The sequence below is a fragment of the Pimephales promelas genome, chromosome 1 (assembly GCF_988280905.1).
Source record: "Pimephales promelas chromosome 1, fPimPro1.hap1.1, whole genome shotgun sequence".
Lineage (NCBI taxonomy): Eukaryota > Metazoa > Chordata > Actinopteri > Cypriniformes > Leuciscidae > Pimephales > Pimephales promelas.
The window spans coordinates 5291648-5422025 of record NC_142769.1 but is presented as its reverse complement, the minus strand read 5'-3'; the positions used below and the strand labels follow the sequence as shown (position 1 = coordinate 5422025).

Here is a 130378-nt window from a genome sequence, read left to right as displayed (position 1 = left end):
AAATGTTGTCATTGAATTCAAGCCATTGATACATTGACAATATACAGGAAAGGCATCTACATGAAACAAGGGAATCCAATTATAGCTTTTCATTGTCATTATTTAAACATGCTGAAAGACACAAAAGCTCCCTTTTTTGTGGAATGGCTTAATGTCATGTTGTTATCGGGATCTGAGTATAATGTCTGTGTGTGGTGTATCAGCCTGGCCACATGAGCAAGATGTTGAAGAGTTATTGAAATGCTTTTATGCTGTTAGCTGATGCATTCTTTTTTTCATTTTGATAGCATAATGGCATCACAGCATAATGGCGAAAGTGGTGAAAATAACATTATGTTAGACAATTCTTACATAATATTACTATTTTAAGATACCATACAATCTGACTATTCTTTTGTGTGGGATTTTCAAAAAGCACTAAGGTCCAAGAAGCAAATCAGAAGAGTGCCATTAGACAAGATGTTGAGATGAATTAGAAATGATAATCCCATTTAATTGGAGAGAGTTTCCTGTCAATTGTTTATTAAGCAGCACGGATGCATGTTGATGTCAGCGAAGCACAAACCAAGACAGGATATAACATAACTTGGAAATCAATTAAGTTGCAGTCTAATAATAGAGCAACTGACATCTTATAGCAGTCTGAAGGCTTACACAGAGGTCAAACCTAAATCCATGCAACAAATGCCACTGTTGTGTTACCGGAACCTTTTTTTTGGTCCATTTTCTCTTCATTATTGTTATTGTTTTAGATAGGACAGTAGTTTCACTCATAAAAAATAAAGGTTCTTTATTGGCATCTGTGGCTCCATGAAGAAACTTAATTAAACATCCGGAACATTTACATCGCACAAAAGGTTTCTTTATTTATTAGGGCCCAAGCCCTGAAAGGGCGCAGAGCCCTATTGTTTTCCTTCCGATTATTTTTATTTTTATTTTATTTTTCTAACGACTATTCAGGCACTTTTGGGGCCCTTAACGTGCTCGAAAACTCTTGAAACTTTGCACACGGGTCAGAACCCGCGGCCATCAGGGCCGGGCTGAAGATGGTACCCGGGCGTGGCAGGGGGCGCCCCCTGGAACGGGGTCCGAAAACTTGGTCCATAAATCAAACACGCTTGCATTTAATAATATGAAACTCGGTACACATGTAGATCTCATCGTTTCATATATACTTCACACTCTTACTTTTTACCCCAGCCCAACAGGAAGTCGGCTATTGAGGGTTGTTTGTAAAACGCATGCAATGGAATGTGAAATACTCCTCCTAGAGCTCTGATCCAAATTCGACGAAACTCGGTCAGCGTGAAAAGTGGAAATAAAGTGTTTATCGGGAACACTGTAAAAAATGATTGTGATTTTAACGGTAAAAATGCTACAGTGAAAAACTGTTAATTGGTTAACAGAAAGTTTCCTTATTCGGTAAATAACTGTGATATATATAATGTAAAACACCATTAAAGTTACAGTTTTGAAAGTAAAAAAGAACAAATGTTTTTTTTCGAGTCATTGCGTTCATTTTGTTCGTTGAATGAACCAAATGACTCGAAAAAAGATTCGTTCATTTTGATGAACAAGTTCGAACAGGATACGAGTCACTTGAACAGACCAAGGTGAGCATTTGTGCTCATAAAACTTAAACGTTTTTATTTAATTTTGAAACGAGCGATCGTTTCACTAGATAAGACCCTTATTCATCGTCTGGTGTTGTTTAAAGCCCTTTGAAGCTGCACTGAAACTCTCATTTGGACCCCATTGAAGTCCATTATGTGGAGCTTCCTTAAACCTTAATCTCTTTTCGACTGAAGAAAGTCATGGACATCTTGGATGACATGGGGGTGAGTAAATTATCAGCAGTTTTTTTTAAAAGTGAACTACGTGAAAACTTGAAAACGTGACAATAATGTAGCCTCTTTAAGAACCGTTCCATGAAAGGTTATTTAGGGAACTCAAAATGGTTCTTTAGTGGCCTCGCTGCAAAGAAAATAAACCTTTATTTATAAGAGTGTAGATTGGTCAGGAAGTGAAGTGGGAGAGAGAATGGAATGGGCTTCATCAAATGTAAAGTGCTGTTTGGTTTCTGAAAAATAAGGAGTTGCGGTCTTGTGGCCAATGCGCTGATCATCTCTGCTAATTCAGTTTGTGATTCTAGGAGAACATCAAGAGCCACTCCACCCAGAATCCTGATGAGAAGGACAAACAGCATGTGACCTCAATCAGAGCGGGAACATCTACTTAAATATCAGCCTCAATTTTAGAACAATTTGGACTGTTTCTGTCCTCAATGCATTAAAAAACCTAATGTTTTTTTTATTAATTATTCAACTAAAAGAGCATTTTTTTAACTGAAGCAAAGTGTCAGTAATGGAGTACATGAATGCATATGATCATCTTCTAAAAAGCCAAGATTACTTTAAATATGATGAGGAGGAATATGTTGAATCTATGCAGGTAGGCTAAATGTTTAAAATAGCAGCATTTTTCTATTAAACTTTGTTTTATTTAGAACTATCTTCCTGGAGGGGAAAGCCTTTTATGCTAAAACGGTTCTTTCACTTCAAGTTTAGCCTTTTTCTTTTATCTGTAACCATTTCATTGTTGATCTGGAGCTCAGCCATTCAACTAAACACAGTCTGTAAACACACTCTTAAAAGGTTGATATCCTTCTTAAATGTCGATACATTTTAGCTGGGTTCCTACCAATCATGTTCTTTTAAAAAACGCACTGTTGGCAAAATGTGTGTAATACTTCTCTCATCTTCTCCATTAAGCAAGTAAGTGACAGAGATATTGAATTCAATATTGTTAGAGATCTAAATTATTACTTTTATGCATAAACATTAAAGCTATGACTTCATCGCTTTTTCATCCTTTTAGCACTGTGAAAGGTTCACACTCTGTCCATTCACAATACATACACTTAATAGTTTTTACTTAGAGACATTGTGTGACTCTAAACTCATTTGTGTATTTCTAAACTGACAACCTCATAATCTGCAAACTACCACTCAATTACACCCAAATACAGACAAGATATAATAGAGGATTGTGTATTAGCCTACACTGGAACCTGCCTTCATTACATTCATTTGGTTTCTATTTTGTGTAGCTTCTTAGTGTTGAATGTCAATTATCATTAAATGTAGCGTATACTCAGTGAAATGGGGCGTTAGTCTCACGAACGCTAGTAGCCTATACAGCCATGGTCAGGATTTTTGTTAAAGTGGTGGTTTACTGCTTTTTTTCTTTGCATGATTGTGTTTATGTGGTGCAATATAACATGTATTTGTGGTTTTTCTTTTTTTAAAGTCTTATTTTTCATAAATTTCACCTTTATTGTGAGCTGCTTTCTCCTCTGTCATTTGAACGAGCGGTTGACTTCCTGAGTCTACGAAACCACTTCCTCAGAAACAGGCAGTGGGCTCAGATTGGTTAGTTTGGGCTGGTGTGTTGTGATTGGCTAAACTGTAGTGCACGTTGTCCGGATACTAACACCCATTACCTTTACGGGCGAAGTTGCATGTGTTGTTCATGTCCAATGTAAATAATGGTGTCGATACTGCAGTTTCAGTATGAGCCAGAATCAGACCCAGAAAGCGGCGATGAAGAGAGGCAAGCAGAACCTCACCAAACATGGCTTACAAAACGTTTCTGAATGGTAATTTGCCTATATATATTTTTTTTACTTTATACACGTTTGTCTTACACAAAACAGCATCGAACTAACTGGCTATTAATACTATACACAAACAGCGTTGGCACTGGTTTACGTTCTTTATCAAATCGAAAAATAACACCAGTATATATACATGAAAAATACATTTAAAACATTAGTACTTATACAAAATTCAGGTCCATAATGTTTGTACGCGTTTGTCGTAGACACAAAATAGCATAACTGGTAGCCTAGTGGCTATAAAGCCAGTGCTGGCATTTGATAAAACTAAAATGTCTGAAATTATACATGCAACTACATTTAAAATGATTAAGTCTTAGCCTACTTACAGGTTGTGTCCCAACAACTGCTGCCTCTGGTTTCAAAGTCGGACCTGCTTCATGTTTTAGTAACAGTTTCTTGTTAAATTCGGCATTGAATTTGTGGAGATTCTGGAAGCTGTTTTTCTTAAAATGCGCAGCACAGGGAGCTCATTTTCAGGAACATAATCAAACATAAATGATATCCATTGTTGACGAAGTACAGAGTCCGTGGTAAGCCCGAACACAGAAGACCTGACAGCTGAATGAACATAACACACATTCGATGAGCCGCAGAAATATGGCCATGCCCTTTTTCACATTGCATAGTTGATGCAATTGTATGGGTTAGTGACGTCTAAAACCCGTTGTAGTCCCAATCGAGTCGTTTCTGTAGGCATTAAACTTCCTGATTTTTAAAAGACGATATCTCTGCTTACACTGAACCAGGGGCGTAATTTGCGGGTGGGACGGGTGGGACATGTCCCCACCACTTTCTGCCAGGGTCGATATTGTCCCCACCACTTTTTAAAAGCTCTCCCGGCACGGATAGCGAACAGTAGAAATAAATAAAACATCTCCAACTGGCAGACCATTCATTTCATTCGTTTGTAAAATAAAAGAAGCGATCTGGCCCTGAAATACGTTGTTTTTTAAATCAAGTGATCAAAGTGCTCCTTGCCGCCTGCGATCGGTGGCGCGGTTACAGTATATCTCGTGGCTCACGCACAGTCTTCACATGCATGCGCGCTTCAATCCGTTTCGGAGACTATTTGTTCGTTTCCGGTGCAGAGCATGTGAGCAGAGTGGAGCAGCGGGAGAGAGCCGGGAGCGAGCGGGCGGATCTTGGACAGAGCGCAGAGGGGCATTTTTAAAAGGACGGAGCGTCGTCGCCCTATTTCCCGCTCCATTTTCGCTCCGCTCACCTCACACCACGAGTCTGGCAGAGGGCAGAGAGGGTTTTCTCCGCAACCACCGCATGAGTCTGTCTGAATCCTCAGACATTGTCCAAACTTGTGTTCTTGAAGGTGAAATCAAAAGAACTGTAGATAAGGAAAGCAATTCGTTTTCTTTCTTTCTTTTTTTTTAAAAGGTTTGACAACATAAGCCATTTAAATTGTAATCCATGTGCACTCTGCGCAAAAGTTCAGTTATACAAATTTTGGCCTAATAGTTCATTTAGCATACTTTTAAAACGTTGATGTAGCCTACAGTAGGCCTATAGCCTGTATATTTTTATTTATATATAATTAGGCTCATTGATTCGTTTAATTTTACAGCATTTTTTTTTTTTTTTTTGGTACAATTGATTTTATTTTATTTGTGCGCGCTGTGCAAAAGTGTAGCTATCAAAATGTTGGCCTAATAGTTAATTTACTTTTTAAATTTACTTTTAAAATGTTTATGTAGGCCTTTATTCTTTTATTTCTTTACGTTTTTGTTAATACCCTTTTTTATCTTTATTTATATTATTGGGCCCATTTATTCGTTTAATTGTATAGCAGTTTGTGTGTACAATAAGCCAATTTAAATTTTAATCGTGTGCGTTCCGCAAAAAATCAGTTATCAAAATTCTGGCCTAATAGTTAATTTAGGCTATTTTTAAAACTTTTATGTATATTTTTGTTTATATAATTTTTATTCATATTATTAGGTCAATTTATTCGTTTAATTTTACAGGACTTTCTGTATAGGCTATTTCCACTGCCACTGGACATGTTATAGGCCTAAAGTCGGATCTATGTTTTTATTCACGTGTCACGTGATTCATTCATTTACACATGTCCCACCCACTTTTTAAAACAAAGTTACGCCACTGCACTGAACTTTCAGCGCTGCAACTTTGCAGATTCGGTTCATGCACCAACAGCAACATTACACACTATTTAAAATGAAAAAAGTGAAATCGCAATCAACCACCCCTTTAATACGTTCAATTTCGGTTTGTTTTTCACCAAACCCTACTGTATACGGTATACCCCCAGAACATTTCAAATATACAGCATGTGTCGACAGGCTGAGTTTTAATTTTAGGGTGAACTATCCCTTTAAGGTTCTATGTAGCACTTTCAACGCATTGTTCTTTATGGAATCTTAATAGGCTTTATGCACAACTTACTTCCGCATTCTCTGTAAAACAGGTCGCATCGCTTCCGGTCCAGGTCTTTTGTATGTGCTTCATGAAATTTTTTGCGGTTTTACTCAAGATAACTTAAAAGGAGCGAGCAAAGATTAGCATAACCAATATCCCTCACATGTGCAGATTGATATTTAAACGTTTTATATTTTTTCTTCTTCACAGTAACGTTTATATATTTAAATGGAATAAAACGCCAATAACAAAGTGAACTAGGTAGGTTAGCTGATTACCTTAAATATCCATAGATATCGTAGTCAGTTCTTACGGCCGTTAACACTTTCTCTGACAAGCGGATGCGATGAGACCCGTTTTCCGGTTTGGTCACGTGACGCACGGCATAAACGCAGTTAACGTTCTCAGAGCTAACATTCGGGCAATGTTCTCTCAAAGCTATGAACAAAAGTTCTTCCAAAAACAAAATGTTTGTACAAAGTCATAGCCTATTTAATATTCTCAAAACAGTACCAGAAAAAAAAACTTATTTAGGTTGTCTTTTTCTGCAATGTTTTAGTTTGACGTACGTCTAACAGTTTTTTTTTTATGTTGCTGTTTCAGATTGTAGCTACAGAGAACATTCAAAGTAACATTCACATAATGCTTGAAAAAAATGGAATGTTTCCTTAAAGGCAGGGTCACAATCTTAGATTCCTCCTGAGAGTTCTGAGTTAGTTGCCTATCTGTAGGCTACTGTTTTAGAACCATTTGTCCTAATGGACTTTTTAATATTTATTGTACCATTTTCCAGTATTTAAATGGTCTAAATCGAGTCTTTCCATCACTGATTCAGAAATCAAGGGTAACTACAGGACACATTCTCCATTTCTTATGTAACCTCATACGTGATTATCTCCCCACTCATCTCTCCTGCAGGTCAAGATATTTTTGGTTTATTGATCCGTGATATGTAGGATTTCATGGAAAATTCCCAATGGTTCATTGATTGTGGACAGTCCCAGTTATAACAGTCCCTTTACTTCCCTTATAATTGATTTAGGCCACTTGAGCTTCAGTTTCAGTTCAACAGCACTACTGGGACATGAACCATTACCCAATTCTTGTCCTTTCCTCAATCAAACCATCACTAAAGCCTCAGAGAAACAAGTTGATAAAACAGAGGTTACGCAATACAAATAAAGATAGCACCAAAACACAGTCCTGGCAGGAACCGAGTAGATCAAACTCACACACCACCACATATAGATATGATGTGGGAATGCGATGTTTGCGTAATACACCCACAGCCCATTCATCCACCAAAAACCTCCACTGGACACCATGATGACATCACTCCAGGACAGAGTATGCTGGCATTTCTAAACATGATTAAAACACCAGGTAACTGATTTGTATTTCCATCATGAAGACAAATTCCACACTTAAACTGTGCTGACAGGAGTTAATCAAGGCTTCACCTCAGGTTACGAACACAATATGCAAATCCAGCAGCTATGACAAATCCTTAAAGGCATAGTTCACCCCAAAATGCAAATTCTGTCATTTTCACACCCTCAGGAACAATATATGATGTCTGTTTTTTTTCCATCCATACAATATAACCAATGGTCTCCAATGTTGCATGGTACCCAACAGTCTTGAAAACATCAGTGTTCTGCAGAAGAAATTAATACATATTTTGAATTTCCAACACGTTCTCATCCCAAGGCGTCATGTATTGACGCCTTGACATTTCGTCTATATCCAACGCATGGCACCCTTTAGCGTCAATATCAATTTTCTGGGTGGATTATAGTCTCACTAACACAGGTCTGTGAACATAATACACTGATCTGTCTAATGACCACTGGAAGAGTGCAACCTCTGGTATGTATGAGCACCGTTCATTGTTCATCATTTTAGCATATGTCAAGGGCATCCAAGATGGTGTCTTTGTTTCCGCAGTAGTTTCAATTTTTATGTTTAGGTCAAACCGTTCTTGTCTGTCAGTCATATAATGGAGGTCTATGGTCACCACCTCAAAGAGCATGCACAGAGAAGTCCAAATTAAACATGATTTAATGACTCATAAATGTAAGTACACATTGATGGCCTAAGACATGAAACGAGCGGTTTGTGTGAGAAAACTAACAGTATTTATATCGTTTTTACCTCTTGTAACCACAGCCACAAAGCACCCACGCCCTCAGATCACTTGGACGTGGCTGTGGTAAGAGGTAAAAATTATATAAATATTTTGTTTCTTGTCTTAGGCCATCAATGTGTACTTACATTTACGAGTCATCGCATCATGTTTTATTTGGACTTCTCTGTGCATGCTTTGAGGTGGTGACCATAGACCTCCATTACATGTCTATGAGATATGAACGGTTACCTTGATGTAAGCTAAAACATACCAAAAAACATTAATTTCAAAGTGAAATATCCCTTTAACAAACCGCAAAACATTTCAGAGCAAATAAACAGCCATGTTGGCCAACACTGCCATCTTCTGGAGAACAAGGAGCATTCTCACTCACCTCAGTTTATACAGCACTTGCCAAAAAAACGTTGCTCGGTCAATCATATTACTTAGCTGTACTTCAAGTCATATATTTGTGATGCAATGACACGTGGACAATTGGCTTTATGCACAGCTTCCTGAACTTAAGCCAGCTCCTTGTTTCCTTTCTGCAGTTATTGGCCGAACTTGATTAATTCAGGTGTGTCTGATTATTGTTGCCGTGACAACTGAGGTCAAGCACACCTGGATTAATCAATTTGTCCAATAATGGCAGACAGGAAACAAGGAGCTGGCTTAAGTTCAGGAAGTAGTGCAGCTGTGCATAAAGCCAATTTTACCTAAATTTGGCCTTCCCCCTTAATATGTATAATGATAATAAAAAAAATCATATTTTGATTGTTTAATCAAAACTGTACAGTCAGAACCCTAAACCCCCCTCCCCCCCCTCCCCAGACATTAGGGACTTTAAGCAACAGCTGCTGATAGAACGGCGACGGCAGCCGGAAATAAACAGTTAACTGCCGTAGCTAAAGAGCGCAAAAATCACTAAGCAACAGTAAAGAGGACGGCATAGGGAATAATTTAATCATCAGACAAAATACAAAAAGAAAGTGATTTTAAAAAGAAAGAGAAGGGTTGATTTTAGCACTAAATGATATACAGAAACGATTTCAATGCCACATAATCTAAAACATAACATTAACTGTCTTAATCTGTCACGTATTAACGACTACGGCAAATCAGCTGTTCTCCCGTAGTAGACGGTTACAGTAGAACGTCAAGAAGTAGCAGTTAATGTCGCGCATGCGCAATAGAACGCCAGAATGCCGTTCCCGTTCCACCAGAGGCTGTTGCTTAAAGTCCCTATTACTATTAGCCACTACTGTATTTGGAAGATACTTTTGTGATAGATTCAGTTTGTACATTTTATCCATAGCAATTAAACAAATGACTTGCGCAATGCTGAAGTTTATCAAATAAAAACTCATTTTGAGTTTGAGAACAGATTATGCATTTCACCAAACGTCAGACCGGCACTTAAACATCCTCCACAAACCAGCCAAGTCTACATTCATTATATAAAGGTTTCCAAGAAATGACTCCAAAAAACAAAAGATTTTTTAGACATTTATTTTGACAGTTCCTTACAAAGCAAGTTTATTTCTTCTTTTCGACGTCCTGCTCGGCGGCCTCCTTTGCCCTCTTGGCACGGATGCCGAACAGACGGGCATTGGCACGGGCCATGCGCAGGCTGACGAAGGCCTGGAAGTTCTTCTCCTCCTCTGAGATCACACGGGCCTTCTCTTTCGGGAAAAACTGCAGAAAACAAGGATATTTACTCAGTTGCAGCAAAACACTACTTCATATATGAATAACTATAACATTATACAAAAACAAAAGCAAAGAAAATACAATTTCCACACATTACTCACTGTATCCTAAGCCAGTAAACTGACATGAAACGGTCAAATAAATCTAATATTTTGAAAATGAACAAGTCAAGATATTGAGAATTTTTTTTTTGTATGATTTTAATCTTATTTTTTATATTTTTATTTGATTTTTATATTTTTTTCATGAGTATACCTGATGCTTTTATGGATCACATAGTATAAATATAGGAGAATAAGGAGCACATTCTATTGATTACAACAAAGCGATTTGGTAAAGTTGCTGATATTTATACAGCCAAGAAGAAAATATTGATGGCTTGCAAAACAATGAGATATTTATACGATTATAGCTGACTAATTTGATCAAATGTATACATCAGTAAACACTATATCTCCCAATAATATGTCTTACTACAGGGATGTCAAATCCTACTCCTCGAGGGTCACTGTCCTGCAGAGTTCAGTTCAAACCCTTATTAAACACCTGAACCCAGCTAATCAGGGTCTTCAGAGACTCATAGAAACATCCAGGTAAGTGTGTTGGAGCTAAAATCTGCAGAACGTTGGCTTTTCAGGAACAGGATTGGATCCCTGTCTTAGGAAAATGGTTTTTAAATGCTTAGTTGTAGATGTAGTTTTTATTGTGGGGGGCAAAACATAATGCAATGATAACGATTGAGAGTAGAGATGCACCGATTACAATTTTCTAGGCCGATTCTGATTTCCGATTTTCATTGAGTTTGACCTGCCGATACTTTATTTTTCAAACCAATTTTATTTTCAAAAATACAAATATTTATTTTCTATACATGTATTACACCATATACTTCTACTCAAACTCAATAATAAAAACAAGTTTAAATGGGTACATTTTCTTTTCTGACACACCCTATTCCAGTTACACACGACAGGCAAATTCTGTGCATTTTGGGCACTTTTAAATCCTTTTTTTTTTTCCTTCATCAGAAGTGCTTTCACTTTAATTGAGCGTGAGCCCCACAGCAAAAACGCTCCTGCTCGACGCTCGCGCGCTGCTCCTGCTCCCGGTGTGAATGCACACATTGATTAATTTGCACGGCGAAAAAAATATGCGCCGCTCACGCTTGGTGTAAATAAGAGGTGAAATGGCCGTATGTGCGTTCCGTACGATACTGATGTTACGAGTGAATTTGACCGGCATAAAATCGGCATTGTCATGTCAATCGTGCAATCGCAGCTTTCCTCAAAAGTCTAACGATCTAGTGCCGTCAAATACAGATTTTTAATACTGAAATATCCAAAACTGTTCCAATACCTATTTACTGCAGTATCAATACACAATACCTGCTGCTCACACACACAGCTTCTCACTCACTTTTCATATATGCTTCGGCTGAATAGTGTTGGGGTCACAGGGCCTGAATTTCAGCAAATTGTTCATTTCATTTCTATCTTTATTCTATTGTTTTTGTACTACTACTTAAAGCATGATTTCACAGATAGGGCTCAGATTAAGCCAATATTAGGTCTTAGTTCTTAAGGCATTTAAACAAATTTCATTAACTTGCCTTAGGGAAAAAAAACAATACTGGTGAGCATCTTGAGACAAAACAATGGCATTGCCACAGACATAAGGTAATTTGTTTATTTGAGCGTCCTTGTGCTGTGTAATCCCATGCAACAAATTTGAACATACTTCACGTAACCAATTACCACTAAAATTCTCGCCTAAATGTTTATGAATAAAACCCTAAATTAAATCTGTTTGCCATATGAAGTGATCGTTGCTCTTCAGAAGACTAGAATTAAACCGCTCGATTGATATTGATTACTATTATGAATCATGTACTTTTTGAAGCTTGAACGTTTTATTCCCCTAGAAACATAATGGATGAAATAGATTCATGGCAGTTTTTCCCTGTGGTATCAAATGTAAATCGAATAAAAAAAAATATTTTATCAGTTCGAAAATTCCAGTATTGTGACAACACTAAACGGATCATTTTTCAAGTCTCTTGTCGAGCATGTGTAAGTCTTGAAATTTTACAATAATGCAATATGCACCAGGACTTAAAAAAAAAACATACAGTAGACTTTAAATGGTTAAAAGATAAGATACGTACGTTTTTGATGGGCATGACAGGTCCAGTGAGCTGTGTGGCCATCTTAATCTCCTCCTCCTACACACAAAAAAAGCAGCAAACAGTCAAAAGACCAACAAAAACACAAAAAGGAAAATTATAATTGAATAGTATGCAGTCATCAGCTAAAAAAGGGTTCAAAAGTCATCAAGGATGTGCAGAGATTCCGGAGAAATTGTCATCACTTGACTGCAAACACTGAAGACAGTAAAACTAAAGTGAACTTACAGTGCTGTCTCCCTTCTTGGGTGCAGAAGCCTTCCTTGGGAAGATGATGAGTTTGGAGCGGTACACCTTCAGCCTCTGAACGTTGGACTGCAGAGACTCTGTGGATCGGTTACGCCGGCGGGGGTCAACGGCGATGCCGATGGTGCGGGCCACCTTCTTGTTGATTCCTGCCGCCTGTATGGGCAGATTACGGTGCGACAGACATGTGAGACGTGATAATGCTGGAACAGCCCTTACACTCAAACAGAGTCAAGAACAGTCATCAGCAAAAAGGGTTCGTGGATCATCAAGGAAGTACAGCGATTCCGGAGAATTGTCATCATTTGACTGTCTGAAATGACTGCAAGTGCACTTTATGAACTACATAAGAGTTGAAGAGATAGTTCACCCAAAAATATTGTACATATTTACTAGGGGTGGAGCCGAATCCGAATACGGTATTCGGAAAGGTACAAATAATGTGTTTTTTACGAATACTTATTCCGAACAAATACTTAAAAACATATTTGTATTCGGGAACAAGAAATACTTATATCAAAAAGCTGCGTTCCTCACGAGACCGCAGTGCGCGAGTTGACTGAGTGACGTTCAGGAAGAGTTTACTGACACAGGCTGCTCCACACAGCAACAGAGAGGGCTCGGCTGAGCGAAAAAAACACTTAACTGCATCGCTATTTTTGTTTAATAGATGTTTGTACCTTAACTATGTTCCGGTGGCAGTTTATAACTTTCGGGAAGCGGAGTTTGATCGGGAGTATATTATTGACGTCTGCAGACGGGTTCTCTCCTGTTAGCTCGGTAACGGTAATTATTTGTTTCATGGCTTGATTGAATTCTAATATAGAATGCGGTCTGTTATTATATCAGGCCGCTGCTTATAAGTATAACACACCGTTGCTATGAAAAACAGAGCGTTGCCATGGATTCTAAACGTAGAGACAGAACGGACTATTTTTATTTTTTTAGCGGGAGCGATACAATCGTTTTTTAAATCAATAAACTCCTTTTTATATCCATATTTTGAGTCAAATTATTGATTTATTTGGTAGGTAGTCATGTAATAAGCGGGGTAATGTAGAGCGAGGCGTAGTTATAGCGAAAACCCTTCAGGCTTCGCGTCGGGCTCATAATCAACCTCCTCGCTATAAATTATCCATATAACTTATTCTGTCTGCACAGCGTCCTCCACCGTGGTGTTGGGGTTCATAATGTTCACAATTGTATTTTATTAGTTGTTGGTTTAACCATGGTTCATGAGGCAATGGCTGGCTGTTATTTTCTTTTCAATTACTTTTCTTGTTACATGTTCATTGCTGGATTTATAGAAAAACATCAACCAATATTGCATATCCATAATTATTATAATGGATATAATTAAAGAATCCATACACTATAAAGTATTTTTAAAGATTTTTATGCCTATTTTGAATTTTACTCGAATACAAATACAAATACAAATACTTTTCCTCCCTGAACAAATACAAATAGCGGCTGCTTTGCACACCCCTAATATTTACCATATGTGATGTGCTCTATGTATGCGTGGATTAGATTTCGAAGGATTTTGCAGATTAATTTCTCATGCAGTTTTTGCATCGCTTCACAAGAATTGATTAAACCATTCGATTAATATGGTTCGAAAGAATAATTTTTATTCGAAAGAATAATTTTACAACGCATTTAGGACCTTTTAAGTTTTGGTTATCTGGAGTTTTCAATGGAGAGAGACACCTCAAAGGTTTGATTAAAATATTTCCTGATTTGTGCTTAAGCGTTTCGAATAGGGCTGTCAAATGATTAATCGCTATTAATCCCATCCAAAATAAAAGTTTCTATTTACATAATATATGTGGGTGCACTGTGTATAATTAATTAATTTGTGTATATACATACACACACACACACACACACATGTATATTTTAGGAAAAAAAAATATTTATATAAAAAATGATTTTTTATGTAATATAAATTATATATAAATCTATATACATGAATATATTTCTTAAAAATCTGCAAGCATGTATGTGTATTTATATATAAAATAAATATACACAGTGCACCAACATCTATTATGTAAACACAAACTTTTATTTTGGATGCGATTAATCACGATTAATCGTTTGACAGCCCTAGTTTGGAATAACATGAGGTTGGGTAAAGGCACAATTTTAATTTTTAGGTGAACTAAATCTTTAAAATCTAGCACAACTTGGCTTCAAAGTTACCTTCAACTCCTCCAGGGTGAAACCACGTCCGGCACGGATCTTGTTGTGATACCGGATGGTTGGACACCTGACTATGGGTCGCAGAGGTCCAGAAACTGGTCTTGGAGCAATACGCCGAGCCTTTGCCTGACGGGCCTTTCGTCTGAGGAAAAAGCAACATTTTTATCAACTAGCACTTTTCATAATGAACAATTAACACATTTGTCAGCCCAAACCTGTTACCTGCGGAGCTTTCTGGCGGGCTGGTTGAACCAGGTGCGGACTCTCTTCTGCCAGTCTTTGTGGAAGTGAGGGTTCAAAATCATGCCATTCCGGCTGGGAGCCATGGTTGTTCACTCCTAATACAAAACAAATATCATAAGTATGCAGCTCCCTGGTCCATGTTCACATTTACTTCTACCATGGTTAATTGCAGCTTTGCGCTTTTGATTGGTTCTAGTAAGAACTGCACGTTCAGGAAAGCTATTAGAACATCCTTGCAAATATTGTAAATCAAACGCACAAGCCGAAAGAGTCAATCCATATGAGCTAACGTTAAACTAGTGCCTGTTGAGTCGTACGTGTGGAACAAGGCGCAAAGGAAACAGTTCAGGAGAAAACGACAGTAAACACACATCTGCGGAGTCGTTTATGTAAGTATTTAAACAGTTGACTGGTTCATGAGTGAAGGTTTAACACTTAAAATAGACATTGAAACGTAAGTGTGGAGCTGCAACACGGTACCGTGTCCTAATATTATCTTTTTTCTCTCTTAAGAAAAGAAAACACCAACAATACAGACTGGTTCGCATGTAAAACAAAGCACATTTTAATGTTGGACTACTTAAATTACAAAACAATAAAGAGATACTGAGGATTAAAACGGATAAACTTGATGTTTAGCCGGAATAAATGCACATACCGTCTTTAGCGGAAAATGGCTGAAAAGGAAAAGGAAATGACAACGCAGGGTTATATGGGAAGTGCAGAAAAGAGCCAATGGCAATGAACAACGCGCCAGTCAACCGGAAGTGTGAAGCTGGAACTTGTTGCGACAAATTTGCACGTGGTTGGGACGTAGATTAAAAGTTCGACAACGGATAGTTTTATTATTAAATGTTTAGAAAATTATTCGACCACTTATAGTTGCTATCGGACTACTATTGGCTATGACGCATGATCGTAAATGTAAAGGCGTTAATTTGATGGGTAAACGCAATTTCTTTTTTTTTCTTTTTCTTTTTTTTGCAGAAGTACATAACGGTTAAAAGTTTGGAAACATTAACGTAGCCAGCTATTTTTAATATTTTTGAAAGAAATCTCTTATGCTAATCAAGCCTGCATTTATTTGATCAAAAATAATTTATTTGATTAACATTTTAAATAATGATTTTCTATTGTAAAATATAATTTTCTTCTGTGATGTAATAAAGCTGTATTTTCAGCATCATTACTCCAGTCTTTAGTGTACTTCAGAAATCATTCTAATATGCTGATTTATTATCAATCTTTTTTTCTTAAAATAATTATATCTTTTTTTCAAAAATATCATTATTTTCTAACAATATAAAAGTATAACTGAATACAAATATACATTTATTTCAAATAAAGACTGTGACTGACCCCGATCTTTTGACCGGTAGTGTATACTTACAGAATATTTATATTTAAGTAAATGTTATTTTATTATTATTATTATTATTTACTTTTTATTCATCAAAGAATCCTGAAAAAAGTATCACAGGTTCTTAAAAAAATTATTAAGCACCAAAAACTGTTTTCAACATTGATAATAAATCAGCATGAATAATTTCTGAAGGATCATGACAGACTGGAGTAATGATGCTGATGAAAATTCTCCATATTTATATTTGAAAGTATATTAAACAAGAAAAGCATAAATTGTAATAATAATTCAGGTTTTTTTCCCTGTATATTACAATTTTTTCAAACAAATGCAGGCTTGATGAGCATAAGAGACCTATTAAAAAAAAAAAAAAAAAAACTTAAAAAAATGTTGCTTCCTTTTTGACCAGTACTAGTCTGTGTTATAGTTGTAACACCATCCATTCCATTAATTACGGTTAAGATAGGAGTCATATGATCATTTCAGCAATTTCCAACTTCCTCCCCGATCCAACATGATGAGTCAAGACTAGAAACAGGCATATGCAGAACACATACAGACTAAATTACAGAGACTATATTTTGTTTATCTGCAGATAAAATTGTATGACGACTTATATTAGATTAAATAGTAGTTTCTTAGGCAATATGTGTAAAATAAATGTGTAAAAAGATGTTCTTTAATCAGGTACATTGTAGTAGTGTTTATTCATCGGATGCCAATTTTCCACAAGTTGGTATGAACCTTAGGATCTTCATGTAAAGTTTATAACATACTTCAGTTAAAATTCCTCAATGGTTGTGTAAAACAACACCCTTTATACCTCCTCAAAAACAGCTCTGTTCACAGCGACCCGTTTGTTGGTCGCTGTGAACTAAATCAACTATTCAAAAGCAAACCTTGAAAAAATATAGTGGAAGTAATTAAATACTAAAAATATAATAATATTTTAAACTATAAAAGCACCTTAACACACTCTGAAATACTTCATTATTTCAGTAATGTTGTTGGACAAACAGTAACAGACGGTTTTGACAAACTTGTATAGGGCTCCCACACTGAAAAACGACCAGACTTACATTACTTTTGCAGTCATTATCGATATCTTGATAAGGATTTTTTTAATGGATTGTAAATATACCTACTTAATAACTGAACTATATTATATTACTTATAGACACGTGCACGATCTGTAATATTTTCATTTTGAAATTCTCTGATATTTCCATGGGATTTCTGAAAAGTAATAATTATTCAGCGAGTGTCTGCAGTCTAATGAGAGGATTAAAATCAATCACTAGGGGGCGATGCAAGTCAGAAAACATGGTAGGATATATCAGGAATGTTAGAGCCACACAGGTTCTTTCTGAATTCAAACTGGCTTGTTTGTAAGTTTTAAAACAAAAGCTGTTGGTATGGTAAAACAAAGGCTTAGATAATAATATATTCGTTTGTTTTCGACACTTAGCCTATGTTATCAAAGTCAATTTTCATTTTCAATTCATTTGCATGCTCAAACCATAGCCATATGTGTTTTGCTACCAGAGATGTTTGAATTTCATTACATGGAGATCCTAGAATAGATTACTATTAATCAGTATTACAGATACAATCCGTTTATAGTGACCAAAATAAGCAATGGTATAAACATCTAAATCAAAGAGTTATATGAAAGAAATCTAATGTGAATTCTTTAACACAGGTTTCAGATTTTCTTCAGGCAGAAAGAGATACTGTGATCTCCCCTTCATTAATCATTGATCATCAGAACACTAAAACTCATCAATCTTTTAATCTAAGGGCAAAGGTCAAGGAGTGTTGGGCCGGGACGAGGCGGCCGTGTTTCCTTCTTTCTCAGTGGCTGTGGCCGAAATCTCCCACTACTCACTATATAGTGGACTATACAGTGAGCTCGCTACTCCCTATATAGGGGGTAGGGAGTAGTGGTTTGAGTGGAGATTTTGGACACAGCCTACACTTCTCTCAGAATCAAAGGATTTTAGTGCCATTTGCCAACAAAGAAAACAAACTGGTGAATTTCCTGTGATAATCTTTACAAAAAAATATATTTGAATGCTGTTCATTTGAACTTTCTATTCATCAATGAATCCTGAAAAGAATTAGTCACGGTTTCCACGAAAATATTAAGCATTGCAACATTGAACCGTTTCTTGAGCAGCAAATCGTCATATCAAAATGATTTCTGAAGGATCATGTGACACTGAAGACTCCTGAAAATTGACAGGGAAAAATTACATTTGGAAATATATTTAAACAGAAAATATAATTTATTATTAAATATTATTTTAAATATTAGTTTCACTGTATTTTTCCTCAATTAAATATAGCCTAGGTCAGCATAAGAAACTTCTTTCAAAAACATGACCAACTTCAAACGTTTAAACGGTATTGTAGATATTTTGGTCAAATATGATGAAAGTATTTGCTGTAAGTACTTTCACATGTGTTCAACTGATTGTGTATTGCAGGTATGAAAACAATAAATTACAATATGAATCTGAACACAGAAGCAGACCGTGGCTCCAAAATGTTACATTTCCGATTTTATTGCATGTCATGTTACGTTATACTGGAAAACATACTATTTAAGACAATCAGCCCTCTCTTTGTATACATGAGTCCATGTAAAGCACCTCAGACCGTATCCAAAAGCCCTTTGAAATATTTGGCTCTTGACGGCAAAAGTTTGTTAAACTGGCACATTACAAAAGATTATTTTGGTGGAAAAAGAAATTACAAAACCAAAATAAATAGATTTCAAAAGAATCATATTAGTACTCATTCTACCATCAGCACTATAAAGTAGCCGTTGTGAATCCTTAAATGATCAAGAAAGGTCTGAAAGCCTTTATGAATCAAGGGATTTGATGAATTTTTCATAAGCAGCTTCATCCATGAGTTCATCAAGTTCTGCAGGTTTCTCTATGGTCATCTTAATTAACCATCCTTCAAGGAAAAAGGGATGTTTTAGCAGTATATCATACAAGCATGTCAAGTATTTGGCGAACTGGGCTGCACTCACCGTCTTCATAGCAGGCTTTATTTACTAGTGCAGGGTTATCAGCCAGATCTGTGTTGATTTCGGTCACCTCTCCGGTCAGTGGAGAATACAGCTCACTCGCAGCTTTGACGCTTTCTAAAACACCAAACTCCTCTGGGAAAGAAATACAATCCTAGTTGTCTGTGCTGTAACAGGCTAAAGATTTCTGGAGATTTCAAATGATTCTCACCTATTTGTTCAAGCTTTGTTCCCACTTCTGGAAGCCCACAGTACACCACATCACCTAAAGCTTCCTATGGTGAAAGAAGAAGTACATTTAAGACCATTAAAAGGAGAACTTAACATTGAGCTCATTTTTTTGTACATTTGGAGTGCTGTCAATATGAAATTCACTAACGATCGCACGCGTGAGATCGACAATCGACTACTGTGGGCTTTGACAGAAAACAGGAAGCAAATAGAGGTATGCGAGATGGCTGAATTAACATCATTTTTATTCATATCTTTCACATCTACTGCAGTCAGATAGACCGTGGTCACTCTTAAAGGAGAACTCCGGCGCAAAATGAACCTTTGGTCTAATAAAACATTGGTACCTAGTTAACCTGGTCTCTGTCGAATGTAAAGAGTTTTATCTCTAAAAACTGTTTAGCGTATACGCTATATGGGGGCATGTAATAAGTAAAAAGAAATCGCTAGTTTATACCACTAACAAGGCTCAAAATAGCCCCACACTAACACAGTAACATAACGAGGGTCCATACATGCAAAACGAAGCATTGAGAACTTTGTAAGTGTACAGACCGTTTAATAAGAAGATACTTTATAAAGACAGTCTACTTCGCAAAAAAAGGCAGGAGAAAACAGTCTCGAAGTTCTCAATGCTTCGTTTTGCATGTATGGACCCTCATTATGTTACTGTGCTAGTGTGGGGCTATTTTGAGCCCTGTTAGTGGTATTAACTAGCGATTTATTTTTACTTATTATATGCCCCCATATACTAGCATTATAAGCTAAACAGTTTTTAGAGATAAAACTCTTTACATTCGATTATCATGAAAACAAATCTCAGGGAACGATCAATGCTTTATTAGACCAAAGGTTCATTTTGCGCCGCAGTTCTCCTTTAATAACACCACTCACATGGCTGTGCACCCGTAATGACAAATCAAGGATTTTAAGAGGCTAAAAGCAGGTTTAGAACTTGCCCCATTGAAGTCAACAGGGTGCGAATTTTAATAAGACGATAACACGGTGTATGGCAACACCGATTTTTGTTGTTTTTGTCTGTACTGACAGCACTCCAAATGTACAAAAAATGAGCTCAACGTTAAAATTGAAAGTTCTCCTTTAAAGGGATAGTTCACCCAAAAATAATCACCTTATGTCATTCCAAACATACAAGACTTTTGTTCATCATCATAAAGCGACTATGTCTCTTCAGAAAATGTGTAAATAGATAAATTCAAATGGATTCGTTTTACGATCTCTCTTACGAACTTTTTGACACGTCAAAGTGGTCAATGATTTCATAAAAAAGATATTCATTTTTGTTTATCAAAATGAATGAATATTTTTTTTGCGTCATTTGGTTCATTCAATAAACGAAATGAACAAATTGACTCGGGAAAAGATTTGTTCATTTTGATGAACGAGTTCGAACAGGAGAGTCACGAATGTGCATCACAGTACAGAGCAAGACAACCATTTAAGCTTATAAAACTTAAACTTTGTTATTTATTTATTAAATGAGTAATCTTTTTGCTAGATAAGACCCTTATTCATCGTCTGAAATTGTTTAAAGCCCTTTGAACAGTTTGCATTTTGCACTGAAACTGTCTTTTGGACCTTGAACCATTTGGTTCCCACTGAAGTCCATTATATGGAGAAAAATGCTGGAATGTTTTCATCAAAAACCTTAATTTCTTTTCGACTGAAGAAAGAAAGACATGGATATCCTGGATGACATGGGGGTGAGTAAATTATCAGCAAAAGTTGTTTTAAAAGTGAACTACTCCTTTAAGGCTTTATGTTCAGACTGCAGGCAAGTCAGAATTTTTTTCTCTAACTATTAATTGCTAATAATCAAATAAGATTTGTGTGGAGGAGACCGGTATACATGTATGAATATCCTGTATTTCCGTCATCAGTTTTGATGTTATCCTTGGTGTTAGGAGTGACGCAAAAGACAATTTGAAATCCCGATTTGAGCAACCAGAGAGCACTGTCCAGACAGAGACGCATCTGTAAGAATCTGATTGCAATCGCATTTCAAACCACGTCCAAATGTGTTTTTTTCAAATCTGATTCAATGTGTGTGTTTCCAAGTCCAGACTATCAAAAACCCATCTGGATAAAATCTGTATATGCAAAAAATCTAATTTTACTGGCAGTCTGAACACTGCCTAACTAACAGGTATAGATTAAAATATTATAATGTCAAACGTCCCACTGGTGGAACAGTGAGAGGTAACAGGGTTCATAGCGTTTCAGCAGTAAAAAGTGTAAAAATAAGGATAAAACATTTAAAACTGAACTGACAACATGTCTTGACACCCATTTCTTTATAGAGGGGAGCAAACCTGAGCAAAGTTGCTGATGCCCACTGTACCCACACCGCCCTCCACTCGCACCCACTCGTGTTTGTCTGTAAACTTCAGTGCTGTAAACACAAGACAATTTGATTAATAAAGAGAATTTTAATCGTAAAAAGATCAAGATAAACAGAACAATCAGTTAAAGCAGAGATGGTCTTATTATTGGGATCACGTTTGTCTTGATAACCAATCACATGGCAGTCTTGACGTCACAGAATTTTGATCCGAGTTGTGCGACAGTCAATCACTGTTTGTAGATACCATGAGAAGTGGCGTAAACTGAATCATACCTGTTTATGCAATTGAGTGTGACTTTTCTTCAAAAATAGCATTTTTTTCAGTGTAAACACTTTGAAATTAATTTTGATATGTTTTAGCTTACCTCAAGGGCATCCAAGATGTAGGTGTCTTTGTTTCTGCAGTAGTTTCAATTTTGATATTTTTAGGTCAAACCGTTCTTGTCTGTCAGTCATATAATGGAGGTCTATGGTCACCACCTCAAAGAGCATGCACAGAGAAGTCCAAATTAAACATGATTTAATGACTCGTAAATGTAAGTACACGTTGATGGCCTAAGACACGAAACGAGCGGTTTGTGTGAGAAAACGAACAGTATTAATATCGTTTTTACCTCTTGTAACCACAGCCACGTCCAAGTGATCTGAGGCCGCGGGCGCTTCGGTCTGCGCAAACGCTGGAAAGCGCCAGAAGTGATCTCTCGCGCGTTGAGAAGAAATTCACTGTTGTCTGTTGATATGTCGAAATCACCTTCCACTGAGATTTCATGTATATAAACATGTTTAGATCTTCACAGTGAAAGGTAACACTTCCAAAATCTCTGTGTAAACATCGAGTGACGTACAGGCGCGAGATATCACTTCCGGCGCTTGCACAGACCAAAGCGCCCGCGCCCTCAGATCACTTGGACGTGGCTGTGTTTACAAGAGGTAAAAATTATATAAATACTGTTTGTTTTCTCACACAAACCACTCGTTTCATGTCTTAGGGCTTAGGCCATCAATGTGTACTTGAGTCATTAAATCATGTTTAATTTGGACTTCTCTGTGCATGCTCTTTGAGGTGGTGACCATAGACCTCCATTATATGACTGACAGACAAGAACAGTTTGACCTAAAAATATCAAAATTGAAACTACTGTGGAAACAAAGACACTTACATATTGGATACCCTTGAGGTAAGCTAAAACATCTCAAAAATTAATTTCAAAGTGAACTATCCCTTTAAAATAGATCAATCCAAAACAAATGTTTAAGAGCAAACATGTTAAAGATTACCCAAAGGACTGTCGATTCATTAAATAAGCCATATTCAGCATAGTGAAGCCTCTTCTCCATTGGCATCCATTCAATAAAAGTCAGTCTATGGTCTCCTTCCCTGCGTACAGCAGCATTAGCAGGCGTTATGATTTTTTTGGTTTGATGCTAACCTTTGCAGGTGGATTTGGTTTAGTGTCAATGTCAATTACTCACTCTCACCTAGTGTTATACTGTTATTTTTCTATAGTATTTATCAATATTTTAACTGAGCTTTTATTTTTCACTTCAATTTTAGTTTGTGCTTTTGTCATTTAAAAAAATATTTCTATATCTTTAATTTATTTAAATTTGAGTTTCCATAATTTCAGCATTTTATTATAATTAATAGTTGTCAAAATAGTAATAAAATTGTTAGAAACACTAGTAACTTTTTTCTACTGTGGAAGACAAAATCTTTTTCATGCAATTACAAAGAACGGGCCTTTCAAATGTCCAATGGTACGTTTCAAACATCACCTGTTTCAACTAAAAACTAGGTAAAAAAAAATGTATTGCGATTAATCGCATCCAAAATAAAAGTCTGTGTTTACATAATATATATATATATAATTATTTTGTATATATAAATACAAACAAATGCATGTATTTATTTAAGAAAATGTGTTATTCATATATAAAATATTTATATTTATATAATATAGATTATGTATTTATATATATATATATATATATATATATATATATATATATATATATACACAAAATTTAAGCGCAAATCATTCTTAAATATATACATGCATGCATAGGTATTTATATATACAAAATAATTATATACAGCACACAAAAATATATTATGTAAACACAGACTTTTATTTTGGATGCGATTAATCGCAATTAATTTTTGCACAGCCCTACTAAAAACAGAAGTCTTTTTATGCATTCTGCAGTTTATTTACACGACAACAGTGTTTCAGGGCAAACGTAAAAAAAAAACTAGTTTTAATTATAGCATTGTTTCCATGTAAACTACTACATGCTTTGTATGTGTGTGTCAGTCATATGGGGTTGGAATGACATGAGCACCATTATTTGCTATTACTTTAAACACTCACTTTTTTCCCAAGGACAATTATTACATAAATATTAACTTCCTGACTGATAATAGTTGACCATTTGAACTCCATGAGGCTAACGACGCATTAATTATTTCCAGATCAGTCTCTCCATTTCACTGCATTGTTTTTTAACTCTGAAACTACATTATCATTCCATTGTACTGAAGATGACAGTCACTGAGGGTAGAAGACAGTAAAAAGGTCATGTTAGGGCATGCTGATGAATTTTAAATTCTGTGTCGGGTAACTGCAAAATAACTGCCTTTCAAACAGGTTTCTTAGGGTTTCTGTACAAGAAAGTAACCTAATTAGATTCACATGATAAAACAAGTGATTCACATTAAACATCCACTTCCGTATGAACAAGTATGTCAGGAGGATGCCTCAATATCCCTTGCATAGGACCTGATTCAGAAACAAGCAGTCATAATTTGATATAAAAAAATAATATAAACTGCATAGGCACACCAATGCACCAGTGCTGAGGACTCCCAGAGGGGTAATGCCTCAACTGAGTCGGATTCTAGCATCAGCCCATGCAGAAACAATACAGGATTAAACCAGATTGTGAGCAGGGCTGAATGCTGGAGCATGGCTGGGCTTTATGCAAAACACTCATGTTGTTATTTCCGATCTTGAGGCAACTGAGGGAACATAGGGAGGTGATGCATGGATGTAGTTTCATATAAACATTAAACACACACATATTTGTCAATGACAGATTTCGGTGAGATATAATGTAGAGTCAGGGGCATCTAATCAAACTCCAAAGGCACGAGCACGGTATTAAATTTAAATAGCCATATTTTAAGATCTCATAACTACATAATGCTGAGGCGAGAAAAATAGTGCGTGACGAGTTTGATCCGATGCAATTGCAAGCGTCAGCAAAAATGACCTTGACATTACACGGACTAGGTAAATAAATCAAAACAATACAAAAAAAGTTGCAAAAATAAAGAGACCAGTGAAACGGAAGAGTTAAAAATCGACGTTAACTTACGAATAAAACGCACGAGACGGTCATGACGTAACAAACGAACCACCAAAGTTCCAATGTAAAGAACGTTTATAATCTCAATACCAACTCTGTTGATACACACATTTGATTCCAGCACGTTAAAGCTCTTGAAAAGACCAAAACAGCAAACAGGAATGGCTGCAGTCCTTACGGAAAAGCTAACTTAAATGTGAGATGTAAAACGTGGGAACCGTGAGTTCAATAAAGTTTTTACCTCCCGAAAGCCGCGAGCTCGTGTAAAGCGTCCTCAATATGTTTGGTCTTAGCGAGTTTTGGCACGTCCAGATATGTGCAGGTCTCGAGAGCAGGGGCAATGCTGCCGAAAAGTTTGTCGAAACGCATCTGAGCGCCGCACACATCGCCATCTTCACCGAGTATGGGCTTCACACATGAAATACCAGCCCTGATGCACTTGACCGAGCGAGAGGCGCGCGACAGAGGCGAGAAGCGCGCTCACGCGAAACAGGGGACCTCACGGTGCTGATAAGTTAGACTGAGAACAGAGATATCGATAACGACAAGAACATTGGCACAGATTAAACGAGCCATTATACAAAGTCCAAGCATTACGAAAGCAAAAAGATGAGCGTGTAGCACAGTGAGTATCCATTGATTTTGAAAGACAACGTTCATATACAGAGTTTCTTTAGAGGGGGCCCCAAAATATGTGTTTATTTAAGCCATATATATATCAAACCAAGTGACATCTGTAAAATGAAAAGCTACACCTTTGATCTTCTTAGCCATTTTTCAATTACTTGAACAGGTGTTTTTCATCAAATTAAACATGGTCCACTAACGTTGTCACATTACTTAAGCATATTGTAAAATAATAATAGTTTTATAAAACAGTAAAATGTTCTGATTATATTGAAATATCAAATATTGTACATTCATTCTATGAAATAAATGGTTAAAATACACTTGTTTTGCTTTCTAATGCAATGATATTCATTCTTGTTGGGAAATTTTCCCCCGGTTTCACAAACGAGTCTTAAACTAGTCCCAGACTAAAATGCATGTTTGAGCTGTTTTTTCTTAAAATATGTCAGTGCCCTTATTTTGTCACGAGATGCACAGCACACCAATATTATTTATGAAGTTTATAAAAGCAACTTAAATGTCCTAATTTACCCAAGGCCAAACCCTGGCTTACCTAAGCCCTGTTTGTGAAACCATTGCAAACTATTACAATTACCATTAAAAACTGCTTTAAAATAACATTATATTTTGAGCAAATTGAAAAAAAGGAGAGAAAACTAAGATGAGATGTCAATCTGTGATATAGAAACAAAGCGTTTGGGTTTAACAAGTCATTATTTAATGGGATTCAATTGAACAGCCATCGTTAAAAAACATACAGTTGGAGAGAAGATCATAAAACATCCAAATATGTCTGAGAAACATATTGTTTATTCACCAGGAAATCGACAACGGGCAACAGAGAAAAGAAAACAGGGTTCCTATTCCCCATTAAACTGTGAGCCGCATGTTAAAATAACTGCTGAAATCCTTCCTTTCATTATGAACAGTGCATAGGTCTTGAATTTTCAGTGACAACAAATTGGACAGTTCAGGTTGAATCAAGAAATCCAGAGACGGATGAAATACTCAGGTGTGTTACACGGATGTGCCCTCTGCAGGTGAAGCTGCTTTATTATCTTCAGGTTTCATAGCAGGGAAGAGAAGCACCTCCTGAAGTAGAGCACATCAATTCATATCAGACTGAGTTTTAATGTCAAACTGTCCACAGAATCATCATCTTTGACTGATTTATTTACAGGGCTGCAGTTCTAATGAAAAGGTGTCACGGTGGGTCATACCTTGATGTTGTTGGAGTCTGTGAGGAACATGGTGAGCCGGTCGATGCCCATGCCCCATCCTGCCGTGGGGGGAAGCCCGTACTCCAAGGCAGTGCAGAAGGTCTCATCAATAAACATCGCCTCATCGTCACCCTCCGCCTTGGCCTGTGGACAAAATACGAACATTCATTCACCCGGAGGTTACCTTCTAATTAAAGCAGCTTATGTTAGTGATGCGCCAAGCCAATTCTGAATTCGAAGGACAAGTTAGGCTGGCTAACTTGTGGTCGGTTACATTACAGTACATCACGTGAATATAGTAGGGAGAGATGACTGACAGGAACTGTTCTTGAGATGTCATAGATATCTTATCTTGTAAAATGCGTGGTCCGTACCGCATTACTGATAGAAGCTTCCTGAATTGTGATGTACCAATTGGTGTTTCCAGTAGTTTACACAACAGCTTTCGAAATTTTTTTCCTTAAGGAAATTGGCCACGTACCAGTTAGGCTCCAATTAAGTGGATACTTCACCTCTGGAAAGATGGATGTGTATTTAAAAAGGGTCATTTATGTAGAAGAAATTATTTTTGCATTTGGAGCTTTCTAGACTGAGAAAAGCCAGAAAATGTACTTTTGGCTTATGTGGATGAAAGACAACAACTCCCAGAATGCACTTGCTTCGCTGCCCTAGGAGGCCACGCCTACTGGTAACAGAACGCAGTCGTTAAACAACAAGTCTAGGCTACTAGTGAGTCTCCGTGATGAGTCAAGTTTGATATTTTTAAAGGGTTAGTTCACCCAAAAATGAAAATTCTGTCAGGATTTACCCAAACCTCTATGTGTTTATTTGTTCTGCTGAACACAAAGGAAGATATTTGGAAGAATGTTTTCAACAGAATCAAACAGATCTTATTCCCCATTGAAGGAAAAAAATACCATAGAGGTTTGGAACAACATGAGGGTGAGTAAATACTGACAGAATTTTTATTTTTGGGTGAACTATCCCTTTAACTATCCCTTTAAGTCCCCCGAAATTAAACTTCAGGACAATATTAACACAGAAAATGAGGACTTTGAGTTTAGCTTCACCTTAGCCTGCTGCTCAAACAGTTCTCGTTGTCTGACGGGATCGTTCAACTCCGTGTAGGCATTGCAGATCTCCTTCTTCATCACAAAGAGTTCGAAGCGCTCGGTCAAACCTTTCTGTGCTCTGTGCCTGAGGAGGAGAGACAGAAATACATCAGCTGAATGTGTTTGATCAGGGGTGTCCAAACCGGTCCAGAGGAGGTCAGCTATCTTCAGTCAAATAAATGTAGAATATTTTTATTCAGTAATATTTTTTCTCTTTTTTTTTCCTTTGTATTTTGAGAGAATTTCATGTTACTAATTGATATTATTGAGATAATTATACATTTTCCATTGAAAATCATTCAAAAATGTTTGACAATTATAATTTTTTTAAATACTTCACTTTTCAATTAAAGCAGCATCTCATGTTAAAATAAACTTTGAAGGTATATTAGTGCCATCTGGTGGGAGTTCTGTAATGGCATTTTTTCCTAAATAGCTCAATTTAAAAAGGCTTATAAAGGTGTTTTGAGACAAATACTTATTCTTTATTAAGTTGTGGATTTGGATATACATTTAGACTTCTCAAAGACAACTTTGTTAAAGTTTAGGATTTAGTTTGAAATGTTGGTTTGAAGTGTTTTTGCATTCATTTTACTACAGTCAAACCTGAACAGAAAAAGACATTTTGTTACACATCACAATTCAAGAGAAATTTAACAAGAATACTTGATAATCAATTTGATTTCAAACTCTTACAGCCACACCAGTTCATTTGTGTATTGTGTTATCATTGTGTGTATTTTGTACTCTCGAGATTTTAGAGTGTAACCCCTTCCCTTTCGTCTGCGTTTACTGCATTCTGGCTGATGATTTTTTTAATGATTAATTTAAATAATTAATTTTTTTAATTATTTCCAGAATTTGCAAAACATGCTTTATGTTAGTCACACGCTGTAAAAAATATTTTTGGTTTTACTTAAAAAAATAAGTAAGCTGGTTGCCTTAAAATTTTAAGTTCATTGAAATGGAAAAATAATATGGAGTTAATACACTTAAGGAGATTAATTTAATCACCAGAAACACAAAATATTATGTTACCTTAACTACATAAATGATCTAAGTTGATTTGACAAAAGAAAAAATGTTGTGATTACAAATAATGAAAATATTTTTTTACAGTGCACCATTTCATATACATCTGACCTAGTCTATTTTGCACTCTTGATATTTTATATGAGTTTCACCCCTCTTTGCTGTGAACTTTTTTTCTGCATAGTGAATGATTTGTAGATTGTACACAAAATATTCTCTGTATCTTTGCGCATTTCCCATTAATTTCCTATGGCGGACATTTTTATAGCGACTGCCACAAGAGTCATCAAGTTTCGAACCAATCCGATGCAGTTACAATATTAAAAATGTCAAAACAAGAAAAAAAAAAAAAATGACCGAACACCACCAGAGAGTACACAACTGAACCCAGCCAACCAGGGTTTACAGAACTCACTAGAGACATCCAGGCAAGTGTGTTGGAGCTAAAATCTGCAGGACGTTGTCCCTCCATGAGCAGGACTGGACATCCCTGAGTTAGATCATTTGTGATTTAACTACAGAGTGAAAAAATAGAAATCAAAGTCAGGCACATACCCTTTTGCTAGAGGACTCATGATCTGTGGATGATCACAGATGAATGTTGGGTTCATGCATTTCACCTCCAGGAAGTCTCCCACCAACTACATGGAAAAATTAACAACAATATGGCAAAGTTGATGAACACAAAGAACATAAAGTACACATCTTAGCTAACTGTTGTTTATGACATTGAGTGAGCATTATACAATTTCTCTTGACAGATGGTTAACACGTGCATGTGGGAATGTCGGACAGATGGTTAACATTCCCATGCGGGAATGTCGGACAGAGAACCCAAAGTTTGCTGTATATATTTATGCTCCTATATATTTGCTGTATATTTATTTATCCTCTTGTAAACATTGCCAGGTCCAAGTGATCTGAGGGCACGGGCGCTTTGTGGCTGATTACAAGACGTAAAAACGATATAAATACTGTTCGTTTTCTCACACAAACCGCTCGTTTCATGTCTTAGGCCATCAATGTGTACTTCCATTTACGAGTCATTAAATCATGTTTAATTTGGACTTCTCTGTGCATGCTCTTTGAGGTGGTGACCATAGACCTCCATTATATGACTGACAGACGAGAACGGTTTGACCTAAAAACATCAAATCTGAATCTACTGTGGAAACAAAGACACCAACATATTTGATGCCCTTGAGGTAAGCTAAAACATACCAAAAATTAATTTCAAAGTGAACTATCCCCAAGAATGTTTAGTGAATCCATTTCCTGGGCTCTTTTCCATCACATGTCAGTTTTTGTCCAGAAGATCATACCTTATCAAGAAGACGAGCAGTCGTCCTAGGAGGAGGGCATTCAACTTCTTTCTGAACACAAAGGTCGTCTAAGAACTTGCGCGTTTCTGTCAAGAAAACAGTAGTTTTTCAGAGTAAAGCTCCACGGCCCATGTTCGATTATGTCAAGTGATTTTCATGTAGTGATTGAACAGCTCTTATTGACTGTAAGCCTTACCATCACTGTCGTAGGTGTCAGGAGCTGGAAACTTCACTCCCAATTCCTTCTCCAGGTCTCGGGTCATGCTGATCCGTCTGAAGGGAGGAGTGAAGTCTATTTCTTGGGCTTGTCCTTCTGGACCATCAGGATGATACGTCACCTTATAGCCTCCGGTCACGTGCTTCACCATTCCTGTGAAAGCACCAAAGAAATGTCGCTTGGTGTTTTCAGACGTTATATAAATGAAGGGATAGGTCACCTAAAAATTCAAATTCCTCATGTGATCCCTGATGTATATGACTTTCTTTCTTCAGATAAACACAAAGAAATATTTTTAGGAAAATACTCCATCTCTGTGGGTCCATATAATGCATGTGAATGGGTGATCACACACACGTAGTGAATGTGGCAGTGACCCATACGACCCCAGTGAATCACATTCACAACTTCCCTCTCATGAATGCCTGAATTGAAGTAAACTGTAAGCAATGATTAATAGTTAAAGCATTAGTATTTTTCTTAGACACATCTATCATTTCACTTTAGAAGACAATGATTCATCCACTGGGGTCGAATGGATTACGGTCATCATGTCTGCTGTGTGTGGTTTGTCGCTAGTCACCAATTCACTTGTGTTTATCTCATGAAAGAAAAGTCATAACTCTGTGATGGCCAGAGATCGAGTAAATGATTATAAATTTTTACTTTTTGGGTGAACTATCCCTTTAAATCATTGAAAAATCATGAAATTACAGAATTATGGTCGTTCAAATTACGTAAATATATTAAAAGATTGAATTAACCCAAAGATGAACAGTCAATTACTTGCATGCAGGTTGTTTCAAAATCCAGAAGACTTCCCTTTATCTTCAAAACACCAAGGAAGATATTTTTTTATGAAACCCGAGAGATTTTTGTCCCTCAACCAAAACTTAAAAGTTCATAATTAAAAGAATAAATAAATAAATAAGGAATCCATATATGAACAGATTACTTATTTTCCAAAGTGACTTGTGAAATTCAGTAAACATCAAGCGCGCAGAAACCACACACACTGGGATTCGTACTGAATGAGTGATCTACATGAGCCCAAGTTTATTTGTATAGCGCATTTCCCACATGTCAGTAGTTTTGGTTTCGCTTTAAATTAGTTTAGGCTTGACATTAAATGTTTATAATGTATGCCACTATCATTTGTTTATGTTCTACTTACATTTTTCCTTCCAGTACATTTTTGAATACCATTACATTTAATAGATTTTAAGAGTGAGAGGAACATTTACAGTGTTAATGGGTCATGAAACCCTCCTCTTTCAGCTCAAGTCTAGCTCACAATCTTTTTGAAAAATGCAAATAAATAGCCATGGATAGCTGTGAGAAGAAGGGAGCAGTGGTAAAACGTGAGGAAATGCTAGATTTTTTTTTATATAGCTGGCAAAGTTAAAGTCTTATGAAATACACTGACTCTTTATTATTGTCCTTTCAAAAGTTACTGAATACCCTGCTACCTATATTAGCCTACAGTAATCGTAATTTTATTAAAAACATATTAAATGTAGGCTATATGCATAATTATAAAATATAGTGGTTTACATAGATGGACACTATAAATTATTAATTTTCCATTGAAAAAAATAGGATATGCATATTTAAAATAGGTGTTGTATGCTCCATATATGGTTATTTCGGGGAGGAGACGCAAGTGCGCTCAATCTTCGGCTGACTGGGATTTATAAAGTGAATTCTGCGCAGGTTCTGCTGTGCGAACGGTTTTATAAATCTGACATTTTTTGGCACACTTTTAGCAAGGATCCTATGCACAGTTTTAAAAATGAGACCCCAGACCTGTATCAGAATTAGTACCACATATGGAAGTGGCCTGCAGTGTGAACGTAGCCAAACAAACCTGAGAGAAGCTTCTCTGTGATTTCCATCAGGTCATGATAGTCCGCATAAGCCATGTAGAACTCGCATGTGGTGAACTCGGGGTTGTGGGTGAGATCGATGCCCTCATTACGGAACTGACGCCCGATCTCATACACACGGTCGATCCCACCGACTACCAGCATCTGAAACATTGGTGAAGGTTAGATATCCAATATAACATTTCAAATTTGAACAGCTGCTGCAGTGACACATTTACCTTATGGTAAAGCTCAGGAGCGATTCTCATGTAGAGGTTCATATTGAGCTCATTGTGGTAGGTGACAAAAGGTTTTGCTACAGCTCCACCAGGTATCAGATTCATCATTGGCGTTTCAATCTGTAAAACACATCATAAAATAGCAACTCTTAGCATCTCAATCTGCACGAAATTGGAAAAAGCGACATTGCGATATGTTGTTTTTCAGTTATACATCTAGTGATATGAAAACAATTCTTTCCAAATAAAGCTATTCAAGTCATCTAGTGAAATTAATTAGGAATTCTAGAATGATTGGGGACAAGAGAATGACAAGAAGGACCCAAATTAGAAATTTATGATACTATTCTACTAAATATATGAGCACTTTTAATACATATTCATGTCTCCATCGGTGGAATTACCCTTTAAGAGAGATCTTTCTCTTGTGTCAACATTACCTCAAGAAACCCAAGCTGGTCCAGAAAACTGCGGAGATAAGTGATAATCTTGGAACGGGTAACAAACTTCTGTCGCACGGTGTCATTAAGAATCAGGTCCAGATATCGCTGTCGGAACCTGGTTTCCTAAAGGAACAATGAATAAACATCAGTACCTGCGACATCATGAATGACGAATGAAGCATTCGATTTCTTGCAATTTGGCAATTTCATCAATAAATGGTAATGTATGTGCTTAACATGTCGATGTGTAAACAATAAAGCTCTGGGAGAAAGGGATGGGCAACGATTAATCGCGATTAATCGCATCCAAAATAAAAGTTTGTGTTTACGTGATATACGAGTGTGTGGTGTGTATAATTATTTTGTATATATAAATTCACACACATGCATGTATATATTTAAGAAATATTTGCATGTATGTACTTTATATATATTTATACATAATTAATATTATGTATAAATATAAATATTTGATATATTAAGAACACATTTTTCTTAAATATATACATGCGTGTGTGTGTATTTATATATACAAAATAATTACACACCACACACACATATATCATGTAAACACAAACTTTTATTTTGGATGCGATTAATCGTTGCCCATCCCTACTTTGCACTACTATTTACTTAATGTTATATATATTGATGTCTTAAAAGTATATTTTCAAAAAAAAAAAGCACTTTTTAATAAAATAAAGGGCACTTAAGTTTACATTTATGCCTTTTAAAAAAGTGCAGTTTATAATGTCAAATTACCATTTTACTTTATAGTAAATCCTTGTTTTAATAACCTTATATCGATCTTCTGATGTGTTGACTAACATACTAAAGCACTTGTAAAGTACGTGATTATAATTTTAATAGTGTGTAGTAGTGTGTTATTGATTTTACATTTAAAGTTTTAAAGAAATTACATTGATAAATGCTTGTCAGTAAATTCAGCAGTGCACATTCAGCATATTTCAAAGACAATAGAAGTAAATATGAAATTACATATAAAGATGTTCTTAAGTCCTACAAAAAAAAAGCACTAAAAAGTAGGGCTGTGCAAAAATTAATTGCGATTAATCGCATCCAAAATAAAAGTCTGTGTTTACATAATATATTTGTGTGTGCTGTATATAATTATTTTGTATATATAAAATGCATGTATATATTTAAGAAAATGTGTTATTCATATATAAAATATTTATATTCATATCTATATACAGAATTTAAGTGCAAATCATTTTTAAATATATACATGCATGCATAGGTATTTATATATACAAAATAATTATATACAGCACACACAAATATATTATGTAAACACAGACTTTTATTTTGGGTGCGATTAATCGCAATTAATTTTTGCACAGCCCTACTAAAAAGTTATTATAGTTAAACTTTAATGAAAAATAATACTTTCATTTAAATGTAATTAACATGCAATATATTCAGTTCCATGCACTTAAAGGGTACACATCAAGCTAAATCGACTTTTTTAGCCCTTAAATGCATTTTGGTTGTATATTTGGAGTGTTTATAAGTACAGAAAAGTTGAAATTTTTCTCTTCAGGTGCTTCATTTATATCTTTATATTCTGTTTTGGTCCTATTTTGCAACTTGTTTCAGATTTTGCAGTTCTCTATGACGTATTTTGAACAATTACGTCACAGTATTTGCAGCGGAACTGACAAATAAGGACATTGACTATCGGCCCAACACTTCAAGCAATCCGCCATTATTATTTCTCGCTCCGATCAATGATGCAGAAGTTACGAGAGGGCAAGTCAACATGTTCGGTTGTTCACATCAGAAAAGGGGTAGAAAGGGGGCCAGTGGAGCTATAATAATGAGGAATTCAGACCCAAGCATTGCAGTTTCGCTTTATATAGACCACAAATGTATGATTTATATGTAAAAAGGAATGATTTAATAGCATGATATGTACCCTTTAAGTATATTCTTTTAAAAGTAATACAAACTTTTTAATACGCATATTAAGCCCAGTCAGTTGCATATTCGTTTTTGCTGTGCTGGCACCAAATTGTACCCCTAAACACCAGAGTCAAAGGGTGTGCTGAAAACGAAGGCTAAGAGTTTAAAGAAACTAGTCTTTACCTTGTCTTTCAAGCCAAAGTGAAGGTGGGGAAGCATATGAAGGCACGGAGACAACAGTGTCATCTCCACTGGGATGATGCTCAACTCGCCCTTCTTTGTCTTGCCAGGGTTTCCCCGGACACCAATGATGTCCCCGCGCCTTAATTTGTTGTTAATGTGCACAAAATCTTCTTCTGATTTGTAGTTCCTAAGAATAAATAACAAAACACAGGTTAAGTTATTACGTCAAAATGCCTGGGAAGCGTGATGCCGTGGAGTGCAAATCCGACCTGGAGTTGGCCATGACCTGCAGCTTGACCCCTTCTCCTCGCAGGTCATAGAACAGCAGCTTGGCACCTGAAGCCCTCTTAGCGTGGACACGACCTTTCAATCAAGCGGAAAGAACCGAAATGTTTTAGATCAAGCAGCAGAAATGTCTCTTATTGTTAAAGAAACATTAATTCTTCACATTTCTAGGTGGATGAAATTTGTGTTGTGCGTTACCAATAGAGCCAGGCCGATATTATCGGCCGATATTAGGCATTTTCCAAACTATCGGTATCGGCAGTTATAATGGCCGATAAATGAATATTTCAAAAATAAAATAAAAACGGACGAAACACGCTTGAACCATGTCATGAGTGTTGGAGTTGTATAGTTTGTCCACCAGAGGGCACTCTACACAGTTCCTGTTGGCAACACTCGTTGTGTTGGTCACGATACATACATTGCTTGAATAACAATTAAAAGAACATCCCCATCAGTTCTCTCAACTCAAATAAGCATGACAAAATTTGTGACTATCATATCCAGTTTTGCTGCTGTTAAATAAGCCGAGAGTGAAGCGGAATTAGCTAGTAATAGTTACAGTGTAGTTGACTGAGTGTCCTTTTAACTTTTGACGATGTGACTGAAGTATTTCTTTAATAGCGTGTGACAGTTATAGCAATGAGACATATCATCTCTCCTTGGCCTGTTATATTGAAAATGTATGTTTTACAATTTGCAGTATGACATAATTTATTGCTAAATTATGGCTCATCATAGACTAGCTAACCACAATGCTACAGTAGCTAATGCCACTATCATCAGTCTGTTCTGTTGTGACAATAAAAGAAACAAGTTTCTTTAAAATGCATTATCATATTATTTTAGTTAAAACTCAGAAATAACTACAAATAACTAATGTTAGGGAAATCTGTTAATGTTAAAACGCATCGCTTCTCTTCAGAAGGCCTTTATTAACCACTCGGAGCTGTATGGAGTACTTTTATGGATGAGCATTTACTCCCATTATAAAGCTTGGATATTTTCCTGAAAGAAGGAAGTCACATGCACCTCGGATTGCTTGAGGCTGAGTAAATTGTCATTTTCGTTTTGGGGTGAACTATCTCTAAAAACTAGTAGAGAACATGTACCTGATAAACTGAGGACAACATCAGTCAAGTGGTCCCCTGGCTGAAGATGGCTATATCGCTCAATGAACTCCATAAGCGACAAGTCCACATGGAACTTGTGAGGGTACGGGTCTTCAGCTGTTCCCTTCAAGGCTTGAATGGCTTGAGAACGGATCTTGAAGTATTGCTGTATTGAAAACGAGAGGCAAGATAAATCAGTCACAATTGATTCTGAATTTGAGTGCCAGAAGTATGCCTTCCATAATCAATACTCAACATACATTTGGGTCCAGGGTTTCCTCATCGGCCCCAAATGCATTTTGCTGTGGCTTGTCATTGGTCTCCTGTTCCTGCTGTTCTTTGACCTTGGCTTCCTTCTCAGCTGCCTTCTTCTCAGCTTTCATGCGCCTTTTCAACTCACTAAAGACATATAGGGTTAGAACAAAGCTCAGACGCCATGCGGAGAAACACTACTAGCATCGCTGTTGCGCGGCTGGCACATTCATGCTGTGGAAGTCTCTAACAAGCAATATTTTTTAGTGACAAAAGGTTGGTCGCTTTTCGCATTAAATGGAAAGACCACCAACCTTTTGCCACTTCTCCAGCGACTTCCTTGAATAAGCAAAGGCAGGGTTTGCGAACTGGGAAGAGCAAACGTCTGCGCCCTGAACGCTTGCAGCCTGCATATTCTGACCAGAGTCAACATGATGCGAACGCCCTATTTGATGAATCAAAAACAAAATAATTAGGGTCAAGATTTATTGCACCCATACAGAACCGCACCATGGTACAAGAATAATATTATACGGTGATGATACCATGGTAGCCTCCTATGCTATTAGTTATCACTATCATTGTTGTTGTTTTAAATAATGTTGATGGAAACACTTATAGGTCCCATTAGTTACATTAGCCTCAGTAAGTCAGTTAAAATAAATATGACTTTGTAGCTTATCTATTAAATATTATTACCAGATACAACGTTTGAATTTAAAAAATGTAATAGAAAATGTTACCAACATTAGCTAAATGCTTTAGAAGTTTTCTTTTTTTAAGCCACACTGTAAACTAAGGTTACAAAACCTTACTGTAAAATGTTACCATGTGAAGAAATTCTAGAATAATAATACTAAGATTATGAAATATTTTCTCGTCCTGACAGATGAAGCAGCTAACTTCTAAAATGAGAGAGCTGATAACTCATTCTTTGAGTCTGATATTTCCAATGAATCATTTGAATCGGTTCAATAATAAGAATCTCTTTAGCTGAATTCGCAACGGCATAATAATGGAACCGAATTACTTCTTTGTAAGAGTAGTATCCTAGCATGCTAGTCCGAATTCAGCATTTCCCGAAAACCGATAGTGAAAGCATTCAGACAATACTTGGACTGATAAGACGAAAAACAACATACTTTAATAACCTAATCGCAGGGACGTTACAATAAGATATATTTACTAAGTCACGACGTAAAATAATTGTCGAATCGGTTCTTTGAAATACTGGGTAACAGAAAATTCTGACCTTTCATAGGCGAATACACGCCATTCTGTAGACTCGCTACGGAATTATGGGGAATGAAGTTGTCATTTGGACGAATACGTGCAACCGGCTGTGAAATTTGAGGATTTAAACGAGATTCGCGAGGATGTTGGTGAGAAAATTATCGGCACAAACACTATACAAGGTGAATAGGAATCAAAAAACTCTTGTCACTCAATCGCGTTCACGCGGATCTATAACCACGTTGCCCAACACGCGTTTAACCCGAATCTCACAGCAGTGAAAGTCACGCTAAGCCACACAATCCACACAAGCAGACTCATGTTTAGCGTTTCGTACAGGATAAGGATAATCGTTGTAATGCTATAAATATGTATATAGCCTACTTTTTGCTGAGTTTATCTCCCTCCACGACAGCTCCGTCTGCCATCTTCTTCTCCGCGCTCTTCCGCCAAACACACACACACACAGGCACAGCCGTGAGACTGAATTATACACTGGCTAATTTTTAACCACATTTCAGTGTAAAAGTACCGTTGCTTGGAGTTGCATCAGTCAATTTTTCTTCTAATCATTTATTTTTCATAAAAATATGCATGTTAACATTAACAACACCAAGAGAAATGTTCATTCATTATAATATTAAAACGAATAACACAATATTACACAAACTATTGGTTGAATGGTGGTTCATTGTTAAATTGTGAAACTGTAAAATATAAATAAATATAAACAAAAAAGAACAAATAATAAAACACACACACACACACACACACACATCAATACATCTATATTTCCTTAATAATATTTGAACCCAAAGCCTATGCTTTTTTTTCACATGGTCACTTCCACTTGTGAAATTTTCTGTCATGTTGCATCAGTTCGTGTGATTCTACTATTTCGCCCATTAAATTTGAGGCACAAATAACCCTCTTACTATTGTAATTTAAATTTGTGAAATGTATCAGTATTTAACCTGTTAATATTTAATTCTGTGAATTAAAAATATAGGCCTACAGCTACACATAGATCTCTTTTGAAGTAGTGTTAATATATCATTATTGCTGTCAAATCGATTAATCACATCTAACAAAAAAACAAATATACATATATATATATATATATATATATATATATATATGTCTACACACATCATTTTTCTTACAATATATATAAGCGTACACATATAAAAATGTAAGCAAAACTGTTTGTTTTTTTTTTAAAAAAGTGGAAAAACGACAGGCCTTTGAATTATTAGACAAACAACCATAATTGTTTGGTAATGCAAACAACACCGCTTAGCTGTTTTAAATGTGTAAATTACTACGGCTGCGTCTGAAAAGGTAGGCAAGCTGACTTGTTTCCTCGTTGCCCTTTCAGGCAGTGACTTTGCAAGCAGCGTCTGTATATGAAGGTACCTCACGATTCACGAACTTTCAGACAGACTTCTGAGGCAGCGTAACAGTTTAATGATCTACAACAAAATAGAGAGAGAGCTTTAGAGAAAACTAAGTGAATATTTAATGACTACAGTAGAAATGTATCACTAGAAATGACATCGTAAGTGGAAAACATTTACCAAAACTTTACAGTTACACAGAGTGACGACCACCCACAACTTTCAGACACCATCTTTATTCTACTGTCACATAGAATGGAAAGCACAGGATTGTGGGATATCAAAGGCAGTGAAGGATAGATTAATGCTGCCTTCAAAAATCGATCAGATGAAGGTGTCTAAGGAGACAGGAAGTGAAACTAACATTGCATTTGTCCTCCGAAGGCAGCATTTTTCAGTTTTCGGACGCAGGCCACTGCTTCTTGGAGCTTGTTGCTTAATTGAATCCATGGAGGAAAGAAAGTAGTTTTTCTCACAAAAGAGTGTTTTGAAAGACACGCTGTTGTTGTTTCTTAATGATTTACTAACTTGTGCCGTATTTGACTGATAAAACCATAGTTATACCATGGTTTAGACATGGTCTGTCTTGTCATTTTTAGGTGACTGAATGAAGTGCAATGAAGAAACAGAATCTGTTGGCTGAGAGCAGTGACCTCTATTGCTCAGAAAACCTTACTGCAGTTCTCTTTCATTACTACGGAGGCGTATTGCATTCACTTGAAGAAAAAAAATCTACTCTGTTTTTCTGAATTAACAAGTTAATTATCTCAGAATTACGAGATCATTTTTCATGGAAAAAGTTTTTGCTCTGTTTTTCTGAATTAACGAGTTAATTTTTCATGAGAAAAAAGTTTTTGCTCTGTTTTTTCTTAATTAACGAATTGATTTAGAAAAACAGAGCAAAAAAAAAATTCCATGAAAAATTAACTCGTTAATTCAGAAAAACAGAGCAAAAACTTTTTTCTCATGAAAAATTAACTAGTTAATTCAGAAAAAAACAGAGCAAAACTTTTTTTCTCATGAAAAATTAACTCGTTAATTCAGAAAAACAGAGCAAACATTTCTTTTTTTCTCATGAAAAATTAACTCATTAATTCAGAAAAACAGACCAAAAACTTTTTTCCATGAAAAATTATCTCGGAATTATGAGATAATTAACTTGTTAATTCAGAAAAACAGTAGATTTTTATTCTCCAAGTGAATGCAATATGCCTCCGTACATTACAAACACAGGAAATATGAAAAAAAAGTATTACTACTGTAATTATTATTAGTTAGTATTAGTAGTATTTAATCCTAACTTCAATTTAAATAACCTTGTTTTCCTTTTAGGCCGATCACAGCCACTTTAACATGCAGGTGGAAACAAAATAAAATTGAATCCTTTCCATGGATTTAGTCTTTGCATGATCTGTTTGTTTGAGTTTTTCAGAACCAAATTAATGATTGACAACAAGAGCACAATTCTTTCTGTAATTACTTTTATTGTACCTATTTGTATTGATACATAGCCGCAAAACATTTACGGGAAAATAGCTGCAAGAGTAAAAATGCCCCAACAAAAGCAAAATGCTTCTATATGATTTATTTATTTATTTATTTTTTGTAGCTTTAAGTGTCACAATTATGTCAGATGTAATATGTTATCATCACAACAGAAACTTCCAAATCAGACAACACAATTGAGCAAACTGACATATAAAAGTATATTGCCATAAGACTTACATAATATTGACATTCTTTATGGCACATTAGGAATTCTCATTAATAAGCAGCAGAACCGAAATAAAGAATAAATTCCAACTGAATATGCACTTAGTCTAACTGCATATCAGTTTAAACAAAAAAATAAGCATTTATATTAAATAAAAGAATTGTGGGTTTTTGTGAATAATATTGCTTATTCTAGATCTAGTCAATTTAAAGGTGCAGTAAGCAATTTCTGAGAAACACTGTTAAAAATGGTTTAGATTGAGCCGCAGACAGAGAGAGAGTGAGCCAATCAGCAGCAGGGGGCGTGTCCACTCATGATGGGGGAGAATACTGAGCCAATCAGCAACAGGGGGTGTGTCCACTCATGATGGGGGAGAAGAGTGAGCCAATCAGCAGTAAGGGGCAGGTGTCCACTCATGATTGCGGAGAAGACTGAGCCAATCAGCAACAGGGGGTGTGTCCACTCATGATGGGGAAGGAGAGAGATTGAGCCAATCAGCAGTAAGGGGTGTGTCCACTCATGATGGGGGAGGAGAGAGATTGAGCCAATCAGCAGTAAGGGGTGTGTCCACTCATGATGGGGAAGGAGAGAGAGTGAGCCAATCAGCAGCAGGGGTTGTGCCCACTCATGATGGGGGAGAAGAGTGAGCCAATCAGCAACAGGGGGTGTGTCCACTCATGATGAGGAAGGAGCCAATCAGCAGTAAGGGGCAGGTGTCCACTCATGATGGGGGAGAAGAGTGAGCCAATCAGCAACAGGGGGTGTGTCCACTCATAATGGGGAAGGAGAGAGATTGAGCCAATCAGCAGTAAGGGGTGTGTCCACTCATGATGGGGGAGGAGAGAGAGTGAGCCAATCAGCAGTAAGGGGCAGGTGTCCACTCATGATGGGGGAGAAGAGTGAGCCAATCAGTAGCATGGGGTGTGTCCACTCACTGCTTGTATTTACTCATCTTCAAAGATTTATTTTGCTTCGCTTCAGCTATGATAAAGAGACATCGACTCTTGCGATGCATGTTTGTGCATTTTGGGGGCAGAGCAATGAAGGGAGGGGCATGTTTGTTTGGGTTGATTTTAAATATCATCACTGTTCAACAATAGTTCTCAGAAATTGCTTACTGCACCTTTAAAGTGAAACATACAGCATAGCTTACGTATCCGCTGTGGAACAAATTTTAAAGGGGAGTCGTTTCATGACCCGTCAAAATAGGCAATGGCCAGGAAATGATCTGCTTTTAAATCAGAAGGCACGACTAATTGCTGTATATTTACCACGTCATGCAACCAATTAAAAAATTAATTGGTTTTAGTCCTTTTAGAGGCACATTGTTTGGTATTCATTTTTTGACTGGGATGAGTAGGAAGAATGTGTCAGAATATAAATAAATGAAAAAAAAATGTGATATGCAAAGCCTCACTTGCAATATTGAACTGACTTTTATTATATTTTAAAGAAAAACACTTACACACTTGTGTTCCTATTACATTTTGTTGAATTTCTTATAATTTATAAATATTTAGTTTTAAATTATAAATGTTATTGCACCCAAAATAGATGATTAGTTTGCTAAATTGAACTATAAATAATTTATAATTGGTCCCAAGAATCATACAATATAGAATTTTTAGGGGCAATGTTTGTTAATATGGCTTATATTTCCCAAAAGATTGATGAAATCATTATAGGAATTATATTTAAGTAATCGCCGAATCGCTGTGCATTATAATAATGATTCTCAACAAAGTCTCTATAGCCTAAACATGATGTTACAATAGTATATGGGATAAACACACACAAACACACACATTGTTTTTTTACTTTAAAAGATTTGACATAAAAGAAACAAAAGCTACATAATGAAATGTTATAATTATGCATTCTAATTGAAATCTAATAGACATTCTAATTGTCAAAATTCTTGAGACACAAAAATAAATACTTTCTAAAAAGAGGTAGGGTGAAAAAGTATATATTCACATAAATATTGATTATGGAAAAATATTACAATTAGTATTGTACAGAGATGAAGACATTTTTCCAGTTCCCGTTCACAGTTCTTTCCTATGCAGAGATATAAAAAAAGCACCTCTCAAGCAAAACTTCTCCCAAAAAAAAAAGGAAAAAAAGTCTCTACTAAAAAGTAGGCATAAAAATCACCCAAATTTCTGAGAAAAGAGAATAGTCCAAAAAAAATTGACAATTAATACCAAACATAGCAGGCTCAAATGAGCCATTTCTGTAACATTACAGAGAACAGCTCCCTCATAATGTATATATTTTCACCCTCATGCTAACAACAAAACAATCTGCCAACTAATGTCACATCAGCCTAATATTAAGCACACAAACTAGTTTGGCAGCTTTACGTTATGTCTAACACTAGAACACATGCATGAGCTTGATATTACCAGAAATATATAGCTCACAAGGTTCTCTACATTCAAATCAAACTCACTTCAAAACTGAATACATGAACAACCAACTGAGCCACAAAACTGACCAATTTTCGATAAAAGTAGATAAAATATTGGTTTTGACATGCCGACGGCTTTAATATTTTAGGTGATTGACAAAAACGATTTCTGTTACCAAAGATAAAAGGTTGCTTCCCCAGCATTTATAGCGTTTGTATTTACTGTATATTCAGAGAACATGTCGATAATACCGGTTGGACATTGCCTTCTAATTTGCCCCCCAAAAAATGCAATCAGCCCTGTTCCAGCGTACCAGACACTGGTAAACTAAATAAAATAACCTACCACGATGACACAAAATGATTTGAGCATCAACTGTCAATATTTCAGAATTATTATAAGAATAAATTTAATAATGACAAACTTTTAGAGGTATAATCAGAAAATATGTCACACATACACACATATATATATATATATATATATAGGATAACTTAGACATGCAAAACATAGATACCAGTCAAACTATGATGGCAAGAAATGACTTGTGTAAACCAAAATCAAAAATAAATATCAGAGGCTTTGTTTTTTTAGATTACTGATAACTAACTACTTGTTTGATTTTAAACCAGGAATGTGCATTTCTAAATGCTACTATACGGATTAGTCTTAAAAAACACAGAGATGAAAGACAGTAGAATTATGTATTCAGTAAACATTGTTGGTTTAAGATTTGATGAAAGCTTGATGAAATGTCAATGAGTCAGGAATAACTAACCACACTGAAAACATACATAAAGTGCTAGAAGGAAAATGCCAAAACACATTTGTTTTCTCACTTATATTCTAAGTGAATGTACATATTCCCATTTGACTAAAAAGATTTTTCCAAATGAAAAATAGCTTATACTCAAGTGTGTCAGAGAAAAAGGTATTAATGACTGTTTACAAAAAAATGTCACTGCAGACTGTTTCTATCAGGCATTCTTGATTATTTGTTTAGTTTACAGCTAAAAACAGACATCTCATGAGTCCTGATCTTCCCAAAATATCTCTCCGTCACTGTAAAAATAAAGAGCTACTCAAGGCACCCTTTAAGTTCCTTAGACCGCCACACCAACGAAACCCTTTTGAGAGTCTCTAGGTTTCCAGGTGCCTAAAACATCCTATTGTGTACTCAAGGAACTTCAATAACTGCCTTGAAGCTTTAATTTAAGATGGAGTTGCTGCAGAACCAATGACAGTCTTTATAACATATGGGTTGCATTTTGTAAGATCCATGGAAAACTGCCCCTCTTTAAGGATGCCTTGAGGTTCTCCAGAGGGTTCTGCCATATTTATGATTATTCAAGAGATTTTGCCAAATCATTCAACAGGCGACTCTACTGTCTCAGTGTCTCATATGTAGAATGAAATAAAAGTTAATGGCCTACTCTTGCTATGAGGGGTATGACCAAAGTGTCTCCAATCCACTATTTTTGCAAAATCCAAAATAAAGGATACCAAAATATCCAATATGTGTGCAAGAAATATCAACAATCATATATGGAATGGAGATATTGGGCAGCGTATCCTTGAAGAACCTAGTAGGAGTGGGAAATGTTATTGCCTTGCTCCTGAAGGCTCACCAGAAGATCGTCAATCTTCTCCATGTTCTGAGAGGTTGTCAAGGTGCTCGGCACATTTCCAGGGTCTGGCATGGACTGCCCAAGTAAAGACTGGATTTGCCCCTCACTCTCTTGCTGTCTCTGTCCAGACTGACTGATGGCAATGATCTGATCAGATAGTGTAGATCCCGGGCTGTTCATTAGCTGACGGCACTCTGCGGGAAAGAAATCATTAGAATGAGTTACAACTCTGAATTACGAGACAAACGAGTCTAAAGGATGTTTAAGAACACTGCCTAACCGTTCTGGATCTCAAAAAGGAAGAGGTCGGGCTGCTGATTCCGGTTGGGCTGGTTGAGGTTTCCACCCATTGTAGTCTGAAAGAGTTGACCAGGCTGTTGTACTGGAGAGGAAGTGCTGGTTTGGATTCCGGTTACAGCACTCTGTGGTGCAAAAAGGGTTTCTTGAGAAGCCATCCCCCCTTGCATGTTGGACTGGGCCATGAAGAGGTTTACAGACTGTGAAGGGCCTGTACCAGAACTTGGTGCCAACTGCATTGGTTGCTGGTCTTGGAAAATTGGCTTATTCGAGGACGGGTTGACCACCATAGTACTCTGATCCTGAAATGTCATGGGTTTAGATGACTCCTGCTGCCTGACTGTGACCATGCCGGCCTGAGAGAAGGGAAGGGAAGTGTTCTGTTGTTCTGGAGAAGCTAGGCTGCTGTTGTTCATCGATCCAACCTGAACTTGTCCGCCGAATAACATATTTGAAGTTTGCTCTTGTGTTACTGGAGAATTTAAGGACCCAAGAAGTAGACCAGCCTGCTGTTGCTGACCAGGAGAGAGTTTGCTTGGTGATTGGGAGATACTCTGGAACATGGAGCCAGGTTGGGCATGCTGTGGTGACTGCTGCTGCTCCATCGGAGTGCCTTGCTGAATGGGGGACAGTTGGGATGGAGTCTGAAATACAGATGGGGCCTCGAGAGTGCCCTGCATAGAAGTGAGGAAAGCCATTTGGCGTGGCTGGCTGGCATTAACGGTAAGTTGACCTGGTACAGCATTCTGGGAAAGAAACATACTGGTTGCAGTGGACTGCGCTTCTACAGACATGGTAGACCCACTGAGAACATTGAGATTGCTTTGGAAAAGGGAAGCTTGGACCTGATCCTGGTTGGGTGAGGTCTTCTGTGTGTGGAAAAGAGCCTCCTGTGGGCTTTGGGCTTCAGTCATGGCTGTCGGATTGTGAAACAGGGAAGGTGAGGAATGACTGGGTTGCTGCTGAAGAAAGCCAGTTGCTTGTTGAAACAAGGTTGCTTGCTGCTGCTGCTGCTGTTGTGATGGGGTTTGCTGGAAGAGGGAATTTCCATTCTGCACGATTCCCTGGGAAGAGCTCTGTTGCTCCGAACTACAATGAATCTGAACCTGGGGCTGAAAGAGCTGATGTTGCAGGTTCTCCAGAGTTTGCTGCTGCTGCTGCAGCTGGATTTGCTGCTCTTGTTGCTGGATGTGGTGCTGCTGTTGCTGAATTTGCTGCTGTTGTTGTTGGATTTGCTGCTGCTGTTGTTGGATTTGTTGCTGCTGCTGTTGAAGTTGATGTTGTCGTTGCTTTGACATTGAATTCTCATTCTGGAGTTGGATGTTGCAGAATCCCTTTGCTTGCAGCTGCCGCACAGCCTGCTCTAGTTGAGCCACCTCATCTGGAGGTAGAAGGGAGAGCTGTTGCTGCGGGTTGTCGTCCATCTGGGACAGACCCACCACTGATCCGCCACTGTTGCCTGATCTCTCCTGTCCAAGACTGTCTCTGTGTTCCAAGAGGAATGGCTGAACTCCTTGCTGGAGAAGAGATTTATTAGGCACGTGGAAAGAGCCGCTGGATGCAAGATTATGTTCCTGGATGGTGCTGAATGGTTCCTTGTTAGAAAAGACAGAATTTGGAGATTGATCCGATTCTCTTGTTTGGTGTGCCAGCGGACTGGAAAATTTGCAGTTATTGGTGGAGATCTCAGTACTCCTCTCTAAGGCTTGCTGAGCTGAATTGATGACTTCAGAGGTCTGTTGGTTTTAACATAGGCATTAATCAAATTATACGGAAACGCTTGATGCTGATTTATTGAGGTGATTTATTATGTCTCATGATTTATACAAACCTTGAAGGCCGAGGGATTACTAGAGACCTCCATTGGTGTGGCCTCTTCTCGTTTAACAAGAGGCAAAACTGGCGTCATCAAGGCAGTATCGATTACTGTATGAAACAACAGACAGAAGGCCAATGACTCTTCCATTTCAGGAAATACCCTGGCACTCATAGCGCATTATCACGTTTGCTCACCTTTTATTTGTTCGAAACAACAAGGTGTCACTGGAGGCAAGACTTCCTTTTTCACAGAGGAATCAACCGCTGAAAAAAATGTATACAAAATTTGTGATTTGTCTAATTGGTAAACCGTTCTAGCACAGTGTTTCCCAACCTTGTTCCTGGAAGCACACCAACATTACACGTTCAAAGGGATACTCCACTTTTCTTGGAAATAGGCTCATTTTACCACTGCCCCGGAGTTAAACAGTTGGGTTTTACCATTTTCGATATTTAGAAGAATATCAGTAACCAGACAGTTTCTGGTCTCATTGACTTCCATAGTATATTTTTTTCCTACTATAGAAGTCAATGAGACCAGAAACTGTCTGGTTACTGATATTCATCTAAAAATCAGAAAATCGGCTGAATTGATTCGAAAACGGTAAAACTCAACTGTTTAACTCTGGGGGAGTTGTAAAATGAGCCTATTTCCAAAAAAAAAAGTGGAGTATCCCTTTAAACTGCACCTATCCAATTACAACTGATTCAACTCATCAGCTCATAGAGACCAAGACCTAATATGGATGGGTCAGATAAGGGAGACGCCCAAAATGTTGTTCTGTTGGTGTGCCTCCAGGAATGGGGCTGGGAATTAAACTGACCTGGCTCTGGAGTGTACGTAAATGGTTGAACATCATGGGATCGTCCGGCATTTGTAACAACATAGATACCAACAGATACAGGAGATGTGATAGCTGGATTCTGATATGGAGGAACTTTGACAATAATGTGATTCTAAAAGGGGAGAAAGTCAAAGATTAAAAGATAACATCTTTTTTAATCACAACATTATGGTGGTTGTAAAGTGTTGGAAGACTATTTTACATATTTCACTCAAATCATCTGAAATAAAATGGGATTTCTGACCATGCATTTTGTTGCAATTTCAACACTAGCCAGATTTATTTACTCCTCAAAGCCATTTTTGGCTACATTTGTGTAAATGATGGTCTCAATATGGCAGTACATAAAGTATTTAAAAAAAATATTGAAAATGACTAAAATCACTTCTGACATTTCAGGACAAGTCACTGTAAAACAGATCTATTTAAATCACTAGCTCAAAAAGAACTAAAAAGTTTACTGCGTACTGTTTGAGTATTTAGGTCATCAATCTGCCGTTCTTTCCATATTCATGTCAGGCAACAATTGGGGACACTGATGTCTGTGACCTGTGCAAAGCTGCCTCTATTTTTGCATTGCTTGATCATCCCACACAGTCAAATAATAGACACAGCAGATGCTATGGCTTACCTGATGGAAAAACTCCATGTCAATGTCAGCCTCTGCCTTCCAGGACTTATCATCTGCTACAATCAAACAGGCAGAGGTTAAACAGTGCAAGTGTTGTGCGGGAAAAGACTATGACACCTTGAACATGCAAGTATACCTGAAGCATTCCCCTGAAATATGACCTTGGTTCCTTTGAGAAAGTTTTTGCCGATAATAAAGACTTCATTCCCCCCTTTAACAGAGCAACTGTGTAAACTCTTCTTGAGAATCTCAGGTACTCCTGCAGGCTGGGCTATAAAAACAAAACCAATCGGAGAAAGAGAGAAACAATCCATTAGGAGGCACAGCTAGGTAACAATATTTCTGTGACTATTACACATCTGATATTACATGTGGGTCAACAAATCCATACAGCAAAATCAGCCTGTGACTAGTGGAAAACCTGCATACTTTTACTTTGTATCCACACAAGGAAACTAGGAATGGACACTTATTATATGCTGGTAATGCATAACCAGAAGTGCATTCGACTACAAAAGCAGGCAAGGAGGTACAGTTGCTTCTTGAGAGTTACATTATAAGCGAATTACATCGTTTTTCTTGTATCCGGTCAAAATATCAAAAAATTCTAAAATCAAGATGCATTTACTAAAGTAGTAAAATGCCATAAGATATTATATCTTGTTTTCTGGGGGAAAATCTAAATGAAGTGAGTTTTTACTTAAAACAAGCGAAATGATCTGCCAAAGGGGTAAGAATAATAATCTTATTTCAAACTGAATTTTCTTACCCAATCGGCAGATCATTTTGCTTGTTAATTATTAATACATAATTCTCATTACATAGTAATCAAATAAATTGCAATTATTCCACATGTGCACTATTATATTGAGTCAATGCAACAACACCTCTAGAGAAATTATTGCACTTAATGATAATAAGAACTGATAAGAATGTAAACGTGTACCTTGAAATGCAATGTAAGTTGCTTTGGATAAAAGTGTCTGCCAAAATGTATAAATGTAAATGTAATGAACAACAACCCTGGCAAATGTCTTTTCTGTCCTTTCTAACACAATGAGGGATAAATCAAAACCATTTTCTGTGGCAATTGACAGGACGCTACAGATGGTGTCAGTAGAACTTAAGTTGCAATCAACCTGGAATAGTTGCTGGCGACACAGAAATTCAATTTTAGTACAATTCATCACAGTAAGCACCTGATGTTCTGCCTAATACTCATTCTCCCTCCTTTTTTTTTTTTGGCTCTATGGCTTTAATAATATAAACATTCATTATCCCCCTGTCTAATCCCTACCTCTCCTATGTGATGAGAGCACCAGCTGGGCTCGCCAGCAGGGAGATGCTATGAATAACCCAAAGCCACTCACTGCACAGTATGGGAGACGACGAGGTCTGTAACGTGAGCACAGAGCCATCGGGGCGTGGGATGTTGACTCGAAACACCAGTCTGGCACGGGTACTCTTCTTCTTAGATCCAGCCACCCCAATACGGGCCTCCACATCGGCATTCCTGAGCTTCAGGATCCCCACACAATCTACACTGTAAAGACACCCGACTGTCAGCTGGTCATCATCAATATCAATTTGATCAATACAGCGTCTGGATTAGAAGACTGGGGGTTGTTCTTTTCGAATATTCAGTTTAAAGTTTAATGAACAATTTAAAGCTTCAAAGTGGGGTGCAATTCTACTAGCTGACACGTTTACATACGCCAGAGTCATATTGCTGCTGAGATCCAGAGGCACTTCGATGACAGTTGTGCCTTCAATGTCCACTTCCTTACAGGCAGTTGTGTTCCGGCCTGTAACTCTGCAAGCCTGGTAGAACCCGTGGGGTTTCACACGTCCAGCATCATTGGCCACAAAAATCTGCAGGACCACTGACTCCTTCACACCCTCAAGCTGCGAGGATCAAGAAACATGTGGTTAACAGAGTATCAATGAATATATCGATAGGGAAAAGTGAGAAGAGAACCATTTCATAAGACTCATCTTAAAGGAGTAGTTCACTTTTAAAAAAAACTTTTGCTGATACTTTACTCACCCCCATGTCATCCAAGATGTCCATGTCTTTCTTTCTTCAGTCGGAAAGAAATAAAGGTTTTTATTGAAAACATTCCAGGATTTTTCTCCATATAATGCAATTTACTGGTAACCAAACGGTTCAAGGTCCAAAAGACATTTTCAGTGCAAACTGCAAACTGTTTTAAGGGCTTTAAACGATTCAAGGGTCTTATCAAGCGAAACTAGTTTGAACAGGAGAGTCACGAACGCGCAACACAGAACAGAGCAAAGCGACCATTTGAGCTTATAAAACTAAAAATTATTTTTTTTTTTATTTAATGAGCGATCTTTTCGCTTGATAAGACCCTTTTTCGATCTGGAATCATTTAAAGCCCTTTGAACAGTTTGCAATTTGCACTGAAACTCTTTTTTGGACCTTGAACTGTTTGGTTCCCATTGAAGTCCATTATATGTATAAAAATCCAGGAATGTTTTCATCAAAAACCTTAATTTCTTTTCGAATGAAGAAAGAAAGACATGGACATCTTGGATGACATGGGGGTGAGTAAATTATCAGCAAAAGTTTTTTTAAAAAGTGAACAACTCCTTTAAAGGGAGATTCATTTGTGTTGCAACTTTCCCTAAAGAGACAACAACTGTAGGTAACTGTAAGTCTGTGTTACCCACCTTGATAGTAGGGAAACCCTGCTGTGTTCGGTCTTTCACAGACCCACGGCTGCCTTCGGTCAGGTAACGCGCTCTATGCTGAGTCTCGGGCTGCACCACAATCTTCAGTTCTTTCCCTTCACTTTTCTGAGGATACTGACAAGACAGTATCCCGCCTTTGAGACCAGATGCTTGAGGTCCATCAGAGCTATGAAACAAGGTTTGTTGGTGAACATCAGTCGAAAAATAATTGGGTTTTTGTACCTTTAGTTCATCCAAAAATGAAAATTCTGTCAACACTCAATCACTCACTCAATCACTCACTCACTCACTCACTCACTTACTCACCTCACTCAATCACTCACTCACTCACTTCACTCTCTCACTCTTCACTCACTCACCTCACTCACTCACTCACTCACTCTTCACTCACTCACTCACTAACTCACTCACAAACAAGGTTTGTTGGTGAACATCAGTCGAAAGATAATTGGGTTTTTGTACCTTTAGTTCATCCAAAAATGAAAATTCTGTCAACACTCACTCACTCACTCACTCACTCACTCACTCACTGTCTCACTCACTCACTCACTCACTCACTCACTGTCTCACTCTTCACCCACTCACTCACTGTCTCACTCTTCACTCATTTACCTCACTCACTCACTCACTCACTCACTGTCTCACTCACTCTTCACTCACTCACTCACTCACTCAGATTGGAAAGTGCGCAGTGTTGACGTTGACAGCAGCGCGGATTGATAGAAATGGATGGAAAATAGTGCCGATTAAAACTGAGGTTTGAATTTTGTCTGGCGTGTTTTTTTGTGTGGTAAATTAATCAAGCTTTGAAAAGCAAATCACTCACTGACAGTTTTGTGGCCCTGGAAAATAACCGGGAGTACTTTATTGAAAAACTTCCAGCAGCCAGAACTCTGACCAGGGAGGTGACTACAGAGTGGGTCAGTGTGTATGCACTATAGTGCTGGTAAGGATTGCATACAACTTCATGTTTTAAATGGGCGAACTAACCCTTTAAGGTCGTACACACCAAAACAGCTCTTTTTAAAACAGGCCCTAAAATTGACATTTTAAAATGATTATAATAAATTAACTGTGGGGTATTTTGTGCTGAAACTCCACAAATACATACTGGGGACACCCGAGACCAATATTACATCTTGTAAAAAGGGGCATAATAGGAGCCCTTTAATGTCTAGTGACATCTCCAACAAGCGTACAAAGTATCCCATGGCTTTAAATGTCTCACCTTGCTTTGGAACAGGTCTTGCTGTCTGGGCCAAGTTGTGAGAGCACAAAGTGTGGACCTTTGGCACTGTCTGCGTCAAAGACATCCATGCTGGCCTCTTCAGCGGCGACCGGCTTTGACCCCGGCTTCTGTCGGGGGGTACACTTACGGGCCTTGCGGGGCACTTCAGTGTTGTCATTGTAAGAGCTGGAGCTCACAATGCTGAAGTTAGACACTGAGTTTTCCATCCAGATGCTGTTACTCTGCTCTGAGTCGAGAAGCAGCTCATCCTGGCAGGACATGTTGCTGTCGTCGAACAGGTCCTCGGGTGGAGGCGAGATGTTGAGGACAGGCCGTTTGGAGGGTGTCATCTGGGTCTGCTGGCCACCTTTATCTCCACAAACCCTGCCGGAAAGCTTGTTTTCCGCAGCCAGCACCTCGGCTTTCCTCCGACCGCAAACATCTCCAGGCGTGCCGCTGTCATTCCCGGCGATCCGTTCTGAAGCTGAGTTGGAAGAGGTGGGAAAAGCACTGCGAGGACTCCCCGTGCTCATAGCAGAAGAGGCGGACGACGCATCTGTAGTGTGTACAATTAAACAGTGAGTAAAGGCATCGGTATCAACATGAGCCAACAGTCTCAGTCAAGACAAGACATTTCTCGCTGTTTTTCAAGTTTTGTTTATCTTTTACAGAGCGCCGCATTATCTATCATTCGGGCAAATGTCAAAAAGCAGTTGAAATGCTGTGGAAATAAATAAACGAACAACGGGAGCAAAACGATCATGCTGAATAACATCTGTGAAAAAAGAAAAACAAGCATTTCATGTAGAGTTAGGCCATGACATCACTCTCCAAGACATTACGCACAGCCCGCTAGCCATAATATCCTCGCATGTCTTGGGTTTTATTTAAGCATACATTGGAAATCTACAGCTCTGACCTTCAAAATAAATGGGCATTTGCTTTAATATTTATTCCAGTCTATAGGGGGGGGGTCTATATCTCTCATCCGAATGATGCAAGCAAATTCTTATACAAATTTGCACAAATTTTGATGGGAGTGAGCATAGCCACAGAAACAAGATAAACCAGTGTCTGACCTATGAAGCAGAAAACTGCAGAGCATTTTGTATGCAGACACTCCCTGCTTCAGAGAGAAATTCCTGGAATGAAAATGAGACAACCAATGAGTGATAAAAAGCTGATAGTAAAATGAAGAGGCTTTGTTCAATTTTATTGGTTTGTTTTTGGTGCATCTAATGTATTCATTTGCCTTGGAAACAGACCTTCCACTCCTCATTTGAACAAACGATGAGGTGAAGCATTTGTCCCAAAAAAAAAAAAAAAACAGTATAACACCTTTCTGTGAAGACATTTTTGAGATTTGTGTTTGTTTTGCATAAATAAACATGCATATTCAGGGAGAAAAAGCACAGAAACATTTATTAAAGTGATAGTTAACCCACAAAAAGACGATTCTATCATCATTTGCCCTCATGCCATTCCAAACCTGTATGACTTTTATTTTCAGAACACTTTTTTTATATTATAGTCTCTCCATTGAAAGAATATTCAAGCTAAATTTTCAAAAAAAGTAATTCACATGAATCGAGAGGTTTAATTAAACAGACACGATCGCACGATATATCATTAACAGATTTTTATTCACGATTTAGGCTTTTATTCACATCAAGCAAGCATGTGTGTAAATAAAAGCCCAAATTGAATCTGTTCATCATATAAAGCGATCGAGTCTCTTCACAAAACTTTGATTAAACTTCTCAACTCTCCATATGGACTACTTTTAAATAGTTTTTTGGTACTTTTGTGTGAAAATATTGGTTGAGTGGACTTTCAATGGATGGGCAAAAAATGACGAGAGATTAATTTTCAGAGATGGGGTTTGGGGCTGGGTCAGTGGGACTTACTGGGGGATGAGTCTGAGGGAAGAACAGGAGACATGGGCAAGGAGAAAGCAGAAAACAAAAGGTAGGTGAAATAAAAAGTGTCTGGATCAAAAAATCTAATTACGTACACAATTCACTCAATGCCCAAACCCCATCTCTGCCATGATAATTAATAAAGGCTTGTTTTTATAGTAGGCCTAATGGGTTCCATTCAGACCTTAACATTATGTCTTTTACTGTTATATGTCAACAAGATTCAAAAAAACATTTTCATCTGCTATACCCAATGTTTAGATCTGTTTGGGTAATTATGCAAATTAGCTAATACGTAATTATATTATGCACCATTTGTCCATGTTAATAAACAATTTCGAAAAACTTGTAATACATTTTTTGTTTGTCTTGATGCAAGTAATCAACTCAGTGATTTTTATGATGATATCTAAAAGTTAAAATTTTTACCCTATTCACGTGAGAAAAATAATGAATATGCGAATGAATGGGATAAATTTAGGTCTTTTTCTAAACTTTCCCCTAATGGGATTCTTCTGGGCTTTTTTTTCATACTCAGGACATATTAAGGATACAAAATCAGTTGAGTTTGCTTCTTTTTTTGTTCAATTGTTGTGCAATTTGTTCAACCTTTTTTCATAAAATGACTGGACTAACCAAGTAAAAGCTGGTATTGTTATATTAAAGGGATTCCCCACTTTTTTTTGGAAATAGGCTCATTTTACAAATCCCCCAGAGTTAAACAGTTGAATTTTACCGTTTTTTTAATCCGTTCAGCCGATTTTCTGATATTTAGAAGAATATCAGTAACCAGACAGTTTCTGGTCTCATTGAAGTCAATGAGACCAGAAACTGGTTACTGACATTCTTCTAAATATCAGAAAATCGGGGAGTTGTAAAATGTGCCTATTTCCAAAAAAAAGTGGAGTATCCCTTGAAGTAGGTGGTGCTGTCCCCAAACTTCTCAAACTTCAGAACATGATGAAACAGACAATCTTTCAATAGGCCTACATTTTTCCTGGAAAATTGTTTGAAACTTTCCTCTAAGCAGTTCTAATGGCTGCCATTTTGGCTCAGCCAGACTAATAATAAGAAAAGTAACATATTACCAACCTAAGGTTGGCACTTTAATAATAGTCTTTGTTTGAATACAAGCCTATAGTATGAACCTATATGGCATGAGATTGACATTGACAATGACAATAAAAATGGGGTGAGTTTGACATCCCTCCTTGTAAAACAAACTCAAATTCTGAATGTTGTCTTAGACTGGGCTCTTTACAACACGCTTGTGAAATGAATTGTGAATTGTAACCCTATCTATGAATTATCAGAACGGAAAATCAGCTCGCGGTCGTTTGGATGAAAAAATATTTATGGGCCATTTCAGAAATGGTTTCTAACCACAATGGCTGTGGAAGAACATTACATAAAAACATCTTTATTTTGGTGACAGTGTTGTTTACATTTGGAAGACTAGTCTAGGCTAATCAGGCCACATTCTAGTCCTCCCACAGTCCGGTCTTCCCATTCCACATGCTCAAATATGTGGGAATAACACCCTGTTGCAACAAGCACCATTATACTAACGGTGTTTCACAACTTCCTTAATTCTGAGGAGAAAAGATCATTAATAAATGAAATATTCAACACTGTTTTCCTTTAAGATTCAAATGGAAACAGTAAACAACATTGCTTAAAATTAAGACAAAATAAACAAAAATGAATAAAAATAAATAAAAAAATTAAAAGATTTTCTAAACAAATTTCCCAGTCAAACACATGACAGTCAAATATGCACAAAACAAAAACAATTTGATTTTTCATAGACGTACAGTTGGAAAACATTGGAATTAATTTAAAAAACAGCAAAGATGGGAATGTCTTCAGATAGCAATCATCACATTAAAATCCAATTAATATTTAGTACTATTATAGATTTAAAGATAGGTCAGGCAATGTTTTTCAGAAACAGTATTGTTATACTTGTTGAAACTCTTTTCACATAGTGATGGTAATTAATAATAGAAGTAGGGGCAAGTGATATTTGTCAACCGGTAGAAATTTTAGTTATGCTCATGTTACATTGATGTACCGAGTGAGTGGTCACGAAAGATTATCATTTGCATTTGTTTTATGCATTGCAGTTTAATAAGTGATTTTAAAGAGAACTCATTTTGCCTACCCTACCTTTAACTACACTGTCTGGATAATTAGGCTGGATAATGACACTAACTTTGTAACATTGACACTGTTATTGAACTGAGCTGAATCAACATTGACCTGATATCGCCTTCTGTAGAGCCAACGCATTCTCATCCTAAGGCGTCATATAGTGACGCTTTTGACAATGCGTATACATCCGACACACATGGCACCCTTTAGCGTCAATATAACACACTTCGGTTATGGGTAGGTTTAGGTCTGGGGTAGTGTTAGAGTTAGACCACTAAGAGGCGCCTTATATATCTGCGTCTCATATTGACGCTAAAGGGTGCCATGTTTATTGGATGTATACGCTATGCCTTGGGATGAGAACGGGCTGGTAGACCTTCTTATAGCTGATAATTGAACTTGTTTCATAACTTTAAAACACAGACAATTATTTAACTGAATTGAAACAAACACTGAGCTTCTAGTTTCATTCATTAATTCACACTGAATTAGTTTCATAATTCATTAACTTTACAACAGTAACTGTTATTTTCATTTTTATTAATGAGAAGGTTAATATATTAATGAGAAGACATAAAGTGTGACTTGACTTCCCTTCCTTTAACCATCCCAAACATTTAACCCCGGTGGCTCGTATGCAAATCAAATTGTTAAGATGCATCCAGAAGTTTTAATTTTCACTAAATAGCTGGTTTAAAATCAAGACTTGTATAGACAGAATTCAAATAGCAAAAACAACAACGATTCCACAACAACAATAACAACACCATATTTTTTTTGGTTAACAACCAGAGACAAAAATGATACCCTCAAATAAATCAGAGAGAATGATTTGCATCCACTTTGGGCACTGAAAAGATGTATTTATGCCTTCTCTATTTATGCCTTGTGTATTTTTATATCCTCATTTATAAGGTTTGTTGTCACAAACCTCACAACAAGACAGTTTAAATGGATTTTGGGTTATTTTACAGAAGGATCGCTCAAACTGGTGCATAAATTAACACGAGGACACTTGCATGCACAGGAAGTGTGGTCACCCAACCCATACAATTAAATCAGGAAGAAATATATCATGTGAGAGATACTTTTCTACATGAACAGGTGACAAGAATAGAAACAACAAACCATTCTCTTTACATGTACACACATACACATCTATCTATCTTAGAGGCTATTTTTCACTTTGAACGCTTCAATGGAGAGCAGGTTGTATGGTGGGAGAAACGATTAGCCAAACTGTGACATTTGAGTCATCCGCTCCTATGTTTGTGCAGAATTGTTAATGAAATTAATTGAAACCCTGTTCTCATTGTTGTCAGAGTTTTTCATTGCGCATTATGTTGCGACCTCTTGGCAGGCGTGCAACAACACAGGCACAATGACACTGAACACACAGTGTCTCTCTCTTCTTGGTTGAAAGACGGCTGAAAGTGGCTGCAAAGCATTTTTCTACTGTATGTGCAGTGGGTTTGACAGTACAATATCAAGTTTGATAAGAATCTGGGAACAATGCAAAATGCAGGTTAGACAAACTCAAAAGATTCCCATTTTTTACAAGACCCCCTTTGATTTATTAGTCTGGCCTCGGTGTTTATGACCGTACTGTACTCTTTACTCGGCAAATGGCCAACTGAACACAGCAACCTGAGTGTGTTGTGTTATACTGAGCCCTCAGAGCTTTCACTATTGATAGAAGCGGTAACACAAGCCAACGGGAGCCCTGAGGGACCAAACTAAAAATGCAATCTGAATTCACCAATGGAGGACACACATTCCTACAGAGGAGCAGTAACAGAATTACACAGAATTTTTTGATTTAGAAGAATTCTTGCTGCTGACTCAATCTCAGTGGATAAATGAACATTTAAATTCATTTAAAGACTGAATGGGGGATCATTTTGGGGGAAAAGAGGAAATAAAATGTTTAAAAATAATAGTAACAGAATCCTGATGTATGATTTGTGTCAAGATATTGTCATATCGCATATTGTCAGTATGTAAATTCTGATTGATATGTATGGTTTTGCCTTCCATTATTACTTGTCAGTTTTGATAAACAGAATGTTCTGTTAAAACATGTAGGTAAACTGAATTAAAGGTCAAACTTTACATTACAGTTAAAAAATATTTAAATGATCAGGACAAAAATGCTTAAATGGGTTTAAATGTATGAGCTGTGAAATGGGAGTGCAAAAAATGGGGAAAATGGAGAATTCATGGAAAATAATCTTAAAGGTACACTATGTAACTTTTTTGATAAAACTTAACAAATTATATGAACACCAATAAGTCAATACATCATCAATCCTCCTTGATCCACCTGATTCACTATAGTAAGCCTATTATAAGTTTTTATATTTTAGACGTAGCAGGAAGGTTTTTGGGGGAAATTGCGTACATACGACACTCACCCGTGCGTGTCTCGTCATATTAATAAATAGAGAACAGTTTCTCAAGCTACTCTGGCTCCTACTCTGATCCCTAACCCCACCCTAATCCTAGCCCTCTCCACCCCCTGATCCCTAACCCCACCCCTAATCCTATCTATCTCCACCTCCTGATCCTTAACCCCACCCCTAATCCTATCTATCTCCACCCCCTGATCCCTAACCCCACCCCTAATCCTACCCATCTCCACCCCTTAAATCTGGATCCAACTCTGTCCCCTGGATCTCGCGTACTGCAATGAGGTGCTACTGTGGCTCTTTGGAGATGGCGAGAACTGAGGGATTTGAAATGTTGTAAAAGTGATGTAAAGATGGCATTTTTATTACTTAATGGGTTAGTAAGGTGTTTTTTGAACAGTTAATTTGTCTTATGCAGCTCTCTAACAGAGTTCATTGTAAAGCATTATCTATTGTGAAGGGTCATTTCCTTATGGTTGTTGTTGCGCTGTGCTGGAATTTATGTTCAAGGAAGTACGGTGTCTATTAATGAGTATAGCTACAGTAATGTCTTCAGCTTGTCAGCTTAAAGGATTAGTTCACTTTTGAAAAAAACTTTTGCTGATAATTTACTCACCCCCATGTCATCCAAGATGTCCATGTCTTTCTTTCCTCAGTCGAAAAGAAATTTAGGTTCTTGATGAAAACATTCCAGGATTTTTCTCCATATAATGGACTTCAATGGGAACCGGATGGTTCAAGTATCAAAAGACGGTTAATAACTGTTTCAGATGCAGCTTCAAATGTCTTTAAACGACACCAGACGATGAATAAGGGTCTTATCATGCGAAACGATCGCTTATTTCAAAACTTATTCCAAAAATGTAACTTTTCTAAGGACAAATGCTAGCCTTGCTATATTTTCTGAGGCGCGTTTGTAACGTCACGTATTACGTAATTACGTTCAAAAGGTCACGGGCGACGTAGCCGGAAGTACAGAATCAAAATCGTCCGACATCGTTGTTTTTGCTTTTAATTCTTTTTTTTGTAAACGGTGTTTGAGTTAGTTTTCACGTTCAACCTATGCGTTCAACTTGTAAACACTGACTGTGCCCGTGACCTTTTGAACGTAATTACGTAATACGTGACGTTGCAAACGCGCCTCACAGAATATAGCAAGGCAAGCATTTGTCCTTATAAAAGTTACATTTTTGGAATAAGTTTTGAAATAACCGATCGTTTCGCATGATCAGACCCTTATTCATCGTCTGATATCGTTTAAAGACATTTGAAGCTGCATCTGAAACAGTTATTAACCGTCTTTTGATACTTGAACTATCCGGTTCCCATTGAAGTCCATTATATGGAGAAAAATCCTGGAATGTTTTCATCAAAAACCTAAATTTCTTTTCGACTGAGGAAAGAAAGACATGGACATCTTGGATGACATGGGGGTGAGTAAATTATCAGCAAAAGTTTTTTCAAAAGTGAACTAATCCTTTAAGATCCTTTCCATCTAAACTGGTTATATCTCTTAAGTCTAGTAGTGAATGTTTTGTGAGCAGCAGGAGAACCATATTCATCCGCACAGTCAAGCACAACCAAAACAATGTTCTGCAGCAAAATGCATGGAGTTTTGTTTAACCGCTAGAGATTACATAGTGTACCTTTAGGAAAGGAACAGTAATTTGCAATTATGTTAAACATTACTCAGACAGTGTAAAAGAGAATAAAAGTAATAAATGGCTAGGGTTAGAGACAAGGCGGTGACACAATGGCTCAATGCAGGTGAACCCAAATATCTCTGAACAGAGAAAAAAAGATCATGTAAAGAAGGAACATTAATATGGCAACATAGTAGACAAAATATGAAGCGAAACAAATAAAAAAAAAACAATCAAAAACGAAATGAAACAAGCAAAGAAACAAAAAACAATTCAAACAAAAAGCAAATACAATGAGCACATGTTTGATTGCTAAGAACATATTCTTGATTCAAAAATAAAAAGATACACAAACTAAAAATATTAATTAAACAGGAGGAGAAAATAGCCAGAAGAAGCAAGTCCAAATTGCAGTGAAACCTAAAATCCCACAATGAAATTCATTTAAGCTGGAAAATACGTCACCTTCCTTCAGCTGCAGCCAGCATGTCCTGCCTCGTCAGAGGGATGCATTTGGCTGCAGTTAGGTACAGATGTCCAAAGGCAACAGACTTCTGGCTTACAGAAACTCACCCTAAACCTGGGCACTTTGATAAAGGGGCAGAGTAAAAGAAACTAAAGTGAATTGCATTTTGAATGTACAAATAGGAACTCAAAAGAAAACTTCTGAGGAGTGTTTTGTGGACAGTTTCTTTTCTCAGTGGTCAATTTTAATTGAAAATCCGTTAGAAAGCATTTGCCAATTATGCATGCATTTCTGAGAATATAGGCTTTTGTATATAGAATTTCGGAGAATACATTTTGCACATGTTGATTGTTCTCATTGGAATTTTATTCTAAACAGAATAACCTTTTTTTGTTATTTTGTTTTTTTTTTCCTCACATTTTTTTCAGTGCAAAACCAAACGAGATTGGGAATGTGGGACCTAAAGGCACTGAGCCAATAATGTTCATTCATAAAACTAAAAAAAATGCTGGAGTGCAAACTGGAATTTCACAAGGGAAGACAGTCTGGCTGCTTGGTTAATTTTTATTTTTTATTAATAATATAAGTTTATTAGTAGAAGATTATTAATTGTTAATCACTGTTAATTTTATTACAAAATATGTCCCAAAAAAAAAAACTATTTGCAAAGCATGTTTGCTACTCTAATGCCCCAAAAATATTTTAGTTTACTCTGAAATGTTTAGTTTACTCTTTTTGAAGGCTTTTCTTTATTTTCTTCCAGCAAGGACCAACATTCACAACAGGATCTAGATTTTGGTAAAAGACGTGCTAAATGCAATCAGATTTTTAATTAAATAATGAGTAATGTTTTAATGTTTGCCATTAAAACAGTTTTCTTTAAAACTGAAATAAAAAAATGGTTCCTATTTACATCTTAATGCACATTCCTGGTCTAATTGTGAACAATTCATCAGTGCATGTTCTCTGTGATCTTATATCAAAACTCGCTCCACCTCTGAAACCACTTTCCTTTTTCGTCTGATGTCACAAGCCCTCCCTTCAAACCACCTGTCATATAGAGACCAATTTTCAATTACCAAATTAATAAACCACAGAAAAAAATTGGCCAGTTGAATATGCATCTTGATGTAGGCCTTAGTTCCGGTCTTCAGCATCACACTCAAGTCAGCTTGAGAGAAAAGATGGCTAAAAAAGACAAAAAGCCGAGCTTACCTGCGGCGAGAGCTGTTGACGGAGGAGGTCCCGCCTCTCCACCACTTTTTTGACTCATAGCGGCTGCGTTCTGCTCTCTAGAAGATGGCAGCTGCAGCTCTTTCGGGAGAAGATCATATACTGATTCTAGAGGGAATCAGAAGAGAAATCCATCAATTATGGGTACGTTTGCACAACTACTATGTACTACTACTATGTACTGTCACATACAGACGTTTTCACAAATTCATGTTTTTGTAGTTTACACGGAGACTGTTTTCAAAGGTTATGTAAATAAGCGGCCACAACGCATTAAATGATTTCCGTTTTCAGTTGAAAATGGTGTCGTGTGAACCATTTTCAACTATGTCTCAGTAAAACACAGCAACAGATTTCTTTGTGGCAACTGATACATGCAGTGAATTTCCAATATCTCATTTCAAGTGGATTATCGCCAGGCAGAGCCTGATAATCAGCACAACATTTCTTTCAGTACTTTTCCATGACCATAAAAGTCATCTACATCTGTCAGTCCAATTCCAGGTGTACAGTGTCTTTCTGGAACCTACACAGCCTGGCCATAGACATTGAAAAAGTCCTGACTGCTTATTTTACACCAATAGTAAGTGATAAATACCATTTTTGGCATGCCAGAGGCCTTAGTCACCACTCTTGTGATTGTAGTGGGTTATTTTAACAGAAGAAGAACACAAAGCACTTCAATCCTTGTTCAGGACTCTGATCAGTACTACTTTGAAAACAAGGCTGCTACAAAGGGATGAGGAATTTGAGAAGTAAAATTGTGATTTTATACTGTCCCCCCACCAGTTAGGCCATATCAAGCACAAAAATTAAATAAGTAAATGAAAAAATAACCATAGTCAAGCCTCTCAAATCCTCAATTCTGTACCTTCTAATGTTTCCATCTCACAGTTGTGTGGTCTCAAATTATGAAAACAATTACATTTACATTTATTCATTTTATCCAAAGCGACTTACAATTGCTATATACGTCAGAGGTCGCACGCCTCTGGAACAACTAGGGGTTAAGTGTCTTGCTCAGGGACACATTGGCGTCTCACAGTGGATTCGAACCTGGGTTTCTCACACCAAAGGCATGTGTCATCACCACCCCTTTTATTAATGAAATTAATGAAAACAATATCATTTATTGTCACACCTGCCAATGGTGGGTTAATGAAAAAAAATGTATTAGTCGTCACGGACCTTGCCTGACGCCATATTAAATGAGGCTACGAATACAATTGAGCTATCTTAATGTTATAAGTCAGGGATTTCCAAATTGTTCCCCCTTCAAATATCTATATTTAAATTGGGATGCAGAGTTTGGTTAATAATCTGTATGGGATCCGGGTTGGAATAATGGGGGGTGGATTAAAAATGTGAGCACTGTTTATAGCAACATTGCATATATTTTATATGACTGGTGTTCAATGAAATATACTTAAAAAAAGAAATTATAATCTGTTATATATATTGCATTTTAGTTAAAGCATCCATGCAAAAAGAACTTAGATGCCTCACTATTGGAAAAAAGGGTTATGTCAGGTGATTCTTAGTATACTGAGTATCCATAGTATCCTTATATGGATATAGTATTAATTAATTAATTTTGTTTTGATGACATTTTATTCTCTTATTTTGCTTTAATTTCAAGCTGATTCTACCTATAAATGCTAATTTTGTTGTTGTAACCTGATTCAATCAGGTCTATTTAATGAGCTGTTTTAACTGAATTGAGTTACATTGACCTAATTTCCAAAGGACACATTCAAGGATGGACACCTTCAACTGCACTAAACCTATAGAGGGCAGTATAGTGACTCGTGTCAGCAACAGGACATCTGCTCTGAAGGATAAAGAAGAAGAAAAGGTTTGTGTTTGGCTGTTCCTTGCTGATCTGAGAATTTTGCTTCAGTGAGAAATTGTAATTTGTGGTTATTACACATAATTGTGATTTGGGGTTATTATGTTGCATCAAGTGAAAATCACACTTGACACTGCGCTACTCTTCAGCACAATGGTAAATACAACATTCAATAACTCCTCTAAATGTCCAACTGAACATTAAACATTAACATTCCCATGACAAACATTCTCTTTACTGCAAGTGCAAAGCACATAAAATAACACTTAATCCCTAAATGTACTCTCCTAATGCAGTCCCTTGCAAAGCATGCTGGTACAGATCCACTGCCCAGGGCTGCATTTCTCAAAAGCATCGTAAGCCTAAGTAGACCTTTGCCACCAATGGTGCAACCAGTGGATCTATAGTTCCCAGCATGATTTGCAAGGGACTGCATTAGTAAATTTAGGGATTTGTGTCCATCAGAGGCACCAAACAGAAATGCAAAACAATGGCTTACAATCGCAAATGGTTTATATAGATGCTTAGATGATTTCAAGCAGTCCCACAGAAAGTAAAATGTGAAAAGCACAGGTATGTTTAAAAGCCTCAAATTCTGAGAACAAATTCATCTCTTATATGGCCTGAAACAGATGCAAACATGGGGGCAGGTCAAGGCAAATTCTCAGTAAGGCCGTGAACACAGTTTACAGAGGCGAGACAGGGAGCAACAGACACTCTCTGTTTCTAAGTCAAACAAGCCTAGGAAAGTGGATTTTAAAGGTCTTGAGACCAACATCACAGTTCTTGCATAACCACCAGTGTTGTGTACTCGAGACTCGGACTCGGTCTAGGATTCAGTCTTGAGACCATATTTGACCGGTCTTGTCATGGACTCGTGTGCATTTTGACTTCGAACTGACTTGTACTAGAACATATTAGGACTCGGACTTATTACCGAGTCCACTCGAGTCCCATTCAAAATGTCATGATTTTTACTGTATGTTAATATTTCTTTAAATTGTTGTTTGATTGAAACGTCCAATGACTGCTGACTTACTTGTGTGCAACTGCGCTTGACTTGAGACTATAACGTTCGTGGCGCGCAAATGCAGCAGGACCCAGGTCAGATGTGATGTGGAGCCTCTAGCTCAACTATGTATTGAAAATGCAGTAATGTTCATGTGCAGTAATTTTATGTAAAAAAGCCCTTACTGATTGTAATAATAAGTAATAATTGTAATAAAATTACCTTTACACCACTATGTGGCCTTTTTACCATTACAGTGTACATGATTCCATGGTATATTTGGTTTACTGTTTGAGTATGGTGCCGATTTTTTTGTTACCACCAAACATTTTACATATTCTTTAAGATATTTTTCAGACCCAACCTTAGAGATCAAACCCAACGGACTCGACTCTCTTTGGTCCCGGTCTCGACTCGGACTCGACTCCCTTTGGTCCCGGTCTCGACTGGGACTCGACTCTCTTTGGTCTCGGTCTCGACTCGGACTCGACTCTCTTTGGTCTCGGTCTCGACTCGGACTCGACTCTCTTTGGTCTCGGTCTCAACTCGGACTCGACTCTCTTTGGTCTCGGTCTCGACTCGGACTCGACTCTCTTTGGTCTCGGTCTCGACTCGGACTCGACTCTCTTTGGTCTCGGTCTCGACTCGGACTCGACTCTCTTTGGTCCCGGTCTCGACTCGGACTCGACTCTCTTTGGTCTCGGTCTCGACTCGGACTCGACTCTTTTTGGTCCCGGTTTCGACTCGGACTCGACTCTCTTTGGTCCCGGTCTCGACTCGGACTCGACTCTCTTTGGTCTCGGTCTCGACTCGGACTCGACTCTCTTTGGTCTCGGTCTCGACTCGGACTCGACTCTCTTTGGTCTCGGTCTCGACTCTCTTTGGTCTCGGTCTCGACTCGGACTCGACTCTCTTTGGTCCTGGTCTCGACTCGGACTCGACTCTCTTTGGTCTCGGTCTCGACTCAGACTCAACCCTCTATGGTCTCGGTCTCGACTCGGACTCGACTCTCTTTGGTCCTGGTCTCGACTCGGACTCGACACTCTTTGGTCTCGGTCTCGACTCGGACTCGACTCTCTTTGGTCCTGGTCTCGACTCGGACTCGACTCTCTTTGGTCTCGGTCTCGACTCTCTTTGGTCTCGGTCTCGACTCGGACTCGACTCTCTTTGGTCCTGGTCTCGACTCGGACTCGACTCTCTTTGGTCCTGGTCTCGACTCGGTCTCGACTCTCTTTGGTCTCGGTCTCGACTCGGACTCGACTCTCTTTGGTCCTGGTCTCGACTCGGACTCGACTCTCTTTGGTCTCGGTCTCGACTCAGACTCAACCCTCTATGGTCTCGGTCTCGACTCGGACTCGACTCTCTTTGGTCCTGGTCTCGACTCGGACTCGACTCTCTTTGGTCTCGGTCTCGACTCGGACTCAACCCTCTATGGTCTCGGTCTCGACTCGGACTCGAGTGAGCTGGTCTCAACTACAACATAACTACCATTACTTTTTCCAAATATCATTGTCTGGACTTAAGACTTAATTTTTCCCTTTTATAATACACAGCATGTCCCAAAAAGTATGGTATATCAGATGCATTACCGTGGTACTTTGACATGTACTTTGATATGCCTATAATATCATTCTATTTGACATAGAATTATTTCATTTCTGGAGCTTGCATTTTTCTGCATGGTACCATGTCTACTGCAATACAATGGATTTGAAAGTTTAGTGATATCTTAAACATCTTTCATGGCATGTTGCTTAAGAAGGACCAACATGCAGATTAATACAGAAAGGATGCACTGTATGCTTGGAATTTGCTTCTGAATCCTCACAGCTCTGAACAATATAATTGAGTCTGCTTCTAATTAACATCAGTAGTTTTTTCTTACACAAACAAGCACATTAATCAGTTTTAAGACAGGATAGTACCCAAATACTGCTCTTTCCCTACATAACCGTTTCCAATTTTTGTAGGCTGGTCTGCACATGCAGGAACATGTGCCGTGTGCACAGAACCCTTCCAGTAAACAGATTGCCAACCACATAGACAGAAAATATGCACTGCGCACTAAGACTGCGGCTGCAGAATCAGTACCTGGATTGTTTCTAAGTGTTTCCACTCATTTTAAGAGAGAAAATTCCTATTTTGCTGCAGTTTCTTCCCACACAAACAGGACACGGTGGCTGCCGTTCATGTCTTAAAACACAGTTTTTCTTTCACTAGGGAAAAGAAAAACAAAGAGCAATATTAACTTGGTAAACATTATGATTTCATTGCTTCTACAAAACAATTTCTCACTTTCAGACTTCTTTCTTGTTTAGACTAGACCTGATGCCAAAACACACTTACACTGAATTAAAGGGCAAGAAGAAAATTCCGACATTTATTCTTCCTTGTGTTGTTCTAATCTAAACCCAGAAGATTCGCTTTTTTCATGTAACACAAAAGAAGAAATTTATCTAATTAATTTAATTTATCTCCGTGCTGCTTTTTCATTAAATTTTTCCTGTGAACTATCCCTGTAATTAATTTAATGTTCCAGCATATGTTATAATATAATAAAATTATTACTTTAAGGGATATCGAAATAAACCATAACCAAAATATGGTTTAGTGCATCCATTTGCAAAAATTTAGCTCAATCTCCTCAAGTTTGAGTCGCTTATAACAGTGTTTCTCAACCTGCCTTTGGGTCGCAAGACTGCTTTGAGTGGGTCGCGTAGAAAAAAACAACAAAAACCTAATTCTTAATGTTTTTCTGATGTGCAATGTTTATTTTTGCAGAGACGTGCATGAAAGCTGTTGACTCTTCGATCAGACGAAGTATAAGTATAGAGTGCTTGAGAAAAATGCAACCTGCTGTCAGATGAGATGTTATCACGCTATTGTGTCATTTATTGGGATCTTAATAACAGAGAAAGTTCGGCAACACGTGGATGATTGACTGAAATTCATGTTCTTGAACCATAAAGCTGAACATATTTGAGCCCATTGTGCATGAATGGAAAAAGTAAAGGAAGGAAAAACACATTATGCAAGTAATTCCGAACTCTCATTCACACTTTCATTCACTATTGCAGATTCCTGGCACTTGTTCTGATTAGCCCTGGATACGCTAGAGTGCCAGTGTTTTTGGCTGTTGGCCCGTCAGCTCCCCGTTAGCCCCTCGTGTTTTTTCTCTTGTTAGCTTTTTGGCTTGATCCTCTTGCTTTATTTAACTAGCTAAACAGGTTTTGTGAAGTAGCTTAGAGGCTTGTCAAGTAGAAATGTGAACTGCCAAAAAAGACAGGCAAAAAAGAGGTGGGAAACATATTACAAAGGAGTAAGTGACATCACTGAGCTCATGAATATTAGCTCATGATGACATTGCTCAGTGTGCAGTCATGTTGCCTAACTAATATTCAGACTAAATCTTGGTATTATTTATGAATTGATGGGCATTGAATGAATCAAATATGGTTCATTTGAATGACCTCATAGACATTTTGTTTATGTGATAAAGATTCATTATTAGGATATTTCTGCTTTTTTCAATATATTTACAGTATCAGTCAAAAGTTTAGAAATATTTTTTTCTAAGAAGTCTCTTATCCTCGCCAAGGCTGCATTTATTTGATCGAAAATAGAGTAATAACAGTAATATTGTGCGAAATATTATTACAAATATAAGAACTGTTTATATGTTTTTGCAATAAAGGAGAGAAAAACGGACCTATTCGCCAGAGGTGTGCGTATTTATTTAACACAACACTCAGAAGACTAGAAACAGAACAACCGCTATTCACGTCGAGAACTGAAAATCAACTGAAAGAAACATGGAGCATAAATACAGACCAACTAATTAATGAAAAGAATAACAGGTGCAAACAATAATCAAACAATGAGAAACCACAGTAACAAACTGAAACATAGGAAACTCAGACTGATCTCATGAAATTGCGTATGTATGACACGCCAATTCGTATTTCCATTTTTGGCGTGCTATCAACATGCACAATCGCTTTTCAGCGTGTTTATAAACGCTGTTGACTTACAGTAACGTTACATTACTGTATATATAAATATATGACCTACCCCAACCCCGTCCCTAAACCTACCCGTCACTGGGGTCAATACCATTTATGAGTCTTCCCCTACCATTCTAGGAAAAAAATATCACTCCCCAGATGTAGATCTATATTTTGTTTCGTTTCGCTCGGACATTTAACGACATGCGCATACACACGGAATCTCTCGGACATTTAACGGCGTAAACATACACGCATACACGCGGATAGCTGAAAATGCGTATGGATAACACGCCACTTGACTTGAAAGTGGCGTGTCTGTTTACGGAAAAGTCATGATGTCATGTTGGGAAACTCATGAAAACCCACCCAAACAGACATAGAACACAGATCACCCATGACATATCCCCACATCCCGACGCATCCTCGTACCTCATTGACTTTACAAAAAGTACAACAGAGGAGGGTGGGAGGGGGCTTTGGCCACCAAGGTGGAGCCAGAGGGATGAGGAAGCCCAGTGGAGCCATAGGGACGACGGCCCCAGGTGGAGCTGTTGGCGGTGAAGACCTAAGCGGAGAACTGGAGGGATCAGGCGACACAGAAGGTCCTGGAGGGCAGGGCGGCGCCGAGGCGTAGCTGGAGGGATGGAGAAGCCCAGCAGAGCTAAAAGTCCCATAAGTCCATGGTGATGGCGGTGTGACGACCAACCAAGGTGGAGCCAGAGGGATGAGGAAGCCCAGTGGAGCCATAGGGATGACGGCCCCAGGTGGAGCTGTTGGCGGTGGAGACCCAGGCGGAGAACTGGAGGGATCAGGCGACACAGAAGGTCCTGGAGGGCAAGGCGGTGCCGAGGCATAGCTGGAGGGATGGGGAAGCCCACCAGAGCTAAAAGTCCCATAAGTCCATGGTGATGGCGGTGTGACGACCAACCAAGGTGGAGCCAGAGGGATGAGGAAGCCCAGTGGAGCCATAGGGACGACGGTCCCAGGTGGCGCCGGCTGGTCAACAAGCCGAGGTGGAGTGACACCCACACAGACGTTCTAGGTGAAGCTAGTGGGTCGACATTTCAGGGCTGGACTGGCGAACACTCAGAATGAGCCGAATTTATAGGGTTGAAGGACTGGGCAGTGCAGGTTTCAGTTTTTCTTCCCTGGATATATTTACTGAACAAAACAAATTTTTTCAGTGTGTTTGAATTGCTAAAGCAAGAATCAGAAATGTGCTTTTATTGCAAGCCAGAGGTGAGCATTGTATTTAATTATCTGCAATGGTGATCCAGGCGGCCCTGATACTGAGGCTCCATTCAAAGGACAAGAGGATTTAAGCAGGGAGTCATTTATAACACTCTACAAATGTTTATTACTTATTCCACCCTGCTGCCAATGGCACCATAGCAACCAGGAGCAAAGCGCAGCCTACATCTCCAAGTATTCTGAGCATTAATTAGGTGGTAAAGGGAAATTTAAATGGGTGTGCACTATATGAGGAGAAACACAAGGCAACAGTTGCTGTCCTGTTTGTCACTAGCAAACCCGAGAAAGAGAGAAGTAAAAACTGTCTAAAGTTGTACATTTATATCAATAATCAAAATGTGTGTATGGGAGGCTGTCTGTCATATATACATACTATAGATAAAATAAAGTACATTTAAAAAAATGGTCAGAAATTGAAAGTCAATTTCACAATTTATAACAAAGAAACGGCAAGTATAACACTCAAATTTGTATGATTCTGGATAATTTTTTCATGTTTTAAACAACTAGGCCTAAACAAAATAACATACCATTTACTAGAGGTTCTGACAAAATGTTAAATGCGATTCCAGACGATGAATATAATGGACTTTACTGGTAACCAAACGGTTCAAGGTCCATATAACACTTTCAGTGCAAACTGCAAACTGTTCAAAGGGCTTTAAATGATTCCAGACGATGAATAAGGGTCTTATCAAGCAAAACGATCATTCATTTAAAAAATAAAATAACAGTTTAAGTTTTATAAGCTCAAATGCTTGCCTTGCTACGTTTGTGACTCTCCTGTTCGAACTCGTTTGTCAAAATGAAGGAATCTTTTTCCGAGTCAATTCGTTCATTTCGTTCGTTGAATGAACCAAATGACTCGGAAAAAGATTCTGTGACGCACGTTTGTGACTCTCCTGTTCGAACTCGTTGAACGAGTTCGAACAGGAGAGTCACAAACGTGCGTCACAGAACAGAGCAAGGCAAGCATTTGAGCTTATGAAACTTAAATTTTGTTATTTATTTATTAAATGAGCGATCGTTTTGCTTGAGAAGGCCCTTATTCTTCGTCTGAAATCGTTTAAAGCCCTTTGAACAGTTTGTAGTTTGCACTGAAAGTGTCACTTGGACCTTGAACCGTTTGGTTACCAGTAAAGTCCATTATATGGAGAAAAATCCTGGAATGTTTTCATCAAAAACCTTAATTTCTTTTCGACTGAAGAAAAAATGGCATGGACATCTTGGACGAAATGGGGGTGAGTAAATTACCAGCAATATTCTCAAGAGATCGTTTCCATGCTTCTTACAGTGTCTTTAGTCAAAATAATATTTTTTAACAAATAATATTAGACTAGTCAGAAAAGTCATGGTCTGAGCAGATGTGGAAATGACAGCTACAACAGAGATGCAAACACAATCTGTTGTCAGACATTCAGAGAAAAACCTGAAGTACGACAACAGTACATTCAGAGAGTCACAAAAATCAGACACACTGAGCACTACTTCATTCTGAGATAAGACAACCACCATCCACTTCAGTTTAAGCTCTGCACCAGGCGGGATCTGCCCTCTGTCCCATAAGGGCAAAAGATAATGAGAACATCCAAGGGCAACAGATTACAGGGCCTAGATGTCAAGAGGTCTTACTGTAACAGAAGCCGGGAGGATAGATGGGCACTCTTAGTCCAGCGTCAATAGCTATGGGCTAAACACACTCTACGAGTTTGTCTTCATTTTTCAAGACAAGCCATGACCAAAATTAACGTTAGAGATTACTTTGTAGCCACCATTTCTATCTCACATGTAAATGCAGCTCAGTGTCACCGAACGTGTCATTGATTGATGATTTAAATTATAACTCCAGATGGGTTTTCTTGTGTGCGTCCGTTTTTAATGCATCTTGACTTTCGCCCAGTCTGGCATTAATGACTGAGATATTACAGTGTGAAATGGCTTACAGCTGGGATCAGTCTGACAAGGAACAATTGTAAAAGACTATTATAAATCGCAATTTCTTAATAATCTTAAAACCCCTTGTCCACTATTAAGAACCTTTTGTGCAATGGAAAGGTTCTATGGATGTGAACGAATCTTTTCCAGAGTCAACTCGTTCATTTCGTTCGTTGAATGAACCAAATGACACGAAAAAAGATTTGTTCATTTTGATAAACGTGTTCGACCAGGAGAGTCACGAACGAGCATCACAGAACAGAGCAAGGCGACCACTTGAGCTTATAAAACTTAAACTCTGTTGTTGTTTTTTTTAAATGAGCGTTCGTTTCGCTTGACAAGACCCTTATTCATCGTCTTGAATTGTTAAAAGCCCTTTGAACAGTTTGCAGTTTGCACTGAAAGTGTCTTTTGGACCTTGAACCGTTTGGTTCCCATTAAAGTCCATTATATGGAGAACAATCCTGGAATGTTTTCATCAAAAACCTTAATTTCTTTTCGACTGAAGAAAGAATGACATGGATATCTCGGATGACATGGGGGTGAGTAAATTATCAGCAAAAGTTTTTTTGAAAGTGAACTAAATGTATAATTACACCGTAAAACTGACACATTAAAATAAATTCAATTTAATAAACATTTATTTGTATAGCGCTTTTCACAATACACATCGTTTCAAAGCAGCTTTACAGAAAACGCATGAGTCCACATTACAATTTAAAGTGACCTGTTATGTCTAAGTTATGTATTTCAGAAATGTATACAAAATCACAGTTAGCTAAAAATGTATTAATTTAAACAATGTTATCATTTAAGGCAGAAACAACGAGCTCTTTGAAGTAATGAATACTTTTGATAACAAAAGTTTGATAACAAATGATTAGGCTATGACAATTACAAAAAAATGTAGCATTGGTGCATATTGATTAAGAGTTTGTGTCATCTGAAGTCTTCACAGGGGTTGGCGTCGTCTTGGGTATACTCTCTGAGCAAGACATTTGACCTCTTAAGTGTGGATGGATACATTAACTAAATTCCTGACAAAAAATAATGTAAACATTACATTTGCTGCAGGTTCATTTCACCATTGATAGGTTCATTCCTACCCTACCTTTACTGCCATATATTTCTTTTAAAAACTTGAGGGGAAATGCATTCATTGCACCATGAAGTGTGGCTTCACTTGAGGTGACACTTGTGAGAAGCCCGTTCTAGCTCTCAGCTGGATCTCAGAAGTGTGTTTTTAGCACAGAAACAAGTCTGTGTCTGCTGTGTTTACCAGCAGCTTCAACAGGGCGGCAGGGAAGGGAAGAAACAGCCATTGGGCTCGGATGAAAGCAGGGCCTCAGAGCGGTGAGGAATTCACGCTGTTTACACAAGCATGGCCACTGCTCTGACAGGCTCACATGCACACAAACACTCTCACAGACACAAACACAAAGCCATCCAACCCTCACTGAAAGAGTAAAACTTCACATTTAAATCCCATTTAACAGTGTAACGCATAAACATCTGCAATGCAATAATGAAAACCATCTGAGAGAAGTTTCCAACCCACCACATAGATATGTGCAAAACTACATAATGTTACAAATTTACTAATCAAAACATATCAAATCAACCTGGTAAAAATCAATATACACAAATGAAAGAAAATTCGCGATTTAGCACGCCTAGCCTAATGAATGAGTGGTGGACAGTTGTTGTGTCAGAGCTGTGTGTTTATTGTTGATGTGTAATGATGTTATAATGGCACAAGATTTGCGGAACAAACATTTGACAAAATGCATTATGGATGTATTAATTTGAGATTTTTTCTTGGGGGGGGGGGGGGGTCAACCTATTCACCTTATTCACAGCAGCGCCATCTTTGATTTTTAATGGGAATGAAAGTCAAGCTGTGAGGGATAGACCCACATCTCTTCAGTGGGTTGAATTGTTTTTGGATTGTTCTGCTGACGAAACACTGCAAAAATATCTTTTCAAGGAATTTCAGTTGACAACAAAACTACATGCAACATGAGCTGTGGAAAATTATAAGTGATCGAGGAGCTTTATACTGTGGATGCCATTGAAAACACTTTAAGTCTATCCCTAACGGTCTCACTATCATAGCTGTCATGGCACTGCTCTGAATAAGGTCAATTGACTTTTGCATTGGGGACCAGAACTAAGTCCACCATTGATTTGCCAAAATTTTTATGAACAATAACTGTTTATCATATACAGTCACCAGCCACATTCTTAGTTACACCTGTTCAACTGCTATCTAATCAGCCAAATACATGTCAGCAGCTCAATGAATTTAGGCATGTAGACAGGATCAATATGATCTGCTGAAGTTCACACTAAGCACCAGGATGGAACAGAAATTAAATTTAAGTGACTTTGAACGTAGATGGGATGATGGTATTTCCAAAAATGCTGATCTACTGGGATTTTCAAGCACAACCTGTTCAGGTTTTACAGAGCATGTTCAGAAAAAGAGAAAATATCAAGTTATGTGGGAGAAAAAGGCTTGTTGATACCAGAGGTCAGAGGAGAATGACCTAACTGGTTCCAGCTGATAGAAAGGCAACAGTAACTCAAATAAGCACTTGTTACAACCAACCGAGGTCTGCAGAAGAGCATCTCTGAACACTCAACACGTCAAACCTTGAAGCAGAAGAGCATCTCTGAACACTCAACACGTCAAACCTTGAAGCAGAAGATCATCTCTGAACGCTCAACACATCAAACCTTGAAGCAGAAGAGCATCTCTGAACACTCAACACGTCAAACCTTGAAGCAGAAGAGCATCTCTGAACACTCAACACGTCAAACCTTGAAGAAAAAGAGCATCTCTGAACACTCAACACATCAAACCTTGAAGCAGAAGAGCATCTCTGAACGCCCAACTCATCAAACGGGTTCATCATTTGGGTTTATAAATATTTGGATAATTACATTTTTTTGCCACATGGTGAGGCCAACAACCTGAGACCACAGGTGGAAATTAGTGAACTAATGTATAAACAGTGCAGATTTTCACTTTTTTTCCTTTCTTTTTTTTTTCAAAATAGAGTGCCGAAGTGAAGACGTCACTTTGTAGGACAACTCGGAAGCTAGCGGCGCATGGGTTCCCTTGGTCGAAAAGCAATGCATTTTCCCCATAGACTTTTGGAAAATAGCAAAAAAGAAGATCTGTGTTTAACAAAGGGTTGTGACCCTTACACGTTTTGTCTATCAAGATAATCTTTACAAGTTAATCCAAAATGTATAAATTTTGAAGCCTATATAAAGATTTTAAAAAACACAAGCAGACACAATAAAGTTTAAAAAACATTGTGTGTTTTATGTCATAGATCAAAATGTGAACATATTTAGAGGCTTTGTTCACCACAGACCTTATTTCAGGCGATTTAGCCAAAACCCATTCAAAAATCCCATAGACTTTAGAGTGAGGGTACCGGGAGTGCTAAAATGCTAACTCACTTCCGCGTATTGGCCTACAGAGTGACGTCGTAACTTCGGCACTCTATTTGCATTGTGTTCATTTTTTTAAATCCCTAAACTACTTTTTTTTTTAAATCAATATATAAATAAAAATCCCATATTTTTTTTTAAATGCGGCCCCAGACTTTTGTTACGTATTGCCCCACTGTTACGCCATGTCATCTTGTAGGAGAGAGTCCTCAGCTCAGTGTGTTTGTCCTTTGGACTCAGACTAAATCCACACCTTGAGAACATTAATAGCATAAGAGGATTCGGCCAGCAATCTAATTAAGGCTGTAGAATGTCTGCCGATCCATTAGACACAAGGAGAACACACCTATTATTACAGCAATGCACCTGTCCTGGGCAAGAGTTGAGGTTAGCAGAAACAAAATAAAATCATCTCACAGTGGAGTAAGACAAAAAAAAAATGGCACAAATGATAAACTGGTAACACAGCTAACAGTTTTAAGTTAAAAGAATATCTCACCCAAAAATAAAAATAATTTACTCATGATGACAGAATTTAGATTTAACATTTTACATTCCCAAAACGACATGCATCAGTAAACTTGCCATGAATCTCTACAGCTAACAGTCCCAACCTAAAAAGTTTCAGCTGTGCCGTCCATATTGGATCTGACAGCAATGGTGCAAGAACAGACATGTATAGGCCAATCATTCCGGTTGCCATTTTACAACATTGGACATTTTCAAAACAATTTCCACCAAGTGCACCGACGGGTGATTTAAAACTCATTATAATAATAATGCATATAATGCAAAACTGTTATCCACTCACAACAGTGGGCGTTTACTTCCAAGTCTTCAGTGCGAGACGCCCATAAAAACCAAACGCTTTTCAGCTAGGCTCAAAACTAGGGTAGAAAATAGCCTCATTTTTATGTTTTTGAATGCAAAAACCAAGCGAACGTCATGAGTTCACCTCAGACAACAATATAATAAAATTTAAAAAGCCAGTTCATGACCCCTTTAAGTATTAATAGAATGTCTGCTTTGTATCGGCTTACATTTTATTTTGATGCTCCCCAACAGACTATTCAACTGACTATAAGTACCTTTACAACTATATGTAAACTTATTCTACTATAGACTTGGATGACTGAGAGATGATTTGAAGGCAAGTTAGTTGAATTGAAACAGAATAAGATCGTTGCAGATGGTCACTGGACCATTTACAGTAGGATTTACCCAGATAAGAGTCTATGTTCTCAGATGAGGCCAGTGTGTGTGTGTGATCAGTAGGCTGACTCTGGTGACTATGAAGGCTGAGTGAGTGAAGGAGAGCCTGGCATGAACGTGACAGGAATGTTATGGGCAAACTGAGGGTTATTTTTAGGGTGCTTTTACAATTGTTTTGATTCACAGTCCAAACCCGAGTTCAATTGCTCCCCACTCCCCCTGTCCACGCTGGATTGAGTTCACATTATAATTATTTGTGTCTGAACTGCAGTGTGTGTGCGCGATCAAATCAGCAGCTGAAAACAAAAAAAAATTAAAACAAAAAAATAGTTAGCTATTATTATTATTATTGCGGTCAAATCGGTGTCACTGAGCAAATTTATAGTATTCTCGCTTTAAAACGAGCGTTCGTAAATATTTCAAATAAAAGTTGCGTTCATGCGGTTCCTATTAGCAACCAACGTAATTTCAGAAATGATACGAAACAGTAAGAAACACAGCAACGGTGATGATTAGCTTCTCTTCCATTTTCTCGGAACTAATGTTTTGGTAGGAACGAAAGTATCACGGAATCAGCCAGAGTGAAGGACGTCTATATTCCGATTGGTTGCTGGTGAACCGCGTCACAGCTCATTACCATAAAGTTGAGCTTCTTTCAACTTTCTGATTGACGCCCCAAACGCCCAAAGCGCGACGCTGATAGATTTGACGCTCCTTGCAGCTGACAAAAGCCAGCTTCCATTGAAAATGAATGACTTCCGGCCGCTTTGAAAGCTCAAGTCGGCAGTGGTGTGAACGTACAGTTACACTACTAAAAAACTGAAATTGTTCTGAGCAGACTGATCTCAAGAAATTGCGTATGTATGACACGCCAATTCGTATTTCCATTTTTGGCGCGCTATCAACACGCATAATCACTTTTCAGCGTGTTTATGAACGCCGTTGACTTAACGTTACATTACTGTATATATAAATATATGACCTACCCCATCCCTGTCCCTAAACCTACTCATCACTGGGGTTAATAGCATTTATGAGTCTTCCCCTACCATCCTAAGAAAAAAATATCAATTCCCAGATGTAGAACTATATTTTGCTTCGTTTCGCTCGGACATTTAACGGCGTGTACATACACGCGCAATCACTCGGACATTTAACGGTGTAGACATACACGCGGATAGCTGAAAATGCGTATAGATAACACGCCACTTGACTTGAAAGTGGTGTGTATGTTTACGCAAAAGTCATGATGCCATGTTGTTCTGAGGTACTTTACGCCAGATTTGGTGTATTAGTGGTCTACAAAAATGTGGTCCACCAAATTAAGAAGTTTGCTTCTCACGGTTTTATATTTTTTCTCCATTACTTTGTGTAAAACATTTTAATGACCCACTTTTTATTAGATTGTGATATAACATAAATCAGCACTGCTTTTATCAGTTTTAGAAGTCTTTAGAAGTGACGACTTAGTTACTGATTCAAAATCTCATCCCTTACCACAAGAATTTGCCTGTCAAGTTTGTCTAGTGCAGAAGCGATCAACTGGATATTGAACAAACTCTTCTCACTCTAAGCATAGCTTTGAATTTTGCCCTAAGGTAGAGAACAGGTGACTCACTGAGCAGGAATAAAAACTCAGGAAATTTTAATTAAGCTACTCCTCTTCAACCTCACACACGCTCACAAAACCGCTGGAGAAACAAAGTCATGGGTTATGTCAGTGAGAAAGCTTTTGAACTTTGACCAAGAGTTGTTTGTGTTTGAAAGAAAAACCTTTTAAAGGACAACCACCCTCACAAATCTGGATCTGGCTTTAGGGTTTCAGAACGTACTGTCCATCGGGATGGAAAAAACGCCTGCTCAGTCAGGGACAATATGTGACACAAGGAAGTGCCTTCTACGGTGTGGCTCTGGTTTTAAGAAGAAAGCCGATCCCGTAACCTGAGTATTTCTCATCAGCCAATGGAAAACCTACTCCTTGGATTTTTGATTAACTTCCTGCATATTTAACACCGTGTGTGGCTTTTAAAAAGTGTCTGGGTCAGGGTGGAAGAGTCAAGGGTTTTAGGCACTTTTCATATATAATCATTTTAAAAGGAGACAGACAGTAGAGTCCACTTTAACTGACCCCTCCTTACTTTATTTTTCATGCATTAATTATGCCTTGTAATGCATTGTCTCATGAATAATTTTAACCAGTTGGCAGTTATAATACATTAAAATATTGATCTATTCATTCTTACACTTTTAGAAAGCACAAGGCATTAAAACACAAGGAATCTGTGAAAATTATAATGCCTTTTAACTTTTTTTATATTTATGAAAAGATATAGTGCATTATACATTATGAAAACCTTTATAATACATTATACGGTAAGGTCTTGGGTAAAGTGTTACTAATTATTTCTTCACCAATCAAATCTGTCAACCCCGAGGACATTTGGGTATTGGTGTTAGCCCGAACTGAAACAAAAGGTTAACACTATCATTGGTTCAATAGAAATAAGAAATGTAGTATTCATGCTGGTTTCCTATGGTTTTGAAAAGCCTCTCTTGAAAATAGAAATAAAAAATATACATTATTTTTGTAATTAATGACTTGCCATTAAATGAAAATGTCATGTGGTGTTACCATTACATGGTAATGTAAAAACATGGTAATCATTATTTCACATTATTTATTCAGATATCAATAAAGTTTTGGGTCACACAACATTACATCTTTCATGCAGGGGTCACAGGGTCACATGACTTGGTGGACAAAACTTTTTCAAAAATAAACAAACATTGAAGCACTTTTGTTTCACAATTTTTCTTTCAAGAATATTTTTTAAGGGCAAAAACAATAATCAAGGTGTTTTCAGGTCACTGTAAGAATTGCATCGATTTTTCAATAAATTAATAGATTCAGCCAAAATTTTTTATAATTTATAATAAAGTCCATGCACATACTTTACTCATAGATTCATAATAAAGAAGGGACCACAGTCATATCTATGCACCAGCACTTCAAACAGACACTAGATACTTGTGGATTTTCCTTAAAGGGAGAAGATGGGAAATATACAGCCTTTCCAAAGCCCTCTTCAGCAGTTGCCAGGGGCTGGTGATATAGTTTAACCACTCGTGCATTTCTTTGTTGGCTCTAGAACAACATCCAGAGTGTGCACGGCAAATAGTGGGGGAGGTAATATTTTGACCCAGAGTCAGGAACTCTTTTATTTTCTCTCTGCCTCTTTAAATTACAGTTTGGTTAGTGTTAACCATTAACTAACAAGGAATTTTGAGGCAGGAGTTATTCGGGCATGACAGCAGCACACTTCACCTTAGGCTGGCAGAGGAAGAAGAATAAAGAACGTGACATCAAGAGAAGGCTGGACCATCGGGATCATATTTCATAAGTCAAAACTAGTCTGCTTGCAACTGTCATTTCTCAGTATAGACAACAAACAGCTGAGCTTAAAGGTAAAACAGACAAAAGGCGCATTTACATGGAGCAATGTATTCTGATTACAATGTAAACACCTCAATTTGGAATAAAAATGTCCAAACCGATTGAAACTTCAGTTTGAGAGGGGTGGGATAAACCTTTTCTAATCCGTTTTTTATTACATGCAAACTTTGGACTGAAAAATGTGCAATGACGTAGAAATTCACCCCTTAAGCCCACTAGCCCTCACTAAGACCTCACAAGTCACTTAGATGTAGTCTCAGCCTCGGATTTCACACCCATGGACCGTTGGCTGAACGCCTGATGCATATGGCACACAAAATGGGAAATACTTGGGGAGTTTTGAAGTCATTATCTGATTGGTCGAATTCTCCAGGATTTCGGGTAGACGCGTATGTCACGTTTTAATAACAGTCCGCCAAGAAACAAAGCCAAACCCCCTTATGGAAAAACTGTGACAATGAGCCCTTATCAGGATCAACTAAACGCAGGATTTTTAAAAGTTTGTGTGTCAGGGATCAGTCAGGCTCCTCCATCACCTGAATCACCTGAATACTAATCACCCGCACCTGCACGTCATTCATGATCACATTGTCTGGTCTCGTTTGTGTAAGGCCTCTCATTTACGTTCATCACTTACCTCCAGTACAGTGTATGTTACGTATTACTGTTTTGTCTACCTGCATCCTCCACCTGCATGTCCTCAAACTCTTCCCTGGTCTTACGTGGATTCCTGGTCTTCCCTCTCGTACAACGGCTACTTACCTCTCTCCCTTCTTCTGCGTGCGCACCAGCTAAGATTGCCTTCATTCTCTCCCTGCTGAAGGGGCGAGCGCTCCACTGGGCACAAAAGAGAATGGACCTCATTTCCCTGAGGGCAATACTTCAATCGGTGAGCAATTGTACCATCTCAATCAAGGTAAGATGACTGTTTCTGATTATGCCCTCAAGTTCAGGATGTTAGCAGCAGCCTCGCTCCTCACCACCTATCGGCTGGGTTTGAATCCTACATTACGACTGCATCTTGCAGCCTAAGACGACATGCTCGGTCTCGAAAAGTCCATTTGTCTCTCCATCCTAACCGACCGTCGTATGCCGCCCTGTTTGGATGAGCAACGTGGCTGGCCCCATCCCTTCCCCAACCAGAGGATACCAGTTCTCCAGAACCAGAGCCCATGCAACTGGACAATGCTCCTCTCATCCACACCGAGTGGCAGAGGCAGCTGACCCAGGGTCTACTTGTACTGTGGTGCTGGTGGCCATATCATCACTGCCAGTCCGATCCGTCCACCAAGACCCATGGTGAGTGTCATACATTATGCGTCTGCCAATATGCAACCTCTCACCATTGAAGTCCTCCTTACTCCCTCTTATAACTCCCTCAAATATCCCTCTTCAAGTACTTGCCCTCCTTGACTCTGGTCAGCAGGAAACTTACCTCAACCTGTGATGCTTCCTCTCAACTCCAACTCCATTTAATTGAAAGTCCTGTAGAACAGCAATCAATTGACATCTCCGCCTGCTACACCCTCTACAGTGATGTCTTCTGCCCCAAAAGGGCATCGTCGTAGCCTCAACACCGGCCATGGGACTGTGCCATTGACCTCCTTCCGGATGAGCCACGGTAAAATATATCCTTTGCCTCTTCCAGGACAAAAGGCCATGGAGGATTACGTGAAAGAGGATCTACAACAGGGCTATATCCGCCCTTCCACTTCCTCTGCTGCTACAAGCTTTTTCTTTGTGGCAAAGAAAGACTGAGGCTTGTGGCCCTGCATAGATTACAGAGCACTCAACAGCATCACAGTCAAATTCCGTTATCCATTTCCCCTCGTCCCAGCAGCCCTGGAACAACTTTGACCTCCGCAAGTTTGACCTCCGCAGCACATATAACCTCGGGAGGGGGACGAGTGGAAGAGCGCTTTTGTGACCCCAACAGGGCAATATGAACACCTGGTCGTGCCATATGGGTTAGTAAACACCCCCTCTGTATTCCAGGATTTCATGCACGAGGTGCTCCGGGACTTCCTTCATCGTTTCGTGATCGTCTACATAGATAATATTCTGATATTTTCCCAGAGCCTGGCCGAACATCGCCAACACGTTGTGGAGGTCCTTCAACACCTCAGAGAACACCAGCTCTTCCTGAAAGCTGAGAAATGCTCCTTCCATCAAGCTACTGTGAAATTCCTAGGCTAAAACATCAGTGAACACGGCATCCAGATGGATGAGGGGAAGGTAAATGCTCTTCGAAACTGGCCATTCAACCTTTAAGGAACTCCAACATTTCCTAGGATTTGCAAACTTCTATCGCTGCTTCATTCACAATTACAGCTCCATGACCTCTCCGTTAACCAACCTCCTCAAGAATAAGCCCAAGTCTGGACATTGACCACCACCCAAGCTTTCCAAAGCCTCGAAGACTCATTCACCAGCGCACCGCTCCTGATTCATCCAGACCCTAACAAGCCATTCATCGTAGAGGTCGATGCATCCACCACCGGGGCCTGAGCGGTGTTTTCTCAGCAGCAGGGGATTCCCTGGTCACACGTGGGAGTGGATTTTGCCACCGACCTACCACCATCAGAAGGTAACGCATGCATACTAGTCTTAGTAGACCGATTTTCTAAATCCCTCTGAAGGAATTACCCCCTGCCATGACCACTTCCGAACTCAACCATGTATTCCGGTACTTTGGGATTCCAGAGGACATAGTGTCTGATCGAGACCCTCAATTCATCTCCCAGGTATGGAGAGCTTTCTTCAAACTCCTAGGTGTGACCATCAGTCTTTCATCAGGATACCATCCTCATTCAAACCAGCCTCCACTGTTTTCGTGGTCCGGGGAACCATCCGAAATCCCCTCTATCGATCGACCATTGGTCATGAGAGAGTGAGAGGGTCTGGGACGAGGCACATCACCACCTGCAGTGCGCAGACAGAGGATCCAAGCGAACACCCGGAGAGCCGAAACGCCTGAGTACCAACCAGTACAGAAGGTTTGGCTTTCCACACGGGACATCAAGCTGCACCTGTCCTGCAAGAAGCTGAGTCCCAGATACGTTGGTACCTTCACAATCACACGACAGATCAACCAGGAGCGGGCCGTGGAGAGGAGGGGAGGTACTGTCAGGGATCAGGCAGGACCCATGGATCGTTGGCTGAATGCCAGGTGCATATGGCACACAAAATGGGAAACACAGCTGTTATCTGATTAATTGAATTCTCCAGGATTTCAGGTAGACGTTTCCCTGGTATTCTGTGGATCTTTCTCGTACAACGGCTACTTACCTCTCTCCCTTCTTCTGTGTGTGCACCAGCTGCCATCATCCACCTCATTCACTACCTCCTCATCCATCTACAACACGAAGGAACTGTCAGTATATCATTCATCATTCCTGTTTGTCAACATCAGGGATACTTACCTGTTTTAGGTCCGTATACCTGCCGATCTCAAATAAACTGATTATTAACCTTATCATCCTTGTTGTGAGTCTCTGTTCAGTAACAATGTGAAGTTGACCGCACCATTGTTGTGGCATTGTTGCAGTAAACTTACACAATATACTTAAATAAATTGCTTGGCAGTCTGTTATTGTGGGGACATCGACCTTTCATTTTCAACTCCCTATAAAAATGACACTGAACAAAACAAACTGTGATTGGTTGCTTTCTTGGGCGGTCCTTGGCAAATGGAAGCTAATATGGAGTGCAGACCTGCCGTCCTTTAGATGTGAACACCATTTTCCAACAACTTGCATACAAAACTAGCAAGAAGAAAGAAACTCATTTAGCGCACACATTGCACAATTTAGGCTGGTAGCACATGTTACATTAGCACATAGTTGACTGGTACATTTCAGCAGTCTGTGAAATAGAAGCATCACCAGAGGCCAAACCACTAAGGCCTAATTTTGTTCTGCATGGGCCTTTGTGTTTTGTTTATTCAGAAAACATGGATTGGCTCTGTCTGGAGAACAGTAATCAAGAAAAAAATAACCAATAAAGACAAATATTAGAAGAAAACACATTTACACAGTGAGAGTTTACACTAGTAGACTGCCTTGCAATATTCTGCCTAAAGAAACAGCATCCAAACTGAAATGGGACCTTATAAGTGACTGATTCAGAACAGCAACTTGATGTGAAGCGCAACAGAGACTTTTGATCAACAATTTCTTCAACAATTGAGTTAACAATGTGATTTCTATTAAGTACAAAAAGACAGCACAGACATATTGAGTTACATAGACCATTTTCATTTGATTTAATAAAGAAGGGAAGGGGACAGAAAGGAAATGGAAATAAAGATCAGGAAAGGGGAAAGAAATGAAAGGGAGAGAAAGAAAGGAAAAGGAAAGGAAAGAAAGGGGAAGAATGGAAAGGGGAAGAATGGAAAGGGAAAGTGTAAGAAAGACAGGAAGGAAAGAGAAAGAGAAAGGAGGGAAAGGGAAAGAAAGAAAATGTAAAGTGAAAGAAGAGGAAGAAAGGAACTGGAAAGGAAAAGAAGGAAAGAGAAAGAAAGGAAAGGAAAAGTGAAATAAGTAAAGGAAAAGTGAAAGACAAAGAAAGAAAAGAGAAAGGAAAGAAGGGAAAGGGAAAGAAATGAAAGAGAAAGGGAAAAGTGTAGAATGGAAAGAGAAAGAAATGAATGAAAGGGAAAGTAATGATAGAAGGAAGGAGGTCAGAGGAAGTGAAAGGAAGGAGGTAAACAAGGAAGTGAAAAGAAAGGAAGAAGGAAGTGAAATGAAAGAAAGAAAGAAAGGAATGAGGAAGGGAGGGAGAGAGGAAGGAAGGAAGGAAGGGTACACATTGAATACATATGAGTGCACACATCTTTATTATTTTTTTCTTTATTATATCATTATTATTTTTTATTATTTATACGTTTTTGGGGAGTCGCACCACATGACATTTTACATCCAAAACTAACATTCTTGCCTTGTCATAAAAATGTCAAATTATCTTATATTTTAATAGACTTATTAACCTTGACAAACAGCCATGAAGTTCTGCAGGGGTGACCCATGAATTTGATTTTGCGGACAAAACTTTTTCAAATATTAATAAAGAGTGAAGCAGTTTTTAGTGTTCTTTATGTTGACAAAGCAATTGAAGCATATTTGCCATTCCAAACATATCTACTCGAAAAAATAATAGAATGTTCTAAACTGCAATTGAGGAGGATTTCACAATATTGATTAACCTCAGATTATAAAATAGCGTTTGCTATTTTATATTAGTCCGGAAGTTTGACAAAATCACTTTTAAAATAAAAAATAATTTCAGGGCACACAAACAGAAACTATTGGAATCATTAAAGATTAATAATAGCTGTTCATTTAAACTATTTTCGATTTCTTAATAATGTCACATTACAGGACACATATAGGTAGACCGGCTTCCTACAGTATATCCCATTGACTTAATGAATGGAGGGAGCTAATCCAGTGAATGAAAACAGGATTTACCTCTATAGAAAACAGTGATCAGCTGCATGGAAATAATCAGATCTTGGCTGCAAATCAATCCCACATCGCACAGCCACTCAAGCTGGACAATGTGTTTTCAGAGCTCACATACCAAACAACATCTAGCTAAAAATAAATTCACAAGCCACATCTCCAGGGCGTTTTGCCATCCTTCTGGGAATGCACAGCCATATGCTTAGCTACATCTCATCCCACGTCACATGACACATGAGCTCATTAGCCAGTCCACTCCAAGAGATCCGCGCGGCAGGGATGCGGAAGGGGAAACAACAATGTGAAAAGGTCAACTGCAGATGTAAGAGAGTGACAAGAATACTGAAAGAGCGAACACGTGCGATGACGGAACAAAACTGGCGTGGGTCTATGAGAAAAGGCCTAATCTACTGACTATAAGCTCATTAGACGGATTGCCCGTTTCCCAGACCCCTGCCACTTTTTTTACTCTCACGCCATTGGAGACTCAATCTACAATTTTTTTAACACGTCTAATTTTTTTTAAACTATTCAGCATGTAGTTTCATAATAATGAGATACTATGTGAAATAATGTCTGACCACAGGACTATTTAAAAAGAGGATTAAACGAAACATCATGGAAAACCTGGAAATGTCCGAATATTTAAAAAACGTGATTTACAGTCACAAGCAACCTCTAAAAGTCAGTGAATGGGAATTTCAACAGTAAATATCACTTTTTCAAACAATTATCTACACAGTAAAAAAATATTGTTGGTTTAACTTAAAAAATGAAGTAACCTGGTTGCCTTCAAATTTTAAGTTCATTGAAATGGAAAAATTGAGTTAATACAATGAAGGAGATTGATTTGACCATCAGAAACTCAAAATATTATGTTACCTGAACTACATAAATTATTTAAGTTGATTTGACAAAAGAAAAAAAATGATCACAAATCATGAAAATATTTTTTACAGTGTAAAAACAGCTTTGTCCAATTAAAATTCGTCTTTGTGTGCTCAATGTCAAAATAAAATAAAACTCATCCAGTATCATAAACAAATAGCAGGATTATTATCCTTAACTAATATAAAACTAAAACATTTCATTATTTGAAAAAAAAAAACTAATTATAGAATAAAGTACTAAAAATATACAAATAACTAAACATTTTAATAAACTGAAACAACAACTATGATAAAAATGACACAACAAATTTACTAAAAATGTAACTAAAATGTATATATATATATATATAATTATCTTTCACATGCCAATTTTACACTAAAACATTTGAAGGCCATCCTCCAAAACCTGACTATTACTCTCCGTAGTCAACATCTCATTTAAAAGCGAAAGGTAAAATGTCTCACGACTCGTCTTATCTTGTTAACCTGATAAGGTTGAGGTTTTTAACCCCCGTCACTGCGTAACCTTGTGTTCACCTCAGATATCTGGCCAGAGGAAGTGGATATGGAGGTCATTTATTTATTACTCTAGGCCAGGGGTCTGAACCACCAAAAGGTCTTTAACCTGAAGAAGGCGTTACATAAATGGAGTGTTGTATTCACATACTGTAATTCTTATGATGGTTACAAAGTAAAGACAATCATTATTATTGAATCAAACAGGCATACAATGCACTACATTAGGGTTAATGTCCATTGTCAGGTATTAATGGATGGATATATAGAAGGTATATTCAATATTATCTTTCATGCAGTTTGTAATATAACTTTTTGTGAATGTAAAAGGTCAGCAAAGGTTTAAAGGTCAAAGTGCTCAACAAAAAGTCATCGTCTCCTTGAAGAAAGAATCGATTCTAAACAATCCCAGTCTCACTTCCTGTTACAAACCTACATAACAATGTAAGTGGTCTGAGCAAGCGCCGGAAGAGATTTCTCGCGCGTGTACGTCACTCATTATTTACACAGAGATTTTGGAAGTGTTATCCTTCACTGTGAAGATCTAAACATATTTAGATAAACAGGAAATCGCAATGGAAGATCATTTCACTATATCAACAGACAACATTGATTTATTTATTTTTTTTGCAACCACGCGAGAGATCACTTACGGCGCTTTCCAGCGCTTGCGCAGACCGAAGCGCCAGCGCCCTCAGATCACTTGGATGTGGCTGTGCTTACAAGAGATAAAAACGATATAAATACTGTTTGTTTTCTCACACAAACCGCTCGTTTCATGTCTTAGGCCATCAATGTGTACTTACATTTACGAGTCATTAAATCATGTTTAATTAGGACTTCTCTGTGCATGCTCTTTGAGGTGGTGACCATAGACCTCCATTATATGACTGACAGACAAGAACGGTTTGACCTAAAAATATCAAAATTGGAAACAAAGACACCTACATCTTGGATGCCCTTGAGGTAAGCTAAAACATACCAAAAATGTATTATTACCTCTTTAAAATCCATATCACTTTTCAATTTCACAAAAGATAAAGTGTAAAAAAGGTTAATACAAATGGTTATTTTGGGAACTGTTCTTGGGAACCCAAAATAGTTCTTCTATGGCATCATTGGAGAAAAATACATTATTTACCTTTATTCTTAAGAGTGACATTTTCATTGTCCTACTACATTTCACTGGCAATGAAACATTTAGTGGAACTTGAGCTTCTTAACTTTTGTTGAAGTTCGGAATGATGCCCTTCTCTATATTATTATACTCTATATTTATTGCAAGACAATTCAGAGGGACAGGGAACACTTCATTACTTGAACAACAGAAGTCAATGTCAAAGTGTATCTGAAAAGAAATGGACAAAAACAGCTAAACAATGACTAAAAATGTGGTCTGGATGTCTTGAATGTGAAGCAACAACAATAACAACAGCCATGGCGGGCCAGCAGACTATTAAAAAGAATTGCAAATGAGATTAGGCTGGGTCTTACGTAACATGTGTGACTAAAGCCCTGATTCAGGATACTACATACACACCTGGCAATAGCACTCGTCACCTGAATCCACATCAAATCACTGGGCAAATTAAAATCTAAGACTGCAGCCTCTCTGTTTAAGGCCGATACAAACAACATAAAGAACATCTAATGCACAGGAAATTAAAAATGCACCAGGACCTCATGCGAGAGCAGTGTATGAGAACGCTGCCCATAATAACTCTGCAAGTATGAGAACAATGTTTGAGGCCACCACAGTTTGAGTTACTCCCAGTTTTTATGAAGTGCTGCTTGAAATATTGTTGTTATTGTCATCTAAAACTATTCAAAAGTGCAGCCGCATCAATTTCTCGTGATTAATTGCATCTAACATATTTTATATGTACTGTAAAAATTAATATGCTTTATCTAATCAATAGAATTGTGGTAACAGATTACAAGCAATATTATTAAATAAATGTAACAAATTAGAATTGAGTAATAATTAATCAAATTATTCCTTAAAGGTTAACCATTTAAAATGAATAAAGTTTACACCCAAAAAAATACATAAATATCTTACTAACAGACAGATGTCAAAGATTAATTAAGATTATTAACAAAGATTATTTTATATTGCCAACATTGAAGACACCTGATGTTAACAAGCAGAATCACGAAAGGAGAAAATTGTAATTTTAAAACAAACCTAAAACAAACACTGATCACCATAATGGTGACTTCAATTTATGCTTTTTTTTTTTTTGGTTGTTGTAAGTTTTACTCATTTTAAATGGTTAACTTAAGGAATTAATTTGATTAATTATTACTCAATTCTAATTTGTTAAATTTAAATAATTATATTGCTTGTAATCTGTTGCCACAATTTTTTTTTGATTAGATAAAGCATATTCATTTTTACAGTGTATATTGTGTGTGTGTGTGTGTGTCACATTCATGTGTCATTTGACAGCACTATTACAAATAGTTTTGCTAATTAAAACAAAGCTCAAATAAAATATAGTTATTAGATCAAAATAAATCAACAGAAAACAATTCAATGAAAATTAGCAATGTAACATTGGATTAACTGAAGTAGCCTAAAAAAATTAAATACTTCTGGAATAAAACCAGAAATAGGCTAACAAACAACTAATAAAAAAAAAAAAGCACATAGGCTAACAAAATTACTAAAACTTAAATCATGACAACTATATATATATATATATTAGGGCTGTACAAAAATTAATTGCGATTAATCGCATCCAAAATAAAAGTCTGTGCTTACATAATATATTTGTGTGTGTTGTATATAATTATTTTGTATATAAATACCTATGCATGCATGTATATATTTAAGAATTATTTGCGCTTAAATTCTGTATATATATATAAATACATAATCTATATTATATAAATATAAATATTTTATATATGAATAACACATTTTCTTAAATATATACATGCATGTGTGTGTATTTATATATACAAAATAATTATATACAGCACACACAAATATATTATGTAAACACAGACTTTTATTTTGGATGCGATTAATCGCAATAAATTTTTGCACAGCCCTAATCTATATATATATATATATATATATATATATATACAGTATATATATATATATATATATATATATTAAAATAACACAGGTTCACATATTGACATTGACTTCTCTCATACACACACCTTTAGATGTGTCATATTCACTCTATTTAGACCTTCATTCAGCTTTCAATCACTGTCAAAACAACACACAGTCTCTGAGGTTTTCATTAGGAGAGTTCATTTTCCTATAACCAAAGGAGGTGGAGGCATCATGCACGAACAACTTGAAATTTAAAGCCGTTCTCATTTTTCTAAGAGAACAGAGGAGTTGGGAGCGTTATATATTCTGCACAATTTTTTCACCAGATGGTTTCATGTAGAATGTGTTAAATAGATGTCAAACTCCATGAATGTCTTCTCGTTCATTCATTCAATCCATCAGAGATATTTATAAACCAAATAAATAGTAATATGCTGATGTAAGTTAAATAAAGAATGCACACCCCGCCCCTCAAACACACAAACACACACATGCAATGTGTGCATCATCTCACACCATCTCATTTATTTGGTCACCATTTAAACCACTTGTCACATGGACTATGTAAACTAACAAACAAACTGCTTGACATTACACAGACGAACACACAACAAATCCAAGTGAGCACTGTTACACTTTCTGTGTTACACTGTCATTATGCATTCAAGTACTGTGTAATAACAATTAACTACATGTACAGTTACTATATGTTTAGATAGGGGTCAGTCGCACGTAATTATGCATAGTTTATAGTTATTAGGCTACTAAACAGGCACATGTTGTGACTGTAAAATAAAGTGTTACCACATAGACAGCACTTTTGGGCATCATAGTGAACTTGAGCGCGCCCGTGATGGTGTCTAGGTAGGCAACGCACTAGGTTTGGGAACACAGCCTGGCTGCGCGTGCACGCAGTAAATGTACAGTATGCTGAAAGTAAGCAGAAAGTGAGTTACCTTTGGAGTAGAGGGACTTTGGCGAATCGAGGTCGATATCCGCGCTGAAGAGCGTTGTGAAATCAGAGGGCATCGCAGATCCTCCGACCCGCCGAGAAAATGACAGACTTGCTCTTCAACCGCAGCTTCTAACAAACTGCCATCGTTAATTTGGACGAAACGAAAAACGAAAACAAACAAAAGCCAGGTGTCGAAAAAGCAGCCAATGACACTTCTAAATATCATTTAAAAAGTGTTTATGTCGGCCAGCGCTCTTCGTAGTGTGTGTTTGTATATGTGTTTGTGTGTGTGTGTGTGTGTATAAACACAGCCAGCAGCACGACTCTTGAAACAGTTGTCTGTTTCCTCTGGGGCCCCGCCCACTTCCCGCGTCATCACTTCAAGAGCAACGCGTTCCAAATCTAGATCAATAATAAATAGAACTCAGATTTGTATTATTTTAAGTTGTCGGAATAATACATTCAGTGACATAGAATGGAAAGAATTATGGCTTTTTAGACAAAATTCTTCTGCCCAACAAAGTTGTTAAAGTTTCATTTAAATTATTAATAATTGTTAGGCCTATACCTAAACAATACACTTATTTTTTTTCACGGACAAGGCTTTGACTAAAGTCCCAAAATGCATGTTTGAGTTTAACTGAAAGTGACTTGCACTGACATAGCCTATCTTATGTCACTGCCTTTGTTTTTTTCAAGATGCACACCATGTAATCTTTTTTTTCTTTCTAATGCATGTTTATAGAAGCTACTTAAATTTCCTAATTGAACTAAGACATAATCCTGGCTTAATCTTAGGTTCACCTTGCTAGTACCAGGTTGGACCACATTTTGCCTTCAGAACTGCCTTATTCTTTGTGGCATATAGATTTAATATGCATTCCTCAGAGAATCTGGTCCATATTGACACGATGGCTGCTTTAAAAAAAACATTTTCTGTGATACTCAGACCAGCCCGTCTGGCACCAACAACCCAGCAAAGTAACTTAAATCGCATTTCTTCTCCATAATTTACTATGATCATCTTGATCATGTCTATGTGCCTAAATGCATTGAGCTGCGGACATGTGATTGGCTGATTAGATATTTGTGTTTTGAACAGGTGTAACTGAAGGGGACAGTGACTATAAATATTTTTAGGTCAAACCGTTCATGTCTGTCAGTCATATAATGCAGGTCTATGGTCACCACCTCAAAGAGCATGCACAGAGAAGTCCAAATTAAACATGATTTAATGACTCGTGAATGTAAGTCCACATTGATGGCCTAAGACGTGAAACGAGCGGTTTGTGTGAGAAAACAAGCAGTATTTATATCGTTTTACCTCTTGTAACCACAGCCACGTCCAAGTGATCTGAGGGCGCGGGCGCTTTGTGACTGTGGTAATGAGGTAAAACAATATAAATACTGTTCGTTTTCTCACACAAACCGATCGTTTCGTGTCTTAGGCCATCAAGGTGTACTTACATTTACAAGTCATTAAATCATGTTTAATTTGGACTTCTCTGTGCATGCTCTTTCAGGTGGTGACCATAGACCTCCATTATATGACTGACAGACAAGAACGGTTTGACCTAAAAAATTGAAACTACTGTGGAAACAAAGACACCTACATCTTGGATGCCCTTGAGGTAAGCTAAAACATACTAAAGATGATTATTGCTCATCAAATGTTCGTGGAACGTGTTTCTTAGAAAAACAAACATGTTTAACAAAAGCGCCCAATCAGTGTCCCTGAAGGGTCATGCCGTTGCCAGTGATGTTCTGGGGAAAAATTAAAGCATTATTGTCTAGGAACAGCGCAGGCTGTGACGACTGTTTGACACAATGTCTGGCAGCTTGACACATGATTCATGTTCAGCAGATTCACTATTGTCCTCATATAATGGATGTTAAAGGGATAGTTCACCCAGAAATTTAAATTCTGCCATCATTTACTTTTTAGGTGATCTATTCATTTTTACGGAGCACCACTCAGAATTAAATTGAGAATGCATTTAAATTTCAATTCAATTCCTGAATTTGATTTGAGTTACATGATTGAATTTGAATGTAAGGAAGTAGAAATGCAGTAATTGTTAACAAAAAAGGTTGTCGAAACAAGTTTCAAAGTTTCAAGTTTCAAAGTTTCAAAAACCTTAATATTAAAGGGATAGTTCACTTTGAAGTTAATTTTTAGTGTGTTTTAGCTTACCTCAAGGGCATCCAAGATGTAGGTGTCTTTGTTTCCACAGTATTTTAAATTTTGATATTTTTAGGTCAAACCGTTCGTGCCATAGAAATATAATTGAGGTCTATGGTCACCACCTCAAAGAGCATGCACAGAGAAGTCCAAATTAAACATGATTTAATGACTCGTAAATGTAAGTACACATTGATGGCCTAAGACACGAAACGAGCGGTTTATGTGAGTAAACGAACAGTATTTATATAATTTTAACCTCTTGTAACCACAGGCACGTCGAGGCCACGGGCGCTTCGGTCTGCGCAAGACGTTTGCGTTGAAAACGATATAAACACTGTTTGTTTTCTCACTCAAACCGCTCGTTTCATGTCTTAGGCCATCAATGTGTACTTACATTTACGAGTCATTAAATCATGTTTAATTTGGCCTTCTCTGTGCATGCTCTTTGAGGTGGTGACCATAGACCTCAATTATATGACTAACAGACAAGAACGGTTTGACCTAAAAATATCAAAATTGAAACTACTGAAACAAAGACACCTACATCTTGGATGCCCTTGAGTTAATCTAAAACATACCAAAAAATAATTTCAAAGTGAACTATCCCTTTAATAAATTAATTACAATAGAGCATTGTATCATTATAAATTGTGTTTATTGCCTATAAATCTGCAAAGCAGATAAAATTAGCTGATCAACTTAGATAGATTTACAATTGTTTAATAATTGACGAATCATTAATAATAACTCTATACTATGTGCCATTTTTCTTTCATGGATCTGTCACAGAATCCATTTAACATTCAAACCTCATATCAATATTACTTCACAATCTCATCCTTGACATTTTAATAGGCCTATCTTCACAAAGTCCACACAATTTGTGGGGTCAACTTATAATTAGCCTATAAGGAAATAAAAAAATAAAAATGTTCAGAAGGGTCATGGACCTAGTTTTATAGCCCTGTATGATTTTATTTGTACTATATGTATAACTTCTAAGACCTCACAGGGATTTATTACTCTACAATGGACGTATCAACCAAACATTAAGGTCATTCTATGATGATTCATAAGGTGATGTCAGAACAGCATAAATTTGCCCTCTATTTACATACGGATTATGTCGGAATTGTTGACACTTTTTGTTTGATTTTAGAGAGACTCCAATTAATTTATCAGTACATATATCGATTGACTAGAATTAGTTAACTTGATGACTCTCATCACAAGCAAATAAATATGCATTTTAACACTAATAAACAGGATAAACAGCGCCATCTGGTGTCTAAATAGTCGCTATGATGTAAACAAACAAAACACATCACAATGCCTTTTCTGAAAGATAAAAAAAATACTGAATATATTAGTGATTGTAAATTAATTGTATCGAAGTTAACATATTGTTATATTGCAATGTCCATCTTGAATTTGAAAGGGTGTAATTCTTCCTCCACTCCAGACGGCGCTCGCGTGCGTGATGCTGAATCGCCACTGTGGGAAACACACACGAAGCAGAAGCGGAACAAGCGGACGAGCGTCCATGAAACTGGCGTGCTGAGCAACAGAAAAACAATATTTTTTGCCATAAGTACTCGGATTTATTGAGAGAAAATGCCGGACTTAGCGGTAGAAAGGGTCGTCGTTCATCCCCTGGTGCTATTGAGTGTCGTGGACCATTTTAACCGGTAAATTTGAGTGTTGTGGTGTTGCTGTAGTAAAACTGTTAACTCACTGTCATTATGTCAATGAAAGTAGCCGCTACAAGCTAAAGGCTAACTGGATGTAAAAACATGAAAAGAAGCAAAATTTTAAGAGTTAATTCATTTTATGGTGTTGCAACTTAATAATATAAGAATTTATTAAAACGTCGTCTTGTAGAGTCTACTAACTTACAAATAATTGTATTTGCAAGAAGGGCTGTAAGCTATCCAACAATGACAATTCAATACACACACTATATTATTTAATAGTCTGCTATAATTTCAATGGTTTTTGTTGTTGTAGTATTTACTTCCTTTATTGTGATACATGACTTGCTGTATGACACATATTTATTATTATCTATATTAGTGTAGATTCTAGAATAAACAGGTTTATAAAGTGTTATACATGATCTGAAACCGCTTACATATTAAAAAAGCCAGACATTTAAATACATTCAATTGGTTTATTTCTGTATTGTGTGTAAATCTTGTCTTTGTTTTGTAGGATTGGTAAAGTCGGCAGTCAGAAGCGAGTTGTTGGTGTTCTGCTGGGTTCATGGCATAAGAAAGTGCTTGATGTGTCCAACAGCTTCGCTGGTAGGCTTGCATCTCTTGGTGTAAAAAGCATTTTTCTTTCCTGTTGAAATATAATGTAAGTAATGTTTAGTAATTGTGTGCCAGTGCCTTTTGATGAGGACGACAAGGATGATTCAGTTTGGTTCCTCGACCACGACTATCTGGAGAATATGTACGGCATGTTCAAGAAAGTCAATGGTAAGATCCCTTGCTTAACTATGCACATGTCGAGAACCAATGGTATATTTTGGACCTTATGTCACAGGTCTAATTGAATCGTGGTGTTGTTTCTTTCAATTCTAGCACGGGAGCGAATAGTTGGGTGGTACCACACGGGCCCAAAGCTGCACAAGAATGATATCGCCATAAATGAGCTCATGAAACAGTACTGCTCCAATTCGGTATGTAATACTGTTCATTTTAATACTAAGTTTTACTGGGTTGAATCTGACAAAAGCATGTCTGAGTAATGTTTTAATTCTAAAATTAAAAACAGATATATTTTGCATAATCATTTTTTATTTTATATACATTTTTAAAATGAATATTTAATATAATTTTATGCTAAATATTCAATCTTTTTATCTGTAATATCTAGGGATGCACAGGTCAGGATTTTTGCAGACAGCCTGCTCTAAATGATGTGCAATTTACTATGGTCTAATGTTTCGTGAAGTTACAAAGCAGAATGTGGCGCATTAAGTTAGTTTAACGTCCTCAAATTGCGATTGGTTCGTGCGATTAGCTACATTAATTGTCTACCGATCTAGTCATAGAATGTGATTGGAGCATCCTTAGTAATATCTTTATCTGTAATAATATATTTTTTTTATTAATACACAGATTATATTTAGATAATTAATACTAATACAAATATTTACAAAAAATTATTTTACTAATATTAACTAATATTATCTTTAATTTTTAATTCCACTATCATTCTCGATAGTGATTCACATTACATTCATTTTTTACTTATTCACTGTAAATTACAGTCAGTACAACAAATATTACTATGTCTAATTTAAGGCTTAGATTACCTATTGTTATTTTTTGACTTACAGTAATGAAATTTGGCAGATGATTTAAATGTAATGTAAATAACGCCACAATACAAAAATAGGCTTAATTTTCTTTACACAAAATATAATTTCCTATTTTTCTTCTGATTTTGGGTTGAAATGTATCCTTTTTTTTACTAAAGCATACAAATACCATAATATGTTTGCAGAAATTTAGGGAACATTTAATAAAAATTATTTGATTTATTATTTTACACGTCCCGTGTTGTCAGTCAGGGTTTGTGTTGGTCTCGTCCACTGAGAGTTCACCCAATAGTATTTCGAAATCCCGGGATGCCAGTTGGCAGGCGATGTTATAAAAAGTGTCGTCCGCACCGCCAGGTGAAATTGGGTCTTGCGCACCTAACACACACGACCACCCACACCGCAATGACGTCATTTTTGCCGGACTCATTGAGCATAAACGAGGCTTGAGGAGGAGGGGGAGGGGAAACAACGATCTTTGATATTTTAAATTAGGACTGCAGTACCTATTTCAACCACTAGATATCATTCTTACAGACATCACCTTTAAGCTTATTAAATTCCTTTGTGTTTTCCTAAAGGTTTTAGTCATTATTGATGTGAAACCCAAAGACCTGGGGTTGCCAACTGAAGCTTACATCTCAGTGGAAGAAGTGCATGATGTAAGTATTTGTGCTTTTCTATTATACGTTAAGTTTGTCTCTCATGCTAATTGTTGACATTTATTCTTTGCTGAAGGATGGAACTCCCACTTCCAAGACGTTTGAACATGTGACCAGTGAGATCGGAGCAGAGGAGGCGGAGGAAGTGGGTGTAGAGCATTTGTTGCGGTAAGACGGAGACAAACTACATTCATGATTATCGGATTCATTTTACATGTATTGACGGGGTGGTGAGGGCGCAGTGGATGAGACACATGCCTTTGGTGTGAGAGACTCGGGTTCGAATCCACTGTGAGACACCAATGTGTCCCTGAGCAAGACACTTAACCCCTAGTTGCTCCTCTGACATATATAGCAATTGTAAGTCGCTTTGGATAAAAGCATCAGCTAAATGAATACATGTAAATGTAAATAAAATTTTGGATATTACCTTTCATGTGGTATAATATAGCTGTTTGTGAATGTAAAAGGTTGAAAGATCAAAGTGCACGACAAATGGGGTTATTTTCTCCCAAAAGAAAGAATGCTGCAATGTATATTAGGAGAAAATTTGTGTTTTCTTGACCTTGGATGCATGTAAACTATTGTAGGAGACCTCCAAAGTAAAATTAGGAACCTTTTAAAATGGCATAATTGGGGCACTTTAAAACATCTGTAAGCAGCCTAGTTTATTTATTCTCATGATGCTTTCTTGCAGTGATATCAAGGACACAACAGTTGGCACTTTGTCACAACGCATCACCAATCAGGTGCATGGCCTGAAAGGGCTCAACTCCAAGCTGGTGGATATCAAGAGCTACCTGGAGAAGGTTGCGACTGGAAAACTGCCCATCAATCACCAGATCATTTATCAGCTGCAGGACGTGTTCAATCTTCTGCCTGATGTCAACCTGCTGGAGTTCGTCAAGGCCTTCTACCTTAAGACCAACGACCAGATGCTTGTGGTCTATCTGGCCTCGCTCATCCGCTCTGTAGTGGCACTCCATAATCTCATCAATAACAAAATCGCTAACCGTGATGCAGAAAAGAAAGAGGGCCAAGAGAAAGACGACAGCAAGAAAGAGAAGAAGGATGACAAGGATAAAGATAAGGACAAAGACAAGGAGAAGGGAGATGCTGCAGCCAAGAAAGAGGACAAAAAGGAAAAGAAATAAACCTAAACCGGCATGAACTTGGGCTTACACAATCTTGGCTGAATAAAGGAGGAAGTCTTCGTGTCTTTGCCGCCTCTTTTAACAATCTCCAGGCTAAATCAGCCATTGTGTCTGTCTTTTTGATATAAAGGACTTGTATTCTGTTGTGATTAAAAGAGAGAAAGAAAATTGATGTTTTGGTCCTGATCAAGGATGAGCTATTTACATTTATATTAGACCATCAGAATATTAGGACAAGTGTCCAGTGTTACAGCAAAGCCCATCTGCAGCCATTGTGTCATTGTATTTACACTGAGATTTCTTTTTTTTTTTTTCATAAACAGCAGTCAAACAAGCTCCTGTGGCCTAGCCTGTTTTATTTTGTTCACTACAGTCTGTTAGAAGTTCACAAAAGCACGTATTTAGTTTGCCTTAGTAGTTTATGAAAGATTTTTCAGAAATAATGTGCTCTGAAAAAGTACATTTAGCTTTTCCTGAAAAAATGTGAAGTTTGACCAAAAGTATGAATGTTATAATTCGTTAAAATCAGCAGAGATACAGATATTTGTGTTGAAGACAAAATGCAGAAGGTCGGTTTGTACATGCAATCCTCTGAGGAGCCCAGGCCAATGATGAGGACTAGGTATTCTTGTCACCATGATGAATTTCTTCTGGTTCCTTCTTCTTAGATTTGATCCCAAAAAGACTGAGGATCTTCACCAACATCAGGTCGACGATTTCCTCTTCCTCAGAAGGCTGAGGATCAGAAGAGTCATTTCAGTTATTCAAACTTAAACCATATTTGGTACGTTAAATGTTATTGATGTCACTTGTAGACTAAGGCAGCCTTTACATTACATGGTTCAAGTGACCCAATTCCGATTTTGTCTTCCCATGTGGCACAGATTGGATATGACCCACGAATGTGTAAACAGGAAAAAAAGCACATATTCTCAGATCGGTTTCAGGCCTCATTCATACGTGGGAATAAATCTGTTACGTGATGGTGGTGAATGAACCACAATCACATGACTCTTTTCAATGAAGCAAAGGAGAATGAAGGCTAATGTGGAAAGCAAAAGATTGTATTCTCATTTCGTCCACAACCATTGCAAATTGCACTTTCAGCCTAAGCTTTTCCAGGTCAGTACGTCTACCTTGGGTTGTTCCACCAAGTATATAATGTAAAAGCAGATATAGGATATGTTCACTTTTAAAAGAAGATAAAGTCAATCGGAATTGGGCATCAAGACCTGTAGTGTAAATGCAGCTAACAGTAGTTACTCAGTATCAGTAGTTAGATGGACTGAAATATGAAAGTGACTCGTTTAACACCTGGTGATCCTGCTGTTCTTCACTGAACGCCTCAAGGATGACTGAGACAAAGAGGGTCAGTATCACAAACGTAATGAAGATGACACAAGTGGAAATGATGAGAGCGCCGAGCACAGGTTCAGATTCCATCACCTGTAGAGATAAAGCAAAAGCTTTTCAGTAACACGTATCATTTGGTAACATTAGTTAATGCAGTAAATAACAATGAGAAATATATTTTACAGCACTTGTTAATGTTACAAGTTTAAATCTTAAAACTATATTAGTAAACATTAACTAAAATTTATAAATGGTGTAGAAGAATTGTTCATTGTTAGTTCATGTTAAGCAATGGAGTTAAAGGAGTAGTTCACTTTTCAAAAAACTTTTGCTGATCATTTACTCACCCCCATGTCAATCCAAGATGTCCATGTCTTTCTTTCTCCAGTCGAAAAGAAATTAAGGTTTTTGATGAAAACATTCCAGCATTTTCTCCATATAATGGACTTCAATGGGAACCAAATGGTTCAAGGTCCAAATGAGAGTTTCAGTGCAGCTTCAAAGGGCTTTAAACGACACCAGACGATGAATAAGGGTCTTATCTAGCGAAACTATCGCTCATTTCAAAAATAAATAAAGTTTAAGTTTTATAAGCACAAATGCTCGCCTTGCTCTGTTCTGTGATGAGCGTTCGTGACTCTCCTGTTCGAACTCGTTCATCAAAATGAACAAATCTTTTTTCAAGTCATAACTCGAAGGGTCCTAGATAAGACCCCTATTCATCGTCTAGTGTCGTTTGAAGCTGCACTGAAACTGTCTTTTGGACTTTGAACCGTTTGGTTCCCAATGAAGTCCATTATATGGAGAAAAATCCTGGAATGTTTTCATCAAAAACCTTAATTTCTTTTCGACTGAAGAAAGAAAGACGTGGACATCTTGGATGACATGGGGGTGAGTAAATTATCAGCAAAAGTTTTTTTTTTTTTTTTTTTTTTAAATGAACTAATGTCTTACCAGCTTTTCTGTTACTTTCCCAGTCTTGGCCTGTAAATCATTTTACATACCTCATCATAATTGAACATGCCAAACTGCAAACTGAAGATTGTCTTGAGCGCATCTGGGAACGTTTTATATGAGTACAGCTTCCATCCAAATATTAGATTGCACTATCGAAAACAAATAAATAGCATTAAACCTTTTAAAAAAATGACTGAAATGCACCCAAAATGGAAGTCTATGGGGCAGCCATTCAATGTTCACTGCATAGACTTCAATTGTAATGTGCTCCTGTCAAAAGATAGTTTTAGGCTTTTTTTAAATATAAAATCTCGTTTTTGTTTAATTTACAAACTGAGCAGAAATTGTCTGTGGTGTTGTCCCTGATTATAGAGCTGTTTTTCAATGTTAAGATACTTTTATGAGCCTATTTTACCAAAACAGTATTTTAAAGTCACCATGAAATCAAAATGGGCAATTCTTATGTTTTATTTTCTCTGATGATGTATTTACTGGTGTGAGGGCACTCACATGGGAGTGACCAATCAATTCCCCATGGACAAAATCAAGTCCTCCCCTACATTTTTTTTTCTCATTTAAGAAGCTGTTTCACTTGGTTATACATCCCAGTTGGACGAAAAGACTCCCACAACTTCTGTTTCATGCTGACTTTAACCTGTTATTGACAAAAAAAAGTTGTTACCCCTTACAGAGAGAGAATAGGCCAAGAGGATAATGAAGATAACCACAATGAAACTGGACATGTCGTTCCATGCCCGCTGCAGTGAGGAGGTGATGAGGTGAAGTTTAGGGTTGAGTCTCAGCAGATGCCACAGTTTCACACAGGCCAGAAGAACCAAGAAAGCCATGAGATATCCCAGTGTAGCATCTACGACAGCTGTGTCATGGAAACTGGGAAACCTAAAAGACAGGAATAGCTCTTTTACCATGTTCACCCATCCATTGTCCAAACCTGTAGGGTCGTGGGATGTTCAATTCATGCTCGTATCAAAACATTAGAAAGAAAAGATCTACTTACTGATCTTTGTGTTTCTGGTAGTATTCAATGTCTTGGTCTCCCTGCACTGTTCTCTTGATAAACACTGATAATGAACTCCAACTTAAAATGATGATGGCCAGGTCTAACAGATTCCACTTGTTTTTGAAATATGCCCATTTCTGCCGCTTCAACAGCTTTCCCTGTTCAACCACAAATGTGAATTGCAGTTTAAGGAACGGTTCACCCAAAACTCTATCATTTAAATTCTATCATTATTTACTTAAAGGAGAACTCCGGTGCAAAATGGACCTTTGGTCTAATAAAACATCGGTACCTAGTCAACCGTTCCCTGATATTTGTTTTCATGATAATCGAATGTAAAGAGTTTTAACTCTAAAAACTGTTTAGTGTATAATGCTAGTACTGGGGGAATTTACTAAGTAAAAAGAAATCACTAGTTTATACCACTAACAAGGCTCAAAATAGCCCCACACTAACACAGTAACGTAATGAGGGTCCATACATGCAAAACGAAGCACTGAAAACTTTGTAAGTGTACAGAGCGTTTAATAAGAATATACTTTATAAAGACAGTTCACTTCATGTATACAAACAGGAGCCATCTTAGAAAATAGTCTTGATAAACCGATCCCCGAACGCCGTTCATTCAGTTCAGATCACTCAAGTCGTTCGTGGTTTGACTTGTCGTGACTGTTTTCCAAAGATGGTGCCGCCTGTAATTTACTAAGTAAATTTGCAACTATGTCAACTAACTCTCATCAGAGGTTGTCTGCTTCATATCTGCCAACTCTTTATTGTGATGCTCCTCCAACAGACACTCTATAACAGACTATAAATAATTTTGCAACTGCAGTACATGTCAACTTAATCTAACCCTACCCCTACCAGTCTACTAATACTCTACTACTCTAGTGAGAGTTAGTAGAGATGTAGGTGCAATGTTACTTATAGTCAACAGAATATGTTAAAGGGACCATCAAAATAAAGTGAAACCAAAAGGTTCTTTAGATTATTAAAATGTTCACATTTAGAAAAAAATGAGTAATTTGAAGAACTGAATACTGAAAGGTTCTTGGGTTAACTCAAAATGGTTCTTAAAAGACATTCACAGTGAAAAACAGTGAGTCTTTAACTTAAATTTTCAATGAAATTATGCTTTTAGAGAGCTGACCTGCAAAAACATGTAGTAGACGATGAAGAGGAAGTAAAAGACCTGAGACGCCATGAGAAACGATTGAAAGCCACCTGTGGACTGGTAGAGACGGACACTCTGCACCACGCTGCGAAACTGAAACGCGCCTGAAAAATAAGACATGTCAGCTCAGCTTTGCAATAAAACATGATGGTTTTACATATGTGGGAATGATTGTTCGTTTTCCTCACCCACTGTAGTGCTCTCCAGTATCAGCGTGACGATGCAGAACAGGTTGACATTAGCGTTGTACACCGTAAACTCTGCAAAAACCGCCCTTGTGTACACATCCAACCAGGTGGAGTCAAATAGATATTGAAGCTTCCTGTTGGTTGAAAGGAGGCATGCCATTAGGATAGTATGGATAAAATAAACCCTTGTGAAAAAGAAGTATACTTTTAAACAGAGTATTTATTATGTTTAAGCCAGGATTAGATTTTAGTTCAAATAGGACAATTAAAGGAGTAGTTCACTTTAAAAAAAAAAAACTTTTGCTGATAATTTACTCACCCCCATGTCATCCAAGATGTCCATGTCATTCTTTCTTCAGTCGAAAAGAAATTTTTTTGATGAAAACATTCCAGGATTTTTCTCTATATAATGGACTTCAATGGGAACCAAACAGTTCAAGGTCCAAAAGACAGTTTCAGTGCAAACTGCAAACTGTTCAAATGGCTTTAAACGATTTCAGACTATGATTAAGGGTCTTATCAAGCGAAACGATCGTTCATTAAAAGTTAAAGTTTTATAAGCTCATATGCTCGCCTTGCTCAGTTCTGTGATGCGCGTTAGTGACTCTTCTGCTCGAACTCGTTTATCAAAATGAACAAATCTTTTTTCGTGTCATTTGGTTCATTCAACGAACGAAATTAACGAGTTGACTCTGGAAAAGATTCGTTCATTTTGATGAACAAGTTCGAACAGGAGAGTCACGAACGTGCATCACAGAACAGAGCAAGGCGACCATTTGAGCTTAAAAAACGTAAACTTTTTTATTTATTTATTAAATGAGCGACCGTTTCGCTTGATAAGACCCTTATTCATCATCTGAAATCGTTTAAAGCCCTTTGAACAGTTTGCAGTTTGCACTGAAGCTCTCATTTGGACCTTGAACCATTTGGTTCCCAACGAAGTCCATTATATGGAGAAAAATCCTGGAATGTTTTCATCAAAAACCTTAATTTCTTTTCGACTGGAGAAAGAAAGACATGGACATCTTGGATTGACATGGGGGTGAGTAAATTATCAGCAAAAGTTTTTTTTTAAAAAGAGAACTACTCCTTTAAGATGGTATGTGTTTTTGGACGCAGCAACTCTGGTCCAACTAAAATGGAGGTCGTATTTATGCAATTACTCACCTGCTCGCGTTTTGCTGGTCAGAACCGAGGTCCATAACATAGCCTCCTCCTCTATAAAGTGCAATCATACCCCAAACGGGAACTGCTTTGAGCGTGGACTGGCTTTGGTACTGCCAAGCTGTGATGGTGTCCTCAGAGCCATTTACAAAATTAAACTCTTCCCAGCCAGGACCGTAAGAACCCATGTCCTCATTTTCCCAAGAGTAAGGGACATTGCAGTGGGGAACAGCGTGACGCAATGGCTTAGCAATCTTGCAAGAGTCTCTCGTCACCCTAACTTGACGAAGACGAGCACCCCCAACAAGTTTTGAGTTTCCATCCGTTATAAAGCCTTGGAAATGAAAATGAAGTAGTCATTAAAGGAGTAGTTCACTTTTGAAAAAAAACGTTTGCTGATAATTTACTCACCCCCATGTCATCCAAGTTGTCCATATCTTTCTTTCTTCAGTTGAAAAGAAATTAAGGTTTTTGATGAAAACATTACAGGATTTTTCTCCATATAATGGACTTCAATGGGAACCAAACAGCTCAAGGTCCAAAAGACACTTTCAGTGCAAACTGCAAACTGTTCAAAGGGCTTTAAACGATTCAAGACGATGAATAAGGGTCTTATCAAGCGAAGCGATCGCTCATTTAATAAATAAATAACAAAGTTTAAGTTTTATAAGCTCAAACGCTCGCCTTGCTCTGTTCTGTGACGCACGTTCGTGACTCTCCTGTTCAAACTCGTTCATCAAAATGAATGAATCTTTTTCAGAGTCATTTGGTTCATTCAATGATTGAAACGAACAAATTGACTTGGAAAAAGATTTGTTCATGACAGAGTGTTTGAGCTTATAAAACTTAAACTTTGTTATTTTTTTTTTTAAATGAGCGATCGTTTCACTTGATAAGACCCTTATTCATCGTCTGAAATCATTTAAAGCCCTTTGAACAGTTTGCAGTTTGTACCTAAAGTGTCTTTTGGACCTTGAACCGTTTGGTTCCCATTGAAGTCCATTATATGGAGAAAAATGCTGGAATGTTTTCATCAAAAACCATAATTTCTTTTCGACTGAAGAAAGAATGACATGGACATCTTGGATGACATGGGGGTGAGTAAATTATCAGCAAAAGTATTTTGAAAAGTGAACTACTCCTTTAAACACATCAGTCAATAATGTGATGGGTTTAAACTAACAAATCAAACTTGACAAATCAAGATAATGGAACTACCTGGATATTCTCCAAACAGGTTACTAAGAAGTACACTATTAGTCCAGGTGAACACATCATTGTGGTTCATACTGTCTGAAATGCCAGAGCTGAAGCTCTGCCGGATGTGGTGCGTGAGGTAGAATCCATTTTCATCTCGCTGACCATATGCCACCAAGAGAAGCATCCACAAGAACCCCAGAAAAACTGCAAAAGAAATACAGGTCTGTGCACAGCCGTTCTTTTACATAGTCATCGGCTGAAAGGGAACAGTTGTTTTACCTAAAATCTCCATGATGAGTGCCCGTGCTTTCTGCTGTTTGACCATGTTTCTCTTAATCTTTTCAATATCACTGGAAGGTGGAGGCTTATAGAAGCGGTGTGTACAATCCCTCTTAGCAAGTCGCACTCCATTGAGACCATCTATTGAAGAGATTGTGATTGAAAGTAACAAATCACAAAGATATGAAAGAGTCAATGAAAAACAAGTGCACTTTGGCATACTTTTAGTATTATTGTAGTATTATTGGTAAAGCTTCCTTTTACAGTACAGTACTTACCTAGAAAGTACTGGCTAATATAAGGTAAGTACATGGAACAGGGGTAGGTTCAGGGTTAGTACTAGTTATTACCCAGTAATTGTAGTTACAAAAATAAGTACATAGTATTTACATGGATAACTGGGATGGATGAATTGAAAATTCAACATGGATGAATTTTGCGGCCAACGTTTAGCGCCTCGTGACTAAACAAATGGCGCCAATGTGAGTGTGCACACCGATGCGTAAAAACATCACGAGTAAATAAAAAAAAAAAATTGCCTCTGGTTCATTTTTTTTTAGTTTGACCAGAGCTCGTCTAACGGAGAGCCTTGGCACTTCCCATTAGCCCCATTGTGTATCATCTTGGTTGCAGTTCCATTAGAATTCCACTGGAGGTGATCGCGGGCGAGAGCAGAATGAATGGGAGTCTATGGGGCTAAACGGCTAAATGTGTCTCTTTCACCTGCTATTCGTTAAATCAACATAGATTTTATTGTTGATTCCGCAAGTTCAATATAGATTATAGGCCAAAAGTCGAATGAACGAGTAGGCTACTTATGTCCTTTTGATTTCTTACAGGCATTCTGCTATTGTGTGATGTCATCACATTTTTGAACGGATTTTTAGAACAGATAAGTGAACTTAAAAATGCAATTTTCAGCTGAGTGTATTATCTTAGCCCTCCCTTTTGAATGCAACTTTCAAATTACTTGACAAAAAACTACATCCTGAGAAAAGTGGATTTCTGGGGGTGAAACCAATAAACAATAAATAAATCTAACAAAGAGAGAACGTATTAGACATTCTCTGGTTTGACTCGCTGCGTCAAAAACTATCCGACCAATGAGATTGGCACTTTTGCTCACGTGTTTGGAGCTTCTGAAGTTACAGTAAAACAAAACTTGGGGGCGCTCAAACACAAAACGGTCTTGCCGAGCACACATATGCAATGGCGAAGAAGATATACGCCAAGTAGAGTCGCCGTCTAAACAGCCAGGAAGAAATAAGACGAGGAAGATGCGAGGCAAGATGAATGTAGAGCTGCATTCTAGAACATAAAGAACTATATGACAAACGCGACAGGGACGACTAACATCTTGATAAAAGAAAACTGATATGGAGTGGTATTGCTGAGCAAATTGGCGCCATCTAATGTCAGGGAATGAATTTGCATGTTCACTCGGCTCATCGTCAGCGAAAATTGCTTGGGTGTGAACACAAAAAACGCGTTGAAAAACGCTGACGAATAACGCGCGCTGATATTCGTCCAAGTGTGTACGGGCCTTTATGGGTTTGGAGCGACATGAGGTCAATGATTAATGACAGAATTAACATTTTTGGGTGAACTATCCCTTTAAGATTTGAAGGACAACTGCATATTCAACACGTTTGAGCTCATTTCTTTTCACAAGGGTTGGCTATTTGATACGCATACCTGATTTCCAATTACCTGAGCAAGTGGTTGTTTTCTTCCTTAAAGAGTCAACAAGTTCTGCATCCTCAAAATTGATTTTCTTCACCACCAACGCAAAGAAAATTGCCAAACAAAACACCTGCCAAATGAAACGCACAATAACATAGTCAAAAAAACATGAATGTGAATACAATACAAATATATAGCATTTAGACTGCAGCTCTTTACCTTTATGGGCTGGGTAAAGAAGAGGCTCTCAGTGAAGGACATCGCAATGGTGATTATCCAACTGATCGAGCGATCCTTTCCATATTTCAGTCCATACAACATGGTAAAGTATCCTGATATCACACTTGTGGCTGCAACAAGAAGCCAACCCACAAACACAAACCACCATGGGAGACCCTTCCTGCTGCCGCTGTCTTTTTTGGGGCTCAAACTACGGGTCTGCTGCTCGATGAGGGGTCTTGAGGAACACAGACTTTCCAGCAGTTTCTTCATGCTTTGGATCTGCTGTAAAACCTGGCTGTAGCACCCTGGCCTAGAAAAGCCTGAAGGCCCCAGCAGCTTCACTTCTCCCTCCAAGTTTTCAAGTTGTCTGGACAGATGATGGGTATAGGCCCAGAAAACGGAGGAGGTGTCGTTTTTGTGTATGAAGTGCTGTTGTTCGATGAGGTTCTGCAGCTCTGACAGTAAAGTGCTGAGGTCTGCTTGATCAGGGTTCTGCTGTGTTTTGCATCTCATGGCATTTCCAAACAAGTATGTGATTCTCTGTATGTCCTAATGAAAATGGTTAAACTTTATTTTAAGGTGTCCTTGTTACAGTGTAATAATATATTTACGTACTAATAATACTTACATGTAATTAGGGTTAGGGTTAGTTGCTTGTTGTAATTATGCCCAATTTACTGTTATTACTATAGCAAGTACACGTAAGATGTGTAAAATAAAGTCTTACTGAAAAATTATAAAATATGTCCATTTTGGCTAGATAATGCAGCAATAAACACAAGTAATAACAATTATATTCCTATATGTTGGTTTGAGGTCATTGATTTTTTTTAAAAATTACTTTTATTCAGTATGTACACTATTGAAACTAAAGGTTCCAAAAGGGGGGTTTCGATTCCATAGAAGAACCATTTTTGTTGTTCCCTTTAAAGGGTTAGTTCACCCAATAATTAAAATTCTGTCAGTAATTACTCACCCTCATGTTCTTCCAACCGCGTTAGACTTTCGTTCATCTTCGGAACACAAATTAAGATATTTATGATGAAATCTGAGAGCTGGATCACTCCTCCTTACTAGTCCATAGGCTTCTTGAGGAATTGAAACTTGCCGGTCTCAGAAAGTTATTAAAGACATCGTTAAAATACTCCAAGTGACTACAGTGTCTCAATCTTGAGTTTATCAAACGACGAGAACACTTTTTGTGCACAAAAAAAACAACAAAAATAACGACTTTATTTCAACTATTCATTTCCTTCTCTATGGGCCTCGAGTCAGTTAAACTAGTGTAATTGCGTAGAGCTACGTCACACGTAGGCTCACTATTGGCCGACGCTGGTCATGTGTATGATGCGTGTGACGTACAGCAACAGATCATACGCTGTTAAACTAATAACCTGACTCGAGGCCCAGAGAGAAGAAAATGAATAGTTGAAATAAAGTCGTTATTTTTTTTGGGGGGGGGGGGGGGGGTTGCGCACTGTAGTCACTTGGACTATTTTAACAATGTCTTTAATAACTTTTCGAGGCCGGCAAGTTTCAATCCCTCAAGAAGCCTATGGACTAGTATGGAGGAGTGATCCAGCACTCAGATTTCATCAAAAATATCTTAATTTGTGTTCTGAAGATGAATGAAAGTCTTACGGAGTTGGAACAACATGAGGGTGAGTAATTACTGACTGAATTTTCATTTTTGGGTGAACTAACCCTTTAAGTAAACAATTCCAAAAAGAACCATTTTCTCTTTGTGTGAAGAACATTATTAACCTAAACAACTTTTCCACTATAAAGAACCTTTTGTGCAATGTTAAAGGTTCTTCATGGAACCATCAATGCCAATAAAGAACCTTAGTATTAAGAGTGTAGGTACATGAATACAGCATTGATGGCATATACTGTACTAAGTGCCATCACTAGCTGAATTGCTGAAATATAATGTACTTTTTGTTTAAAGAAAAATAATGTGCATAATTAATTAAACATGGAGGACTTACATTGATAATGAAATCTTCTGTTAAATCGTTCTCAACATGTGGAGAGAAGGTCTCATATGGGATCTCTTTCTCCTTCTGAGGAGGCTCAGGCTGCTTTTGTGCCTTTTGTTTCTTTGTCTTCTTTTTTCGGGGACGTGAGTGTCTGAAGATTCCCACAATTAGTAGGTTCACAGGGAACACTATAAAGGAGCTCTGGATGCCAATCTTCACCTGAGTCCAGGTCAGTTGAATCTGGCCTTTGGATGAAAGAGAATCCAAACACCCTCCAAACATCAGTTTTAACTAGAGCTGTCAATCAATCCAAATGTTCAATTATTTATATAAATTTTTTTTTTTAATTACTCATATATATAAAAGCACATACAGTTTTTTAAAAACTGACGTCATTCAAAGACACGATTACAGTATTGTGGCAAGACAAGTGAATCTTTGATTAGACTTTACAAAAAGTGGATTTAGAAGTTAATAAATAGTTTATTTCCATGCCATTGAACACAAGTAGGACTATTATATAATTATGTTACGGTAACAGTATTTCAATAGTTCACTTTAGACATTCCACTGAGAGTTAGTAGACATATAGTTGATAATTAAAGAAAGTTAGCTGAAATGTAGTTGTAGAATGTCTAAAGTGGACGACTGAAATAAAGTATAACCATTACTTTTTGAATCATACCCATATCCATTGTCTGCTCAGACGGGTCTGTGGGAATCCCGTAGAACATGATACTGGTCAACATGGAGCAGAGCAGCACTGAGAAACAGCACGAGACACGCTGCACACGGGTGAAGTTACTGCTGGGGGGTCGACTGACCACAGAGTACCAGATGTGGCCGTCACAGAAGTCTGTTGTTGTCTTCATGAAGAATAAATTGCTGCAAAAAAAGGAAAGTCTTTTAGTTGCATTATCCTTATTTGAAAAGCTGCACGGCGAGATGGTGAACTCACCTGAAGCCTTTCATTTCCATCTCTGACGCAACGGGAAACACTCTTTCAACAGTACAATCATCTATATCAACAGCCAGCCACGAGCTGCACAAGAAGTGCCACTTCTGCTCAGTCTGCAAGTCTTCAACCATCACTGAGTTAACATACCTGAGATATATAAAATACATTTTTCAAACATGCTGGGCTTGGTGGAAAAAGAAGTGCTCTTAATTGTATTGAATGTGCACTTGTAGCGCACTTTAAATTTTAAAAGTATGTTTTAAAAAAACTGTACTTGCAGATAATATAGTTTTAATGAAATTATGGGCCACTTGCACTTCCATGATTATCCCTTTACAAACTATTTTGAAGTATGCATTTTTGTAATAATGTCAAATAATTTTTTTTACTTTAAGGTACTTTAATATTTAAAATCATTGTTGTGATTTAAAAGAAGTATACACTTATTTTGATGTGTTCGAAATTACATACAAAAGCACATGCAAAGTGCTTGATTATTACGGCTGTGTGTTATTCAATATTAACTTAAGGGGAATATATTTAAAATGTACTAAATTGATGACATTTAGGTTTAATAGAAATTACATTAAAGTTTGCTTGTGGTTAAAATCAAGTGTTTAATGTTGTTTATATGTCTATGTGGTGTTTTAAATATGCATTAAGACAAACCACATACAAATTCGTATATCAGCACCATTTCTGAGTACTGTCTTCTCAAAAACTGCAGTGAACCAAAGATGTGGTTTGAAATTGCTGGTGTTTCTGACGCCACAATCTACCTTGTAACCAAAACGTGTGATCCTCAATGAGTGGATCTCTGAGCTGGTGTGAGTGAATTGAGGCGGGCTAATTTGCATATTGAAGTATGCTTTTTTTTTTTCAAGGAAAACTTTTTAAATATGTTTTTTTGGTGATAAATGCTTGTCAGTGCATTGTCCAGTGCACTAACCATATTTCAGACAATATACGTGATTATGAAATTACATATAAAGATGTACTTAAGTCCTGCTTAAGTGAGTCAAAAAAAATGTTCAGTTCAGATCACTGAATTTAATATAAATGTAAACTATAATAGATTTTCATTGAATTGCAATTAACATGCAATTATGAATAAAACATTATAGTTAGTTAGCACTTTGACAAAAAAAAATACTTTCTATTTATTTTTTACTTTATTTATTTTAATTTATTTAACACTTTGCTGCGATCACACTAGACTTTGAGCACGTGGAATTTCAATAGACACTGCAATGGTCGCAAAATGACATCTCACTAAAAACATACGTAATTCACTATTCAATATGCAATCTACAAACTGCAATCTTGCTTATTTAAAGTTTGCATTCTTTTAATTCAGCTAGAAAAGTTAATGGAGTGGCGTATCAGTCTTCAATTGGTCATGCGTCTTCAAATGACACAAATTTGGGGTGGTGATAGCGCAGCGGATAAGACACAAGCCTTTGGTGTGAGAGACCCGGGTTCGAATCCACTAGTATCCCTGAGCAAGACACTTAACCCCTAGTTGCTCCAGAGGTGTGTGACCTCTGACATATATAGCAATTGTAAGTCGCTTTGGATAAAAGCATCAGCTAAATGAATAAACGTAAATTCACAGGGCAGAATTTCAACTTGATTTTTGGAAAGCAGCGAAAATTTCTCCACTTGAACTTGTGTCTCTTTTCTACCGCATTCACATGTGTATGAATGGAAGTCAATTGAATGAAAAGTGTAGTGTGTCTGCCCCTTAAGGAATAATAGTGAAGGTGAGTGGACTGTAGGAGGTGAACTGATCTTTTAACACCATTTTACCAAGCAGGATGGTCTCCTGAGTTGTCATGCCACAGTCTGATGCTCTGCAACTCTCCCAATGGGACGGCAGTGGTCAGTAAGAACAGGTCCACTCCTCCCCTTTCAAACACTGGCTTGTCGGGGTCAGTGAGGTGATGGGGCTCACATTCTCCCTCTGCACCTTGTAGAGTCACAATGACCTGAAGTGACAATGCAGAGTTGGTGTGTCACAGCATATGATCAGAATTCCTGAAGAAGTGCTTACGATAAAAGCACATGCTAACCCGCGATGAAGTGGAGGCTCCCATGCGATGTCCAGTGCTGACCTTCAGCAAGTATCGGTACTCAGCGAAGGGATCATTGTCCTCTAGCACAGAAATCTTCACCTTCAAAGAATATATATTTTAGATCATCACATCATTTTTTAGAAAAATCATGTTAAATTGTGAGTATCAAATATGAGCCATCAGGCTTTTGAGGAAACGTTTATTTGTCCATCTCTAATTTATCATTATATTGAATTGCATTATCTGTTTTGCTCCACCATTAAAAACTACATAAAATTAAGCATTTAAATATCATCTTACTAAGACATATTATTGGGAGATATAGAGTGATAACTAATATGCATATGTATTTTATGTAAGTTATATACAGTATCACTTACTTAATAATAGTAGCTATACTGTTATATATTTATATATCAGTAATTAATAATCTATATTTCAAGCCTTTCTATATTTTCGTAAATATCAGCCATTCCCCAAAATTGCATATTTTGTTGCTTATTATGGGCCCCTGAATAAAAATAAGGTGTTATTATTCCTATTTGAGTGTAAGCTCCGTATGAAGCATAAAACCCTGAATCAAATATGATACAAAAAAATTTTTTTACTTTTTTTTTTAAGTTTCAATAAACTGTTCCATTAAAAATATATATATTTTTATGACTGTCATTTAAGGGTTCAAAGGGTTAAGAAAGTAAATAGGATCAATTATTTTTCAACATGACTTTAAAACAAAGAATTCAAGGTTGGCTAGGCCAGGGTCTAGAGACTATAGATGCAGTAAAGTTAGACAGACCTTGGCTTTGTCCTGCAGGTCCTTCCTGCGCGCCCATGCCGCGGTCAGGATGTAAGCTAAGAAGATAGACCCGATAAAGCACACCACCACTGGGTTATTCGCAAAGTTGGAAAAAAGCTCAGCAGACTTGGATGGATCTACCGTATTGGGCATGACAAAGAAACTGTTCCCAAAAAACGTTAAATGGTTACACAGGCACTGAGTAACTTCTGCAGTCGTTTTAGGGCCAACCTAAAGAATAAAGAAGAGTGTTATCTCACAACTAAACTTTTGACCTTGTTGGTCTTTAACAAACTGACTGATAGCAAACGTCATTTATATTTCAATGATTCATTGTTTACTTGAACTTCACTTGTTTAAACCTGGTATTAAGGATGCGTTTTGGTCGATCGGATCACAAGTAGACGAGGGAGACACATTCCCGTTGTCACGTCTTGTTTTGGTTAATTTTTCATGTCAGTCATGTCTTGTCATGTGATTCCCTGTTCTAGTCTTGTGATCCTGCCATGTGTCCCATCTTGTCTTAATTGTCTTGATTATGTTCAAAGGTGTCCCTTGTCTTGTCATTTAGCCGTGTGTATTTAAGCCCTCATATTTGCTTTGTTCCTTAAGTATTGTTTGTGTAACAACTGCCGGGTGAGTTCAATGCAATGCCTTGCCCTGCCCTGACTTGCCTTGCCTTTCCCTGTCTTGCCTTGCCCTACCTTGCCTTGCCCTACCCTGCCTTGCCTTGCCTTGCCCTACCCTGCCTTGCCTTGCCCTGCCTTGCCCTGCCTTGCCCTACCCTACCCTGCCCTACCCTGTTTTGACATGCCTTGCCCTACCTTGCCCTACTTTGCCTTGCCCTGCCTTGCCCTACCCTACCCTGCCTTGCCCTACCCTGCCTTACCCTACCCTGCCTTGCCCTACCCTGCCCTACCCTGCCTTGACATGTCTTGCCCTACCTTGCCTTGTCCTGCCTTGCCCTACTTTGCCTTGGCCTACCTTGCCCTGCCCTGCCTTGTCCTACCCTGCCTTGCTCTACCCTGCCCTGCCCTACCTTGCCCTGCCCTGCCTTGTCCTACCTTGCCTTGCCCTACCTTGCCCTACCCTGCCTTGCTCTACTTTGCCTTGGCCTACCCTGCCCTGACCTACCTTGCCTTGCTCTGTCTTGCCCTTGCCTTGCCCTACTTTGCCTTGCCCTACCCTGCCTTGACCTGCCTTGCTCTACTTTGCCTTGCTCTACCCTGCCCTACCTTGCCCTTATCCTACCTTGCCCTGCCCTGCCCTACCTTGCCTTGTTCTGCCCTTGCCTTGCTCTACCTTGCCTTGCCCTACCTTGCCCTGCCCTGCCCTACCTTGCCTTGTTCTGCCCTTGCCTTGCTCTACCTTGCCTTGCCCTACCTTGCCCTGCCCTGCCCTACCTTGCCTTGTTCTGCCCTTGCCTTGCTCTACCTTGCCTTGCCCTACCTTGCCCTGCCCTGCCCTACCTTGCCTTGCCTTACCCTGCTATACCTTGCCTTGCCCTGCCCTACCTTGCCTTTGCGCTACCTTGCCTTGCCCTGCCTTGCTATTCGTCAAGCTCGCCTGCAGTGGAATGATTACACCTGTTTACACCTGGTGTTTTAATCTGCCTCTTTTGTCCACTTTTAACCACTTCTGTCTTGATTTCTTCTATGGGAGAGTACATGTATGGCCTTTTTCAGATCTTTTGATATAATGGACAAAATAAGCTTGCACAATTTACATATGAAAACAACCGGAGACAGTGGAAACACATACAGAGAGCAGCAGCTTTCGTTTCTGCTCTGACTGTCTTAAGTGTGTTAGAAATCAGGAATCGTGAGAGAACATTGTGCTTGGTACGTTTTTCATCTCTAAACCTAACTTTGGTCTCCAGCCAACCGTTTAAATAGCATCTGGCTAGCTCAAAGCATTTTAGACCCTGCTTACACCTGTATTTAGCGTCATCCACTTGTGATCCTATTGACCAAAATGCACCTTAATAAACGAGTCAACAGGGCCTTAATATTAGGTCAGAGGTCAGCAATGTTTACATTTATAGTTTCCACCATTGGCACACAAAAAGAAAGACACCACTCACCCTACAGCCATAGTCACTCCAGTTGGATCTGGTTTCTTCCCAGAAAATGCACTGAGCAGTTATGGATGTAATTGTTACTGATGCATTAATAGACTTTACGCCCGGAGAAACAACAGGTCGTATGAGGAGGAAGTAAATGCCCACGTCTATTGCCATGTCACTGGGGCCCAGTACCCATGTGTACCTTTCGTCTGTATGAATAGATTACAAAAAGAACAAAAGTGTTTGTTGGAGCTCCCGTTGTTAACAAACCATTGGTGTTGTTTCCATCATACGACTCACCTTGTGAATCTCCTTGTTGAGGAAGTGTGACTTTGGCCACATGGTTTTCCTCAGTTGGATAGTTCTGATAACCCAGCAGTACCAATAGTGTTAACTCTTCAGATGGACGTAACTTTAAGACCAGAGGTATGTTGGGGGTGGTTATATTGATCATCAAAGTGCTGAAGTTTCTCAGATCTAGAAATGAGCTGTTCACTGCTGTGTCCACCAGCCTTGGTAAAAAGATCTGGAGATTGACCGAAGAGACATTTGAGACAAGTAAGAACTTTTCAACAGTAAAATCTCTTTACTATCTACAAATTCTAATGACATAAACTTTTATAAGTGTACAATTGAAGAGTTCAGATGCAAAAGCCTCTAAGTGACATTTGAAATTTTCTTCTAGAATGATCATTTTTAACCAACTCGTGTATTTAAGTTCAGTAATTTCACTTAAATGGCATTGAAGATTACCTATGAATTGTCATTTTGTGAAATTACTGAACTTAAATATACGAGCTTGATAAAAATTATCATTCTAGAAGAAAATTTCAAATGGCACTTAGAGGCTTTTACATCTGAACTCTTCAATTCTTATCCTGTCCAACAGCATGCCCACTTTTGAATGAAATTTAAAAGGGATTTTCATACCGGTTGTTCCAAACCTTGGGTAAACAGAATCATGGGATATCTTGCTTCACAAGCAAGATAATCATAATTTAGATCATAATTTACCCATGGTTATCGATTACTCCTGGGTATTCAGGGGTATACTGTCCATTTCTAAACCCTTGGTTAAAGGTTCAGTATATGTAATGTTGACAGCTCGTGGTTTAAGGGCAAAATTAATTAAATTGGGCAAATTAGCGTGAGAGTGCAAACCAAAAATTAGGTGCTAATCACACTTGAAATGTTTCTTTACCCGGGGTTAAAAGCGGGGTTTAGAACGAGAAGCGCTTTTGAGAACTTATTTCCCCAGTTTCAAAAATGACTTTTACAAGTCCATTTGTCATGTTTGTAATTCCGTTTGGTGATGCTAGTGGCACATAAATTACACACTCACTGCACCTTTCCAGCTCTAGTTACTGTCAAGAGGTCATTTGTCTTTTTACCTCAATCTCCTCAGTGAGGTTTGCCACTGGAATGACAGAGCCGTCTGTTTTGGAAAGGGACAAACCAGCCACAAAACTATGAATGGGCTGACCTTCAATCCATGGATCGATGTTAAATTCTGACATCTGTAAAAAGAGGACAGGTATGTGTACTGTATTATATGTGTAAAGTATCTGTAGTACAGCATATAACAAAATGCAAATTTGAATCATTCCTGACTAAACAAATTAAAATTGTCTGCTCTATATCAGGAAAAGTGACATTTTTAGTTGCACTTTTAACTAATAAGTTTGTAATGGAACATGAAATCGAAATGAACTCAGAAATCTGACACTTGCTGAAGTTTCCTCAACAAACTTGAGTAAATAATTATATGAAAGGCCAAATAAATGATCTCATTAAGTCTCGTATAGATGTTTTACGGCTTGTGGTGAATGACAAACACTCACTTTCACATCCACTGGCTCATCTACGGGCAGTATTATATCAGAGCCCAGATTTGGAAGCTTGAAGCTGGTTAGACTGTTCTGGAAACTGAAAGGCTCTTTCTGGAGGTTAGGTGGAGATAACCTAACCAGGATAAATAATCAAAACTCACACAAAATGTTTTCAATGTTCAGTTTTATTTCCACTGATCACAGTGATTAATTGAACTCTGATTGTCCTACCTGTTGACGTAAACACTGACATGAGGAGTGATGATGATGTCAGGCTCCAGATCAGGTAATTTATTTATTAGCAGGAATGTCTGCACATTGTCTGCTACATTGACAATATTACCATAGATATCAGACTGAAAGGCAATGAGAATACATCAATAGATTTCTTCACTTAGTTAACTGTTTGAGAACATGATAGTCAACACCTAGTCATTAACTGGTGCAAACTGCTAGATAATCTCGGATCAGCAACAAGAAAACCTTCCGTGTCATGCAGTTTAACATGGTCTGAACAAAATGATATTTTGCATCAACTTAAAAAAAAAAAAAAAAACAACTAATTTGTTACAGCCATTTATTTTTTTAGCTCTCAAATTATACGGTTTTGGGTCAAACCTTAAATTTAGATTAAATATTTGAATCCAAAATATTTATTTTCCAAAAGACAAAAACATTGACACAAATTAAAAAGATTATTTATTATAAAGGCCATGCAATTCACTTAATCAAAGTGATATTTCTTTGAGTTTTTAGTGCATCTTAATTTCACCAAACGTTAAATTAGCTATGCTATGATAGAGCCACTCAAGGGACATGGTCATGTGCATAAGACTGACATGACACCTTTATAACCATGACATGACATATGTGTTGAATATGAAATAGGGTTTATGCATGTTTATGACAACTGTCATTAAGTGTCTTTCGCTCAATGACATTTTGAATGCAATTATGACATTGTTTGAGATGTCTTTGTTATGACATCTTGACATAAACCATAAAATCATAACCTGTCGGTGTCTTTGCATGACAACTTGACATTAAATGAAGTTAAATTGTCATGTGGTTGGCTTTGACATTGGCTGTCATGAGGCCATTATAACTGTGAATATTTTTCGTGACCTCAACTACAGTGGTACTGATTGAATTTGTCATTAAAAAGTTATAATGGCTTCATGGTAGCCAATGTCAAAACCAACCACCTGACAGTTTAATGTAATGTTAACCAATAAAGCTAGGTGGTTTCTTAAGTTTGATAATTAATCAGGTTTATGACAGGTTGTGTTGTCTTAGTAATGTCAAGTTGTCATAACAAAGACACTGACAGGTAATGATGAATTGGTTTTTGTCAAGGTGTCATAACAAAGACATCTCAAACAATGTCATATTTGCATTAAAAATGTCATAACTGAGTGAATGACACTTAATGACAGTTGTCGGGTTGACACTTAATGATGGGCGCCAACTTGACGCTCTTACATTGTCAAATTATATTAGCGTGCATTATCTGATTTCATTGTGCAAAATGATTTCCAGGTGGTAGCGTAGAGTGGAGCTCAACTCTAGTCTACATTGATGGGCGGAGTAGTGGGAGTGGCCTGCGGAGCTAAGCATTGCAATGCACTATGGGGATTGTTGTCTACAATCCACAAGCACTAAAAAGTCATTTTCTGCCTTTTATCGGCCAAGAAGGACCCAAATTAGAAATTTATAATACTATTCTAATACATAACCACTTTCAATACATGTACATGTCTACACCAGTGGAATTACCCTTTAAATGTTAGCAGATATTTAGCTGACAGCCTACTAATACTAATAAGAGATAGTCGACATGTAGTTGCACAGTTACTTATAGTTAGTAAAATGTCTAAAGTGGACCATCGAAATAAAGTGTTACCCTTTCTTCTGTGGGGAGCGTTATTTACTTTTAAACAAACTGAACAAAACATGCTCAAACCGGAATCCATGTTTTTCAATTTTCAAAAAATTCACATTAAACAAAAAAAATAAATTAGTGTGGTCTTTAAACCAACAATCAAAAGAAAGAATAGATCTGCCGGTTTAATCAGACAATTTTTGTAAAAAAACGTACCTCTTTGTCCTTATTGAAGGCACCGAGAATGTGACTAGCGCACTCAAGGAGGATTTTGACTGTGCCAGTTAGTGCAGTGATGTTATCTGGGGTCAGATCGAAGGATGTGAGGGATTCACTAAGAACATCTAGTATGGAACCAGCAAGCTCCTGTGAAAGAAAAGTGCATCATCAGCCATTATGAGTAACATTTGATCACATGTCTAATGATGTGTTTGGTCACAGTGCTACCTGAGCATCAACATTCACTTTGCCCTCGTCGTTAATGATGCTTTTCAAAGCATCAGCGTAGAACTGTACGTCTGATGGTTCCTGGAGTGCTTCAGAGTCTTCTAACAAAAAACTAACATCTGAAAGAAGATCCTCTTTGATCTGGAAGTGGGAAATGGATATTTGGGAATAGAGATTGGTGCAGAAAACCACAAAAACACCTTTTTTCATTGCTAGGCCTACAAATGAAGTCTTGTTTATTATATATTATTCATCCTTTTTACCTCTTCTGTGTCGTCTGGTCTATTAGTTTGAGTCAATTGTCTTTTGATGTCGTCCTTGAGCTGATTCTTGTCTATCTCTAGTAAGGAATAGAGTATGATGTGCTCCCCATAAGAAGTTGTTCCACCTTTTTGGCCTAAATCATACAGAAAAAGTTATTAGATAGATGTACACATAGATGTAATGCAATTGATTCTGTATTAAAAAAAAAAAGTGAAATAAACGCACAAGCCACCACAACGAGGATGTCCTTCTTGAGAGATCTAATCGCTTTAGCTTTAACTTCCAATGTGTTATCATCATCGTCTTGTAGTTTCAGCACCTTTTTGCCATTTTTTAAGCAGTCTTTATTAAAACTGTCTTCCTAGAAACAGAACAGTGTAAATGTGAAAAAGCCAGTTATTATAAAAATTAGAGAAGCATCTGCATATCATTGCAAAAGTTAAAAAGCTATAGCAATTTGATTCAGTATATAGTAATATTGAAAATAACACCATTACATACATTTGAAATACTGTACTTACCTTTTTCTTTGACTTACTGTCTCCTTCCACATACCAGTTAATTTCATCACAGTCAGGGTTTTCTAGCCTCAAATCGATTTTTTCAGGCTTATTTACACAATTTGAGCAGCTGGGAGAAAATACAAATACATACAGATCAACTTTCTTTATAAACTTCATCCAACAAAAGTTATGAAAACCTCAGCAAGGTTTTTTGGTTACACTTTATTTCGATGGTCCACTAGTAACTTTGCAACTACATGTCAGTTATTAGAGTATTAGTAGACTGTTAGGTTTGGGTTAGTAGAATAGTTAGTTGAATAAGTTTAAAGGGATACTTCACCTCTGGAAAGTTGAATGTGTATGTGTCATTTATGTAGAAGAAATGTGAAATTATTTTTTTGAATTTGGAGCATTCTAGACTTAGAAAAGCCAGAAAATGTATTTTTGGCTTATGTGGATGAAAGACAACAACTCCCAGAATGCACTTGCTTCGCTGCCCTAGGAGGCCACGCCTACCGGTAACAGAACGCAGTCGTTAAACAACAAGTCTGGGCTACTAGTGAGTCTCCGTGATGAGTCTGCCTGAAAATGTGTTTCAAGAACTCCCAAAATGTCCGGGATTCGGCTTTTGCGTTTCGACTGTCGCAATTCATTATGTTTACTGTGGCGAGTGGGACGAATGCGCGTGATTACGGTGGCGTGATTACCGATGAGCGACACCTGTGAGACGCAACGGCCTCGTTTCTCTCACGGAGGAGCGGGAATTTTCTTAGCGATGTTAAAACGCACATCATCCGATCACATGTAAGCACTACATTCAGATTCACCAATCGGAATGAATTCAGTTAGATTGAAACAAAAGCTGTGCATGTAAACAATGAATGGCGACTGCAGAAAGCAAAAGCTGAATCCCGGACATCGACGGCCGGACATGTCCTGGAAAAAGAGGATGGTAACCCCGACTACTCAGCTTTCTCCACAGAACAAGAGCCTGCTAGCTTAGCTTCCAAAAAAAGATGGCCGACACTGTGTGTTCATTCTGTGAGTGAGATCACGCCCTCTATGGGCGGGTTGAGAACATGCGGGACAGCCCGTACAACTGATGCTGCGTCCCAATTCGCTAACTTATACTACGCCCTAAAAGTATGTACTCTTTTTGAAGAAAAGTATGTACTCTTTTTGAAGAAAAAGTACATACTTTTGAGTGTGTAGTAAAAGAGTAGGCAAGCTTTGGGACATATTACCACATCATCTTAAACGGACAGCTCTGTCGCGTGCTGCGTGCATCCTGTCACCGTAAACTGACCTGTCAATCATCTTGTCACAGTTAAAATCCTCCATTCTATCTAATTTGATTTCCTACCGTTTCGGAGAGCACATTGATCTGCCAGTCATGGCCGGGTATTTCATGCGGAGACTCTCCTCGTGTTTGCAATTTGAATAATGGTGCATTTAAAAAGTAATGGCAAAACGTATCTTTACAAAAGTTTACAATGCTGCTGCAGATGCAATATAATGTGGACAACATTGAATAAATTCATTTTCGTCAGGTGAGATACTGATAATTAATCACTCAAAGCTCTTTATCTAAACCTCTCTACACAACCGCGGGACTCACGCGTCCTCCGTATCGACTACGTGTCTGTAGTTTCTTAACACTTTTTACTCGTGTTTGTAGTTCTAACCGAATCCTCGTCCAAAGCGCAATGGTTTGTGGGCAATATCAGCCGTCAGATGTGCATCGATCTACACTTCGGGTTCTGACAGGAAATAGTAGACCATCCAGGTATCTTTGAAACACTCATTTCAACATACTACGATTTGGGACGTACTAATTCTATTTTCGAATACTATTTAGGACGGATAGTATGCGAATTGGGACGCAGCAAGACTGTTGTCTTTAGCCGCTGGCCCAAAAATCCTCCAATGATACAAAATGACGATTTTTGCTTCATCGGAGGATTTTTTTCCAGACAAAAAATACATAAATCGCTCGTCTCACGGGGATATGAGGGTGGAAAGCATGGTAATTGTAAAATACTACAGGTTTTCTACTAATACAAAGCTTAATGCTAAATCCTGAAGTATCAAGGGGTGATGAACTGAGAAATCAATTTTTCCTTTTGACATCTAAGAGGTCATCATATTGAGAATATCCTGTAAGTTTCAGAACTGAAAAATGTCCTTGTTAGTCCAATAAAAGCTTTTATTGACACCAGGCTCAGCAAACGACTCGTTTTTCAAAGTGGGGAACTATGACGTCAAAGAGGATAAAACACCACCCCCGCAGAAGAAGATCAACGCCTACTTCAACACAGTTTAGCCCCGCCCACCGATTCATGCATTACATGCATAGCCAAATAACGTAGATGCCTACCTCGTGATGACAAACGAGTACGATTAAGAGTAAAGAACGGTGCTGTGCCGTCTATATTGGATCTGACAGGAATGGTGCAACACACGGACTCTGGGTCGAACATGTATGGGCGAATCATTCCGGTTGCCATTTTACAACATTGGACGTTTTCAAAACAATTTCCCCCAAGTGCATCGACGGGCGAGTTGAAACTCATTATAATATGCAAAACTGTAATCCACTCACAGCAGTGGGCGTTTACTGTTTTTTTTTTTTTACTGTTTTTTTTACTGTTTATGGGCGCCCATAAAAACCGAGCGCTTTTCAGCTAGGCTCAAAACTAGGGTACAAAACAGCCTATTACTTATTCATTTTGATGTTTTTGAATGCAAAAACCAAGCGAACATCATAAGTTGACTGCAGGCAACAATAATAAAATTTAAAAAGGCAGTTCATGACCCCTTAAAGTGTATTTGCAAAGTTTTAGTCAGTAGAATGTCTGTTGGAGGAGCATCAAAAAAAAAAGTGTTAGCAGAGATTAATCAGACAGTCTGCTAATAATGTAATGATGACATTTAGTTGCAAAGTTGCTTGTAGTTAGTAGAATGTCTAAAGTGGACTAGAGAAAGTGATAAAGTGTTACCATTTTTTCCTGAGTTCAATGGAAAATAAACGTCACAAAAATGTGTCTTACCTGTATAGCAAAGTGAGTGCACTCTGTCCATCAGAATAACAAATCCTGTCCTCATCTGATTTCTCTTTACTCCCTTTGCGAGTGCCCAGCCTCTGAGTACTTTGATACTTAAAAAGGTTTAGGAAAGTAACATTTAGGAATCAATCTTAATTGTAAATTTATCTGTTTTCACATTGAAAATGACTCAAGTAAAAAATAAAATATGTTAAATATTAAATAAAGTTAAATAAAGTAATGAGAATCCCTAAATATTACACAGATATTGAGACAGAAGCCTGTTTAGGATTTCCAGTAAATTAATATTCTAACTGGGGGGGGGGGGGGGGGGATTCACCATTTGTTGGTTCATTATTTTTAATAACTAAGTCCATGAAATCATCATGACAAAATAAACCTTGACATATATATATGAATAAATAAAAAACGTCACACTGAAAAATCAATTTGATCACCTGAACAAGAGAATCTTCTCCGCCGTCACCTGCAGATCTTTTCACAATAACACCAGAGACTCCTGCATTATGGAAAATATACATTGTTTGCTGAAATAGAAGTTAACCATGTCCTTTTTTTCATCCTAAACACAGGTTTTCCCCAATAGGTTATTTATTCTAAGTTTGATTCTAAAACTTCAATGTCTGTAATATATTAATAGTCAGAAAGAAAAAAAACAATAGGAGGTTCATTAGTATGTTTGTCTATCCATTTTATTTTAATATGCAGCCGTTTGCCAATTGAATTTGTTTAAAAACAGTGTTTAATTGCATATATAAGAAAAAAAGAAAATATGAAGAAAACAAATCATGCTTTGGTAAATGTTAAATATAACATAATTAAGACAATGTCATAATTATGACAAACTAAGTCATAATTTTGACTTTTTATGAGACATAAAACAAGAAATGATGACATACCAAGTCAAAATTATGACATACTAATGGATGAGACAAACGGCAAAATTATACAGAGCCTTTAAAGACATGGAATGAGAAAAATATGAGATTGGAGGAAATAATATATGTAAATGCTTTTGCTTTCCTCTGAGAATAGTTGCGTTCTTTATGAGTAAACGCCAAATTTTTTTTGAGGGAATACACCGTTTTTTGCGAGAGAACGCAGCACTTTTGACATGTAATTTTTTCTTCCATCTCATGTTTTCCATCACCATGTCCCTTTAGAGGTTCTGTAAACACTTTTTATGTCATAATTATGACTTAGCATGTGATTAATTTAAACTTTTTTGTGTCATATTTATGACTTAGGGTAACACTTTATTTTAAGGTTACACTTTACTACATGTTTATTACTATAGTAATAACAGTAAATTATGCATAATTACAAGTAACTAACCTAAACCGTAACTCTCTAGTACATTTTTTACTCAGTACTTATTTGAGCAAGTACAATGTAACTATGTCACCTTAAAATAAAGTGTAACTTGACTTAGTGTATCAAAATTATGATTTAAGCACGATTCTTTGCTTTTGTGGGAGAAATGGGCTTTCGTAAAAACGCACTGGTATGTAGCGCAAATAGTTTACGGCATGTCATAATTTTTACTTTTTAAAGGGATAGTTCACTTAGAAATTGATTTTTGGTATGTTTTAGCTTACCTCAAGGGCATCCAAGATGTAGGTGTCTTTGTTTCCGCAGTATTTTAAATTTTGATATTTTTAGGTCAAACCGTTCTTGTCTGTCAGTCATATAATGCAGGTCTATGATCACCACCTCAAAGAGCATGAACAGAGAAGTCCAAATTAAAAAAGATTTAATGACTCGTAAATATAAGAATACATTGATGCCTAAGATACGAAACAAGCGGTTTGTGTGAGAAAACGAACAGCATTTAAAGTATTAGTATTGTTTTTACCTCTTTTAACCACAGCCAGCGCCTGCCGATCACTTGGACGTGGCTGTGGTTACAGAGGTAAAAACAATATAAATACTGTTCGTTTTCTCACACAAACTGCTCGTTTCGTGTCTTAGGCAATTAATGTGTGCTTACATTTATGAGTCATTAAATCATGTTTAATTTGGACTTCTCTGTGTGTGCTCTTTGAGGTGGTGACCATAGACCTGCATTATATGACTGACAGACACGAACTGTTTGACCTAAAAATATCAAAATTGAAACTACTGCGGAAACAAATACATCTTGGATGCCCTAGAGGTAAGCTAAAACATACCAAACATTTATTTCAAAGTGAATTTTTGATCCCTTTAAAGTTATGACATAGTATGTATGATTCACCAAAGCATGATTTTTTGGGGCTTCCATAAAAACACGCTTGCTTTGTAGCACAAAGAGTTTTACCATTTACAGCATGGATATACTGTACTTTAGAGAATATGAAAGATCTCTCACGGTTTTTGCAGTGGTATTCCACAGACAGGTAACTTCCCAGGTCAGGACACAGCTCTCCAGAAGATGAACCGTCTGCCACAGCCATGCAAACCTGCTGTCCGTTACACAGCTCTTGGAAGGCAACAACAAACCTCATCATTACTATTCATCACTGTAGCCAGCCAAAACAGCATTACTGAGACGCAGTAAAAGAACAGATGCAGATTCTCAATGCTTTTTAAACACTAAGCACTTTGACAACAACAGTAAAGTACTATTGAAACATCTCCACAAAGAGATTGCCTGAATCCTCAGTAAATATTTATGTTCACAAATAAATATTCTCACAATTCTTTAGCCTAATGAGACTTTTTCAGGTACATTAGCTCCTATTCATTGGTCTTTTTTCCAAGTTCGCTTTGTTTTTCAGCTTTACATGCGTTATGATGAAATATTAGACCACAGGTCCCATATTCAGGTAAAAGAAAGCTCAGTGAAGATCTGTTTGCATTTCAGATTTCACATTGTTTGCTCTGAATTCGAATTAAAAGGAAGGAGCCAGAAAAAGAGCATCAATTCACAAGCACCATACAAAAACACTGTCTGTCCTTGACAGGTGGAGACATAAGGTTTAGAAATAAAAGGATGCTCTCGGATTACCTACTACACCTGCGATAGTTTCATGGGACAGTGCATCAGGATACCGTACTGAATTATTGCGCCATATATTTATGTAATTTCATAGTGTAAGATAATTCCAAATGCCTAAATACTTAATAAAACCTATGTTTTTGCATAAGGTTTAGAAATAAAAGGATGCTCTCGGATTACCTACTAAACACCTGCGATAGTTTCATGGGACAGTGCATCAGGATACCGTGGTACTGAATTATTGCGCCATATATTTATGTAATTTCATAGTGTAAAATAATTCCAAATGCCTAATGTTTTTGCTTTGTTTTGGTACTTTTTTGTTGGTGTGGGCCGGTACCTGCGACTAAATCCCGCACATCGATCCAGCTGCAGTGCTGAGGTAAAGTTGCGCGGGAGTTTGACGCTGACATGTTGGTCCTGCAGTAATGTGGAGTCTTTCTGCCGTAGAAACTCTCCTCAACCTCGATCACATGATCTGAACCACACCGCAGGATAGTGCTGTCCGTACACGACAGAGAGCGTCCCAGTTCTACAGAAACATTTTTAAAACTACATCATGTTTCGAGAAAAAATGCCTTTATAATGTTCAAATGAAAGTTTTTTTTTCTTTTTCCCTCAGACGTACAATTAAGATATCTTGCATATCTCAAAATGTCTTTTTGTTTTCTGTTGTTTGCCATGCTGTAAATAGCTAAAAGGTAATGAATTCATTTTATTGGTGTAACTTAATATAACTGGGCTCATTCATAATACTCACTTTACATAACTAATGAGCATACCTATGCTTAATTATACTATATAAAAAGAAGGAAAGCTTAAAATACACCAAACTGACAAATTAAGTCTCTGACCAGCTATTTATGCAATAGTGAGCTTATTCATATTACATACTTGTCTTTTTTTATTTGAGTGTTGGGGAATATTACTTTAAGAATGAATGCATTACAATATTGCGTAAATCCTAATAAATTAGGCTACTTGAATGGAAAATAAGGTGTTACGCTACTTTTGCGTTACTTTTTCTTACCTGGGCTGGCCTTTGTTGTTTGTTTTATAATCACAAAATTAGTTCTGTTTATGGCAAATGTAAAGGCCCTTTCACACCAAAAGTGAAATGACGCAGGAGAATAAAGTTCAACACTCTTACTTCAGCAAAAAAAGGAAACACATATTTGATGTTTATCTACAATAGTTTAAGCTTACTATAGCCTATGGCTGAATTGGATCTCAAAGTCAGATGCAGACTTTTGATTAATAAAGTGAGATTGCATATACAGTATATTTGTATTGTGGATTTGCATGATATTCTGAGTTTGCATTTTATGGTTTTTATTCATTTTGAGGAATACTGAATTTGTTTTTGTGCAAGTAAGGTGAGTAAATGCTCACATAGTTAGTCTAGAATACAAGAAGCATCATGTTCACACACAGTGCACACAACGCATTTCACTTGATTTATTTTAACATTAGGACAGGAGAGGTGTAAGTCAATAAATGGGAAACAGTAACTTGCGTTACATATCTGAAAAAGTAACAGATATTTTGCAACTTGAAAAGTAATCCGCTACTTGTTACTTGAAAAAGTAATCTGATTACATAACTCATGTAATGTGTGAAGTATTTGTAATGTGTTACCCCAACACTGAAAACTAATGAGTATTGTTATGCATATAATTATATATAAATATTTTATAAAAAAGAAAGAAAGCATAAAACTCACCAAATTCACAAATGAAGTAATATTCCTGACTACAGTTACTTGAGATCTTCCAGTGAAACCCAGAGTGTGTGTTGATGTGTCCACAGCCAGTTTCCAGCCTCGGCTCACTGAGCCAGTTTGAGTAGACCACATCTGAACCATCTAACCAGATCAAACCATCTGAGGACATAAAAATTGATGCAGGTCAAGTGATTTCTCTACTCAAAAAGTCATGGAATGGATTATTAAACGTTTGCCTTTTCATTTCAATCATAAAATCATATTCTCAAAATGCACTTATTCAGAATCAGCACAAATCAGTTTATTATGAAAACATTTAAATTTATTCAGTTAAAAAGGATGAACATAGTTAAAATATGGGCAAACAATATGAAATTGGAAAAAAAAAAGATTTATTATAGACAAATATTGACATTTAAAACGGTACTATTACATACATTCTAGCTGTTTATGTATGACAAATGTGCCTCAAATTCATGTATTTTATTAGTTTAGTTTGAGTATGTCTACTCCAAATAGATGGAAATTGTATGCCCAATACATACATTTAGGACAAAATAGTTTAGCCTAAATGTCTTACTATTGCTAAATAATAGAAATGCCATAATATTTAAACTAAACCATCACTGGGCAGCATTAATTCAAGCTTTCACAATAATATAGTGCCGTCAAACCTGTACCTTCCGTGTCCAGAGTGAGGTTGATGGAGGTAGACACTAGTCCTATCCACCAGTCCTGCTCTGCCTGCAGGTGTTTCTGGAGAAATTGCTGAGTTTCATCACTCTGGATGAAGGCCAGGTGCCCACCGCCCCCCTCACACCAAGCCTGAGCGCTGAGGAAACTGCTCTTCAGGGCTACAAACTCATAGCAGGAGCTCTCGAAAGCCTGTTGGTGCTCTGGGCAGGAAAGACCTTCCGGTCCTGCTTCGCCACATGCTGAGATGATCAGAAATAGCAAAATAAAGAGTCTGCCATCCATCTCTAGTCATAAATGAAGACTAGAAGAAGCAACCTGGTGTTTTTGTCTATATAAAGGGTTTTGAGCCCAGCCAAAAATACACCAGCTTTCCAGATGAGTCTATTGAATGACTCATAAACAAAACCCATTGATGTAATAGCCTAATGGATGCATATTGTGTTTTTATACAAACAAAGGCAGCGTTCATTTAGATCAACTAGATAAGCCAGCCTTTACCTACAGAGTGACGCACGGTCATTGGATAGGCACTGTAAGTTAGGGGTATAGTTCCAGCTTAGTTTTTCATAAATCAGTCCACCATCATAATGAACTAACTGGTTTTGCCAGATGGTCTTTTAGCTGATCTCCCAGCTAAGACCAGTCAGGTCATCTATGTCCAAATATGTTCAAAACCCCTCTAAAACCAGCCTGGGAGACCAGCTAAAACCAGACTTAGGTTAGGCTATA

At 37.6% G+C, this 130378-nt stretch overlaps 6 protein-coding genes and 2 non-coding genes across 13 annotated transcripts; 1 reads left to right on the top strand and 7 right to left on the bottom strand.

The window, feature by feature from the left end:
* Positions 1–9688: 9688 nt before the first annotated feature.
* Positions 9689–15574, bottom strand: rpl13 (ribosomal protein L13). Its single transcript, XM_039690960.2, has 6 exons — positions 15443–15574; positions 14764–14879; positions 14542–14683; positions 12316–12489; positions 12070–12126; positions 9689–9890 (listed from the first exon to the last, which is right to left on the bottom strand). Exons 2-6 carry the CDS (start codon positions 14865–14867, stop codon positions 9732–9734), a joined length of 636 nt encoding a protein of 211 aa, XP_039546894.1. The 5' UTR covers positions 14868–14879; positions 15443–15574; the 3' UTR covers positions 9689–9731.
* LOC120492769 (small nucleolar RNA MBII-202) lies at positions 12190–12271 on the bottom strand. Its single transcript, XR_005625586.2, has one exon. It is a non-coding gene; the product is annotated as a small nucleolar RNA MBII-202 (small nucleolar RNA).
* Positions 12559–12637, bottom strand: LOC120492770 (small nucleolar RNA MBII-202). Its single transcript, XR_005625587.1, has one exon. It is a non-coding gene; the product is annotated as a small nucleolar RNA MBII-202 (small nucleolar RNA).
* A 3115-nt stretch (positions 15575–18689) lies between the features above and the next one.
* Positions 18690–25657, bottom strand: gcshb (glycine cleavage system protein H (aminomethyl carrier), b). The gene is made up of 5 exons (XM_039691011.2): positions 25394–25657; positions 21752–21831; positions 19399–19462; positions 19191–19322; positions 18690–19114 (listed from the first exon to the last, which is right to left on the bottom strand). The coding sequence occupies exons 1-5, from the start codon at positions 25542–25544 to the stop codon at positions 19017–19019; spliced, it is 525 nt and encodes a 174-aa protein (XP_039546945.1). The 5' UTR covers positions 25545–25657; the 3' UTR covers positions 18690–19016.
* Positions 25658–26477: 820 nt separating this feature from the next.
* On the bottom strand, positions 26478–38767 carry kars1 (lysyl-tRNA synthetase 1). Of its 2 annotated transcripts, XM_039690858.2 has the most exons (15): positions 38608–38734; positions 37305–37435; positions 36999–37137; positions 36739–36904; positions 35611–35704; positions 35342–35528; positions 33230–33355; positions 32790–32909; positions 32553–32715; positions 30665–30838; positions 30469–30554; positions 29702–29787; positions 28073–28199; positions 27003–27146; positions 26478–26874 (listed from the first exon to the last, which is right to left on the bottom strand). In XM_039690858.2, exons 2-15 carry the CDS (start codon positions 37421–37423, stop codon positions 26800–26802), a joined length of 1806 nt encoding a protein of 601 aa, XP_039546792.2. In that variant the 5' UTR covers positions 37424–37435; positions 38608–38734; the 3' UTR covers positions 26478–26799. The 2 variants fall into 2 exon arrangements, with proteins under 2 accessions (XP_039546792.2, XP_039546794.2); XM_039690860.2 differs by lacking the exon at positions 37305–37435 and having other exon boundaries at positions 38608–38767.
* A 4364-nt stretch (positions 38768–43131) lies between these two features.
* On the bottom strand, positions 43132–92154 carry nfat5b (nuclear factor of activated T cells 5b). 5 transcript variants are annotated; one of them, XM_089119156.1, is made up of 14 exons: positions 91816–92153; positions 67683–67807; positions 62716–62841; positions 52911–53466; positions 51662–51848; positions 50682–50872; positions 50338–50510; positions 49104–49238; positions 48968–49023; positions 48316–48448; positions 47687–47755; positions 47505–47599; positions 45657–47409; positions 43132–45570 (listed from the first exon to the last, which is right to left on the bottom strand). In XM_089119156.1, the coding sequence occupies exons 3-14, from the start codon at positions 62771–62773 to the stop codon at positions 45332–45334; spliced, it is 3645 nt and encodes a 1214-aa protein (XP_088975282.1). In that variant the 5' UTR covers positions 62774–62841; positions 67683–67807; positions 91816–92153; the 3' UTR covers positions 43132–45331. The 5 variants fall into 5 exon arrangements, with proteins under 5 accessions (XP_088975282.1, XP_039546706.2, XP_039546705.2 ...); XM_039690772.2 differs by lacking the exon at positions 67683–67807 and having other exon boundaries at positions 48968–49020; positions 91816–92154; XM_039690771.2 differs by lacking the exon at positions 67683–67807.
* Positions 92155–95495: 3341 nt separating this feature from the next.
* psmd7 (proteasome 26S subunit, non-ATPase 7) lies at positions 95496–99479 on the top strand. Its single transcript, XM_039690919.2, has 7 exons — positions 95496–95687; positions 96211–96302; positions 96387–96479; positions 96585–96682; positions 97909–97989; positions 98066–98157; positions 98687–99479. Exons 1-7 carry the CDS (start codon positions 95614–95616, stop codon positions 99141–99143), a joined length of 987 nt encoding a protein of 328 aa, XP_039546853.2. The 5' UTR covers positions 95496–95613; the 3' UTR covers positions 99144–99479.
* A 6-nt stretch (positions 99480–99485) lies between these two features.
* Positions 99486–129938, bottom strand: pkd1l2b (polycystic kidney disease 1 like 2b). Its single transcript, XM_089119137.1, has 34 exons — positions 129634–129938; positions 128954–129112; positions 127571–127762; positions 126601–126711; positions 124680–124749; positions 124236–124316; positions 121204–121312; positions 120908–121043; positions 120682–120815; positions 120419–120559; positions 120188–120337; positions 118321–118445; positions 118102–118222; positions 117652–117777; positions 116561–116786; positions 116279–116469; positions 114196–114426; positions 113397–113498; positions 113134–113312; positions 111325–111471; positions 111052–111251; positions 110376–110611; positions 108382–108933; positions 108190–108292; positions 106480–106620; positions 106219–106404; positions 105004–105334; positions 103837–103970; positions 103625–103752; positions 102472–102632; positions 102143–102353; positions 101501–101602; positions 100458–100589; positions 99486–99878 (listed from the first exon to the last, which is right to left on the bottom strand). The coding sequence occupies exons 1-34, from the start codon at positions 129929–129931 to the stop codon at positions 99762–99764; spliced, it is 5763 nt and encodes a 1920-aa protein (XP_088975263.1). The 5' UTR covers positions 129932–129938; the 3' UTR covers positions 99486–99761.
* Between the last annotated feature and the right edge of the window lie 440 nt (positions 129939–130378).

What these genes read in the sequence shown, in the direction of transcription:
- rpl13 (XM_039690960.2), bottom strand. Translation starts at nt 14,867, where the DNA reads ATGGCTCCCAGCCGGAATGGCATGATTTTGAACCCTCACTTCCACAAA. An exon ending in TCACCCTGGAGGAGTTGAAG is followed by an intron (nt 12,490 to 14,541) that starts GTAACTTTGAAG and finishes CTGCCCATACAG; the next exon opens with GCGGCAGGAATCAACAAGAA. An exon ending in CCAAGAAGGGAGACAGCACT is followed by an intron (nt 12,127 to 12,315) that starts GTAAGTTCACTT and finishes TTTTGTGTGTAG; the next exon opens with GAGGAGGAGATTAAGATGGC.
- gcshb (XM_039691011.2), bottom strand. Translation starts at nt 25,544, where the DNA reads ATGGCGATGTGTGCGGCGCTCAGATGCGTTTCGACAAACTTTTCGGCA. An exon ending in AACAAAGCTTGAACAAATAG is followed by an intron (nt 19,323 to 19,398) that starts GTGAGAATCATT and finishes TTTCTTTCCCAG; the next exon opens with AGGAGTTTGGTGTTTTAGAA. An exon ending in TAAAGCCTGCTATGAAGACG is followed by an intron (nt 19,115 to 19,190) that starts GTGAGTGCAGCC and finishes TTTTCCTTGAAG; the next exon opens with GATGGTTAATTAAGATGACC.
- kars1 (XM_039690858.2), bottom strand. Translation starts at nt 37,423, where the DNA reads ATGTTGACTCTGGTCAGAATATGCAGGCTGCAAGCGTTCAGGGCGCAG. An exon ending in TGTTTGAGCAGCAGGCTAAG is followed by an intron (nt 27,147 to 28,072) that starts GTGAAGCTAAAC and finishes TTTTGTCCACAG; the next exon opens with GCCAAGGCGGAGGGTGACGA. An exon ending in CAGACTCCAACAACATCAAG is followed by an intron (nt 26,875 to 27,002) that starts GTATGACCCACC and finishes GCTCTACTTCAG; the next exon opens with GAGGTGCTTCTCTTCCCTGC.
- nfat5b (XM_039690771.2), bottom strand. Translation starts at nt 91,888, where the DNA reads ATGCCCTCTGATTTCACAACGCTCTTCAGCGCGGATATCGACCTCGAT. An exon ending in TACGTACACTCCAGAGCCAG is followed by an intron (nt 47,756 to 48,315) that starts GTCAGTTTAATT and finishes CATTTTTTTCAG; the next exon opens with CGGTTGATTCCTCTGTGAAA. An exon ending in TTGTTTCGAACAAATAAAAG is followed by an intron (nt 47,600 to 47,686) that starts GTGAGCAAACGT and finishes TGTTTCATACAG; the next exon opens with TAATCGATACTGCCTTGATG.
- psmd7 (XM_039690919.2), top strand. Translation starts at nt 95,614, where the DNA reads ATGCCGGACTTAGCGGTAGAAAGGGTCGTCGTTCATCCCCTGGTGCTA. An exon ending in GTCGTGGACCATTTTAACCG is followed by an intron (nt 95,688 to 96,210) that starts GTAAATTTGAGT and finishes TTTGTTTTGTAG; the next exon opens with GATTGGTAAAGTCGGCAGTC. An exon ending in AACAGTACTGCTCCAATTCG is followed by an intron (nt 96,683 to 97,908) that starts GTATGTAATACT and finishes GTTTTCCTAAAG; the next exon opens with GTTTTAGTCATTATTGATGT.
- pkd1l2b (XM_089119137.1), bottom strand. Translation starts at nt 129,931, where the DNA reads ATGGATGGCAGACTCTTTATTTTGCTATTTCTGATCATCTCAGCATGT. An exon ending in GCACTCACTTTGCTATACAG is followed by an intron (nt 121,313 to 124,235) that starts GTAAGACACATT and finishes ATTTTCTCCCAG; the next exon opens with CTGCTCAAATTGTGTAAATA. An exon ending in AAGTGAATGTTGATGCTCAG is followed by an intron (nt 120,338 to 120,418) that starts GTAGCACTGTGA and finishes TTTCTTTCACAG; the next exon opens with GAGCTTGCTGGTTCCATACT.